The following is a 144,179-nucleotide window of genomic DNA, read 5'->3' as shown; positions in this document are numbered from 1 at the left end:
ATCTATCTATCTATATATATATGTCTCTCTCTCTCTCTCTCTTTTCCATTTATTTCCACTCATTCTGAAGTAGCTTCTACTATCAAGTTTGTGATAAAACAATTTTGAATTAAAAGAAGAATAAATAAAGACATTGATGACATTTCAGCAGACAGTGCTTCTGCATTTGAATCTGGAAACATGAATGACCTGTTCAAACAATTCTGGCCAATGCAGAGTGCCTTCTGTTTTGAGCTTTGGACTTGGACTGTATGAATCAGCATCCTGGCAACTTGCACACACAGTAAAACATGGAGTAGTCAACAAAAATGAACTCATAGCCTCCTTCCACCCCTACATGTGAGAAACCTGGACCAGGATGCTGCTCTGTTAGACACTGCATCAACATAAAATAAGTGTAGGAAAAGGTAAAAAACATGGGGAGGGCTACAGTCATACAACTGGATGACACAGCAGTCTGCAGACTGAGCACATCATTACTACTGTTAAAAGCCTGGTGGGGAGGACCAATTGAAAGCCCCAAATCTCCTGTTATTACCGTTGCAATTTTTGTGTGTGTGTGTCTTTGGTTCTTGCAAGAAGCTGATTTTTAAACGTTTTCAGCTGCTCCAAAAACATTTAAGACCGGGCTTAAAGTCATTCCTTCTGATAGGTAATTCCACTCAGCAGCTTCAGCCGGTTGAGCTCTTTCCTTAGCTACAAGGAGTTTTATTAGGCACCATTAGGTTTGTTGGCTCAAAAGAAACCCTGTTCCAGCTGAGGCAGTTTCTAAACTACTTGAAAGATTTTTCATGGAGACCGAGCTGAGAGCTTTAAACTGCCCTTCAGAAACAAGAGAGCAAGTTATTCTGTGGAACACGCACATGCTGTGGTCCCAGCAAGATGGCCAGCTGCTGACTGCTGTGCAGACCACTGCACTGAAAATAACCTCAAGTAACTCTCAAAATCACCTCCCTAACCCTAAAAGCAGGTAAAGAAGAAATAATAAAGGCAGGAAGAAGAGTAGCGAGCAAACACGGGCTGGGAATGCAAATCGTGGTTAATGAAGGACAAAACATATTGTAGGTCTTCTGACAGAAGGAGTTGAGGGAGTCCAACAGGACCATTAGCACTACCACAGGGTCAACATCTCCTATTCAGTGATGCAAGCCTCTTGGAGGAGTGATGCAAACCTATTGCTGGAATTAACACTCCCGCTCAAATTTGATAGTGCTCTTTATAGAGGATTTTCATTTGTATTCACAGGGGGAAAAAAACCCCACCACAAATAAGTGCTCAGGCTGCCCAATCTATTTCCTCTATAACTGGCAGCATTCACAGTCACTTTATTGTATGAAATAATGTCTTGGTTTTTCCTCCCTTTATCTTGGTTGTGCCTGACCTTCCATTAAAAGTTGCTTGGAAACTGCTTAGAGAATAGCCAGTGGAGCTTCTTATTGATATCATCCTTTTGTGTTTTCTTTGCTATTCTATCTTTCCTTTTCCCTTCTTTCCCCCCCCTCTCCCCTTTTTGTAATTCCTTTCCAGAAGCTTTTAAAGCCAGAAGAACATGAAAAGAAACCAGAGAATCAAAGCCTGCCATTTTTCTTTTTAAAGCAGCACAGGAAAATCATCCTGCCTATATGCATTGACATGTTAAAGAAGAAAGAAATGCTCTCCTAATAAATGTTCCAACAGGTCTTTAATGTGAGTGTTATTATCAAGTGCTTTACACATTCTCTTTAGTAATTAAAATCAGGCTATATAAAGCAAGTTGTGTCCTGAAACACACCTTGCTATTGCCATTCTTTAGGAATGGTGAAAAAGGGGCACCACTATGATGCTCTCAGGGTTTGACATGGCATCTTAAAAATGCCATTTATAATGTCCATATTTTCCTCATTTCTTGCTTTAATTCAGAAATTAAGTAATTTGCAAGGAGAAAGTGGAAGGAGAGGCTGAGGGAGCTGGGATTATTTAGCCTGGAGAAGAGGAGGCTCAGGGGAGACCTTCTTGCTCTCTACAACTACCTGAAGAGAGGCTGTAGCCAGGAGGGGGTTGGTCTCTTCTCCCAGGCAACCAGCATCAGAACAAGAGGACACAGTCTCAAGCTGTGCCAGGGGAAGTTTAGGCTCGAGGCAAGGAGAAAGTTCTTCACAGAGAGAGTTGTTAGCCATTGGAATGTGCTGCCCAGGGAGGTGGTGGAGTCACCATCCCTGGAGGTGTTCGAGAGGGGATTGGATGTGGCACTTGGTGCCATGGTCTAGTCATGAGGTCTGTGGTGATAGGTTGGACTTGATGATCTTTGAGGTCTCTTCCAACCTTGGTGATTCTATGATTCTCTGATTTATTGGCATGACTTCTCGGAACTGCAGATGTTGCCTTCTTGAAGCTTCATGACCAGCATGAACTTTTTAATGGTATTTAGTATGTAGAAATAAGACAGTAAAGCTGACCAGGAAGCAGTCTTTCTGTGAGGGAGTCTGTAAGTTCCACTTTAATCTTCACAGAACTAAAGCTCCTAGACAATTTTTTTATTTCTGCTCTTTCCTAAATTTAACTTGTTGAGTCTTTTAAGTGCTTATGAGCATGGTTCTTTGCTGGTCACAGTCTGATCAGCTTGCAAGCAAAAGGTCACATCGACTCACAGATGTCAACGTGCAGCTCTTATCTGTTTCAATCCAGAAATTCCAGGAAATTATCACATGGAGTTCCCTGCATGCCCTTCCAGAGCACTATCTTTCAGGCTAATCTTCAAGATAGTGGTTGAGATCAGATCTACACATACTAAAGCACTTATTTCCCAGGAGAGAAATACCCCAGCCCCTCGGCTGTGAGAAATTTGTGCTTTACCTCCGAAGTTGCTCTAGTTTTTCTCTTTTCTGTTTTCCACTAATTTCCCTGTAGCTGGCTGGGTTACCCCACAGTTATTTGAATGAATGGGCACACTGCTGGCAGAATGTCTTCTTCTCAGAACCACTGAAGAAGAGTTTTGCTTCTTGAGCCTGAAGGCAGATTTCTACTCACAAAGTAGAGCAGTAAGTAGAATAGCAGTGATACTGTTCTGAACTCCCCCCCCCCCTGAAAAAAAAAGACATTATTACTGTATTAGTTGTGTTTGCAGGATGTCCCTTCAACTCCTGATGCATTCAAGTATTGCATTTTGCACAGACATCCCTTGAAGGAGGAATAAACAGACCCCAGATCTACTCCTCTGCGCACAGTTGGCAGAATATTTTGTAAGCAGCTTGTTTTTTCTTAGTAAAAACAAGACAAAGGCCTATTGCAAGTTGAAGGCACTGGCTGTTAGGAGACCTACAAGCTTTCAGATTTTTCTTAGCTTGGAAATTAATTTGGGGGTTCATTTTGGGCCTGTTTTAAATATTTCCTAAGTACATCTGTGGTGGTTAATGCTGGGGGGGAGGAAACTTCAACTCACCACAACATCCCACCTGGTTCACCGCAGTGACTAGCCTCAGGTCACCAAAGAGACACAGAGTTGCTCTGGTAGCATAAACACGAGACATGGAGGAACAGGACCCATGTCAGTAGAAGGCATTGACTGTTCCCTTTCACGGATAAAGTCCAACAGGAAACACTGGAAAAATTTGTGTGGCTGGGCAAGTCTTGATCCACAGGGTATGAGGCTCAAGTGCTGCCATGTAGCCATCTCTGGCCAGTGCCTTTCTCTCCAGTCTGCAGCTTCACCAGCTCTCTTCCCTGCTCCTTTTCACCCAGGTGCCTTTGCCATGCACACCCTCAGCTCTGTGGTATCCATCAGGGCAGTCTTTGGCTGCCATGCAGTGAAGCACATGACAAGTTTTGTGCAGCAGCTCCATTGGATTTTTTCCCCCTAACCCTGAGTCTCAACCCCTGCAGTATTTCCTCTGCCCTTCCCACACCCCTTTACATTTCATTGGGTCTATCATATTGTCCTCATCACAAACTTCAGAGCCTTCCCACAGACATGGTGTGAGGTTGTGTGCAGCAGTGGCTGCAGCTGAACCTCCCTCCTTGCTATTTATCTGTTTCCTGAACTTGCTCATTCACCAGCACACATGCCCCAAGGAGAGCAGGGGAGAATGAGTGTTCAGCTTGGGTTGTCACCTGGCATTTTGATGGTTCCTTTGATGTCAGAGCATGAGAAGACAAGGAGTGGTCAGTAGTGGTCTCAATCCACCCTCATTTAGGGACCCTCTGTTTACTATACACTGAAGCTGTTACAAAATTAGCCTATTGCTCTTTGGACCCTGCACTAAATCTCTGGCTTGCAGATGTATTGACCTGTGGGAACTGGTAAGGTGTTTCAGGCCAGATTCAGTTCAGATAGAGGCTGATTCCTGCTCTGCAAGTACAGAAGAAGAGCAAGCTCTGTTCTCCAGCCCTTTCTTTCTTGGCGTGTACAAGGTTCTTTGAACTTCAAATTTAGGTATCCCTCCTAATTAATGATCATTTCACACTTTCTTAAAAAGCTATTGGATTTTGATTATCCAGCAAATAAAGATGGCTTCATTTTTCTCCTCTGGGCACATATTTCCTCTGTCTCCTTAGCAGTTAATTGAGTAGGCGAATAATAGTCCAAGCACCTTAACAGCCTGCTTAGGAAAGGCAATACCAGCTTGGTCACCAAGAGAACTCCACTGACATAAAGCACTTAGCAAATCTGGTCACCTAAAGGGAAAGAGAAGCTACATTAGTGCATCCTGTAACAGGGAGCCCTGATGGCTTCCTTGCAGCTGGTGCCTTGAGAGCACAGCATGCAGCCTTTCTGTGCCATGGGTACTTCACCTCACTCCTTCATCCAGATCTCATTGTGGGAGATGTATAAGAGGGAAGCAAACTACATATTCTTGCTTCTCCTCAGCCAAACATGGAAATATTCACCTTTGGAGATGCCTAGGTCAACTCCAGTGAAGCTGCTGAGGTGGCTCTAGCCTAGCTTGAGGACAGAGATCTGTGAATCATTGTGATGCCTTTGATTTATTATTACCCCTAAAATGTGCATTTTAACTGCACTCCAGGACAAAACAAGGGCAGAAGTCTCTCAAATATTTTGCTATTCATGGGACAGTGCTTAGGCCACACACATGTGGAAATAGTGAATGAATATCCCATGTGTCATCTTGATACATGTTATTGGTCCTTACTGCAGGAAATTTACTGCCACGATTTCCAGTGAGGTGCTAAGTTCAGAGGACCAAGCTGAAGGAAGGAAAGCTTTCAGCAAGAGCCACTTTCAAATCCTTTTGGCCTTGGAGTGTTTTAAAGCATTGTATGTATTAAGTGTAAACGGAGATCCACCTACATATAACCAAACTGACATCAAGAGATGTTGAACTCGCTTCCACAGCACTTAAAGCAGCCCTCCAGCCTTTTACAGGGATAAAAGGTGTTTTCATCACTAGCTTCAGGCAAGATCTGAATGCTAAACTCTTCAAATACAGCAAAGCCTGTGCAGTCATTCAACAAGCAAAAAATAGGTTTTTAACACATTTTGGAATCCTTTTCATTGTTCAGTTCTCTTCGCTGGATTGCAAGAGAAAATGCCATTGGACTGGCAGATGCTTTGCTGCCAGTGGCACACAGCTCTCCCAGTACATTAAAATATCAGGAACAAAATTCTGTGACACATCTCTTTGGGAAGCTCAGTGATCTTGTATTATTTCCATGAACAGGACCCACATCACTACCAGCCTGCTCAGGGATATGAGCAAATGCCTGATGTTGCCTTTTTATTGCCAGAGGGATGGTTGGCAGGCTCCAGGAGAAGCCACGAATCTACTTCTTCTCACCACAAAATGATGTGCTGCAGCTGATAGCACTGAATCTAAAGAGGAAATTGCAGAGGAAGTCACCAAAAGCAGTTATTTAAGTCAGAAGGAGAAGGGAAGTAGAGGCTTGAGAAGATTAAATGATTTCTTCAAGTGCAGGCAGGTCTCTGGAAGCAGAGGTGTGGCACAGAGTAAGAACTGAATGAGCACTCACTTATGTCTTGTCCAGCTCTAAATCCACAAAGCAATATTGTCTTTCTAGGATGGGTGTAAGTACAGAGCATCAGCATTTTCATAGTTTTGAACTTAGAGGTCTCATTTTCTACTGCTTTCAGAACATGCTGGTTCCATTTAAAAACAAAACCTGCAGTTATTAGTTCTTTGAGTCCCACATTTTGTCTGGGTGGTTGGATCTTCCTTCACAGAGAGAGTTGTTAGCCATTGGAATGTGCTGTCCAAGGAGATGGTGGAGTCACCATTCCTGGAGGTGTTCAAGAGGGGATTGGACGTGGCACTTGGTGCCATGGTTTAGTTAGTCATGAGGTCTTGGGTGATAGGTTGGACTTGATGATCCTTCAGGTCTTTTCCAACCTTATTGGTTCTATGATTCTATGATCTTGCCTACAGAAATATAGGCTTTGCTTTCTTCAATAACTAGCAACAACCCTGAAAAAAAATTACTCCAGTGACTCATTCCTTTATTTCTGTATAGCTGCTGATCTGCTGAAGACAACTGTAGGTGCTATTAGATCAGTGTGGCAAGGGCCATCTTGTGATAGGTTGGACTTGACGATTTTGAAGGTCTTTTCCAGCCTAGTTTATTCTGTATTTTACCCCAAGGCAACCTCATCCTCACATTTAGCTGCCATACCCAACATATTAGTCCACCAAAGGCCAGGGAAGTTTTTGTTGTGTTGCTGTCACTGGGGTGACTCTTTGCTTTGATTTAAAATATTTGCTGTGGTTGCTCATGAATGGCAAATCAGCGATCACCTTGGCAATGGCAGCACTGCCTCAGGACTTGGGAAGGCGTGAGGCACTATTTTTCCAAAGTTTATTACCAATATTGGCTTTGTGAGTGCTTTCTGCTAGGGGAAGAATGGAAGAAAGCAAACCTGTGATGACAAGAAGCGTTTACCTTCTGTACTGGAGTTAGCTTTACTTAGGCTTATCACTAAAGCTCTTTCCCACTTGTTTTTCCCTAGTTTTGTAGTGCCTTAGACCCCACTGAGCTCTCCTGCAGCCCCACTATTCCCACTCCCCACCCTGGGGCCATGCTCCAGTGCCTGGTAGGCTCCTCTGTTCCCCTACCCCTGCCTGTCTGAGCAGCAGCTGTTGGGCCGGCAGATGCCTTTCAGACCTCTGAATGCCTTCTCCCCAGCCACAGCCATGCTGGCCAGGGGCCAGGAGCTGCTGTCACCACCAGGCCCAGAGAAGAGGAGGCACACTCCCTGTTCCACATGCAGCCCAACTCTGCACTGGGTGGGACAAGGATGCCACAAAGGCAGGAGATGACCACCCAGTTCTGCCAGTGGTGGAGTAGCGTTCCTCAGAGATGTTCCTCCTGCTTTATTTCTAACCTTTAAGTTCTCATCTTTCTTTCTTTTTTTCCTCCTTCCCCCCTCCCCCCCCCCCCTTATTAAAACAGGAGTGTGCCCCTTTCATCACCACCAGGCTCAAAGGTCAAATCCTTATTGCAGGAACAAATTAATTTTCCCATTTATTTTTTTCCATCAGGAAATCACTTGGATGTGTTTTCTTCCAGATTCAGGTATCTTCATGAACCTACTGATGCCACCCCTTGAAGAAAGCCTTTTCAGGATTTGTGTTTGTTTGTCCTGTGACATAAAGGCTAAATGTTATGAAACTAAAGTTTTGTCTGGGTTGTTCCACCTACCTACCAAACATCACCAGATGCAGGGCTGGGGAGATAGATGTTTCTGAGGCACTGGGAGGCAGGGAGGGAGCAACTCTTTGGTGCTTAGTGAAACCAAGACAGAGCTCAAACCATGTCACCACTGTGGCTTTTGCCAGCTGGAGAAAGCGACTTCAAGCCCTCAGCGCTGGCAGTTGCTAACAGGACCGGGAGACGAAAAGAACTTGAAGAATAGCTGAAAGGAGCTCAAGGAATATGCATACCAAGAGACTTGCCAAAGTACACAATCAGCACTACCAGTAGCACTCCAACTCCAATAAATATTTATGTATTTATTTTGAGATACAGTATGCATGGGACTGGGAACTTATCACTGAAGTGCTTAGTCTGTACTGGAGAAACACCAAGTGATGACGGCTCCAAAGCTCTACCTCTTGTCGTTCTGATTAATAGCTGCTTCACCATGGCATGGTTTTATGTTGAAACACATCTTCATTACTGTGGTGGCAGCGTGCTCAGGAATTGCAGAAAACAAAATTGGATTGGGAAATCCCTCCAAGGTTTACCCTGAGATAGCTAGAAGTCACAGGTGGTGGTGTGGTTTTTTTTTCTGAGGAGAAGATGCCACTCTCTAGAAGGAAAAATATCATCCATACCAGATCCAGGGTGAAAACCCCATGCCACACAGTCTGCTTGGGAAGATAAACCACAGGATAAGTGCAGGAACTGGAGCAGACGACATTACAAAACTCAGAGTAAATTATCTTTGGAGTCTCACTCACCCACTTCCAATCAGCCAATTTGAGAGTTTATCTGTACCCCTAAAAACAAAAAGAGAGAGATATAACCTCATTATTTCACAAAACAGACAGACTGGATTTGCAGCATATTCATTATTCCCAGCTCATTATTGCCCTCAGAAAGAAATATTCCTAATATTCAGGAACACAGTTGCACAGTTGTGAGGAAGGACAATTTATTTTCACTTGAATCTAAAATAAATAACTAACTTTTTAAAAGCCAGGTGGTGTGTGCTATAGGCAGCTCTGGTCAGCTCTCCTCTGCAGTCTTCTCTCACTAATGAATGGGCAAAATCATCAACCAACCACACCCCCTACCCAGTCATCCAAAGGAGCATAAAAGATGCCCATCAGCTAGAAGAAAGAAATCTCTGGGACAATCCACCTCAAGGATCATGAGAGGCCTCAAGCACAAGCCCTCCAAGGAGAGACTGAAGGAGCTGGGATTGTTTAGCCTGGAGAAGAGGAGGCTCAGGGGAGACTTTATTGTTGTTTGCAACAACCTGAAGGGAGGTTGTAGCCAGGAGGGGGTTGGTCTCTTCTCCCAGGCAGCCAGCACCAGAACAAGAGGACACAGTCTCAAGCTGCACTTCCCATTTAGACTCGAGGTGAGGAGAAAGTTCTTCCCAGAGAGAGTTGTTAGCCATTGGAATGTGCTGCCCAGGGAGGTGGTGGAGTCCCCATCCCTGGAGGTGCTCAAGAGGGGATTGGATGTGGTACTTGGTGCCATGGTTTAGTCATGAGGTCTGTGGTGACAGGTTGGACTTGATGATCTTTGAGGTCTTTTCCAACATTATGGATTCTATTCTATGATTCTATGATTTTCTTAAAAACCAGGGTTCCACTTTGCTGCAATTTAGTCATCCACCTAAGGATCCCATGCCAAAAGGTAGCAGATTCTGCTCAGGCTTTTGAAGGCAGCATACAGGTGGGGTGAAAAGGATGCCTGGTCAGCCTCTGCACAGTTCAGTGGTCATACTGTTTTTCCATATTGAGAGCTCAGTGTACCAGTCCATCAGGGATCACACAGGCAAATGTGCCCAGCACCTGCAATTCTGGAGGGAGAGAGACCTATGGCACTACGACACAGCAGGTGCTGCTCCCCTCACCTTGGGCACTACTGGACATGGATCCTGTGGCAGAGGGAAACAGAAAACATCTAGGGAAGGAGTGAACAAATAAGGGCAGGCGGGTGTTGCAGCTTGTCTGACTTGCCAAAGCTTCCCTGCAGTGCTCTGGTCAGTTCCGTGTCAGAGTTGTAACTGAGGAGCTGGGAGGTGGCAAAGGATAGTGACATCTGTGCAGATGATTGCCCATTAAGTGCAGATAGCCCCACTCGCTGCTCCCCAACTTGTCCCTGCTCATTCAGCTCACCCTGGGCATCCAAAGGCGGAGGCGCTGCTCAAAATCCACAGCACCCTCTTGCTAGACACTTGGTTTTTCCACCCTTCCCCACAGAGTGAGCCTCTACCTGGGGGCCATCTCTGGCTCCAGTGGGCACAGCCGCAGGCCTGCTGGCACTGGCACAGGCAGTTTTTCCACCACGCCAGCCCAGGAGCTGTCTGGGGTCTGCGGCACAGCCGGCCCCCCGCTGCCACTGCCTGCTGCCTGCTGCTCAGCTGTCCCATGCAGCAGCCCCGGGGCTTGGGTTACAGGGCAGTTTCTAACTTTGTGCCTGTCCCAAGGCATCAGGGCAGAGGCACATGATTTGTAATTTATGAGGACACCCATAGAGCTGTCAGTTTCAAGGCAGGTGTTGAGAAACTGGCAAGCAGCCCAAGCAAAGAAAAAGACTGACCTCACCCTGAAATAATGGTGGCCAGCATGGTCACAGGACAGAGAGCATTGACATAAGCGGCCTTTAAAAATAACTAGGTCATCCCGCTCCGCTAGCTCACTGTCTTATACAAAGAAGCAATGAGGTACCAACTTATGGGAAAAGTAGGATTGCAAGCAGCTATTTGAGGGGGCTGACTAATGTGCAGCATTTTGAGTCATCATTTTATTTAGCCTTTTTAGCTCTCCTACCCAAACCCAATTTGACGTCACACCACGAGACGCGGCATCAGAATTTCAACGTCCCCGCTGAGCACCCGTGACTGTAGAGCGGTCACTGCCCTGCCTTGTGCCTGTAGCCACCTCACCTTGGACCTGAGTCACAGCAAAACCCTAAAATGACTGCTGGACTAGATGGTCATTGTAGGTCTCTTCCAGCTGAACTATTCTACTCCGAAAACGAAGCAAAAGCTGCAAACAGATAAATATTTTGTTGCAGAGGAGAGTTGCTGCATATGTGTTAATTGAACCTGGCCTTAGGAAAAGAGAAGAGGAAATCCAGAGAGGAAATGACTGTTTTTCTACCTAATCCAGACTTTGGAAAAAGTCTTAAAGCTGACTGTTCTCCATTCAGATCTGAGTTGGAGCTGAGTGCTTTCAAAAAGTGTTGTTTTGCAGAACAGGCTTCACACCTCAGGACATTTTGCTGTAATTCCTAAGAGGAGAGAAACAGGATTTGGCTTAGCCAGAAACATCAAATAGTTTCCATAGTTATGAGAGTTACTAGAAGCCAGTTGTGACTTAGATTTTGACATCCACATCCATAACACACCTATTCCTGGCTTTATGGCACCAGTTTAATTCCACACACAGCTGAAGAGCACTTAGTGCTCTTCCTGCCCTCTCCAGCTCGGTTTATCATTTGAGAGGGAGAAAGAGTGATTTCCCTATAGTAATCTCCTTGAAAATAACTCTTTCATACTACCTGAACAGTGCAAGGGGGAAAGACAAGAAGAGGGACTAGATACTGACTACTGCATGTCTGTGAGCAGCCAGGAACGTGGTGAGAGTCAAATTAATGTGCTAGTTAGAGCAGTTGCAGTGTACGCTCACAGCAAATTCGTCTTGGTTTTTGCATCCCGAAGGAAAAACCACCCCTCAGCAAGAGCAATCAGCACCCTTACTTTTAGCTGAGCTGTTTTTCTCAGCCTGGAGAACATCAATATGGAAAATAGTTGCTTTTGCTTTGACCAAGCGTGCCCTTGGGTCAGCTGTCAATGTTTTGTCACATGGCGACTGCTCCTCATCTGCGTAACTAGCGAACTACCATAAAAAGTGCAGTATTGCTGGCATTGCTGGCAAAGCAGTTACCTAAATCAAGACATCAAGTTACCAGAGGTCAGTAGATAACTATTTCATGCTTGATTTTTTTCCATACTCCCCCTAAATGTACTTGCTAATTTTCAGTTTTCCAGCTAACTCTTAATTATGTGAAATATGTCTCGTTCCAGTGAGGCACCTGCTCTGCTTTGCTCCTCTCGTTCTGCTCGAGCTTTCTTAGCTCACCACCCCAGGAAAGAGCAATGGTGTGGCCCTTGTACCACATTCAATTCACATCTAATCTCTTCATTGCAGTTTTGCCTCATGAGCAGTTGTGGGAGACTTCAGTAGCTCAGTCCTGGAAGTGTCAGAGTGAATAGCAAAAAAAAACTTAAAACCAACCAGGAGAATAACAGCTAGTATGCAGTTCAATGTGTTTTGGTGGGGTTTTTGGGGGGTGGGGTTGTTTTGTTTGTTGGTGAAAAAGAAGAAAGGAATTTTGGTCAAAAAGAAGAAAGGAAAACCCTGTTTCCAGGACCCGTTTTGTAAGACAGCCTGAAAACAGGCTGGAAGCAGTTTGATGGCAAATTGTAATTGACAGGCCAATTAAAGAAGAAATACCCTCAACAAAGCAGATTCTCTGAGCCCAAACAGCTTATCAAAGTGACAGGCCACCTAATTAGCTTCAAATGGAATTAGGAGCTTGCTCCTTGTTTCTTTTCCAGTAACATGGCCACCCTAATTATCCATACCCTAGTTCATTCATTTCGACTGTAAACACCTTTCCAATACAATAGATCCCATCCTAATCAGTGGACTACAGACTGGGTTTAAGAAAGCCATGGTACCCATGCAGTTGTTCTAAGCTGATGCAACCTTCTTTGGTGTTTCCTCTAGTCCAACACACATGAGAATTATACCTACCAGCTGAATTATAGTCATTTCCTAGGTACCTAGGAAAAAGCTGACCCTGGAAATATGGCATGCCCAGGCACTTTCAAGTGCTGTTACAGGTGCTGTAGAGCAACAGTCTACAAAGTAGTGACTGTGCAAAGTCTGAGACACCTGCAGTGTGCAATTTAGTCCCCTTGGAAGGTACTTTGCATGTTATCTGCCCAAGAAAGACTTTTTGGGTTTTCTGAATGATCTTTGCCCACTGTTGTGGTTGGTTGGTTGGTGTGGGCTACATTTAGACAAAGAAAACTAAATCAGGCTTTGTCTTTGCTGTGGGTTATATTTAAAGGAAAGTAAATCAGGTTTTGATAGCTCAGCTAAAACAACTCCTGCAAAATGTTTTGATGGCAAGAAACAGAATTAAACAAGACATACAGAGCATATTGAAAGATAAAATCTCAGCTGTCTCTCCAAGTTGCTGACACATTTGGTGGTGATGACAGTGTAGGCACAGGAAGATCTGATCTTATATATAATACTTACCACTCCAAGGCTCTTTTTTACCAAGCATAAATGACTTTCCCAGATAATATCCCTCTGCCTGTTAATTGTATCACCTGGTTTGGTGTTACCCATTGAATAATAAAAGCAATATAAATGGCCTGTTAAATTGTAATATTTGGCTTACAGCTGGATCCTAGAATCACAGAATTGTCAGGGTTGGAAGGGACCTCAAAGATCACCCAGTTCCAACCCCCCCTGCCATGGGCAGCGTGGAGTTTTACCCTGCATGTGGACCTAAAAGACCCTGTATCCTTAAATAAAGTGGAAGAACAAATGTCCTTGACTTTCTCTAGGCTTGTGCTGCTCAATTACTTAGCAAAAGGTGAACCTAACTTGTCAGAAGTTTGTAAATAGGAAAAATTTGGCAAGATCATATCAGTGAAAACATGCAAGGGAGGATTCTGTTAGCTAATTCTCACAATACTGATCCACAGCCAGGAATGCCACCCACAAATAGCTCTTGGGACCACAGTCACAGAGTCCCTCCAGGCACAACTTTGTAATTTACCTGCTGAGATGTCAAGTAGAGCAGGGCTGAACTTGGCATTTCCAGTGCTCAGTGAGCCTGAGTGAGGCAGAGGGGTGGCAGGGGTGTGAATTTTGGCTTGGACTGCTTTCTTAAGGGATCAAAAAAAATCAGCTCTGTGCAAACTCATTTTAAATAAAGCATATCAATTATAGATCAGTTTTGCTAAAACTGATCACAGTTATGAGTCAACAGTAAATGTTCCAGGCAGGTGAGAGGATCACATGTTGGAGTTTTGTTCCAGGCTAGCTAAACATAAATAACCTCCAAGCAACAGGCAGAGTTGCTGGGAAGCTGCTTGAAGTTTTACAATTATCCTTGTTATGTTACAGGTTAAGCAGGTTACATGTTTGAAGGTAACCCACCAGCAGACATCTGGATTAGATATTTCCAGGCTGACATCACCCACACATTTCACTTCCCAATAATTAATTCGATGCAGCATGTGTATTGTTGCAGTCACATAAAAGCTTTCATTAAGACCCTGACACTCTCGTTAAGGCTGCCCTAAATTTTGCATGAAAGGAGGAATTCCACCTCTCTGCATTTTTAGCAAAAATATACATTCTCTGCTCAAAGAGCAAGAGCTTTGATTTTGGGAGAGCATAATACTTTTAAGTAAAGATGCTCACAGAAGTAAGATTTTGCTTGGTGAAAGCAGTCAGGCAACATTGGGACTGTCAGGCAGAAGAGTGTCTGAGTTATTTTACAGTTGTCTGTGCCACTTATTAGCTATATGCTGCTATAGTGTTTATATACTGTGGGTGTGTTGATTAAAGCTTATTGAACAAAGGTGAAAACATACCCTAGTCCATGCTGATTCTTCTCTTCCATGTCCAACTGGCTGAGCATGATAGTGGAGAGACAAGAACAGCACTACTTCTCCTTTAAAGGAGATAGCGCTCCTTCTTAAACACCTTTCCTTGCTATACATGCAGCCAATGAAACAATAACACTGGGTTTGACTCCAGAGCAGGTTGGAAATGTTCTCCTTGGCACCACCTATAAATATCTCTAGCTTTCCCAGCACAGCCTGTGATGCCCTCAGTTTGCACTTAAGTCTTAGAATCCAGAATACAGAATTAACCAGATTGGAAAAGACCTTTGAGATCATCAAGTCCAGCCTATCATCCAACAGTATCTAATCAACTAAACCATGGCACCAAGTGCCTCATCCAGTCTCCTCTTAAACACCTCCAGTGATGGTGACTGCACCACCTCCCTGGGCAGCACATTCCAATGGTCAGTCTCTCTTTCTGTGAAGAATTTCTTCCAGCCTAAACCTCCCCTGGCACAGCTTGAGACTGTGTCCTCTCATTCTGTCACAGGTTGCCTGGGACAGGAGACCAACCCCCACCTGGCAATAAGGTTGTAGATGGCAATAAGGTCCCCCCTGAGCCTCCTCTTCTCCAGGCTAAGCAACCCCAGCTCCCTCAGCCTCTCCTCACAGGGCTGTGCTCCAAACCCCTCCCCAGCTTTGTTGCCCTTCTCTGGGCACATTCCAGCAACTCAACATCTTTCTTAAACTGAGGGGCCCAGAACTGGACACAGGACTCAAGGTGTGACCTAACCAGTGCTGAGCACAGGGGCAGAATGACTTCCCTGCTCCTGCTGGCTGGTCAAGGGAATTCCTTTATCCTGTCTAATTTTTGAGACTACTTTGTTTCAGTGTATTCAGGGTCCTCTGTGTCTGGTTCTGCAGGGTATTCAGTAACCTCAGTTAGGTTGGCACTGTTGCAGTGGGTGTTCACGCTGAGTTTGACTCATAGTTACTCTGGTAGTCGGAAATGAATCAAGCATATTTCCAATCACTAAGGATTGTTGATTCCACCCAAATGAAACTTTGAATTCTGATCAGGAAGACCATACAGAAGTGCTTCTGCTTACCTTCCCCAATACATAAATTGTTCAGATGTTCATAGTTTAGATGTTCATAGAGGTTTGGATGCTCAAAGTGTTCAGATGGTGCAATGTTCAGTGTCCAATACATTAACAGTTCAGAGTAAGACTCAGAAACCTGCAGCATATGCAGATATTTACCTCCCTTAAAATACCTTCTCTTTCATCAGCTCTAATAATCTGTGCTACCCAGAGAAAACTTTGCCCAAGATGCTGTTACTCTGTTAACACCTGCTATATCCCTAGGGACTGTGTAAGGGTAAACTCTTAGCAATCCTAATGCAACAAACTATGATTATTAAAGTTCATTTCATTAAGGAACCACTTTTAAAAGATGTTTTATTTTCTGTAGGGATCAAATCACAGAGACTCATTCAGTGAATTGGGTAGAAAAAAAAAGATGCAACATGCTACCTCTGAAAGCAAACAGCCTGAAGCACTGCTAGAAACAGTCTGGTAAGATTATGAGAAATACATTTACAAAGAGATCACTGTGGTACTGCTCTTTTTACTCATGAATATCTGAACTGATTTTAAGAAGAGAATCCATAGTCTCTGGGAAGTAAGGTCTGAGAGGACAAAGTGGAATGGATATCTCTCAGTGGAGAACTTGTAAGCTCACATTTCACAACCCTGTCTGTCCCCATTAGTTCCAGTTGCTAGAGGGTTTCAATGGACTTCTCATTAAATGTTCCATTTAGCTCCCTCCCCCACACCTTTTGTGCAACCTTGCTCCTCAGAGGACAACTTGGTCTGAAGCAAATATGACTTGCATACAAGATTATGTTTTGAGACAGCCACATAAGAGACATTTTTAAAGCTAAAACGAGAAGAAAAGTAATAAAGATCTCACAGAGACCATCCACAAGCTAAACAGAAAGGTGCCATGAGAACTTGATTTAAGAGAAATAATATGAGAGCTTTTTGGAATTGGAAACATCCTATAGATGTGAGATAACATGCATTGGAATTATGTATTATTTCTTTAAGTTACAGTATGAAAAGCCATTTTATTTGGTGAAAAAACTTTTTAACTGTTCAGGGCATAAAGTTATGAGGTCCCTGGTTCTGTATATTAAAGTCTTCATTACTAGAAGCATTTAACTAAGTGGTTATAGAATCATAGAATCATAGAATTGTATAGGGTTGGAAGGGACCTCAAGGATCATCCAGTTCCAACCCCCCTGCCATGGGCCCCTAGGGACACCTCACACTACATCAGGTTGCTCAGAGCCACATCCAGCCTGGCTGTGAAAACCTCCAGGGATGAGGCTTCCACCACTTCCCTGAGCAACCTGTGCCAGTCTCTCACCACTCTTGTGGGGAAGAACTTCTTCCTAACATCCAATCTGAATCTACCCATTTCTATTTTTGTTCCATTCCCCCTAGTCCTATCATTACCTGACACCCTAAAAAGTCCCTCCCCAGATTTCTTGCAGGTCCCCTTCAGATACCAGAAGGTCACAATAAGGTCTCCTCAGGTCCTTCTGTTCTCCAGACTGAATAGCCCCAAGTCTCTCCAGTCTGTCCTCATAGGAGAGGTACTCCAGCCCTCTAATCATCCTTGTGGCCCCTCTCTGGACACACTCCAGCACATCCAGATCAGAAACTGAGGACTACTAGCTCTCATCCCCACTGAAGTCTTGTCACTGAAACCATAAGCACAGCCAAACTCTTACTCACAGTTAGTTTTTCCTTCATTCACCAGATGGCAAAGACATGGAAGGAGGAAGCAGCAGCAAATTTCCCTTCCCAACCATTAGCAAAAGCTGATGAAAGGAAGAAAATATTTATGGCTGATGATGCAGGGACAGTCAAAAGATGGAAAATATCAGGTATTAGACTACCCTCCAAGCTCTTCTCATCTAGCTGAAAAGCATGTTACCACACACATTCCCAGCCACCACTAATTCATTGCTTGCAGACCTGCCTCCTTTCCCTAAAAATGACAGATGCTGGTGCTCTGACACTGGCCTGCCAAGATGCATCCCCCCTCCATCCCAGCCCTGCGGGAGGCTGGCCGGCATGGTGAGTTAAGCCTAAGATTCTCAGGATTCCCCACAACATAACAGCAATGCTTGGGAGAGTTTCTGCAGCTTGTTATGGGGGATGCCATGCATGGTTACTAGAGGGTATATTTTCATTTAGTCTGAATGCTTGGCACCCTCAGACCGTAAACAGAAGACTAGGTAGAAATAGATGGAATTGTTTACTTACACTCCCAGTGATGAAAATGATTAGTCAATTAACATCACTAATATACAGTATCTTGTGAGAAGATAAGATGTCAGCAAGTGAAGCTAGCCTCCAGATTGTGGCAAAAAGAACAAGCCCGCTGGCTTTTAGGCTGATTTATGGTGAACTATGGCAAGCATGCAGATTATGAGAGTTCCCTTTTATGTTTACATTTGTGCATTTTTCTTTGGCTATTTCTGTTGATAGGCAGATTAGTGCAGCTACTTATAGTTTGATCTCATTGACGGGAGAGCGTTCAGCCTGGAAAGCCATCCTGCGGCCCCGGCTTCCTCTACTACAAGAGGCTAAGGGCACCATGTTGGTAAATATTTTCAAGGGGAAAATGGCAGCTAAAATTAGCCATGATGACATTACAGGGATCACTCTAAAAAAAAAAAAAAAGGAGCCTAGATGAAAAAAAAAAAAAAAGTTTATAACATGAGACAGGTTCAATTAGTTATTCAGTTCATTTAAGCAGTCCAGCTGGACAGTTATAGACAGCTACTGATTCCATTACATAACCATCGAGCAATGTCCTTGTGAACTTCTATTTGTGCATCGGTGTATCTGTCCAGGATCTTCAAATCTCTTTTCAGTTCACTTGTTAAATCCACCCCTCCTGTTCTGCAGGATTGCTCCTGTGCTATAGTCCTGCATGTGTTGTCCACACTACATAATGTAACTTCATATCTCGAGCCATGCGGGTGCTTTCTCCATCTGAATGGACAGCTCAGGTACTGAACACAGTATGGTCGTGAATGGCCTTCACCAGAGGTTTCCATCCATTTTATATACATCGTCTTCTGTACACTTACACCCTCCTGGGTGGTTTTAGTCTCTCTGTACTAATCTGCTGCTCGCATTCTATCAAAGCAAGTGGACTCCTGCAGATTACAGTTAAGCAACAGGGTTGCTTCAATGACGCCCAGCTGAGTGAAACTGTGTCAAGGGTTAGGACTGGGTCAGCCGTTAGACAAATGACAGATGCTCTCTAGGAACCCCTCTCCATTTCTCAAGGGGAAGAGAAAAGGAATTAATGGCAAGAGACTGATGGAATGGAAAACTAAAACCAGCATTAGTTAAAATAAAACCAATAAAATTAAGTATATACAAACCCAATATTGAACTCAATCCTCATGATGGCAATTACATCACCAATGCCACCAATACTGTGATGCTGGTTTAAACCATCATCCCTTGTCCTGTCACAACAGGCCTTGCTATAATGATTGTCCCCATTTTTAGCCATGCTTCAGAACCACAGTGTCTGTTCCATAGTGAGGGCCCCAAAACTCAAGACAATATTTGAGGTGCAGCCTCACTACTGCTAAGTACAGGGGGAATCAAAGATTGTTCCTACTCTGGAAGCAAACCAGGCATTGCCAGGATAATATAATTCACACATCTCCCTCTTTTTCTTAATATAAAGGAAGAAAACAATTCTGAGAAGTACTAGGCCTTATTTGTTGTCATGAATATCTACATGAGTCTGAAATTGTGGAACAGGCTGCCCAGGGAGGTGGTGGTGTCATATCTGTGGAGATATTAAAAATTGTGTAAACATTACACATTGGGACATGGTTTAGTGGGAATGCTGGTGTTTGGTTGATGGTTGGACTTGATGATCTTAGAGGTCTTCTTCAATCTTAATGATGCTGTGATTCTGTGCATGCATGGATATTACATTAAAGACAGCAGAGCAAAACCCCTCTGCTGCACATATCCTTCTAGGGAAAAAGATGGAAGAATAAACATGGGATAAGTGTTAACTGCATTGCATAAGATACTGGGATAGCCTAATGATGAACATGGTAACTGAATATATAGGGAGTGGAGCTGAATTTTATCATAATACCTCTGAACTGGAATTTGTGTAATCAAACTCTGTTAAACCACGTCTAGACTTGCTCACTGCTGAGAATAGCACCAATCTGAACATAAAGCAAACCATATTAATTTCTCTCTGTGCTGTGGCTGAGATCATGTTGATGGTTGTGCATTTTAAAAGGCATGGTTGTGCATTTTAAAAGGGTGGCAGGCAGTCTTGCTTGTTATGGATCCAGCGCAGCAAAATACCTTAGCTTCAAGCAAGGGCTTTAGCCCCAAGGAACGCTTTGCTGAAAGAAGGCCTGGCGTGACCAGTGCAAGAAATGAGGGGGTTTCAGCAGTTTGAAAGACACACTCCTATAAGACTGTAACTCTACAGAAGAGCAAGAGGCACCTCTCCTCTTACACAGGCAGCTGCTGCAGAAATGCTGCCCTGTTTACTGCCAGCAGCGTGCGCGCAAGGAGAGCGCGGCTCTGCCCCTGCATGTAATGAGGGGGTGCGTGCCTGCCGAATCCTCCTGTCAGCAGATCTTCTCAGTTTTCACTTCTTCTTCGCTACTTTGCAAACTCTTAGCTATTTTTTTTTTTCCCCAAGCCATAACACAGGGGCTCTTAGAGATTATTGCCATTCTCCCCCTGCCTGTCATACACCTTGTTTCCAAGTATGGTCACTATGAGGGGACTGTCGCTCGGAGCCTTTGTGGAAAATTAATGGCAGACAGGAAAGGGCAAAAAAGACAGGACAGATGGCTCTGTCACCACCACCAGCCTGATGCCATGAGAGAGCTTCAGTGCCTTTGCAAATGCCACTCTGTTCCGCAGACTTACTCTGAAGTTGATCCAATCCTTCCCTTGGCAGCTGCCTTTCTTCTTTTTTATATGATTTTTCCCTTGTCCTTTGACTTCCCAGGCTCACCCACACGGCACATGCAAAAGGTCAGGGCTTTAAAGTAGTGACTGGGTGCTGATGGTCTGAAATACTGTTTAACTATAAATGTATTGGCATCTTGCTAGAAGTGGTGTTGAATAGTGTTGTTAATAGGGCTTGTTTACTTGCTGGTTAAAGTCCAAATTGAGTCAGCTGAGAGCTGGAGAGGCAATGACTAAACTTCTAATTCGGTAGGTGAACAGAGTGATGTCACCTCACTTTATTCTTCAAATGGCATTCTGTCTAGTTTCACTTTCACAGTGAAACACACACCCAGAGTATATTGGGTGCACATTGGAAGCACGAAGAGATGTGTCTCCTTCTGTGAGCAGCGCCAGACAAACTGGGGTTCAGTGTATGCTCATCCTCCTGTAAAGATATGATTAGGATTTTATGTGTTTAAAACACGACAGACTTCAGCAGGGTGAATAAATAGTGATGTGACACGAGGCCATGCAGTCAGAGTCTGCAGAGAGAAAGCTAATACCCTGTCCTCTGGAGAAGCAGGGCTATAAGCTCTAGTTATGTCGTTTCAGCCCGTAGGACTGCAGTTCTAGGAGAAGTTCTGTGCCTCTCACATCCCAGAACAGTTTGCTGTTAGGAGGGAGCAATTCATGCAAGGAGCACTTGAGTGCAAAGACTGATGGCTTTGCACTGGTTTGTTAATTAGATGCAAGAGATGCTTTTCTTTTCCACCACTTTTGATACTGTAAGGGAATATTTCCAGGGCTGGGCAAAATTTAAAAGCTGGAGGATTAGACTGCTGAGGTAGTACTCTGGCGTGATTTAGAGTGGAACGATTTCTCTACATGTGAAAATGTGTCACTGTCCCAAATCTGCTGACTGTGGTCACTTGCTTAATGTGAAGAACTCTCCAATATCTTGCACATTCCCAGGAACATTAGCAGGAATTCTGAGACAGAAGTAAAGAGACCATTCCTGTATCTCACTCTGAAAGAAAGGTACAGGTTGTTTCCCCACTACCAGGTCTAGTCCCTGCTTGATGTCAGCTCTTTCTCATGATGGTTTTGCATTGCACACAAACACTACTGAGTACTGGGAAGTACTCTGCTGGAAATGGCTACAGAATTCTTGCAGGAAGAGAGCTAACACCCCAGCTTCTGTTGCTGTGAAGCAGGGGGGTTGTTTTGCCATCATAGCACCATATCACTAAGTCACTGATGCTGTTCCTTATGTTGAACACTGCTATTCCACACAATCCAACAGGTTTATTTTGTTTTCCTGGGAAAAAAAAAATCATCTTCAAGCCTGATTCAATGAAAAGTTACAATGTTAAACTTTTAAGGTAAAATCAAGCTTCAGTCTGGGCAAAAATTACTCATTCTGTAGTGATGGATATGAAAATAAAGTATTAAAAGAATTTACATGATCTGCCTGGAAAATGAGGGACCTGACATGACTGAGCTTGTTGTGTCCTAGCACTGAGGCTGCTTTGTGACATTAATCCACATATCAGAGAAAATCACTTTGTGATAATCTCCAACAGGACTAAACTCTGGATTTATGAAAACAGAAGCTGAGCAACAGGAGTACCTAGGATAAGGCACTCTTCCTGTCACAAAGCAGTTGTTGGTAAGTTTTCTAGGTTTACCTGAATCATTTTGTACTTCTCCAGTTTCTCTGAGCAAGAAGTTGTAGCTCAGTCACACCATTTCCAGCAGACCTTGATTCTGCTCTGTGTTGAGACAGATTAGGATGGCAGTGAAGTTTCTCTCTTGATTTGCAAAGCAAGATGGTTTGCAGTGACAATGTCACTTATGAGGTTAAAGAGGGAAAGGTGTAAGTTGTATACCAAACCCCAAATGGTAGCCTTACCTTATCTGGGTTTCAGTGGTGTGTCTGTGCTCAATGCCATGAATAATAAACACACTGCTCAGTTGCAAAGCCTGCTGCAGACACCACTACTGAATCTGTGGCAACCAGAAGGAGCTCCCAGACCCATTAATTTCCAGGTCTGGAAAGGTCTGTGTAAACTGCACCCTGTCTTAATTTTAAGTAGAGGATGAAAGCAAGAAGAGTGCTAAGAGAGATGGAAAACCAAAACTGCAGACCAGTAGTCACTCTTGGTAGAGGACATGCTGAGTATGGGAGGTGCCATGCTGCAGTCCCTCGTGCAGGAACTTTGAATTAACTCATAGGTCAATTTTGTGTCTTGTACTAGTTAAGCAGGCAGCTTCCACCTTCCCTGAGTTCTCTGGGGCTCATCATCTTTGCTTTTTCTGGAATAACAAAGAATATCTGCCTTCCTTTCCTGGTATATTTGCCTCATGATGTCTGTTCCACCCACTTCTCATTTGTCTTGAAGCTCTCCCTAACACGTTACCCCTACCCTCCCTCTTTAACTGGTCAAGTATCCTGTTCCATGCCCAGATGAATGACTTGGCTTTCTCAGCCCTGGCCTAGATGTGACATTTCTACTTGTTGTCCTTGCAGAATAAAAATAATGAAGTGTTGTCAATAGAAGATAAGCACGAGACTTCTGGGTTTGCAGATGGAAGCTTTTGTTCATGTTTCCACCTGCTCAATATCACTTAGACATAGCAAAATGCATCAGATAATTTCCTACTATTACATTTCCCTGCTATAATCCCCACAGGAAAGTTATGTCATGATGAATGGGAGGGGATTATGGAGCCCTCTGTAATCTCCACAGTAGGACAGATACTGTGCCACTCCTTAGCTTCTCTTTCCTATTCCAGAAGCATGGTCACCTTGGCCATGTTGTCATCCTGTGTCCCCTCTTCAGATCACAACAAGTATATGTCACCAGCATGAGATCTCACTAGGATGGTTGCAGAGGGAGTTTTAGGAATATCAGGTTCTTAGGCAATCCACAAGGCCTAACATGAGATTACTTTTTCCAGGCTGCAAGCCTGAGTCAGGTGCTTGTTGGAGGGCAACTAAATAATATCTGCCAGCTTAAGAGTGTATATTTGAAAAACAAAGGTGTTGTTAGAGTAAGCCTGGAGTTATGTGTGCAAGCTTGGACTGCAGTTCCTCTCCTTGGCAGTAAGCCTTGGGGCTGTGAAGAGCCTACATGTGGTTTTGGTCATCTCATCTGCTAGACAGGTGAGGAAAGAACATTTTCCCAGAAAGAGCCTCAAATTTGAAGACAATTCTGTATCCCAGAATTGAATGGTGGTGGTAACTGCTCAGCGGCAGTGTGTGAAACACGAGCAGCATATCAAAACTGTCTGTTTTAGGAACAGACAAACCCATTGCAAATGGGGAGAAGAAATCCCCTTACCTCACATTCTCAAGTGGGAGGAAAGGATATGCTCTCTGGATTGCAGACTGTAAAGGAGAATGTCTTCTGGAGCCATAGCCACAGAAGACCAAAAAGAGCTTCAGAAACAGTTGTGGAAAGACATTTCCTCTTCCCATCAACTAAGTCTCCTGTTTTCTCCTTTTCCAGCCTTCTGGAAGAGCAATTAAAGTGCTGTCAGTATTGTGGCAAGGGAAGAGGAGGCAGAGGTTAACAAGTGGATGAGGTCCCTCCATATTTACTACTCCAAAACTTACAAGAAAACATCCCATAAAATATATAGATGCAGCGCTAAAGGACATGGTTTGGCACCAGAATTGGTAGGGTCAGGCAATGGTTGGACTAAATGATCCTAGGATCATAGAATCCTAGAATCTTTTAAGTTGAAAGGGACATTTAAAAGTCATCTAGTCCACCCCCACTGCAGTAAACGGGGACACCTTCAACTAGATCACATTGCTCCATCAAACCTGACGATGAATGCCTCCAGGGACGGGGCCTCCACCACCTCACTGGGCAACCCGTTCAAATGTTCCACTACCCACACAGTGAAGAACTTCTTCCTAATGTCCAATCTAAATCTACCCTGCTCCAGTTCAACGCCAAGGTCTTTTCCAACTGAAGTGATTCTATGATTCTATGATTGCATTGCAGGAAAGAATTAAAAATAAGAAGGTCATGTGCAGTGACTTAGAAGTCATGGTCAAGGTAAGCAAGCAGTAGGGAGGAGAGGGGAAAATGTGGATGCTGCATGGGGCTGGCAGGGAAAACATTAGAAGTCACGCCTGTGTGAACGTGACATACACATGGTCATAGTAATACAGGATGCTTTGAATAGACAGGATGCCTAGGAGGACACAAGCAAGGCATTGGATAACAAGTTATTAAATGTCAAGTGAATGGAAGTGTGGTCTACAGCGGGTCAGGTGAATGCTAATTAATTATGCCTGTGTCAGCAAAATAGGTAAGGACTTACAGTTGCTCTTGAAAAGCAGCTTCATGAGGTTGAACACGACGCCTGTGTCTCCTGGGTGTTTAGAGCAAGAGACATGGTTTGCGTGATGGGACTGTTACAATGCTCTGGTTAGGCATGTTCAGTCCTCATGAACACCAAGCAACGATACCAAAGGAGACTGGTATTGAAATTGTAGAATAGGAAATGAATGTGCTCAGAATACTGACCTGGGTGGCTTCTTGTACGGAGGAAAATCGATCAAAAAGCAAAGCTTATGTGAAACACAGCATATGTAGGTATACAGGCACGTGTGTGTGACCTAAAGGCAAAGGGTTGAAGAGAGAAAGCCTCCCCTAAAGAAAAACACAGCCAAAGACCTAATTACCTCTAGCCTAGCCTCCCTGCTCATGAATGTGTCTTTTCTTCCTTCATCCTTGCCTGCTCTCTAGTGTCAATGGTGCATTGCTCTACTATTCCTTCCAAACCCCTGCCTTACCCTGGTAAGCTCCTGGATAACCCACACCTTTCACCTGTACACTGGTTCTTGTTTTCCAAATGTTTTGAAAGGGAGAGGCTGCTAAGCACAGTTTCTTCAGCAATTTGGAAATATTTTTTAGCTACCTACCTCTGAAGTTGATTTTGGAAGAGCTCAAGAACCAGAAAAGTGACATTAAACTCTTGGGGCAGCTGGGTGGAAAAAGAATGAGAAATGTTCACCAACAGTTCTGATGACGGAGACAAAGCCCCTCTGGTCAGCCTGAACTGAGCATCTCTTGGGATCAGTTCCTCACCATGTGGACAAGGTCAAGGATGGATTAAGGAGCTCCAGCCTGCACAAAATTTAGGCAAGAACTGAACTGTGATAATAATTCCCAGCAGTCTGCAAGGTGCCCTATTAAACCTTTTACTTTCCTTCCCTCCTTTTGTCAGGAGGGATGCAGGAAAGGGCTGTTTTCGGGGAAGGATGCTGTTAATGGCATAAGTATGAGAAAAAATGTAGAGAACAAGCATATTTTGGGAATGTTGTCTCCATAATAAATCTGACACACTCTCCTAACAAACTAATGGAAAGACTTCTTCCATATTTCTACAAGGCCCTGGGCATTCAGTGTCATTTAGTCACCATCGGCTTTTATTATTTGATGTGACCCTTAGAACATTGGCAATTGCAATTAGTCAATACATGCATCAAGAAAAACGAGCATCAACAATGTCAGCCAAAAGAGATATGTGAGTAGCTTCTGTATATAGATGACATTTGTTACTCCTGTGGAGTTGGAGATGAATAGCTGTGGCTCAGACCACAGGCCCTTCACGTCTCCCTAAGAGCTCCTTAATGACTATACAGCTACCTGCACTGCTATACGTTTTTTAACTCCTTCAGAGAGCCACAATCAGCATGTTGCTTAATTCACTGACAGCAAAGTCAGTCTCCTCTCAAATCCTGCTCTAGGAAGTGCACTGTCAAAAGGAAGCAGAGAGCAACTCGAAGGTGGCAGGAGACAGCAGATGGGCCAGCACTGTTTGTGTCAACAGGCAATAACAAGCAGGGAAGGTGAGACCCAAAAGCAACAGGAATGGATTAAAAAAACCCTGAACACAAAGCCCTCCTAACTCAGTTAAACCTTATGTACTTGAAACTGTTTGGCAGCTCAGCTCAGATGAGTAAAATAGATACCCAAGTGTTCAAGGAGGAATCAATCCTCTGGGCTCCCCCAGACATTCCTGGTGTCCCTGTGTCCTTACTCTTCCATAGTCTTATACCAAATGAACATTATCTCCTCTTGATCATGTTCAAAGAAGAGCACATACAAGCCAGTTCTTGAATATTGCCTTTTCTCTTTGCTTGGGTAGAATGACAGCAGTGACAGAATTAAGAAGAAAGTTTGCTTTTGGATAAAAAGCAGAACTAGGCAAATCTATTTTGGGAAAGCTGTTGAAGCAATGATTAATGAACAAGTCCAAATCCTAAGCTGCTTTTCCAGGAGGGAGGAATCTGTAGCACCTTCTGCAATAGCTAATCATTCCAAACATCACAATCCATTGAATGATGCCTGGAATATCAGCATTTAAATTAATGGTAATGAGCAAACCCTTCACTTTTCTTGCAGAGGGAGGCAAATGGTCAGAGTCAAGAGAAGTTATGTGTGTTTTAACGGACTCCAGGAAGAGTACAAGATGCAGACTGTGCATCTGTTAAGTAAGCACATTACTGTTGAAGATGGATTTTTACACACATTTTGAAACTCTAGCTTCTGCTGTTAAAATATTTCATACAACTGGACTGAAAGATACCAAGCAAAAGACTTAAACCTGAAGAGTTAGCATCTCAGTAATGATGATGTATGTATCATCACAAACCAGGTCTAACTCCAGCAGATTGCCTAACCCTGCTCCCCTTGGTGACAGCCCCCTTGCCAGTTGGACAGATCAGCTCTGCCCTGTCTGGAATTTTCTTGATCTTCTCTCTTGAGTGGCAGCTACTGGCACCTTGCAACACATGGGGAACTCACTGGCATATTGTGGGTCAGGCAAAGCAGACACCTGAGCACAGCAGAAAAACCAGCTGAGACCCTGCTAACTGAGGGCAAAGAGCACTGAAAAGAGAAAGAAAAGGGAAGAGACTGCTGCACCAGACCTGAAGGTTTTGGGTTTTTTAAATCAGTTAACAAATTCCATATGCCATTTTCTGCCCAGACCATATTGATTAACCTGATTGCAGTGGCAGGGTGCTAAAAGTCACACATGCCTCCATGCCCAATGATAGTTAACCTCAGGTGTGCAGCCACCTCTCCATGATGCCAGGCAGCAGAAGGCAGGAATATCACAGATAATTCAAAAGTCTGCATTACTGGAGGAGAGATGTAAGAAATTCACCTGTTAAAGGGTTTAAAAGGCTGACTTGTCTGGGTAGTTGTGCAATGGCAAAGTCTCATTGCACAACAGAAAGGATCCATTTGCAAGACATTGGACTCCTTGGTTCAAAGTGCTTAGTAAGCACCACAGATGCCAGTGGTGTTGAGAAAGGGGAGAGTGCCTGTGTGGAAATGCATGTTTACTTCTTAAGCTCTCTATAGTGTATAAAACATCAACACTACAATAGCCTGCACACCCAGTCTGCCGTTCCCCAGCTGATTTGGGGGATATATCTCAACACACAGAAAAGGCTTGGGAAAGGAGGTCAATGACAGATAATGGATGGTGTTTTGTGAATAGACTCAAGGAGGGCATCTTAAGCTGTGAGTCCCTTTCAGAGAGTTTGCCATGGCCAGTGTCACCAGAAAGAGGTAGGCATATTAGAAGCAGAAACAGGTGAAATGGCTATCAGAGTGCTGCATCCAGAAGAGTCATCCATACGAGCACAAATGTTTTGACTGACTTGGTTGGGGCAAATGGAAACTTCTGCTCACTGAGCAACTCAAAACATCTAAGTGTTAACCAGCTAGTCTGCTGCTGTTTCAACTGGAAATAAACTTGACCAATCAAAATAGCCCTGTGAAAGCCAGAATTCCTGGTTTGTCATTCTGAGGTCAGGAGATGTCATCCATCATAAACCCAGATCATGACAGGTTGAGAAGGTAGGGCTATGGATTTCTACCAAGTTTAAAAAAATAATGGCATGATCTTATCTTTAGCAATTGTTATAGGAAGGCTTTAGTCAGAAGGAAGACAGAAAATCCTCTCCATGAAGTAGATCAACTGCTATCCAAATCACGGGAGCCCGTGTCCAGAGAAGGGCAACAAGGCTGGTGAGAGGCCTTGAACACAAGCCCTACAAGGAGAGGCTGAGGGAGCTGGGATTGTTTAGCCTGGAGAAGAGGAGGCTCAGGGGAGACCTTATTGCTCTCTACAACTACCTGAAGGGAGGTTGTGGCCAGGAGGGGGTTGGTCTCTTCTCCCAGGCAACCAGCACCAGAACAAGAGGACACAGTCTCAAGCTGTGCCAGGGGAAGTTTAGGCTGGAGGTGAGGAGAAAGTTCTTCACAGAGAGAGTTACTAGCCATTGGAATGGGCTGCCCAGGGGGGTGGTGGAGGTGTTCAAGAGGGGATTGGATGTGGCACTTGGTGCCATGGTTTAGTCATGAGGTCCGTGGTGACAGGTTGAACTTGACGATCTTTGAGGTCTCTTCCAAGCTTGGTGATTCTGTGATTCTGAGGTGAATTACACATGGCACTGACATTAAATCTTGGTGTGTGTAGCTCCTTTTTGGTTTTTAAAAATGTCTGCCCTCAGTTGGAGAGTCAGCATGTGTTGTCACAGCTCGGCTGCCTAATTTTAACCACTAATGGGGCTCACTTATCCCCGGGATCCAGATTCGGGCCAGAAATAGGAAGCCAAGTGATGGTCATGTGTTTGACAAGGAGCCGGGCAGCAGGCCAAAACACATTTGAGCTGGATGGAATTTCTTGCCCCTGTGAAAATGCGGCGCTAAATCTTCCTCCCCCACTCTCCTCTTTACACACAAGTGGATCCCTCTAGTACAGTGAACTGTCACCCGAAACTAACAAGGAGGATGTGTCTCCCGGCAATCCGAGCTTCGGTCAAAAGTTCACCACTTGCCAGCCCCACTCCCCCCCAGCCCCCCCCACCCCTTCCCCCCCTATGCCAACTTGGACCAAGATTTCTGGAATGGTTAGAAAAATATTTTAATGTAATTCACCTTGCTATGCTATTTCATTAATAACCTCTAAAAATGCAAAGAGTGCGGCCTTAAAATTCCTGGACATCCTCAGCATATGACTAATAATAATGAAACTTTCTCGCTGCCGGCAGGGCAGCTTTGTTTTCCCTGGAGTTTCATGGAGCCTTTAGCAAATGCAGTACATTTGCCACGTCCTTTTCTTTCTTTTTTTTTTTTCCTTCCTTTTATTTTTGTTGGGTTTTTTTTTAACAGCCTAGTAACTGCTGTTGGGCCAGGCTCTCCTAAGCTAACTCTTTGTCCACCCCACCAAACTGCCCTTCCCTTTCTCCCCGCGCTCTGCCACTTCGCTCACAAGAGCGTTTTGTCCCGGCGTAATTCGGACGTGCGTGAAACACTCGTTTGCACATTATGGGCTTTCTTATTCTCTCTATAGTTGTTTTGAATCCAGTCTCCTCTACAGTGTCTTCCAAAATATGTCATCCATGCAAAGCATGGAGCTGTTACCAGCCCAGGACTGTGTGTGCTCCATACCCACCGCGCGAAACGGGCTCAGCCCTCAGATGGGGGCAGAACGTGTCTGACATGCCATTATATAACATGAAACCAATGTATACAAGCCCAGCTTTAAAAGTCCATTTTACAGAGATCCCTATTTCTAGAGCTTGCTTCAAGCATTTCTTTCTGAAATAGCCTTGTGGGAGCCAGTGGGCAAGACTCTGCTCACTGAGGGTAAGTCCAGGGCTTCAGGATTGCTCTCCACTCCATGTCTGCGTTCAGGAGTTTATAAAACACCAGATAGTATCGAGAGCTAAAATAATTCTGGATTAATTTGTTTGCTCTCTGCTCTAGATTTTGCTTCAATGGCAAAAGGAGAGCAGAGTCAAAGGTGTTTCATTCTCAACACCTCTCAGACTAGTACTAAAATAGATATGCGCTCATCTTCAACTTTTTAAAGTACCTAACAAGGCCTGATAATAGCCCACATGGTGTACTCCCTACCCATCCTCAACAGGTCTGTCTCCATTGCACACCCAACCTAAATGCACTCATGATCCGCACCAGCTGACACGCAAATATTTGGAGATGCCATGCTAGATGATTGGAACAGATCCTTTACCCAACCAAGGCCTCCTTTGGACCCAGGAGGCTTGCAAAAACATAGTTATTCTTTGGAGCTAGTGTTTATCCTACCAGGAGAAGCACTTGAGGTCAAATCAAGAGTGCTACTGAAAATGATGAGAAGTTATAATCCAAACATAGTCTCTCCAGCAGGTTTAGTCAGAGGAACAGTCTCCTGAGCACCACCCCACTCTGTGCCCAACTGCCCTGTTTTGCATTGGGAGGTCTGTTCATACCACACTCAACCAAAGCCAAAAAGGCAGATACATGAAAGTGTAGAAAGGAGAAGTGGCTAAAACCTATTATAATACCCTGATGGCCCTCCACTCTGTTAATTCTAAGTTACCCCTTTCCTACTGAATCCCATTTTTTTTTTCCTAACCCAGCCCTGTTCCTATCCTAAATTAGCATTTCCTTTTTAGATTAAGGCTGTACAACATACACTGAGAATTTATTTCCAAGAACTTCACTCACTACCAGATGCAGTAGCACAGGTGAGGTTGGCCAGTGAAAGAGTTTTCCAGAAATGAAATGGAGATGGAATAATTTTTCCCCAAATATTTCCATATTTGCTCAGTATTTTCCTAGTTGTTCCAAAACTGGGCCCAGGGGGAAAAAAATGGAGCATTCCAACTTGCTCCAGAGGTAAGCAGAAACTGTGGAAAAAGAAGCAAAAATTTATCAAGACAGCTTAATGGCATTTTGAAGTCCAGAATATTCATGGATGGTTGTAAATATTCCCAGCCCCAGCTGCCTTGGATTTTGAAATAACACAGTCAGCTAAGAGTGGGTTTGGAATTGCACTTTTGCTGGTGTGGACATTTGATTTAACAAGTAGAAAATAGGCAGAGATTAGCTTTCCTCCAAAGTATGGGCAGTTATTATGCTGAGACATGACTGTGAACAGTGCTTTGGGACTTTTTCCCATAGATTTGGCCCATGTCTCGAGTCACTGTCTACAAGCTGGTGGTACATGGCATGAGACCAGATGCAATCTGAAACAGGGCAAGTATCCCTTTGTAGGAACTCTCTGGGAGCAGCCACTTTCCATGACCTCCAGGAGAGAAAGAAGGACCTTCTGGTTTCAAAGAAGGATTTTCTACTGGACCTGCTTCTGGCACCTTCTGGTTTCAGAGAATAATCATAGAATAGAATCATAGAATCAATAAGATTGGAAAATACCTCAGAGATCATCAAGTCCAACCTGCCACCCAACACCTCATGACCATGGCACCAGGTGCCACATCCAATCCCCTCTTGAACATCTCCAGGGATGGTGACTCCACCATCTCCCTTGGGCAGCACATTCCAATGGCTAACAACTCTCTCTGTGAAGAACTTTCTCCTCGCCTCCAGCCTAAACTTCCCCTGGTGCAGCTTGAGACTGTGTCCTCTTGTTCTGGTGCTGGTTGCCTGGGAGAAGAGACCAACACCATCCTGGCTATAACCACCCATCATCTACTGGCCTGGCCACATGCTTTAGATTGAGTTTTTAGTGAACAATTTTCATCTCCAGGCCCCAGGTCTATGAGCCTTTCCTCAGATACATTAATCAATAAACCAGGGTATTTTAAAGAGCTGTGTACACAGAAAGTGTTCCTTCAGGGTCCTTCTAGTTGTTGGCCCACAGTGCCAGTTCTGGCACAGCATGTTTCTGAAAACCTCTGTCCTTCTGCAACCCAAATCTCTTCCTACACTCCTTTTCTTCTCCCTTCCCTGCCTATAGCAAACCACTTTCTCATTTTCCCAACTGTTGCTCACTGTGGGTCAGCCAGTCCGTGAAGCTGGAAACCTCAGTGCAGGTGGGAGCAGGCTGTCAGAAGCATTTTTCACACATCAACAAGACCTGCCCTGAGTAGGTTTACATCGCATGGTGTCAAAGAAAGTTGTAACAGCCAGCTGGCCATCCGTGCTGGGAATGCTTCTTGTACTGGCAGGGCTGAGATGAGGGTGCAAGTTCCTAGGAAAGCATCCCAATCCAAAGCAGGCCTGCAGAAGAGAGGGGCAACTGCTGAAGGCACACACACAGCAAAATCCCATTGTGAAAACTAAGGCACCACCAGGATCTCCAGGGGCTGAGACTTCGGCTGACTTCAGTGGAATAGAATAGAATAGAATAGAATAGAATAGAATAGAATAGAATAGAATAGAATAAGGAATAGGAATAGGAATAGGAATAGGAATAGGAATAGGAATAGGAATAGGAATAGGAATAGGAATAGGAATAGACCAGGTTGGAAGAGACCTTCGAGACTCTGGTGGAGGAGGGCATGTATGAGATGAAAGTTCACCTCCATAAGGGAGGGATCAGCACTAGAAAGCAACAGCATCAAGGAAAGCCCTAAAAAATTTATCAACTACTACAGAACTCAGTGGTGATCAGCTGCAGTGCTTATTGTATATTTGAACACTAATTAACCTACACTGGGGTTTTCAGAGAGTGCAATGTTCCCAGTATAGGTAAAATTCCATTCCTCCTTGGAAATGAATGCTGCTTAAAAGGGAGAGAAAAATATTAACTTGGTAGAGCTGTGATAAATTCAGGGTTTAGGTTTGGGTCAAGTGTTTCCACAAAAGATAACAGCAAACTGGAACTGTTACAAACCTCTGAAGGAGATTGGATGTGAATCTTGTCCATGAATCTGCTGTGTATTACCTTTCAGGCTGCCCAGCCCCAGGAAGCCAAAGAGCTCTTTCCAGTCCTTGGTTTAGAAGTTCCCCCATCACGTCTTTTAGATCTGAAGGCTTGGCTTCTAGAGATCAGGCACTCAGCCTTCCCTTACCATGAAATCCTTTTCAAATTGTCTCTGATTAGGTATCTGATAATTGTGAGAGATTTGTGTAACAGGCTGTTTGGTAGGTAGGCAAGCAGATCAGGCAGACAGATGGATAGATGGATGGATAGATAGATAGATAGATAATAGGTAGGTAGGTAGAGAGGTACATAGATAAAGAGGTAGGTAGGTAAGTAGGTAGGTAGATAGATAGATAGACAATAGGTAGTTAGGTAGGTAGATTGATTGATTGATTGATAGATAGACAGACAGAGAGGTAGGTAGGTAGATAGATACACACACACACTCAGACTATCAGACAGATAGGAGCAGTATAGCAGACACATAAAGTACATCTTCCACAGCATTTGGGGGTCTTCCCTGTGAAAGACACTGAATATATTTTGTGCCTAGTTTCACACATATTTTAAATATGTTTTGCTCTTTCTGAAAAGAAAAAGCATTCACTCTTTGTTGAAACTTGTAGCAAAATTACATCTGCACCTGTAAACACCTGGATGAAAATATTCAGTCTCAGGATGCCCCGAATACCTTCTGGGAAATTCATTGTACCTTTGTGACAGATTTGTATGTGTAAAAGCTGTGAGGCAGCATCACTGATTTTGGAGATTAACACTGATACAATTCATGAAGCAGGAGTCATCTTGCTTTCTCAAATACACAAAAAAAAAAGTGCACAGAAGAGTGCCAAGGGCCAGTTGCTTTTAGGATGTTGCTGGGACCGAAGGTAGGATGTGCATGTTCCTGTGAGCTGCAGTATGGGTCCTTATTCTGGGCAAGCTGCAGAGCACTGCGCTAATGAACACTGCCCTGTTTCTACAGGGAGTCTCTTCTGACACTGTGCCAGGGTAATGCACAGAAGTAACATGAAAAAGAATGGGTGATCAACCTCTAAAGCTCCAGTGAAGAGCAGAGCAACCTCTCCCACCCCCAAACCGTCTGCAGACAGAAAAGACTCATCATAGCTCTGCATGTGCAGTCTACAGGGCAAGAGAAAGCTCAGGGGCCAATAGGTTATATGACACTTCTCAAACACTTCTTTCAATCAGCGTAACAGCAACTGCAGATCAGTGGAGCGTGGTATCTGGGTGTGTTTTGGGGAGTAATGAAATTTCTCCTCCTGCCCTGTGAGAAGATGCTCACCTGGAAAAGAGAACAGCACCCGTTAGTCTGCGTGTAGCTTTCCCTGGAACATGGCTGCAAGCTGTGCTCCATCGAGGAAGGGCAGGAGCAGGGTGTCCCATGCTGCGGGAATGCGAGGACTGTGGAGTTTGCATGGTGCTGGAAGGCGAGAGGCTGAAATATGGCTTGGCACACGCCGGCTGGAAAGACACGGCGCATTGAAAGACAGGCTTCTGTCCTCGGCTCTGCAGCAGGCTGGGACACAGCACAGGCTGTGTGGGAGAGGAAGGAGCAGTCAGGCATTCCTGAGGCTCCCACTCCTCCTCTGGAGTGTGGGGTTGATGGCAGGCTTTCTCCAACAGCTTTTTCTTGCCCGTTTCCGATTTCCCTAGAAATCAGACCCAGCCTCTGCTTCAGCTGTCTAGCAAGCAACTACTGCCTGCCTTGAGAAGGTGCACAAGGGCTCTCAGAGGCAGCAGCATCCCTGCAGACCAAACCTGGTAAAGCCATGTGCCAGTCTATTCCCAGGTTGGGATAAGAGGAGCAGATCAGGACAAGAGTCACGTGGACTGGTAAAATTGACCCTGAGGCCAGCACTAGGCATATTGGTTTAACAACAGGTATAACAAAAATTACTGCCCAGTTCATTTAATGCAGCAGCTGTATTACTTCAGCAGCCAGGGACACAGAAAATGCCTTGCCCTTTCACCCTGCATTTGGCATTCTCTTCAGCTTTTGTACTCTCCTCTACAGCAAACCATCCTCCCATCTGCTCAGTGATCTGCCCATGAGTTAACAACATCTGAAAATTGTTATTCAAAAGGTTATGTCAAATTCTGAGCCTAAATGAAGTCCTGATGATTCACCTCCTATGAAGAAAGAACTCCAAGTATGTCAACCTATGTACTTGGCTCTTACCAGCTAATACAGAAACTTCCCCTCAGTTTAGGAAAGATGTTGAGTTGCTGGAATGTGTCCAGAGAAGGGCAACAAAGTTGGTGAGGAGTTTGGAGCACAAGCCCTATGAGGAGAGGCTGAGGGAGCTGGGGTTGCTTAGCCTGGAGAAGAGGAGGCTCAGGGGAGACCTTATTGCTGTCTACAACTATCTGAAGGGAGGTTGTAGCCAGGTGAGGTTTGGTCTCTTCTCCCAGGCAACCAGCAGCAGAACAAGAAGACACAGTCTCAAGCTGCGCCAGGGGAGGTTTAGGCCGGATGCTGGGAAGAAGTTCTTCATAGAAAGAGTGCTTGCCCATTGGAATGTGCTGCCCAGGGAGGTGGTGGAGTCACCGTCCCTGGAGGTGTTTAGGAAGAGACTGGATGGGGTGCTTGGTGCCATGGTTTAGTCGATTAGATGGTGTTGGATGATAGGTTGAACTCAATGATCTCAAAGGTCTCTTCCAACCTGGTTAATTCTATTCTATTCAGTAGCTGATGGATTTTTTCCTGAATTGGAGTTGCTTTCTGAATTGTAAGTTGCACTCTTTAACTTTGATACACAAACTGAATCTCCATTTGAAAAACTTGATTTGTTAAGACAACCTCTGTCAGTTTAATCAGACCAGAAGTTTTTTAGTGCATGAAAGTCTTCTTTAAGGAAGAAAGCATAAGCCTGGGAGAAGTATGAAATTACTTATGTTCTTAAAACTGATGGGTCTTAGCTCCTCTGCCAGCTCACTGACTGTTTTATCTGTATGTGTAAGACACTCTGCAATTCAGGAAAGTGCCTACCTCAGCATGAGAGAAGATCCTTTTTGGAAATGTCAGGTCATATTGTGTGAAGATCCCAGCACATGATCCCTGGTATGCACTTGGTGATTCCCCCTTGAATGCATGCAAAGTGCATTTCTGCATTTCATTTCTGCATTACATTTGCATTTCATACTTTCATCTCTATTCTAGTCTGTGTACAGGCAGAGGCATGGGGCACAGATTATGTGTTCTCAATAGAGTCTGGAGCATGGCTTTTTATTAAAAACTAATTAAAAACTAACATGCTACTTTTTTTAACTTTCCATCTTCAATGAGATCAGTCTGCACAGATGCTAATATGAAACTGAGGCAGTTTCCAGCTGGGCTACAATATAACTATGTATATACTGGTTTCCAAACCAGGTATTGTCATGAAAACCAAATGAATCACAGAATCAACCAGGTTGGAAGAAACCTCCAAGATCATCCAGTTCATATGTGATGGGACAGAAGGAGAGATTGACCATTAGAATGTGCTGCCCAGGGAGGTGGTGGAGTCACCATCACTGGAGGTGTTTAAGAAGAGCCTGGAATGGTGGAATGGTTTAGTTGATTAGATGCTGTTGGGTGATAGGTTGGACTTGATGATCTCAAAGGTCTTTTCCAACCAGGTTAATTCAATTCTATTCTATTCTATTCTATTCTATTCTATTCTATTCTATTCCATTCCATTCCATTCCATTCTATATTCTATTATCACTACACTTTCTTTTGTCCCCCTGTCTGCAGTGGCAGCACCTTCCTCTCTTCCATTCTTACCCTCTTCCTCTCTCTTTCTTTTTTGTTTTTTCCAACTTCATTTCTAAAGATGCAGTTGGCTTTTGCAGACATCAGGATTGTGTTCTCTGTTAAGTATAGTGGTTTAAAAAAGAAATAAATAAACGTGGGCTCTGCTCAGTTTCAGCAAGTCAGGATAATTTCCAGCCTCTGAATCACACCTATTTACACTCAACCTAGGGCAATTCCAGGCAATGAGAGCACAATTCCCTGTACCATGGCTCCACCTCCAGTATTTTGCTATGAATTTTCTTTTTTACTTTATTTTTTGCACTTATTCTGTTTAAAATACACTCTGTTAACATTTTCTAGTGACATTTTCTTGAGCCTTAGCCAAGCACACATTGAATAAAACAGAAGCGGTCCACTGAGCCACTCCAGTGTGATATAATATTGCCCACTGAGCAATAAAAGCTTCCACTAAAGGAAGACTTGATCATGGAAGGAAATGAGTCTTTCTTTTCCTCATCCCAGCTTCAGAAAGCCTGTACAGATAAAAACCCACATGCCTTACCTGGTTTTGCTCTGAGGAAAACCTGATCTTCTCGTTATTTCCTTACCTCGAGCCACTTATTCTCTCAAGCTGCAGTCTTTCTCTGCCACCTACCTCCCTCTGGCTGAAATATTATCTACAAAAGTGGAAAGAGAGACACTTCTAAAATGAAGACATTTTACAGGAATTATAAAACACTTCCTTTTTCAGAACAAAGTAGGCAAATGTATGACTCTGTGCCATCAAAATCACCCAAACTGGATATTGCAGAGGATCTGCAGAACACAATTGCATGACGAGTTCAGTGCCTATATTACTGGTGATCAAGAAACTTCAACAGAGCTCAGATGCAGCCTGTTTCTACTTTTACATCAACAAAACAAAACAAAATAAAACCCCACAAGTACAAGAAAAATGAGCACAATCCTATTTTGAGCTTGGGAGTGATTGTTAGGGAACATTTTGTCTGAAATTGCCTCTGTCCTGAGCACAGAGGAAATGTGTATTATGTATTTTCTATACAAGTGCAACAATATCTGAAGAGCTTCTTGGTGAATGAATCCCAGAACAAGTCGTATTCACCCACCAGTGGTCCAGTGCCAGGGAGGCTAGAGGGGTGCACAGTGATTCATCTCAGATCCAAGCCTGCCACAGTGCATGCATCAGAAAAGCTGCTGGCTCCATCTCTAGGGGCAAAACAGCCTCTTCCTATGCCCTTTCGTGGAAAAAAACAAACACAAAACCTTCCATGAGCTTCCATGTTGCAAAAATCAAGCCCTAAATTCAATGCTTTCAGTGTGTTCTCACACATGCTAATATATTCCCTCATGACAGCTCTAGATTTCCCTTCCAGCCCTGCGTAATGATCTCTTCATCTGCCGCGATCAGTAGAGGAGAGACAGGTGATGCCCCCATCCTGTAAGGGCTGGGTAGGACGGGTGAGTGACACACGCCAGATGCTGCCCCCTGAGCAGGGCTGCAGCTCCCCTGTAAATACATCACGGAGTAAAAATCACCACGTACATTCCAGCTGCTGCAGAGCGTGTCACTGGAGCAGACGTGTTGTCACATACACAAATGAGTACCAAATAGTATCTGTATGTGTGATTAATTAGCAGCTAACAGTTGATTCTTTGAGCCACGGGGCAAAAAAAAAAAAGAGAAAACAATAAAAAGGGGAGGGAGGAAGCACACTCTCAAAGGAAGATTACAATTAACTATAAAAGATCTCTGAGGTTGAAAATGAATAATGAATAAATAACTAAAATAACCTCAGGTTCCTCAGGACGGTGAAGGAGAGAAGGAAGTCAGTGTCATCTGACCCCATGCTATTTTACCATACTCATTTTCATCTTTCATTTCAGCTACTTCAGTGTCCAAGAAAACTACCAAGCCAGTAGCTCTTGAGCTTAAAGTATTCCGCATTAATACAGACCCAGAGGCTGTACCTCAAAAACATCCCTGGGAACACCATGGTAACAGTTGCCAAGCCCTAAAAAAAAAAAAAGAGAAAACAAAAAAGCTTTTAGGGAGACTGAGCACAAAGACTGAGAAGATAAGAAAGAGGAACAGCAATATTGATCTTAATTCATTTCAGCCAAATTTGACCTGTGTAAACCCGTAAGCAGTGCATTCAACTTCAAAGTTCACTGTGTGCTGAATTCTTCAGACAGATTGAGGCATTAGAGAATAAAACAGAGAGCAAAACCAGGAAGCCTGGTGGAACCTAGGTTAGCAATTCAGCAGCAGAGGCACCGCACAATGTAAATGAAGCACGCAGCATGCAGTCAAAAATTGCTTGAAACTGGAGCCAACAGAAAATCTTTAGGAGTATGAAGACTGTTATGTAGGAGTATGGTATGTGGATACTGTATAGGAGTATTCTTATTAACTACTTTGTGAATTACTCAAGATATCAATTTGTAACTTGAGGGCTGATATAAAACCACATCAACAAATTTTGCAGGCAATAGGAAGACTAGTGAGGAGGGTGGGAAGTGGGATGTATGGAAAGACCTGAGGCTCTTGCCAAGTCCCACAGCCCTTTCAAGAACAAACTGCACAAGATAGAAACAGTTTGCAGCACTGCAGATGCAGGAACTAGGAAGGCAGGTGATGCATCCTGAAAAGGATGACTCTACAAGGAGTCATGAGCAGGCATCACAGGTTTGTGTGGGATTGCCAAAACTTGCAATCTGAGTACTTGCAATCTCAGTCAGCTATTTGGGAGCTCAGAAGAAACATCACAAACATTCCTAAACCACCATCTCCACACCACCAAGCAGTCTGTGGGTTTTACAAACTCACAACAGTGATCCTGAAAATGCTGTGGTGTTCACAGTGGGAAAGCATGTCAGCATGAGGTGTCCCTAAAATTAAGCCGTGCCAAAAGCACACAACCCAACAACCATAAGCACCAGCTTATCAGACAGTTTACTTTGTGTGCACCTTCAGCTAGAGAGCTGTTAGAATAATAACAAGTTCTTGTGTCAATTGTGTTAAAAGGGTGTTGAAAAACTGCATAGGATGCAAAGCAAAAAAAAAGACATGAAAGTTATCTGAGACCTGGAGAAACTGTTGTGTGATACTGAGCTGCATCTATTTGGGCAGAGGAAAAAAAAAAAAGTGAAATAAAATAAGTTTCTTAAGAGAGAATATTACATATTAAAGGATTGTTTAGCTAAGTGAAGTAAAGTATTACATGAATCAACAGCTGGAAGCTGAAGCCAGCCCAACTCAAGCTGGAAGAGAGAAGCGTTGAAGGCAGCTAAGCACAGCAGCAAATGGCTGCAGGAAGAGCTGGATTCTGCATCCACCTCATGGTATCTTCTTCCACTTGGGAACACATGCCTTACTGGAAACAGACAATGTCTCCTTAATCTTCTAAAGAAACCATACTATTAACAGCATGAATTGTATCTGTGCTCATACTGCTGGCTAAAAAGCACTTAACCCTTGAATCGAACATGATGGTCATTGGCCCAGCTTCTGCACACTGGGCACTGGCAGGCTGGCATTGGATATAGGTTTTCCAGGGAAGGTGAGCAACAACTATGGCAAATGCTATCATGTTTCCAAGCAATTTTTGTCCCTGTCTTTCTGAATGTTGATTTTTTTTCTTTGTTGACCTGTTTGCCCCTCTAGTGAAGCTATTCACAGTAGTACCCAATTCTTCATTGAAATGTTCCAGCTCCATTGAAAGGCACCATTGGATTGCTTTATACGAGTGCTTGCTAAGGCAGGTTGCCACTTCTGCATCTCTCTGCTCATCTAAACCCATTATTCTTTATTCCTAACAAGGTTTTCCTTATGGTACTGCTGTGAAACATTACCAGTGTAGGCCAGTGCCAGTGCTCTAATGCCAGTTCTTAACCCATGTCCTTCCTAAAAGTGTTCTTTCTTTAATTGCTGCTGTAATTTTCTCCTACAGATGTTTTTTTTTTGCCCAGCCTTTGTAGTTCCTTGTGTAACTCAACCCACCTAAAATTCTTTAGTTAGGACCAAGAAAAACTATTTTTATATAATTGTAAATATGCAGTGAGATCATTAGTGAATACAGTCTCTGACCCTTGGTTTCCAGGATAATTTCCTATACCAGTACTGATTTCACAGAGAGTGCACCAAGAGGGCAGATCAACGCCAGCACTTTGAATGTTTGTATTGCCTCTGCATTAAGGAATTAAGTTTGCTCATGTCATGCACTGGAGAGTTTTAGAGTTGATTAGCTCTTTAGGGAAGAAATTGAACTCCTATCAAGCCACATTGAACCTGACTCCCCTATTGTGTACCCGAGTGCAAGGTAAACCCCCTCAACTCAGCCCTGAAGGAGAGATTCTCCAGGGAACACAGGGCAGGCCATCTGCCACATTGCAGCACCCAGTTGCATGTGTTGTTAACACACTCTGGGCTTTTCTTCAGAGGAAGCAAGCACTCAGCCTTGGCAAATGATGGGTCCTACCTTTGAAGTTATTGGTGAGGAGCTGGTAGAAGCAGCAGGAAGGTTCACTGCAGGTTCAAACAGACTTGCCTTTGGAGAAATGGGTAGAGTTTGTACCTTTGAAACTTTCAGAGATCTCTGCATGGTGGGAAAGCTCCCTGTCTCTCAGGAGCAGGGGCACACAGGAGAAGCAAGACCCCATTGAGATCCCTCAGCCTCTCACTCTGAGGAGCCATGGGGCATTGCCTTGTTTGGGATACCAGCCACAGTACCTACCCTGTACCATGGTTATTAGCTTGCTACTTATGAGGAATAAAATGATAGAGTATGAGATATATGTATTTCTTTCTCTCTCTTTTTTTTTAAAGGGCTAAGAGCAACAGTTCTCATTATCTTCTTAAGCACCAATACAAAATTTGGTCTGAGAGAGGTGCTGGGGCTGAACCCTGCAGCCACTGTGTTCCAGGCTGTATTGCAGTATGAAAAACAAATTTACCAAACTAGAAGAGAGAGAGAGAAATTGGTTTAAATGTGAACTTTAAACCTTCCACCTGGTGCAGAAAAAAAGTGAAACTTCTGCTCATTAGGCAGGGAAATATGATCTTGGCATTCAGAACAATACCCAACACTAGGAATATAGAAATTATATTTTGGAAGAAACAAAACAGGGTCAAGCATTGATCTTTAATTATAAGAATTCTCTGCTAAAATTAATTTAGGGATTTCCAGGTCTTTGAAATCCCAAGTATTCATTCTTTTCAGATTTCCTCCCATCCTTTTGTAAACAATCAGCGTGTGAGACTTAAGTAATATCCTTTCTCTTGGATTTTGTGTATCTTGTTTTCTTTGTTACAAATACTTGTAACTTAAAATGGGTCTCTTTTCACAGTAGGTGTGAGCCGTACCGTGATGCTAAATATTTCAAAGGATTGATATTGAAATGAGAATTTACATCTCCCTGTCAGAAGCTAATCTCCCTCCTGTGCACGACTATTAGCATTAGCAGTTGCCATACATTCACCTATTTACAAGTCTCTGCGTCGTACTCAGCAGAAAGCTGAAGAGCAAAATTCAATTTACCTGCACGATAATTTGTTCTGTTCACTTGCTTTTGCCATCGGCGTTGGTTTAGTTTCTATTAAATGACAAAGCATCGCCATTCCCGGCATCTGATTCAGAATTCCTGGGAAGATCCCTCCTCGAGAATAACTGATTTTTCCTCCTTCGATCAATCGGACCTTCCAGTTCCCCTGACTTTGGTGACGACATTTTCCGGCGGACGCGGAATTCTGTGGGATTTTGGAGGGAGTCCCAGATTCTTGCCCGTCTCGGAGTCCCACCTTACCCATCGGCAGCGGGACCCGGGGGGGACGAACTGCCCGCGGTGGGGGCGCGGAAGAAGCCGGCACCGGAGGCGGAGCAGCACCGGCGGCGCGGCAAGCACGTGGAATGAAAGACATGAAATTAAGTTACATTAAGTAAATTAAATTAAAGGCATTAAGGAAGGTGCTATCCCGATGGAAGCACCCGCAATCCAAACGGCCGGCGGGTTCCTGCGCGGCCAGGGCGGGCGCTGGGTGCTGGAGCTTCCCTGAGCCTCCCGGGCAGCCTCGGCTGCAGAAGGGGCTTTCCCCGGCTCCCCTCAGCCCTGCCGCCCGCCAGATCCGGGGGTGAAAGTCGCCGGCGGCTGCGGGGTCCCTCCGGCCCCGGCGCATTTGCTGGAGGGAGCAGCGCTATAGTGAGGGAGGCAGGGAAGGAGGGCAGGGAGGGGGCTGTCATCCCAGCCCAGCACGGCCTCATCCCCCCTCACTCCTCCCACCAATGAGTGGTGCCTCTTAACCCCCGGGAACCTCCCTCCCGCGAGGCACTGCTCCACTTTACAGAACACGAGTTGATGAGAAAAAAATTAATTCTCGGCTGCGGCCAGCCATGAGCTGTTTGGATGTTATGTACCAAGTCTACGGCCCTCCCCAGCCCTACTTTGCAGCCGCCTACAGCCCCTACCACCAGGTACGTGTGGGGGGCAGCGGCGAGGAGGCAGAGGGTGGGAGGGGTGTTGTCTGGAGGATGGCCGTCTAGGGCCTTACCAAAAGGAAAAAGGGAAAGGGAGAAGGGGAGGGGAAAGGAGGGGTGGGGGGAAGATCTGGGAGCCTGCGATGGTGAGCGGAGCAGAACCGCATCCCACCTTGGCGCGGGGGTCGGCAGGGTACGTACCCCGGCGGCGACCGACGGGCTGCGTGGAGCGCGATTTTGCCCCTGAGAAGGTTTTTAGCGATTTTTTTTCCTCCCCCCCCCAATTTTTTTTTTTTTTTTTTTTAACTTTTAAAAATTTCCCGTTGCCGGAACAGGCTCCATCCTTGCGCGGCGAGTGGGGGCAGCGACCCTGCAGTTTGTACAGTCGCGCCGGGCTCGGCGAGGCAAGAGCTGCCCGGGACATCGCGCCGGCATCCCGGCCGCAGCCGTAGGAGCCTCTTCGGGCAGATATTTTAGCAGCTGCCTTGGAAAGGGTGCTCCGGACTTACCCTCTGGAAGTGCAGGAGGCGAGAGTGCCGGGAGGTGATGGGGTTTCCCCGGTTTGGCGGTAGGAAGGAACTCCTGGCTCCGAAGAGGGGGCAAGGCTGCGGTGTGGCAGAGCTGCGGGGATGCTCCCTCTCCGTGAGGGGACCCTGGTCTGTTCCCCGGCACTACACGGCTCCTGACGGCGGGACCCTCGGGTACTCACTCCGTGACCGGGAGCCACGTCTGGCCGCAGCGCTGGCCGGCTATCGCGGCTATCAATTAACCCTCGGATTTCGATAAAAGGATCCCGCCGACCGCGGGGATGTTTCGCGGCGCGGACAGCCTGCGGTGCGTGGGTAACTGCCCGTCCCGGGACACGCACTGTCCAGCCTGGGTCAGGGAACTGCCCGCCCCGGCACACGCACTATCCCTACTGGGTCAGGCTGCACCTGCTGCACACCGCTTTCTCTTTCGACCTCTTGGTTTCCCCTTTTCTCCTCACCTTTATGCCTTCCAGAAATTAATTTCCTCCTCTCCCTGTCAAACGAAAAAGGGGGTGGGTAGAGGTAGCAGTACCGCGGGCTGGGGCCGGGCGGCAGCCCCCGTCGTGCAGGACCGGCTCTGGGGCGCAAGGTCCCGCTGCACGCAGCCCCCGGCGTGGTGGCCGGTGTGCCACCTCCAGCGCCTGGCAGCGGAGCCGAAAGACCTGTTACAAATAGCAAATGATGTCTTCCCCCACCTTCTCTTCTCCCCCCTCCCCCCTTCTTCGTGACATTATTCAGTGGGGTGATCATTACTTCAATGACCGAACTGGGAGCCAAGTGGAAAGGCGGGCGTCACGAAGGAGTGACATTATTAAATGTCTCGCGTGTCTTCTTGGCCCAAGATTCTGATCCGTCCCTGCGGTGCTTCCCCCGCCGCCCACCCCACGGCTCTGCCCAAACGGCCGAGCCCGGACTCCGCATCCCTTCAGTTATTGCTAAGAAACTCGCGGCAGCTGCGGACGCTCTAACGCGGCTGAGGAGATGAGAAACATCCAGCCAACTTCTTAACGCCTGCTGTTTTCCCACCCATCGGGATCCAGTAAAAACAGAACGATTTTGTAGGAAATACCTGAAACTTTTTGATGGCCAGGGAAATGCGATTTTTTTGCCCTGCAATGTCTTTGAGGCTGCCAGTTTCTTTTTTCTTTTTCCTTTTTTCATTTTTCCCCTTTTCTTTTTTTCCCCCTCTTCCTCCTCCTTGTCGCTGTGGGTTGCAGGACACTACGGAGCAGATTTTGCAAGCTGAGGACCGAGCCACGCTCGCCTCCCCTCTGCCTCCTGCCCGCTCCCCCGGCCTTGCCCCCCGCTTCTCAGCCCCTCGGCGGCCACCGTTTCCCCCGGAGCCGGCCTGCAAATTACTTTTTTCTTGTGCGGGGGTGCTTGCTGGGGACCTACGCGTGTAGCTCTTGCCCGGAAGCTGCCCTATAACATCCCGGTCGTTATCTCTTGGGTTTTGTGCCCCCAGATCTATTCGCAGCCCCTTTGCTGCCTCCTAGAGGTGGGGCAGAAATGCATCTAGGTGGTGATGGGGATGCTGCTGGTGGGGACGGAGGGAAGCCGAGGATCAGATTTTTGCATCCTCTCGGGAAGGTCGCGGGAGCTGCATCCCGGCTGGCTCCGGGAAGGCCAGCGCACCTTGCTGCGCTGCGCTGTTTGACCGGCTCTGTTTTCTTTTCCTTTCTTCCCCCTTTCCTCCAGAAACTCTCCTTTTACTCCAAAATGCAAGAAGCCCCGGAGAGCGGCAGCAGCGCCGGACCCAGCAGCTCCTTCTCAAGCCACCCCGCGGCCAGCATCAAGGAGGAGGACTGCAGCCCCGAGAAGGAGCGACCTCCCGAGGCCGAGTACCTCAGCTCCCGCTGCGTCCTCTTTACCTACTTCCAGGGGGACATCAGCGCCGTGGTGGACGAGCACTTCAGCCGGGCACTCAGCCAGCCCAGCAGCTTCTCCCTCGGTAGCGCCAAGGCGGCGCGGAACGCCGGCTCCTGGCGGGGTGAGCGCGCAGGGCGGCGCGGAGGGGCGCGGAGGCCGGAGGAATCCCCACCAACTAGGGAAGCTTCCTCTCCCTCGCCGGCCGCCGTTGCCCGGCGGGCAGCCCCTGTGAGCCGGCTGTGGTGGTCCAGGAGCTGCGGGAGAATTCACGCTTTTAGGGTCAAAACAGGAAAAAGTCCCTTCGGCAGCCCATGGGGAAGTGGCCTGGGAGGTGGACAGGGAAACTTCACAGCTTTCTAAAAGCCGTTTAGATCTGGTGTTCAAAGATATTGTGTAGTAGTGGCCCTGGAGTTAGATAATAGTTGGACTTGAACAGACATGGTGATTCTGTGACTCTGAGATTTACCTGGGCAGCAAGGCTGCAACAAAAGAAGCCACAGAGGATCCTCCCTGCTGTGGCATGCACCTTGCCCTGCTGACCCCACTTTAAATTTAGCGTGGTCATAATCAATGATGGGAACAAAGCTATAAAAGCAGATGGGGGAGCTGTCATACTGCTAAAACCCAGACAGCATGTGACTCTATATTTTGCCTTACATGTATCACTACCCTGGTTGCTGCTGGACTCTAAATTTCTGACAATTAGGATGTTCAGACCTGCCCGTGGTGGGCAAGGCCAAGGCCAGGACTGATGAGCAGCTCTCCATAGCCATGCCTGAGTCACCCTGGACAGACCAGTGGAAGCACCCAGGGCAAAAGGGAATAACCCTCCCCACACAGCCCACCAGGAAGTTAGAAGAGACACTGCTTTGGGGGAAGTTTGGGCGACCCTCCCTCACGGAGCTGCCTGCCCAGCTGAGAGGTGATTTCCCAGCCTCCCCCATGAACAGTAGCTGTCAGTAGTTTCTAAGCATGAAATAGTCGTTTAAGTATTTCACAGGCGGAAGGTATTCAGTGCTGGAATTGATGGCAGGAGAGGAGAGTTCTTTGCTCGTCATGAATCGCTTCCCTTTCTCCTGAGCAGTGCCAGGCACAGAGCTGACGTACCTCTGGCCAACAGGAGCACATTTTCATCTGTGTGGGGAAGGGTGTGCATTCCTAATTAATAATGCCTAACCTCCATCTGTGTTGTTAATAATCACTAGTCCATCTCACACGTTGCTTACTGGGCAAAGAAAATGTAGAGTCCTCATCCTTTATGCTGCCAGCCTCCTAAGATCTGCAGAGCTCCTCCCAAATGTGTTGGTCTGAGTCAAGTGTGATAGATGGAGACTTGACCCAAGGTAGTCAGAAAAACTGAACTGGCCCTTAGTTGTGTCTCATCCTCCTCCTGCCCACATTGAAGCCACGCTTGAGGCAGCAGCCACTTTCCTGGAAGGTGCTGGGCATAAATGCTTAAACAGGCAGATTACTGGGGGAAAATAACCAACCTCAAACCAAAACAAAACACCACCAACAACAAAAAAAATAAAACACAAATCCTGGAGATTGCTGTAGTGCAAAATAGCTGTGACTCCCTTTCCACTGCTGAGAAGAAGAGATGTTTCCCTCATCACAGATCACAGTCATTTCCCTAAATACACAGTAAGAGAAATCTGGAGCAAATAGTTCTGGTTTCAGGGGAGAGCCCTGGGCTAGGTGTGTGGAGGGTTTAGCTGGAGCAGAATCTGTACTTGCTGGGAGCACCTTCTTGTTGTTTGCAAATGGTTGGGGGATAAAGGTAATGTGAGAGCTGGTTTGTGGAGATTTGAGGAGGGGCAGAGTCACAGGGGAAAGAGATCAAGACTCGCTGAGTGTGCTCATTGCTTGCCTTGCCTTTCTTCTCCTGCTCTTTGGCTCAGATGGCTCCTTCCCAATGATCCAGCGCAGCTTCCCGCCATCCTTCTGGAACAGCACATACCAGCCCTCCTCGGTCACAGCCACCCTGAGCAGCCCCCTGGCAGCTGCTGCCCACAGTGAGCTGCCCTTTGCTGCTGCTGCCGACCCCTACGCACCTGCTTCCCTGCACGGCCACTTACACCAGGGTGGCCCTGAGCCCTGGCACCATGCCCACCATCACCACCACCACCACCATCACCCCCCCTACCTCGGGACACAGAGCACTGCCTACCCTCGTCCTGCCGCCATGCATGAGGTCTATGGACCCCACTTTGACCCTCGCTACAGCTCGCTCCTGGTGCCCACTGCCTCAGTTCGCCCCCACCGCCTCACGCCTGCCTCCGTTCCCACACCAGTCAGCCCACCCTGTGAACTGGGCAAGAGTGAAGTGGGCACTGCTGCAGCCTGGACAACACCGGGACCCTTCCCCAGCACAGCAGGGGACATGGCACAGAGCCTCGGCCTCAACGTGGATGCAGGTAAATAGCTACCCACAGTCCTTCTGTGTCCCCTGCCTCAGCTGCACCCCTGTTCCCTGCATCTACACTATCCACAGCAGGAGGGACCCCCATGGTGGAGCAGCTGTCATGCTGCTATAGGGGAATAAACTGGGGTGGAAGCCTCATGGGAGATATCTGAGCTCTGCCTTGGTTACCCTTCTTGGAGCTCTCAGGCCAAGCAAGGGAAGAAGGGGAGAGGGAAGATGAGACAGGCCAACACAGCACCCCTTCTCCCCAACATCCTTTGAATTTCTAGCAACCTGCAAACACACCCTGAGGGTAAGGATTGCTTTGAGGTGCTCTTGTCTTGCCTTGAGCAGCAAGAGCTGGGAGCAGGACTGAGCCAGCCCAAAGGTCACCACTTGGCTCCCTCCACAGACTGCCCTGAGGGCAGGAGCACAGCCACTACAGCCAAGCAGATCATTTCTACCCCAGGGTCATGAACTGCCTCCTCTTCTTATTTATTTTTTCCTCCCAGTTATGAGAGGAAAGCACAATTGCAGTTTCTAAGCAAAAAGGGCAACAGTAGTGCTACCGTGTGCCTGGTGGGGTGCCTGAAAGGAAGGCTGTGTGGCCTTAGTGGTGACCAAAAGGTGACACAGACATAGCCAGCAGTGGCAGTTCCTGAGTCAGTGGTTGTGGAGGCAAGGAAAGCCCACTCTGGCAACAGTTTTCCATGCTCAGGTTGGGTTTATTGCAGCCACAAATGGGTCCTTATGGTGGCCACACTTTAGAAAGGAGGGACCTGTCTCCAGTCTAGCTTGGGCTCTTCTCCTTGTTTCATGGCCCCCTAGGGCTCTGGGGAGTCCATCCTTTAGACTGATTCTCTGAACTCAGCTGGCAGAAACACAGTTTATCTTTCTCTGTCCTTAAATGCCTGTATCTATTTTTCTTCTTCCCTATTTTTTTTTTCTTCTCTCCATTCTCAGGTTTGCAGCCTCAGGATAAAAGCAAGGATCTATACTGGTTTTAGAGCTGTCCTTCACTCTTCTTCCCTTGGCTCTCCCTTGTAGATCTCTGCCTGTTAGACATGGTGGCATTCAGAGCTGAAATCGGGTCAGTTTGTAACAGCTTCTGATCTTGGTTTGCAGCTCGCCGTTACTCCTTCTGTGGTGGATCCCTTCTGAGCTGATGTGCTGACTCAGAGACTCTCAGATCTCCCTTTGCCCTTTTCCAAGCCCACCGTGGCCCAGCAGCTCGGGGAGACAACGGGACTTAAAAGGACCTGGCATTGCAAGGATGGTACTTTAGACTTACTTTGGAGAGGAAAATCCTTCCATTGCAAGAGGAGAGCCAAAGACATTGAACTTCTATTTAAGCAGACCCGACACCCAGAACCGAAGTCAGGCCACTCTAAAAGAGTCAGATGACATCCTGAATGGTGATGCAAAACCACTGCCCTTTGGACAGGGGGCAAAGGAAATCATGGTTTGGGGTTTTTTTTTGTTGTTGTTGTTTTGTTTGTTGTTCTTTTTTTAGTGGTGTGAATATTTTTTTATGGCAGTGAAAACTCTTTCCCAAAGGCAAACGCAGAAGAACCCTTCGTGGTTTTGAACTGGACTTTTGCTCTGTGTTCCCAAAAAGTAAAAGGAGAAGAAACTGCAGCTCATGAACATATTTTTTTTCAGACTACCAAGGAACTGCTCAGAGCTTTGCAGCGTTGTGGTTGTGAGTGGCAAGTGTCTGGCCGGGGCCACCTGCCCTGGGCTTACAGAGATGCAGCTGTTCCTCGCACAACTGCTCAGACCCCAGAAAGACGAAAACCAAGGTGGCACTTCTCAGAGTTTGGCACAACGTTTGCATTGGATAGAGAACAGTTGTTTGGTTGGGGAGGGGGGGTTGGTGTTTGGGGGTTTTGTTATTGTGATTGGGGTTGTTTTTCGGTTTGTTTTGGTGGGTTTTTTTGGGGGGGGGGTTGGTTGTTTTGTTGGTTTTTTTTACGAGAGACATTTTTCTGCTGAAATAAAACCCTCCTAAAGCAGAGGGAGGAAGGAAACCCGTGAAGAGCAGCTTGCTCTCAACCCAGCAGCCTTTAAGGGGAACACCAGAAGGAAAGGCACACGATGGACAACAGAGTTGCCTCTAACATTGTTCTTTTGTCTACTTGTTGCTGTCATTTTGTCACTTTAATAGTTGTTTTGGGGTTGTTTTTTTTTTTGGAAGGGGGAATAAGATATCTATTTAACAGTAGAAAAGCTGCATTAAAGGTATCTCCTCCTTTCACTCTGTGTGCTTGTATGAAGAATTGAAGCTAAATAAGAGAGATGAAGCGAAATGGAAACTTCAGGATGGAATCCCTGTGGTGGGAATGAAGTGGGCTAGTACATTATCTTGCATTAAAGAGAAATGGAGATCCTAGCAGTTGAAAATGTTTTCTTAGTGAGTCAAAAGCAAGGTGATGATTAGAAAAGGTAAGAAAGTGCAGGACGGCTGCAGTGCTACGTTGTAGCTTGTGGTGTATCTGTAAGATGGGTTGAGGTAAGGGGGCTGCTCCAGAATGACAAAGGTTTTTCATCATGAAGCTGATAGCAGAGGGAACTGCAGCATTTAGCATTGCTCTTGCACTAGTAAATTAAATCAATGATTTACTAATCAAACAGTGCAAAAAGGACACTTTCCCACTATATTTTAAAGCTAACTCTTTTACAGGCAAAACCTCTGATCTCAACATTGTCGTGTTCTGGATTGTTTCTGTTTGGGGGCGTGGGGATTTGGGTAGGGGAGTTGTTTTTTGGGTTTTTTTTTTTGTTGTTGCTGATTTTGGTTTGTTTTGTGTTTGTTTGGTTTGGTTTTTAATGTAATCTCTTAGAAGGCTGACAAAAGTTCAATGCATGTTAGAGGAGAGTCCTAACATTACCCCTCTGACACCAGGAGAAGCAGTAGAAATGGACTTTCATGCTGTGCAGTGAGTTTTTACCTTCAGGCACTCTAACGTAATCTGGCTTTAACCGTGTGTCAGGAACAGAGCTCTGAATAACCCAAACTTCCTTCTCTTAGGTTTTAGCTCAGCAGGAACTCCATTTCTGGAAAAGAACAGGAATCCCAATAGTAGGAGCATGGTAAAATAGTATGAGTAAATATTGTGAGAAGCTGGCAAGGAGTAATGTGTGCAGAGCATCCCCTGCCAGAGCTTGGAGGTGACTTGCTGTGGTTCCTTCAGCCACATGTACCCCTGAGCATTTCACCCTCAGTCTCCATTTAGCCAGAGCCCAGACAAGCTGCAAAGGGCGAGGGAAGGACTCCAGTTAGTGGTTAAACCAAAAATGATTGGAGGCATTTATCAAGAAAGAAGACACCAGGGCTTTGCAGAAGAAAAGTAACTAGAAATGGTATTGCTACAGGGGCTTGGAGTAAACAGGATCATTCCATGAGCCCTTTCCTGTGGGGTTTTTCAATGTATTTATTTATTTATTCTGTAATACTAATCTGTCATTGATTGTGCTTCACCACAATTTTTTTTCTTCTTTATTTTTCCTTCTCTCCTCTGTAGTCCCTAATGAGAAGGGCTGGGCAATAGACCCCAAATACACCTGGAAATATTCATGTAGGCACAAACCAGTCATTGGCATTTCCAATTCACTTTGACTGTGAATGTTTTCAGGCAGAAGAATTTATGCAACAAATATATGAATATTAGTTTTGATGTGTTCTCCTGGTACTCTTTATTACTGTTGCCTTGTGAAAGCAAGCAAGCACCAGTTAAGATAGTAGCTCAAAGTGTTAGATGTACAAACAACTCCTGCTCCAACTCCAACTCCTGCTCTAGATGATGTCTTAAAGTGTACATCCTGTTCAGGATAACCCTTGAAGAGTTTTGCTCACTCTGCTAATCTGACTCCAGGGAAATTACTCACAGCACCTATGTTTAAGGCCTGGGGTGTGAGTCTTTGTAGGACTAGAGCCATAGCTCCTGGTGCTGTAGTAGTGCAGACCACCTCAGTGCCAATTTGCAAGCCTGTTTTATTCATCTTTGCATCATAAGTTTCTTAATGATGAATGCTTGCAGGAAATCTGGAAATACAAATGAAACTCTTCTTACATGTTGTGTATGTCTAATCTGTCACATGCTTGCCACACTGAAAGGGCAAGGTTGTGAGTCCCTGGTCCTGCATCATGAAGATCAGGTCCTCCTCCCGCCCCTTCTCTGAGTGTGCTGCAGAGGTTGGTGCTGGCTTGTGCTCTCCAGCCACTCACCTGGCAAACAGACTAGCCCAGCTGGGACAGGCAAATATGTACAGCTCCTGGCTTGTTTGTGCATTGGCTAGGAAAAGAGGCAAAGGGATGAGCTCTGAGGCAGAGCATGGCAGCACTGGGCATAGCCAGAGTACCTGCTGCTGTTGAGTGAGAGCAGTTTGTAGGAGTTTCCAAAGTGAGCTCTGGACATATTCGTTGCAGACATTTATTTCCTGTTCTGAAAATAACTGAAAATCTGCAAAGCAAGAAGGAATACAGTTTTGATGAACTCTGAGGTCAGTGGTGATGTCAAGGGAAGGATAGAAGTGGGGATGAGATAGAGTATTTGTGATCATGGTCTCCACTTTATGTTAATGTGGGTTTTTGCTTCAGCATAGCTGCAGTTGGAAGAATGCAGCATGAAGCACACCTGCATGTACAGTCATAGTGGAGAGCTTTATGGTGATGTTTTTTACTTCCCATCTCCTTTCCCAGTGGGTTTTCCACAGGGGGCCCCAGTAGAGGAGGAGGAGGGGAAGAAACAGAAGGAGAAAGAGAGTCTGAGTAATCCCCTGTGCCTCCCCTGGACTGTGTGCTGCCTGCCTCTGGAGAAATGTATCTGCACTGTCTCCTCCTTGGGTCAGCACAGTCTGCTGGTCCTTCTCGCCTTCCCTTTGAAGTCCTATTTAGGTTCATGAAAATCTTTAGAGAGGGCTTAAAGGTTGGCCTCTTCCTAGATGGGAGGAAAATGCTGCTGGTGGCTTTGGAGGCAGCAGGGCTTCTGACTGGCAGTTCTTCTGCATCTTTTTCGGGCAGGGGTTGCAATTAACGTGCCCTTTTGATTACAGAAAGGCGAGCCAGCTCCTCTGGGGGATTGTGGTGTCCTGGCTGGCTTCCCTGGCCTGCCACCCAGAGGAGCAATTGCAGCAGGGGAAGGAGACAGACTTGGATTGTGATTATTTGGAGGAGCAAGTTATTGATCTTGTGGGCTATGACATTTTGCTTTGGGAAATGAGAATAGGACAGCATTCAGTGAAAAAAATAAATTAAAAGGGGGGAAAAAGAAAGGGGGGAAAAAGGAAAATAAGAGAAAGAAAAAAAGAAAGAAAAAAAAAAAGAGAGAAAAATCAACAAACTTTACTTCAGTCAGTCCTCAAGCTTTGGGGCTACACCCTTGGCAATCATGCTGTTAATTTGGTTCCCAGCACAGTTCCCAGACTGTTCTCTAAACTGACTATACTGACAAGCAGCTCATGCTAGCAGGTTCTCCCTGTTCATGTCCACCCCCAGTCATACAGGAGGAGTCACCTCTGCAGCACCTTCTACTGCCTCCTTAGCCTGGCTTCATCTATGGATAACTTGCACTGAACCTGTGAGTGCAAACTGTAACCAAGAGACACTGAGGTGTTATGCCTCCTCCTCCAGCTCCTGCATCTGGCCCTGTGGGAGAAGGGGAAAGTGCTGGAGGAGTTGATGCAGGGGTGCAGGGCATGGGGGTCCATGCCTCTGGGTCTCATGGTTATGCAAGGGACACCTTGCTTGGTTGTGCTTGGACGTGTCTGGCTGCAGCCCACAAAAACACAGACTGAAGGAGGACTGGAGCCTTTATTTTGGGATGTGTTGGTTGCTTATTTACATTGATGGTAGATGAGGGACAAATACTAAACAGGAGAATTGTCCTGTTGGGAGGGGTAAAACCACGCTGGATGTTACTGATAGTGTCCTGTGTCCGCAGTGCATGGCACCTTTCCTCCTCCCTACCTGGCAAGGTGCCCTCCTTGTTCATCACACCCCTCTGATTTTTTGAGGGCTCCTCTCCTCCTCTTCTGGCCCTAGCCCAGACTCTGCATCTCAACCTCTCTCTGTTCTCCTGCCTCACTCAGTCTCTTTCCTCCCGCATTTACTACTCTGGCCCCACGCTGCAGCAACGAGGAGCAAAAAACCAGCGTTACAAGGGACACACACTTTGAAGCATCATCATTTCCATGATAAACAGAATTGGACAAGCACAGACCCTCTCTGGAAGAGCCAGTGTGTTGCCCTGAGTCCTGCACCATAATCCTGTGGTAGTAACCAAGCCCTGACCTCTGATTCGGTGCAGCACCCCCTTTTCTCCTCAAGCCGAGTCCTAAAGAGCTGCGACAGCCCCAGCTACACGCAGACACAAATGATTATTCTCTCTTGACAGACCTGCACAGCTCTCTCCTTGTATTTAACTGCAGTCCCAGGGAGCTGGATCAGGAAAGAGACACTTGATAGCTGCTGTTTCCGTGGTTGAAATATTTGTGAAGTTAGCGCATAATCTGAAAGCAGAAGCTAATAAATTATAGGGTGCTAATTGGGGCCGGAGTGGAGCCGTCAATCATATTATCCTAAACACACAGAGACCCTCATAACCTAAAAAGGCAAGAAAGCCTCCAGGAACAGCTCCCAGTTGTCACTAGCCATGACCTCCACTTCAATCAGAGCACACAGAGTCAAGACAGGGAGTTCATTCTGCTGAGAAAATGCAAATCCTGTGTTGAGGAGGGCCCTTGTGTTTGCTCCTGCTTACCCTCTTTGCAGGGCTGTTTCCTAGGGGCATTTTATTGTTTTGCTTTGCCACTTAACTTGCCACTCTTGCAGTTTTGAAAACAAGCAAACAAACAAACAAACTGTAAATCAGAGAAGAATTTGCAGTTTTTCTAACTGCATAGCCGTTAGAGTACCAGCCACAGATTTTCAGTCACAGTCCAACCCCTTCGCTTCTAGGCCTCGCTTCTAAAAGCCACTGCATTGCTCACCATTTTTGCTGCCCAGGGAACATTCCTACTGCTTGGAAATTGCAGCAGTCTGCAAGCTGAGCCAAAATACAGCAGTGACAACATGGTAGCAACAGGGCATTTGCAACCCCAGTCACTTTGTCACCACCTTTTCTTACGCTGCTTCCATCGAGGGCAAGTATTTTGTTCATCATCTAGTATAAAACTGAATCAAAGAAGGCTGAAGGGGTTTTGTTTAGCAACACTTCTCTCCAGGAATTCATTTCTCTATGGAGACAGGTAGGCATTTCAGAAAGCATTCCATGGAGAAAAGGTATTAAAAGAATTAGGAGCAGGCCAAAAGTGGCGAGCGGGGCAAGCTTGGTTTTGGTGGCAGTACAGCTGCGTGCAGGGCTGAAAACTGAGCCACACTGAAGTCAGACACTTTAGCTGGTACCTCATCCAGCTTCTAGTGATCACCCAAACTTACTGCTGCTGACATGGTTAAGTGTACCAAGACTTTTAAAAGTATTTCTAAGTGGGCCATTTCCCCCCTCATTTTTTGATGCCTGCACTAATTGTTTAATGTCAAACTTGAATGCTGGCAAGAAGCAAGGCAAATAGTCCCTTCTCAGCTTGCTTCTATGTAGCCTGCTTGATGCTGCCACTAAAGCCAAGAGCCATGTCTGAGTGGGAAGAGGATGCATTCAATAACTGACTGTGGTTTGTCATCACCACTAATTTTGTTCTAGTAGATCCAAGTAGAGGATAATCCTTCACACTTTAAGCAACAGACTCAAAAATTACAGCATGATACTTCTGTTAAGATAAAAACTATAGCAGCAGACAAACTGAGGAAAGAACAAAGCTGGCAAGGTCCTTACTGAAGAACACAAGGCTGCACTGGGTGAGCAGATTTCCATCCTTGGGGACATGATGATGTCAGACTGAAGAAATAGGAAGATGTGAGAGAAGATACTCTTATAAAAGGTCAATCCTGTGACTCCCAGAGTTCTGCCTCTCCTGCATCTCTGTAAGACAAAGCTAAATATGTTTGTGACTGGAAATTACTGAGAACTTACACATGGTCAGCCCTGCTGAAAAGGCATGAAAATTAGATACACAAAGAGAAACACACTAGGAAATTAAATCAGAGTCGTGCCATTTTGATCCTACAAATTATATTAGATTTAGACTGGATGTTCTTTACTATGAGGGTGGTGGAACACTGCAACAGGTTGCCCAGGGAGGTGGTTGAGGCTCCTTCCCTGGAGATATTCAAGGGGAGGCTCGACCAGGCCTTGGGCAACCTGATCTAGTTGGGGATGTCCCTGCTGACTGTGGGCAGGTCGGACTAGATGACCTGTGGAAGTCCCTTCTGGCCTGGACCATCCTGTGATTCTAAGATTTTATGACTCTGTGATTCTATGTTAAAACTCCACTGAGTTTCCTACAGGAAAATGGAGAGACAACTATAGTTACTCTACTGTGCAGGACAACAAAGGTGTTTCAGTAGCCTCATCTCTAATGAGCACTAAGTGACTTGTACTGTCAGGGAAGATAGGAGATGGGGGGAAAAATAAGGAGAAGAAAAAAAAAAAGATCCATCTATGCCAAGAGCATTGCAAAAGGGGTTGGTATCCAAACAGAGAGTGGCTATTTTGCAGCTCTCTTCTTACCATACAAGATAGAAGGCAGTGATGAACGTCCTCCAAGTGGAAGACGTCATCTGAAGAAGGAGAAGTTAGCACACTATAAAAAAGGTTATTTTATATGGCAGTATCAGTCATGGGAATAATGACAATATTTTGGCATCATCACTTGGCTTTGGTGCACTGGCTTTCTGGTTATATATTAGACTTAAAACATAATGTCAGTTAGAGGTGCCAAGTGTCATTATAAATAGAGCCATGATCATTTCAAAAATCCACCTGGTATGCAAGCTCCTGCAACTCCCTCCACAATATGTGTGTGAGAAAAACTTGTAAGAATCAGTTAAAAGAAATTAGGGTGAATTAGAATTTTTTTGTCATTAACAGGCCTGCCATTGCTTCTGACTGCTATCACTGATACTCGCCTTGCCCACTGCCCTGCTTTACCTGTGTTGGACAGGATCTTGTATGATTGTTTTCCAACTCAGACCTACACAACAGTGAATACCACATCTCAAATGCAGTCATGAGGCACTTTAAAAGGATTGAAGGCTTCTCCTGATAAAGAAAAAAATTAACCATATGAAGTCTTGTTGGTTTTCAAAGCCTTTGTTGTGACTTCCTGACTGAGAAGTCTCTTTTGAGCCACATATGGATGTGAAGTCATGGAGGTGGGATCGTCCTAGTTTCTGGCTAGTACATGATACTGGTTAGTAAGTGGAAGGGATGGCTGTGCAAGCAATCAAGGAGCACTTGAACAGGAAGGAAACATTATACAGCATTTATATATCTGTCACTGATAAGCATAGTGGAGTGCTACATTTCTTATCAGAAAGTCTGGCTTTGGCACCATTATGTAGATGAGGAAACAATATTTATGTAGTTATAGATTGCTTGAACTGGCTTTGTCAGGGACTTGGAAGAATCCTAATTCAAAAGCTCTCAATGTCTATTTTATTTGAACAAACTGATCCAAACTCTAATCTTTTGTTCTTCTGTGTTGCATCTCAATTTAAGAAACTTTTGAAGTTTCATTTCAGTGGAGTTACATCTTAAACATGTATGCATTCTGACATTAGATAGTGCCTGCACTACTCTTCAGTGTTCCTCATTATCAAATGCTGTATAAAATCATAGAATGGTTTGGGTTGGAAAGAACCTCCAAAGGTCATCTAGTCCAACCCCCTGCAGTGAGCAGGGACACCCTCCATTACAGCAGGTTTCCAGAGCCCTGTCAAGCCTGCCCTTGGGTATGTCCAAGGACTGAGCTTCAATTACCTCCCTGGGTAACCTGTTCCAGTGTTCCACTACCTTCATGGCAAAGAACTTCCTCCTAACATCCACCTAAATCTACTCTTCTCTAATTTCAAACCATTGCCCCTCATCCTATCACTGCAGGCCTTTGTAAACAGTCCTTCTGCAGCCTTCTTGTAGGCCCCCTTCAGGTACTGGAAGGCTGCTTTTAGATCTCCCTGGAGCCTTCTCTTCTCCAATCTGAAATCAGCGCATGTTTCTAGCTTCCTGACATAATTTGCAAACTACTGGTAATTTGCAAACTACTGGTAATGATGAAATGTAACAAAATCTTATTGCTGTCTTTTATTTGTTAATGATTGGTATATATCACAGTATCACAGCATAACTAAGGTTGGAAGAGACCTCGAGGATCATCGAGTCCAACCTGTCTCCACAGACCTCACGACTAGACCATCATTACATGCTATGACTTGATCTCCAAAAACATGGAGGAAAACTATTTATCTTTATCCAGTCTGATAAAAAAAATAAGTCAGGATGATGAACTTTGAAAAGGGAAAGGAAAAGAAATGTAATGAAAACAGGGCTGCCTGGACTAACAGATCACTCACTGTGCAACTTAACATCCAAGACGACTGCCAACAGACCATCCCCAGCAGTGGCCAGCACAGTCACGCTTCTTTGCTTCTGATTTGGAGTCCAGAAAAACACCACAAGAGGTTTTGTTAGTTTTTCAGTCTGCAAACTCTCACTTGTGCACAGTGAAGGTAGTTTTCCACTGGGTTTTTTTAGCTGCTCACGAGCAAGCAGGTCCCCTCTTTGGAATGGCGTGCCAGTGGTGTCTTTTTGGAAGGACTGCCTGTGTCTGAAGTATGGGTGACTGAGGAAATGTAATCAACAAGAGAAAATCACTTGTTGTCTGATACATGCTTTATTCTGTTGAACCATCTCCTGTGAAACAGCCAAACTGCAACATGGAGAGAAAACAAAAGGTTTTGTTGGCTCATTCTGCTACACATCATCAAGCACCTCATATTTTCTGGTAGTTTGAGTCTTTCAGAGAGTTGCTGCTTTTCAAGACACCTCTGGATGACAGTGTGTAGAATATTCTCCTTGGCTGGTGTCTTCTTTCTCTTCTTTCTTTCTTTCAAACAGAGGAAACCAGCCTTAACTAAGTTCAGCAGAATTGATGCTTCCTTGATCTTGGTTGCCTTCTTTGACTATTACCAGATAATTTAGGCCCTCTTGATTCCTTGTTTCCATTAGCATGGCTGAAATAATACTGTCAGAATCTGCACCTGGAGCATCGCTGTCTACATTAAAAACAAAACCAAACAAAAAACCCCACAGCCCAATGATATACATGTAGTGTTAGAAAGCAAACAAACTCAGGCAGCTGTTGGAAAAAGTTGGTCTAATGACTGCACAAAGAGTGACTGACAATCCCAGTTTATTTTCTGCTAGTACCTGCATGGATTATAGCTTTAAGTAAACCGCTGAGAAAAGGTTGGTCAGCACCATTCATCTCTCACCAGGCTGCAAGACCATTATGAATACATGGCTTGCTTCTCTTGGCAGGAAAGACAGCCTGCATAAAGCCAAAGTGATTTTAATCTGTGCCTTTGTGTAACCCTGCTAATAATACTGCTAAAGAGTCCTGTAACACAGGCAGTTATCTAGCTGCTAAGTCATTATATACTCTCGTGAGGACCTGTAACAGTCTGTCTTTCTAGAAGCTTGAACTTGGCAATCTGCTGTGTTCTTCACATCTCTAAAATCTTTGGTTTTTTTCCCCTAATTTGATGCTGTCCACCTATATGGAGTTGCCTGAAATCTATTGCAAGGGATAAAGCATTTAAAAAAATGTAAAAATTATTAACTAAAGGCTCAAGTTCCAATTCTTGCTATTATTAATTTTTCTTCCCATTTATTTTTGTAACATGCACCTTTGATTGGTAACATGCACTGCCTCCTTTTACTTCACAACTGGAAAATTGAGCAGGTGACATTCAGGGTTATCTGTTCCAAGGAGCAGCCAGTGCTGTGCTGTGGCACCAGGAACCACACTATTTATAATGTCATAGAATCATAGTTAGGATTGGAAGGGACCTTAAGGATTATCTAGTTCCAACCCCCCGGCATGGGCAGGGACACCTCACACTACAGCAGGTTGCTCACAGCCACATCCAGCCTGGCCTGCAAAACCTCCAGGGATGAGGCTTCCACCACCTCCCTGGACAACCTGTTCCAATGTCTCACCACCCTCATGGGGAAGAACTTCTTCCTAACATCCAATCTGAATCTATCCATTCCTTTTTTTTTCCCATTCCCCCTAGTCCTATCATTACCTGACACCCTAAAAAGTCATAGGATCATAGAATCAGTCAGGGTTGGAAGGGAGCACAAGGATCATCTAGTTCCAACCCCGCTGCCATGGGCAGGGACACCCCACACTAGATCAGGCTGGCCAGAGCCTCATCCAGCCTGGTCTTAAACACCTCTGGAGATGGAGCCTTAACCACCTGCCTGGACAACCCATTCCAGGGCTTCGCCACTCTCATGGTGAAGAACTTCCTCCTCACGTCCAGCCTGAATCTCCCCACCTCCAGCTTCATTCCATTTCCCCTAGTCCTATCACTACCTGAAGTCCCTGAAGTCCCTCACTGTAATCACAGGTTTCCTGTCCCAAGCTATAGTCAGAGTCAGTCCTGCACACTAAAGTCCATTAGGAAAGATTATTAGGAAAATTCTGAAGGATAATTTTGATTTTAGAAACCTGTTAGCAAGATGGAGATTGGGACCCAGAGCAAACTGTGCTCACATACCACAGTGACCGACAGCCACGAAAAATCATTTGATACTCACTTTGTCAGCTCAGGACTATTATGGCAATATTTAGTAACTCAATCCCAACTAAGCCTTTACCAACCAGTGGAGCCCTTCTTTGTATCTGGCTTTTGTTTAATAAAGCTTTTAATGGGAAGCCTCAGGGGCAAGTTGCCTTGGGAAAGGCACAGGGGCAAAGGCTGAGGGCATGTTTGCAGCAAACTCTTCGGAGAGAAACCTTAAAATAAGGACCCAAGTAAAACTGGGTATTTACAGACCAGACATATGCCGGCTGACCTGCCTAAGTATAGAACACTAGAGGAGCATTCAGATTTGTTTCCTGTATAAGTATCTGGGACTGATGAGGTGATGTTTACACAAATGTGAGTATGAGGTCACTGGGATATTTTTACCAGATATATAGATACATTACTAATTCTTTCCCCAACAGGTCTGAAGATCTACAGAATATATAAAATCTTATAATCCTTTTCCAGCCTATGAGCCACTGTGTTTCTCATTATAGAGGAAAAGAGATAAAAAATTCAAGCACCTTGCCTTGGTTTGACTTCTTTTTTCAGCTTTTTTGGAAGGAAATGGGCAAGAAGGTCTGGGGTGGGTTTTTTTTGCAGCATATTCTTATCCTCTCCAAAGAAAGAGGAAGAATATACTGTTCATGCCCAGATAAGCTGCATTGCTCTTTCACAATGAGATTTTTGATTACAAGAGCCCTTCACTGCTGTGTCACTTCTTGCTGCTGTGCTCAGCACCTAGGAAAGTTTAGCACCATTCTGCTGCACGAGCCCAAAACCAAAATCTGTGCAAAAGTGTCAAGTTATGCAGCACAGTGCTTGCTTCTCGTGCAAGCCAGTAAAGCAAGCAAATATTTTTTGCTCACTTAGTCGTATGGCAGAAGATGCTGAAAATGAGCAAATGAGAGGGAAAAAACCCAAATCATTACATGTTGTGAAATTCCCTCTGAAACGTGAGAGCTAGAAGAGCCAGCAGCAGCAGCATAGAAAGCCATGAGCCAGTGCAGAGAATTCTGAATAATCTTTGGGAGGCCTTCTCAAAAAGCAGGAAGAATTTGCAGGAAGCCAGAGAAGCTGGAGGGAGAAGGCAGGTCAGTGTATTAAGGAGATATCATTCTTTTCTTTTCAGTTTTACCATTACTAAAATTAGTTGATTGATGTATAGTCATGCTGGGTTATACGTGAGTAAATGCAGCATAAACCATGTGATGTGATCCCCTCAGATTTCACAAGCAAAGTCTGGCTGAGCCATCAAAACACCCTGAGAGAAGGCGTCCAAGGAACACCTTCATGGAATCTGGAGTCATGCTGGGGACTCAACTCCAAACGCTTAAATCCTGAGGGGTTGTCTACACTGTGGACTGCTGCGCAGTGTAGAGTTACTCACATTTGCTCTACCTCAAGGCACAAGGCAGGCTGGCTCGAGCAGGCCAGAGCTCTGTACAGGCTGAGAGAAGCCCTGTGGAGAAGCAGGTTCCCACTGAGCTCTGTGCAGGTAGACTGCCTTCAATAACTAAACAGACACATTCAAAGCTCAGCACTCCCGTAGATACCTGTCCCAGGTCCTAAATGCATGTAACTTTGACCTTGCTGGACACTTTTCCCAGCAGTGACTTTCTTGAAGCACAACGTGTGAGCCTAACTGCCGGTGAATTAATCACAACGCGTCTCTCCAGGGGTAGGCAGAAGCTCTCCCTTGCATTAATTGACGCAAGAAATTATGATCGCCTGACTCATACTAATGAGAGATGGAGTTTGCTTGCTTAGCCTCCTCTGAGGAGACCAGTTTTAACCTGATAAAATCTGTGCTTCCATCTTCCCAGTCCCAGCTTCTCAGCTGGCTGTTTCCCGCCGCAGGGCAGCCGCAGTGCTGAGCTGGGACACGTATCCTGCCTCACCATCACCGAGTGTCTTTCCTTGCTGCTCCCTAGGCTGTGTGGGCTCACAACATGTTTTGAAGTCCTGCCTGGAAGGGTGCAAATTTTTGCTGTGTCTTGATAAGCAGAGAGGGTTTGGTTTTTTTTATGTGTGTGTGTTTTAGTTCAGAAGGTGACAACATATAAGAAGAAAAAAAACTGTGAGTAGGACAGGTGATTGGTGGGGACTGAACAAACTGACCTAGAGATGCTGACCTTCTGTTACAGCTATTTCCGGGCCAGATTCTCAGCTAGCACAAATTAACAAAGCTCCATAGAAACCAGTGGGATGCCACTGATTTACACCAGCTAAGTAGCCAGCCTGAGATGTTACTTATTCTGGGTAACATAATCCCATATGATGCTTAGCACCTTCAGTATGGTGAAGTATTTAAAAGTGTAGCCACATTTGCTTTTCCCCATTAATATCCTCTTCTTTTGCTCATATATACTCTGCCCTTTGTCCCTGCAACAAACACAATGTCCATGGCAGTGAACAAGAGCCTGGCTGGTTTCCTGGCATGGCTGAAAGATGTACCCCCATGTGGCCATGTTCAGAAGAGGTGCTTGATGACACTGAAGTGTGGCTACTGAACCCTGACTTCTTCACCTCATCTATGCCGGTTAGCTCAAGGAGACAGTTCCTGTGTAGGGAGCATTTTCCTGATACCTGCTGGCCACCTGGAGCTGTGTTTCAGTTCCTGCACATGGCCAGTAATATAAATAGAACAAATATATATCTGTTTTAATACTCCCCTCTGTATTATGTATCAGTTGAGATATATCTGTGTTTCCTGTCTAACGAAGCATATGATCTTGCATGGTTCGAGGGTGACTCACCAAGCTTTGCGATTCTATCAGACTCTAAAGGTGCTAGAAGTGAGAATTTTGTCCACCCTGCATTTCCACTGCACTAAACTGCTTGGAGCACTGACTGACTGCTTTTAACAGATTTTTTTTTTCAGAGATCCATGAACTGAAATCTCTGTGTGCACAAATCTGCCTTGGGAAATACACAACATAAAGCTGCTTGTTGGCTTGTTGATTATCATTTATAAGAGCACCAAAACAAGGCCAGATGCATGTTTGCTGCAATACAATAAGGCTTTATAAATAGGGAGGCATTCCTCTTCTCCAGATCACAAAGAAGGATCCATTTTACTAAGTTTACTAAGTTTTACACATCCAGTTTAAGCTTCTTGCCTGGGCTGCTTTTAATGTCAATGGAAAGAGAAAAGAGGAATGAATCCCTTTGGGGAGAATCTTATTTCACATCCTTACCTTTACACAACAACATCCCCTGAACGTGTCTACAACTCTCTGGTGACTGTTAAGCAACCTAGAGAGCCAGCATAAATGCAGCGCCTAAGCTGTAGTCACTTCCACACCCATGCTAAAGAAATGCCAGCTCTTACAACATCATCTCCTCTGACTTTTATTTCCTCAGATCAAGGCAAAGCACTAGCATGGCTTTCCTTGCAGCATCCTAAGGCTCTCTGGAATCAAACAGCATTTGTCTATGGGACAAACAAGAAGTGATCAAACCACCAAGCCCCTCTCTTCCCGCAGTGTTGTAACCACTCAGTGTTTTGGAAGAAGCCTTTTCGCTGACCTCCGCTGGCTTTGGGTCAGCCACTCACTAAGCTAAGTGGGGAAGAGGATTACTGAATTTCAGAAAAATACAAAAGGAGACCAGATAGGAGGTTTAAAAATGTCTCTTATCAACACATCTGCTTTAAGGAAGCTTCCGTTTGACCAGGTGATTACTTTTAGTTCAGAGAGGTGTGCAGGATGGGTTTGTTCTAAAGGCAGCTGATTTTAGCAACATGAACTCGTGGCTCTTGCACAGGGAACAGCAAACCAGTACTACTCAGTGAGCAGGTATAGAATTAACAGTAAAATCTTTGATTCCAGATTTTACTGTCAAATCCCTTCAAAGTTTTGTGCAGAGATTAAAAAGCAACCAGACCAAAAACCAAAACCAAGAAACAAGTGATATTTTTGGCAAGCACCTTAACTGGCTTAACTGACTGGCTTTGGAAGGAAAAGCAAAAGGAAAAAATCAAAGGAAACATTGCAGAATTGTAACTTTTTTATCTTCCCATTTTTATAGAATAGAATAGAGCAGGTTGGAAGAGACCTTCAAGATCATCGCGTCCAACCTATCATCCAACACCATCTACTCAACTAAACCATGGCACCAAGCGCCCCATCAAGTCTCCTCCTAAACACCTCCAATGATGGTGACTCCACCACCTCCCTGGGCAGCACATTCCAATGGCCAATCACTCTCTCTATGAAGAATTTCTTCCTAACATCCAGCCTAAACCTCCCCTGGCACAGCTTGAGACTGTGTCCTCTTATTCTGGTGCTGGTTGCCTGGGAGAAGAGACCAACCCCCACCTGGCTACAACCTCCCTTCAGGTAGTTGTAGATGGCAATAAGGTCTCTCCTGAGCCTCCTCTTCTCCAGGCTAAGCAACCCCAGCTCCCTCAGCCTCTCCTCATAGGGCCTGTGCTCCAAACCCCTCACCATCTTTGTTGCCCTTCTCTGGACATGTTCCAGCAAGTCATCTTTCCTAAACTGAGGGCCCCAGAACTGGACACAGTAACTGGACACAGTTTCAAACAACACCTCCATCTTAGGGATTTTTAAATGCTGGGTTTGAGTCCAAATGTGTTTCCTCTCAGTCTTTAGTTATTTACCCTGGATTTCACAAAGAATCACAGAATTACTGAGGCTGGAAAAGATCTCTGAGATCACCCAGGACAGCCTATGACCTACTATCAGCCTCTCTGGGCAAGAAATGGTTGTTTGGCCAGAAAACAAAAGAGCAGACAGCCTTTCCCTTTCAGCCAGCCCAGGAGCAGCTTGTGAACAGCAGCACCCCAAGGGAAGGCTGCTGGTGCCAGCCTGCACTGCCCTGCACCCCAAACCACCTCAGCTACAGGGGCACAGAGTGAAGGACTTCTCTGTAAGGGAAAGAGCAGCCTGGCAGGGTCTTACAGAGAAGTCCTTCACTCAGAATTTCCTCAGGCTCCTCCAGCTGCCCTGCATCTCCTCTTGCTGGAGGAGCCACTTCTAGCAACAAGAGTGTGGTGCTGCTCCATCACAGCTTCTGAGCAATTAGACATTTTTTCCTTACAGGTCTAAAAGGGATTGTGGTGGGCAGCCTTGATAAGAATAGTCCTCCTGGGTCATAAAAGCTAGGAGCTGCTCCAGCTGCTTAGTGCCCAGTTGTCTGATGCCAGCAAAGAGGTTTGCCAAAACAAACAGGTGTTTCCATCCATAAAGGGGCACGCTTGGGACCTGAAAATTATGGTGCTGTTTTGCATGTGCAAATGTACAAAGTTAGGTCTGAAAATAGATGGACTGGTTATTTTTACAGCTCTGCAGGGCTGTCCTGTTAGCACACTGATTCATGACATTTCATTTGTGCTCCTTGAAACCGTGGGAAGAACAACCTCTCTTTCAGCAATGAACTTTGGTGATGGAGCCTCTGCTCAGTCAATTCCCATTGGATTCAAAATTCAGTGCTGTCTTTGTCCTCCTTAGTACTCCCTTACTCAAAAAAAATAATGTTGTTAGTGCCACTTGATGCCCACAATCAATGTCCTAGGAAAGCCTATATGATGAAGATGGAAAAATTCTAAACAGATTGACCCATTCCTGGTGCTACATTTGCATCCCTCTCTTCCAAAGCAGCAGTGCCAGGAGCTGCTGGCATTGCTCAGGTGTATTTATTGCTACTCGATACCTCCTTTAGAAAGGTAACTCTTGCAACAGTAAAGTCAGTGTCCCTTTGCCATTCCCACACTATCCTGCTAGCATGCTGTCCAGGCCACTGAGATGCTGTCTGTATGAGTTCACCCATGCTTACAGTCCATGTGTCATACTGTACCGTCAGTAATGTTGCTGGAAAAAATGTAAGGTTTGCCAGCTCTCCCTCCCATGATATAGCACAACAGCATGTACAGACCTGCTGAAGCTGAGGCTACCTACTAGTAGGTAATGCTCAGCAGAAATTGGAAGATGTGTGACTCCATGTAGGGCTCAGCATCACAGTTATTTTGAGGCTTGTTATTTCACTTTGCTTGACATTTGCTCTTTCTTTTGGATCCAAGTCTCCCGGTGAGAGCAAACATTTCTTGGTAGGAGGCTCATGACAGAAGTTTCATTACACACAAAGGCCAATGACCACATAACAGGTTTGGAAAATGCTGTCCAGGACAATCCATCATGGAACAGACCTTTGAATCATTTGTTTTGGCTGTCATCTTGCTACTACTACTGCTGCTGTATGCAGGTCAAATAGGGCAAGTCACCCTCGGGCAAAAGGTGGCCCCTTTCCTGCTATGATACCTGCCTAAAACATAGGAGTTGTCACTCTCTGGAGATGTCTGTTTCTGCTCCTTACTATGGAGACAGCTAGAAGATCATCTTTGATGAGGCTTCTAGCTTCTAGACAGCTGCCTTTAGGTGAGATAAAGTCCATTATAAAAGTAAGGCCTATTATCTTGGGCAGAGTGCCTAATTAATTGGCTGTAGTCCTTTCCTGAGCTAATGCCAGGCTTAGATTTGTGCCAGGTTAAATAGCTCCTTCCTGAACTCCACTACCGAAAGCGAAGATGCCCTTAAAGAAAATAGGAAATTACACTACATGCAACTATGTGAACCTTTCAATTGCAGCATAAGGGTGCAAGATCAGCTAATCAAAAAAAGCATGAAATGATAAGTTAGCAGTGCTGGCTTCCTTTGATCCCATCATGTCTTGATAAAGACTTGATAAAGTCTTTATTCTTGTACTGACATATAAACATCGTGCACAGACAGAGGCAAGTCAAGGTGGGGATAAACTGACATTTTGCAAACCATAGAATCAATAAGGTTGGAAAAGACCTCAAAGATCATCAAGTCCAACCTGTCACCACAGACCTCATGACTACTAAACCATGGCACCAAGTGCCACATCCAATCCCCTCTTGAACACCTCCAGGTGACTCCACCACCTCCCTGGGCATCACATTCCAACAGCTAACAACTCTCTCTGTGAAGAACTTTCTCCTCACCTCAAACCTAACACATGCCACTTAATGGCATTGGGTGAATCTTCACGAGTTCATTATGAGAGAGTTAAATCTTTGCTGTTCTTATGTTATAGGCAGGGAATTGGAGGCAGTGAAAAATGCACTGCAAAGAACTGCTGCATCCTGCTTTGCTCACAGGGAAGAGGACATGAGGAGAGCCTGTGCTAGCCCAGACTCACCTTCAAAAGCTGCGTTGATGATTCCAATTGCTGCTGCTTTGTCTTCAAATAAGGACAGTGGAGAGTGCCTTATCTCTTGCAGCTTGTCCTGAATAGAGGAGAAAGTAGGTCTGCTGTGAGGTTCTTGGGCCCAGCATCTTTTCATCAAATCACATCTGGAAAACAAATTGTTAAAATGCAAGCAGCAAAGAAAATGGAAAAATTCGTCTCAATATTGGCCATTAAATCATTTGGGAAGGGAAGAGAAGGGAAAAGGATAAAAGGAAAAAAGGGGGAAAGGGGAAAAAGGAGGGGAAGGGAGGGGAAGGGAAAAGAGAAAACAGGAAAAAAGGAAAAGGAAAATATATCTAAACTCAGAAATGAACATGAACCTATCAGCTTATTTTAACCTCCTTAAGCTCATGCTGTCCCATATTTCAGGGAAGTTCAAGGGAAACCCAGCATGGAGAGAGCTGATCTAGACTTCTGCCTCCAGACTAAACCAAACAGGAGTAAGTTTTCCCATCAAAGGCCAAAGTGGTGTGAGTTTCCTCTGAGTGCAGGGATCCCAGCTCACCTGGCCCAACACCATCAATACCATTCAGTGGAAAACAACCCCTTGTGTTTGTCTGGAGTCTAGGGCTGACTTTCATTGCTTACTTGAGGTGAGTCCAGGCTACACAAACCCAAATCCTACAAAAGCCAGGGGGAGCCAGGCTGAAAACCAAAACACAGCTAGCACCTGGCCATGTTAAGCATTAGGAGTAGAGGGAGGTCTTCAGAATCTCAGGACCGGAGAGCAGCATTTGAGCAGGCAGTGAAAGGCCAGTTCAGGAAGCTGCTGCTGGAATGCAGAGTATTCACCTCTAAGCCCTAAGTTCAAATCCTCCCCTGACAAACAGCCTCCCAGACCTGCTGCTATGTGATACCAGGCGTTACTGAGTTATGTGAAATGAATTGGCTTGTTCAGATCCTTGCTTATCCTTCTTGAAAAGGAGGCTGCTGTCCTTCACCACAATTGGGTATTTTACAAAACCCTTAGTGACAGGTGGGAGAAGTCTCTTGACTTCTGATTTTTTTCAGTGATGTTTTTCATCCCTCTCACTGAGGGAGAAATATGAGTAGAAAACTGTTTTGGAGTCACTTTTCATCGGTCTGTGTCATGTGGTTGTGGAGCTGAACAGTTATTCTGTTGGGGGCTTTGGGGTTGTGGTTTTTTTTTTGTGGGTTTGGCTTTTTGTGATGATTTTTTTCCCCAAATGATCCAATGACATCTTGAAAATCCACTTTAAAAACTTTTTTTAACTGGTATTGGCTTCCTGATGCTCTGAAGCACTTCATCTGCTTGCTTTCAAGTGTACTGGTTATTGTGACACTTGCAAATACAGATGAAAAAGTACTGAAGACAACTGAAAGTGAAGTGAAATAATCCTTGCTCTGCTGCTGCCAACGAAGTGTCTGTCATGTTTCATTTTGAAGGCAGTAGTCTTGGGTGATGGAAGTCAAAGAATCTGCTTTCTGTTCATGCTGGTTGTAGATATCCAAGGGAAAAAAAGTGAGTTCAAGTGCTGTGCTCTTTCAGGTTCGTGCTTGGGCTTTCATGAGCAGAGCATTGTGCAAAGTGTAGCAGTGAAGAGCTGCCTGAGTACAACACTCCTCTAACAGAAAGGAAGAAAAAGACAGCCATAGGCCAAGAGAGGAAGAAAGAAATGTAAGTTGTAGAATCAGAATTGTTTGGGCTGGAAAGGACCTTCAAAGACAATCTAGTTCCAACCTCCCTGTCACGGACAGAGACCTCTTCCACTAGACCCAGCTACTCAAAGCCCCATCCAACCTGGCCTTGAGCACTTCCAGGGACAGAACATCCACAACCTCTCTGGGTGACCTGTTTCAGTGTCTCAACAACCTCACAGTGAAGAACTTCTTCCTTACAAGCAATCTAAATCTGCTCTCTCTTCATTTATGAAACAAGAACGTGACATGTGGATTTCAAGCTCAGCTCACTCCAAACTGTGCATGCCCTTGCATACCAGCCTCACACTCAGGTGGCTGTGCCAAATGTGGAACTGATTGCAGAAATGGTGTGATTTATACATGTAATTAGTATTTTAATACATGTGTCTTATTTGTAGATCCCCAAGCCCCTTTCCCAACTCATTACCAAGCTTAACCTATCTACACTTCTTTGTAGGGTAGCCAATGATTACTCCCTGGAGTAACAACTTGTGGAAGGAAGGGTGAGAATTTTCCACAGCCCCCCCCAAAAGGCTCCCTTCCTTAGTGCTTTTATACCCCAAGGTTTCTGTGTCAGCCCTACTTACTCTTGCAATGTAAGCCTACCACAGATTCCTAAACACTTCTCAGCTGAAGTAGTTTGGCCTTTGAACTCTCTTCCTATCAGTGATGGTTTGTTTTGTGAAATGACAATGAGTAAGCCAAAGTGCTGAGGAGACAATTACTGACTGCTGATGTCCTGATGCAGGTTCAAAACCACCAGGAGGGAAGCAGGAATGTGAAGAATCCCAGCATTCCATTAATGACCAAGCAAAGTAGCAAAAAGCTATTTATGCAGGTGCTGAGTGTTCACCAAATGAGATAAAAGATGACACAAGAGTCTAAGAGCTCATTCAGCCCTTGGCTTTCAAAAGCTGTTACTGCTATTAGGCCCCATCCTACAAGTCACAACAGGCAGACCAGAGTTTAAACCCTACCTGCCATGCTAAACTTAAGATCTAGGACCTTAAAAACGACTTCAAGCAAAGTTTTCTTGATTCTTCTGCAGATCTGGTCACTTGTGTTAAAGGCAACTTAGAAACCTTTATGTGAGTTTGAAGACCAAACCAGTACATAGATGTACATTGCCTCCTATGCTTTTTTATTTACAGGACAGCTGTCAAGATTGGTTTTTGAAGGAATCTTTTTTTTCCAGCAGAAAATATTGAAACTGAGCTTGCTTTGACCTCTCATTTGTTCTATGACTTCCAGTTTCACTCTGTTGGTAAAACGCTATCCTGATATCTTCAGGTCTTCTGGTCCTCCAAACACTAAAGCTTTGGTGTGTTTTACCTATACCTACACAATGATAAATAATCAGCCTCTCTGGAACTCAGAGCAAGGTAAATGATGTGAGATCACAGAGGTCACAGAGATCTGGGCTTGCCAATCACAGAATTAGTCTCAAGCCAATTCCTGTGCCCCAGGAGTAAGAGTTGTGCACTTTGAGTAGCCTCTCTTTCCATTTATACAATCAGTTGTCAAGTGCATTGCTCTGACTGCTTGTGCGGAGTGAGTAGGTACAGGAATTGAGACACAGAATTAGACAATACTGAGTGACCCCAGCCCCATGGTGTACAGGGACCAGGAAATTCTTTCTACCGTTAGATGCTCTCAGTCTGTTCTTTCTTCTCCCAGGCAACCAGTGCCAGAACAAGAGGACACAGTTTCAAGCTGTGCCAGGGGAAGTTTAGTCTTGAGCTGAGGAGAAAGTTCTTCACAGAAAGAATTATTGGCCATTGGAATGTGCTGCCCAGGGAGGTGGTGGAGTCACCCTCCCTGAAGGTGTTCAAAAAGGGATTGGATATGGCACTCAAAGCCATGGTTTAGTTAGTCATGAGGTGCTGGGTGACAGGTTGGATTTGATGATCTCTGGGGTCTTTTCCAACCTTATTGATTCTATGATTCTATACTATCAGATTCATGCCCAGGGCTGGCTTTATGATGCCTCTGAAACCTTGTTTAAAAGACCAATATCCACCATTCCAATTCATCTCTCAAGTTCTTCCAGGCTGCCCAACTGGGTGAATTAGTAGTGGGCTGACAGCTACAAGTGCTACCTGTTTTTTCCAGAAGTAAAACTAGAGAATGTTGGACTCTGCATGGGCCTAAGTGCCATTCAAAAAGATGGCCACCTGGCAATAAGCCTCTTGCTTCCTATATATATATTATCAACAACACTTGAACAGAATTAACCTACAGGTCATCAGGACAATTGTTTGGAGATTCCAGCCTTCCTCCTGATCGTACATGGTGTACAACTTCTGTATTGGAGAAACCTGGATATGGTTGTTGACCCAGAGTTAATGTTTCCCATAGTAAGACCCCAAAAGACCTATAAAAACAAGAAAAAACAATTTAAAAAATTAATGTCCATAGCCATCATGAAAAATCTCCCTAACAACAGTTACAATTTCTCTAAACTAAGAACAAGACTTAGAAGCATCAAGAGTAAGAAGTTGTTTTGGTTTTTCTTTTGTCAAACAATTCTTATGTCCTTAAAGCAGCCTCTGGAATAGCTGAAATCAATGTCTACACCTGACACACTTCCCCAGACTCTCTGAGATGCAGCTTAGAAGCCTCTGAGTGCCCAGAGCTTCCCTGGGCAACGCTCTTTGGTTGAGCATGTCCTCGCTTAAACAAGTACTTAGAAATCTCTAGAGGTGTCTTAGAAATGGAGAGAGACAAGTTCTCCTAAGCACCACTCACAAAGCAATCAGCACCTCATTTGGTTTGGCAGAGAGCACTAAACTGCTCGCTGAGATAAATATAAGAGTGGCAGTCAAATGCATGGGCTGCAGGAGCTGAGGACTTGGACAAGACTGGAGGGCTATTGCCTGCCATGAGTTCCTATGGCTGTCGAGGTGTAAGCTTGTATGAATCTCAGGTTTAATGGATCTAGTATGGTTTGGGTTTTTTCACATGCCTCTTGACAGTAGGTCTCCTCCTCTTCATCATCATAAGCTGAAACCCATTCAAATATACACTTTAAGTAAACCTCCACAGCAAAGTACTATGATATTTCCCTGAGGATGATGAGAAATTTGAGCTTCAAAACAAAGCAGCCATCAGAAGAGGTTAAAATGGTGAGGGGAAATATTTGGTTGTCCAAAGGAAATGCCAAATAATCTCAAGGAAAACAAAATGGAACAGCATGCAGGCAGTCAACCCACTGCCCAGGCAAGCAAAATCCACATTATGGGCCTAGTACAAAATTGTTTGAGTGACAATAATTCTTCCCAGCCAGAATCCAAAGCTAGAGCTCAAAACATTAAGAAATATCCATGCAGGCTACTGTTGTGATGCCAAACTTTTCATTAGCTCATTAAAATATCACCTAGGAGGAAATCTGTCATAGTCTACAATTTATTAGAGATGGCAATGTTCAACCTTATCATTCCTCCTGGACACAAATACCTTCCAGCTATGGAATTTAGCCTGATTATTCCCACAGCTGTGTGACTACTGTAACTCACCAGACGTCAGAGCTGCTTGTAAAGACACCATCGATGAGGCTTTCAGGAGCCATCCATCTGACAGGGAGGAGGCCTTCTCCTCTTTTCCTGTAATAATCATTTTTGTAGATGTCTCTGGCCAGGCCAAAATCCCCAATCTTTACCACCCGGGAGGAGCTCCCATAGTGCTTCTCAGACACAAGGCAGTTGCGAGCAGCCAGGTCCCTGGTTGGTAAGGCAGAAATGAGATCGAATTAGCACAGCAGAGGAACTTGAGTCAGAAGGGACCTCTGGAAGTCATCTGAATTCAACCCTCGCTTCAGAGCAGAGCCAATCTCAAAGTCGGATCAGGTGGCTTAGGGCCTCATTCGGTTAAGTTTTGCATATCTTCAAGCCTGGAGGTGACACAGCTCCTCTGGACAGCTGGTTCCAGTGAGTGAGCCTGCATGCTGTGAACAATATTATCTCCTCTCCCTTGCTGTAACTTATGCCTGTGGCTTCTCATCTTTTCCCTGTGCATCTCTGAGAGAAGTTTGGCTCTGTGAACTCTACACTACCTTCTAGTTAGAGGAAGAGGGTAAAGGATCTCCTTGCTCACCCTTCTCTTTGCTGAGATGGGATATTATTCTTGCCTAATGAACAATGAGTCCTGAATTTAGATCTTAGAGTAGCTCTCCATTTTGTGAGAGAATTACAGGTGATTTTTGTCATAAACCTAAGACTGAATTTTACTCCATTGCTCATGTCTTCCCTGTTACATTATGGTGTCTTTCTAGGCATTTTTCCCAGGTAAGATATTGTGGGTAAACCCTGGAAGACTGAGGAAGTTCTGTACCTGTGAATAAAATGCATTTTCTCTAAATAGACACAGCCTTTGCAAATATCCAAACAGATATCCAAGAGGTCAGTCACTGTCAGCAAGGGATGCTGGAGCTACAAGAAGCAAAGACAGAAGTTAGTGTCTTCCAGCTTTACAAACTCAGAGTGTCAAGCTCCCTGTGCAAAGATTGTATTCTTTGTTCATTTGAAATGTGCAGGGCTTCTCCAAAAGATGCAAAGCACAGGTGCAAGATCTCTGAATGGCAATAAAGCAAATGCTAATTACCAGCAGGGAAACTGTCAGAACACTGCATTGCCAGGCAGACCAAGCCCTGCTGCTCTTTGACTGGGGGCTAAGAATAGGTGTTCAGGAGGGGATTGGACGTGGCACTCGGTGCCATGGTTTAGTTGTCATGAGGTCTTGGGTGACAGGTTGGTCTTGATGATCTTTGAGGTCTCTTCCAACCTTATTGATTCTGTGATTCTAGGATTCTATGATTCTATCCTGGGACCTTCAGAATTGTTTCTTCACTACAGCAGAAGAAATGGGACTGAAAATTTCCTCCCACTATCAGATCACGTTTGCTTGTATAATACATAATTCTAGTAGAATAGAGTATAATACATTATTCTAGTAGAATAGAGTATAATACATTATTCTAGTAGCATAATTCATTATTCTAGTAGTATATTACTTTATTCTAGTAGTATATTACATTATTCTAGTAGTATATTACTTTATTCTAGTAGTATATTACTTTATTCTAGTAGAATACCTGCACATTTCAGTAGACTTCAATGCTGACTGGATTTGAGCTGGCCATGTAAATGAACTAAACAATTGCTGAAATGGTATAAAACTTCAGTGCTGAGTCTTTTTGTCCTACAATTCTGCCATCCATATTCTTAATCTGCATGCTAACTATGGGGGGGGTGGGGAATGTAATTAGAGGCACCACTTCTTTATTCCTTTCTTATCTTTCCTTCTAAAGAATATAAGGATACAGGGACATTATCTTCTTATATGCCTGGATTATGCCTAGCATGTTAAGGATACTGCTGCTGTTCAAATTGAAACAAACCAAACAACAAATGCGTGAGGCCTGAGACCAGACACATGACTACCATTATTTATGATGACTTTTCAAAGGACTATTCATAGAGAAAAACTCAGTAGACATGACTGAAAACACGATCTTGATCAGTGGTCTGATGGCATTCCACCTTCTTCACAGCAACTCCAAATGCAAAGTCAGCACTCAACACTGAGGTCCCAGGGCATTAGGGAAAAGCCAGGTCAGAGCTTACAGGTAGAGAAACAGCTGGATATCAGCATGGCTTTTGAGAAAGGGAAAAACCTGAGAATCTGTGGGCAGTTACAGGTTAAAAATGTAAGCGTTGTGGTCTTTAGCCTACCTTTTGCTTTCTGGCTCCTCGTAAATAGCTAAGTAGATCCCCTCCTTCCATCAGCTCCAATATTATGTACTGAGGTTCATTCAGCAGGCACACACCAAGCAGCTTCAGAATGTGTGGGTGATCAAATTTACTAAAGAGAAGGAAATTACTGTAGGGTTACACAGGAGAAATGCAGCTATGGCTGCAAGCAACGAATGAGCAGTGTGGCCTTTACAATCCTGCCTCTACTGAAAACATGATTTAGTACCTCAGAGTGGCTGGATTTGCTCAGTCATGGGGAGGGTTCAGGGATACCCTTTCAAAACACAGGCTCACGCTGTACTTTGGCAGGCCCTCTAATGCATGGGTATGAAAAGCACACTTCTTCATATTTCCATCAAGCAAAGAAAGAATCTCATCTAGGAATAAGAGTAATTGCCACCTGTACATTAAAGGTATCTGTTTTAATAGAGCACTTTCACCACTGTAGTCACAGCAGAATTCTGCAGAGACATGCACAAAGGTGCAACCTGCTTTTTATTTCACAATTCAGACAACTGTTCCTCACAGTACAGTTTCAAGAGAAACAGAATGTGCAGGAGGAATACTTGCAGACCTGCCAGTAATTTTCTGTGGGTCCACACAGATAGGGATTGCCACCAGGCAGTCAGCACTCAGAGCTAGCATTTTTTCAAGGGATGACAAATATTCACCATCTCTGTCAGTGCCTCTGTTTTTTACAGTCACATTTCTTGTGTTAGAAAACGTTTTTTTCCTTTTCCCTGCTGTGTGGAAGGACTTGAACCTCCACTCAGAGAAACTTGACTCTACTGGAGGAACTGAGGGTGACCAAAATGCTGTCAAATGTGCCAGTGTAAACAAACAAATAAAGCAGAGGGACATTTTCCTTCTAAATTCTTTCAATTAACACAACCTTAGGTGTGGGCAAAGTCTTCAGTTAAAAATGTGATTTTGAATTTGACAGTTCCCTTGCCCCAGCCTGCAAGGCATACCTCTCAATCAGATAAACTGTGGCACTCTCAAGAACAAAAAGAGGGGAAGGAGCACCTGGCACTTTCCTTACACCTCACCCAGCCCATTCTCCACTGAGCTATCATTCCTTAATTCCCAAGGGAAGGGATACACAGGAGAATTTGTCACATGTATTTGTACACAAATGACTCACTAATAACCAGTATCAAATGACTTTTTGAAGTGTAGGCAACTTCATTTCACCATTGCTGCACAGCAAGATCGAGAAACAGATAGTCCTTGCTTAACTGGGAGGGTGTGCACAATGCTGTAACCCAAAATCGTCATGAACATCCAAAAAAGCAGGCAAAAATTGCACTTAAATATCTAACATCAAGGTTCCTAAACACTAAAATCCTCTTATTTTTCATTCCTGTCCTTAGTTTCATTTATGAGACCTCACAGACAGACTTCAAGAAAAATCATAAAGTCCTGCATAAGGGCATGATTTTTCCACAGTAAATGAAAAGGAAAAACACTAAAGCATATTAAATCTGTATAATGTTTTGATTATCCATTAATGTCTACTAGGAATTTGCAATATTTAAGTTTTGCTTTTTTCTTTGTTTCTCAGGGCAACGAGGCTGGGCAGAGGCCTTGACCACAAGCCCAACAAGGAGAGGCTAAAGGAGCTGGGATTGTTTAGCCTGGAGAAGAGGAGGCTCAGGGGAGACCTTATTGCCCTCTACAACTACCTGAAGGGAGGTTGTAGCCCGAAGGGGGTTAGTCTCTTCTCCCAGGCAACCAGCGCCAGAACAAGAGGACACAGTCTCAAGCTGTGCCAGGGGAAGTTTAGGCTGGAGGTGAGGAGAAAGTTCTTCACTGAGAGAGTTGTCAGCCATTGGAATGTGCTGCCCAGGGAGGTGGTGGAGTCACCAACCCTGGAGGTGTACAAGAGGGGATTGGACGTGGCACTTGGTGCCATGGTTTAGTAGTCACGAGGTGCTGGGTGACAGGTTGGACTTGATGATCTTTGAGGTCTTTTCCAACCTTGTTGATTCTATGATTGTTTTGTTTTCTCGTTGTGTTTGTGTGCACACAGGATCCCATCAGTGTTTACATTTCAAAGTAATATTTTCCAATTACAGATTTTCCCCAGAATTTCTAGTTTGGGATTATTAGCAAGGAAGCAGCATTGGGGAAGCTCCCAAAACTTCAGCTGTGGGTACACATAATTCCCACACTACACAGAAAAGAGCTCTTAACTGAGTTTGTGCCTGCTAGGTAAAGATAGCACAACACTTACTCTTTGCCATTAATTTGTGCTTTAGTGAAACAGCTCCCTTTTGACTTTCACAAGCCTCTGTCCTTATTCAGTGTACAGTATGTGGACAAAATGAGGCAAAAACTTCAGAATGTTTTTTAAAACACATAAACACACCAGAAAAATTCCATGAAAGCTAATTTCAAATGAAACAACACTGTGTTTTCTGTACAGGATATAAAAGCCTTCCGTTTTCAACTGATGCTTCTAATTCTCTACACATGGAATAAAGCCCAGAGAGGTGCAGAAATGCATCTGAAAACCAAATCACACTCTCAGCCTTATGTTACCAGCTGAAAACTTCAGCTGAACTGCTATGGTTTTGGTTTTTTCTGTGGAGACTCTGGAATACCACATTGCTAGCGTGCACACAGACCTTTCCACGTGAAATTCTTGCCCTGGTGACAGATCCGTTACACTGAAGCCTGCCTCGATGGAGAAGGTTTGTGGCAGCCTCTAGTGGTAAATATGCAGACGTTCAAAACCCAATTTGCACACTCAATTGAGCCTTCAAGGTACCACCTTGTTATGATATGGGTTGGGGGAGGGGTGGGCTGGCAAAAAGAGATTAGTGGAATGTTACCCAATTACCTTGAACAACTAACTCAGGTGTAGGTGAACAAAGAGACTGAAATATATCAGTCCAAACTCCAGCAAATCCATGATAATGAGCATACTGAATTTGCAGTCTGCTCATGAGTTTTAAAGGCTGATTTTCATAACATCCAGAAGCAGTGATATATATATATATATATAAAACATATATGTATAAAATAACTATAGATAGATACAGAAAGAGAGAGAGAGAGAGGTTTTCTTTCCTGCAGAAGCAGGAGAATGCCCCCAAAATGCCACAGTTATTTGTTTAAAGGAAAGGGTTGCTTTGATTCCTCTCACCTCACATGACACTAGCTTTGAAGGGTGCCCCCTGGCACTGCTGTCCCTACCTCATTAGGTGTGCCTCCTTCAAGAATTCGCTCTTCTCGTGGTCTGTTGCACCTTTCTTCAAGGTCTACACAACAGAAAGCAAATGTGCAATAACACTTAGGTCACCACCACCATTATCAGAGTGTTTAAGTAAAGCAACCACAGACATGGCCTTAAATACACTGGGCTGCCCAGGGAGGTGGTGGAGTCACCATCCCTGGAGGTGTTCAAAAAGGATTGGATGTGACACCTGAAGCCATGGTTTAGTTGTCATGAGGTATTAGGTAATAGGTTGGACTTGATGATCTCTGAAGTCTTTTCCAACCTGGTTGATTCTATGATTATTTTCCAGCAATCTTTACAAGGAGACAGTCTCAGCTTTGAGTGACTTGCAGGAAATACTGCAAGGAAATACCCAAATCTGTCAACACTATGGTATAAACTCTGAGCCAGATCTCTCTGCTCATATCATACTCTTGCCAGAGAAACACACAGCTGCAGTTACCTTGACTGCTACTCTGGATTCTCCACTTCCATCTGCCAGGATATCTACTGCAGTCCCTTCGTACACCTCTCCAAATGCTCCACTTCCTAACAATTTGTGTAAGTTCAGTTTGTCCCGAGGGAAAGCTGGCAATGATTCAATCTCTGCCTGAGAAGGAAGAGTGCTGCAAAACAGCAATACCAGTCACCTGTTCACGAACCTAAGAATGCTTGAAATGTTATTAACATTCTTTCTCAAATAAATCTGTTATTTTTGGTCTCATTGGGTACACTTAAGGGGAGCTCAGGCAAAGCTATTGGAAAACACCAGGTTTTCTTCCTTCCCCATGCACTTGTGTTTCTTGCCAGTGTGCAAGTTTCTTGCCAGGGTGGGCTAGGAGCGATCCATGCCAGGATCCATGCCAGGATCCATGCCAGAAAGCCATCATGGAAGGGTATGCTTTCTAGCACTCCTGCCCTGCAGTGAAGGTGCAGCCCAGAACTCCCACCTTGAGGTGTCAGGGATGAATGCACTGATGAAAACCAGCCCAGGAAGCCCTCTCAGATGATTTTGTCCTGAAAATACATCTGCTCAAGGACGTACCTTACAGCGTAACAAGCATTGGCTAGTCCTACTGTTTCAGCTATCCCTCTCAGATGAGCTAGTTCTTTATCTTCTTGCATAAACACTATATGTCCAGGCAAGGCTTGTTTTCTGGATTTCCATCTCTGGTGCCATACTGGAACAGAAATGCATACTGTCAGATATTTAACTCTGAGAGCATCCTAATGTACAAGCAGGCTGAAAGGCCACAGGGCTTTTGCTGCTCTGTTCATGACCCCCTAGCAGCTCACTTAAGCAAGACATTTCCATCTAGCCACCACTTATATTATTTCCATGAAACACAGACAATTGCTTCCTGAGCTGTGAAATCAGCCCATCATCCACTTCTGTATGTGGTAAGATCCAAGCCCAAAGGGCTGCTGCTGTATCCCAGGGAACTGATGAGGAATGAGAGGGCAGGACCATCAGGTGTGGACATCTAAATCTCAGGGTAATCTCTACATCCCTCAGGGTCAAAGCTTGAAAGGAAAAAAAATTGGACTCTCTGTTGAATAAATGCAGTATCCAACATGAGAATGATAAGGTAAATATTTTTATAAGGATACACAGGAACATCAGAGTTCCTTCAGCACTCCTGTGCTCTGCTTGCAAGGAATCAACAGCAAGGAAATGCCCAAGGACGGATGAATTCATATTCTGTCCTTGATACTGGAAATACAACAAGTCATCTCTAGAGCCTCTAAGGATGAGCATATACAAATTGCTGCTGGCTCCCACTCTGGGGGTTATTTAGCATTTCTCTAAACCTGGAGGCTGATCATCCCCAGGCTATCTGAACTGCCTGTGACTGAGGCCTGGCAAACCAAGGACATGCAAAAAACTTCACCCACATACCGAAAGCAAACAGCGTGACCAGAGTTAAGCCCAGCACCACCACTCCAATCACAAAAACGATGGTAATGATGCTCTCTGGGGAGATCATAGTATCTGTTAAATAGAAATGGGAACACTGGTTAATGACTGTACACAAAAATTATGTTAACCCTATGGAGCTGAGCAAATCTGAGACAACCCTTGAGCTGCCTGCTGTGCCAATGCCTTCCTCTGCATAAAGCTCTCTTCTAGGCTGTATGTAGATGTCTACATTTGATCATACCAATCCTCCTGTCCCAGCTCTTGACCATTCCTGTGGCAATGACCTACTACATGCGTGAAAAGAGGAGATGCTGAACTGTTTGACCACTCAAGGTGAGATTTTTCAAAAGGCTGAAGGCAAGAAGGAATCTTCCCATTCTTACCCAGTATGGGAGCTCACTTTTATTTCAAGCATCCTACCATGGTGCAAAATGCAGGGACACAGAGGCAACCAGGTATGGATGGAGCAGAAGCAAATTTCAGGCCCACTGTTCCACACAAAAGAGACTGGATGAACACTAGCAGCTGTGGTAACCCTATAGGTATCACCATTTATTCCCTCTTGCACACATTGCCTGTGCAGCACCATCATCATAAAACACCAGGTCTCTCTCCATAAGCTGGCATGATAATTCTAAATCAAACTTGAGATGAGCACCAAGGTGCAGGACATACCTCCACCCAAGATTATATCCTCACTTGTATCACTGTATTCCCCAAGTCCCAACATATTTGCAGCCGCCGCTCTGAACTGGAAAGTTCCTTCTAAGTTCTCAGCCTTCCAGATACAAATACTGGCACAGGAGCCATTGTAAACCACCTCCCACAAGGACTCCACTTTGCTGGTGTTGCCAAGCTGCTTCCTGCAACGGGCACAGCAAATAAGCACAGGTATGTCATTAATGTCCTGAGAGCGTTTTACTGCTTCCCAGCCCCACCCAGCAAGCTGAACTTTGCTTCCATTTCCTGGCCTTCACAACATCTCCCTGCCTGCATGAAAGCTCAGTCTGGTAGTGGCTACAGAGCAGAAATTGTACCATGCCATTTCAGCAACGCCAGGAATCACACATCTTTATCTTGGCATTGGAAATGAAATGCTAGAAGATTTTAGGCACAAAAACCTCCAGCACTCTTTCAGCTGTTTCAGTGTGCACCTCACAGCCAAGATTTCAAAACCTTCTCATTTGGCTTTCAGGGGTGGGGGGGGAAATCAACAGCAAACATTTATTTTTGTGTCTTGTTAGAGATTTTTTGGTCCCTTGACCTAGGGTAATTCAGTGGCTCTTATGCATCAGGTTTCACAAGCTAAACAGGAAGCAAGTTATTGGCAGTGAAGGCACAATTCTTTAGCTAGCCAGTTTCCCATAGCATCTGCTGACTGCTGGGTATTATTTCTTCCTTTGCCCACTGATTGATTGCTCATAATAAATTCAGAGCTGATTATTCACCAACCAAAAGGAGATCATGTATTCCAACTCAAAATATCATTTAATGTCATACAAGGCTGTATTATTTCACATGAAGTAACCCACAGGAGCAGGTCAATCATTTTCCCAGCACATTTTAATGAGTTATCTGAGGGGAAAAAAAGAAATAACAGCTGATGTTTGAAAATGGCTTCTCTCCATCAATCCTGATTTACAGTCATAGAATCATAGAATCAGTGGGGTTGGAAAAGACCTCAAAGATCATCAAGTCCAACCTGTCACCCAACACCTCATGACTACTAGACCATGGCACCAAGTGCCACATCCAATCCCCTCTTGAACACCTCCAGGGATGGTGACTCCACCACCTCCCTGGGCAGCACATTCCAATAGCTAACAACTCTCTCTGTGAAGAACTTTCTCCTCACCTCCAGCCTAAACTTCCCCTGGCACAGCTTGAGACTGTGTCCTCTTGTTCTGGTGCTGATTGCCCCTCCTGGCTACAGCCTCCCTTCAGGTAGTTGTAGAGAGCAATAAGGTCTCCCCTGAGCCTCCTCTTCTCCAGTCTAAACAATCCCAGCTCCCTCAGCCTCTCCTCACAGGGCTGTACTCAAGGCCTCTCCCCAGCCTCGTTGCCCTTCTCTGGGCACGTTCAAGAGTCTCAATTTCAAAGAATGTGATAGGACTATCTCAGAAGATAAACTTTTCTCATTTTAAAACCATGTGTTAATTAAGCCTTAAACAGATGCCTCCAGACTCATGGTCATATCCTGTCCATCCAGCCCTTCCAATGCCAGTGGAGGAATAAATGTAAATTGGCTCTCCATGGATGCCTAAGGATTGTGACAGGGAGAGTCCAGGCAAACTGCATTTGACGACAGAGTGCTTGGAAAATGATCTTGTTGTCTCATCTTGGTGAAGATACCTTATGACTTATTTATTTTTCTGGCAACATTATAACATCTTGTAGTGAGTCATCTGAACACTAAGATACCTCTACATAGACTTATCCAAAAATAGATACTACATGCTTGAACTCTGTGGTTTGAAAATGTATCCAAATCTTCTAATTCACCAACATACATCCAAATATATCCCTGTAGTTCAGGGTTGGTCTGGATGTGTTGTTAGTGTATGTTTTCTTCTAAGTTTTCCACGAACTGACTTGCTGGAGCATGTCCAGAGAAGGGCAACAAAGCTGGGGAGGGGTTTGGAGCACATCCCTGTGAGGAGAGGCTGAGGGAGCTGGGGTTGCTTAGCCTGGAGAAGAGGAGGCTCAGGGGAAACCTTATTGCTCTCTACAACTACCTGAAGGGAGGCTGTGGCCAGGAGGTGGTTGGTCTCTTCTCCCAGGCAACCAGTACCAGAACAAGAGGACACAGTCTCAAGCTGTGCCAGGGGAGGTTTAGGCTGGATGTTAGGAAGAAGTTCTTCATGGAAAGAGTGATTGGCCATTGCAATGTGCTGCCCAGGGAGGTGGTGGAGTCACCATCCCTGATCCAATGATAGATTGGACTTGATGATCTCAAAGGTCTTTTCCAACCTGGTCTGGTCTATTCTATTCTATTCTATTCTATTCTATCCTATCCTATCCTATCCTATCCTATCCTATCCTATCCTATCCTATCCTATCCTATCCTATCCTATTCTACTCTACTCTATTCTGTTCTATTCTATTCTATTCTATAGAAACTGTGGCCATTTAGTTCACCCAAAATGGAGATCCCAGGAGAAGGGCCATTCCCATCAGAGATATTTCGCTCTTCCCATCAGAACCAGACTGAAAGCCCCTGCACAGCTGGATTTGTTCTGAGCTGCTCCCTGTTGAAAAAATGCCTGCATGCAGAGCTTACCTGCTTTCTAAGATGTAGTAGGTCAGGTTGCTTCCATTGTCATCGGCCTTTGCCCACCGTATAGAGTTTTTACTGTCTTCTGCCTTTTTTGGAACTCCTGGCTTGCTGGGAACACCAGCTTAGGCCAAATGGAAAGAAACAGGACCCTTTAAATGTATTCATAGTAAAACAAAGGGCTAATGGACATAGAGAAAAACCAAAACCAAAACCACTCCACTCTAAACTGCCTACTAAACGTCACAAAATCCTGTGCTTGAATAGTCACCTCCTGAAAAGACTCTTAAAACCTTGCTAGCTTACATTAACCAAGTGCTTACCTGTAGTTTTAAAGCCTGTTGAAGAGGAAGTGCTTTTCACTCCTGTAATGTAAACTACTCTTACTCTTACAAGGTAGCTGGTTGAAGGAAGAGTTCCTGTGAGATTGCACGTGTAAACCAGGTCTGAAGTGCAGGTAGTGCTTGCAGGAGAAAACCAGCCACCTTTTGTTTGCCACTGGGAAAATAAAACAGCATTGCGCTCAACTTTCTTGCTGCTCTGTTGAAAGTACCACACAGTTCTATTCGTGGATTAACTACTTTGCTACCTTTGAATGTCACAGAGGACAGGTCACATGCATGCCATTTCAACCTTGGGACTTTGTCCTCCTAGAGACCAAGGACACAAAACCTAGGGTTGGGGTTTTTTTTGCTTTGTTTTCATGAGACCTACACAAGTCTTGGCAGCCACAAAGGACAACAGATTAAGTGGCCCCTGTGCACAGCCAAAAGGAGTCTTTCCCTTGGTTATCTCTGTGCAGCTTGTATTTCTGGATCACTCTGGCATGCCTATGAGTTCAACTTGCCATGATACAACTGAGAGGAGGCAGTTTAGTGGAATCTCGCTAGGACAGGGCAGGGAAATGTTGGCATAAGTCTCATAAATACAATGATTTCTATTACCCATTCTATGTGATTCAGTTCAATGATATTTTTCTTTGTCCAGTGGTCCAGACATAGAAATCTGAAGCTTCCATCCATGCTGCTGTCACTGCAGCACTAACCTACTTCTGCAGTGTGCACTATGGGACCTGTTTTTCCCTCTGGCCTTTTTTCCTAAAGTAGGTAGTAGCTGATATTTACTGCTGAAAATCCTCTTCTCTTTCTTGTGCAGAGCAGACAGCATTTGTAGCTACTAGCCAGGTTGGGGGAGGGAAGTGAGGAAAGAGGGAGGGCACTCTACTGAAACAGGAGACCCAGGAAGAATCCTGATGGGGTCATCCAGGATGTCCTTTGACACTATAGAGTATTAAATGCTACAGCTGCACTCCCCCTTGTTCCTGGCAAACACCGTCTCCATCCTGCCCCTCCTGAGCCACTGAGACTGATGTCACCGTGCCCAAATTATCCACTGAGTCCTTCATGTACATCCTCCACCCTGCCCTCCTCACCAGAATTGAGTGGGTTAAACAAAAAGGGAGATACTTTTTTTTTTACCTTAGCCAGCTCAAACCAGAAGCTGGTTTCATTGACGTGCAGAGGAGCTCTCCATTTGAGCTGCAAGCTGGTATTTCTGGGCACTATGTCGACAGGTGGAGGTGGGGTCTCAAAAGTTTTTGCAACAACATTAACACTTTCAGAAAACCAGTTCTCCTCAGGATGAAATGCAAGAACCTAGTAAGGAAGCACATCAACTGTACATGTAGTATCAGACTCCTTGCAAAGGTGGCCTTGCCAACTCAGGGTGTACCAACAAATAGTCAAGCTTCTACTTGCATTCTGAAGTCACTGTTAGCCCTTTGCCTTCAAAAGGCATTGCCACATTGCTCTTGCTGTGAACTTTGAATGCACACTTTAATAATATGCTTCAGTGTAAAATGTGACTGCTGCCAGACAGAATCAGTCAACTATTATTGCTGTCTACAACTATCTGAAGGGAGGTTGCAGCCAGGTGGGGGTTGGTCTCTTCTCCCAGGCAACCAGCACCAGAACAAGAGGACACAGTCTCAAGCTGCACCAGGGGAGGTTTAGGCTGGATGTTAGGAAGAAGTTCTTCATAGAAAGAGTGATTGGCCATTGGAATGGGCTGCCCAGGGAGGTGGTGGAGTCACCATCACTGGAGGTGTTTAGGAAGAGACTGGATGGGGTGCTTGGTGCCATGGTTTAGTTGATTAGATGGTGTTGGGTGTTAGGTTGGACTCAATGATCTCAAAGGTCTTTTCCAGCCTGGTTAATTCAATTCAATTCAATTCAATTCTATTCTATTCTATTCTATTCTATTCTATTCTATTCTATTCTATTCTATTCTATTCTATTCTATTCTATTCTATTCTATTCTATTCTATTTTACTCTACTCTACTCTATCCTGTCCTATCCTGTCCTATAGTGTGATGTTTCATTCTCCTGAAGACCAAAGAGCTGAGGGAAGTCTGCCATGTTTTGAACTCATCTTTTCAAAACACACACATCTAGCTTCACAGAAAAGCAGCCTAAAGATTTGCAGAGTTGTGAACAAGCAGTTAGAACTCCTTGGAATTGTACCTTGAATAAATGGCTTGTTCCAGGTTGGAGCTTACTGACAGACCAGGCAAGTGTCCCATTTGGAAATTCACTTTTCCTGAAGGGCGTCGCTGGGACAGGAGATAACAAATTGACAGAGATTTGATAGCGGATGGATTCTACAGGTCCATTTGGCTTCAGAGGCTCACTCCAAGATATGTTAATGATGGTGTCAGACAAAACCACTGCCTGAATGGAATCAACTGCCTCTGGTACTGAAAGAGAAGGAAAACTCAATCACTTTTTAGGAGCATATTTGTCACTAGACTTTTTGTGGTTGTTTGCTTGTTTTATTGTTAAAGAAGTCAAGAAATGTTGCTAAGGAAAGAAGAAAAGGTTATAAGAATAAGAATATGATCCATCTACAGGAGCCACACTGCATGCATCTAAAGGTCATATTCTTGTACAGTCAGTTGTGGACAAGCTCAAAATATTTTGAGGGACCTTTTTTAGCATCTCCTTGGCTATCCTACAGTGCAAACAGACAAAAAACCCAACCAGCTGTGGTCCTATACCCCTACCTTTATATTACATATACATATATTTACGTATCACAAAACTCCTGCTCTCTATTAGTTTCCTAATCAGGGTCTCAGAGTGAGTTTATTACAACACTTACTTGGATATATATTAATGAGGGAGTTGGAGCTATTTAGTCTGGAGAAGAGAAGGCTCTGAGGAGACCTAATTGTGGCCTTCCAGTATCTGAAGGGGCCTACAAGAAAGCTGGGGAGGGACTTTTTAGGGTGTCAGGTAATGATAGGACTAGGGGGAATGGAACAAAAATAGAAATAGGTAGATTCAGATTGGATGTTAGGAAGAAGTTCTTCACCATGAGAGTGGTGAGACACTGGAACAGGTTGCCCAGGGAGGTGGTAGAAGCTTCATCCCTGGTGGTTCTTAAGACCAGGCTGGATGTGGCTGTGAGCAGCCTGATCTAGTGTGAGGGGTCCCTGCCCACAGCAGGGGGTTTGGAACTAGGTGATCCTTGAGGTCCCTTCCAACCCTAACAATTCTATGATTCTATGATATACATTATTATTTCAATTGGAAAACCTTTTCTTGAACACAAATGGCTGGAGGAAGGAAAAAACAAACCTAAGCATCCTTTGTCATAATTTACACTTTTGCTCTGAAATTCATGGTCTGGCTGAGCTCTGTAAGCAGAAAATTAAGTAGCTCATCCGATGTCCATGCCAGCTGGTTACTCACTAATTGTTCTGGGAAAATCAAGCTTTTCTTGGAAGCTTTGAGGTCACCACATTTTGAAGTGGTATATGGCATGTATTAAAAATTAATTTCTCCTCTTCAGCTGTCCAGATAGGTAAAAAGTTAACAAGTCCCTGCACTATCTGTGTTACCACCACCTCAGAATGATGGGTACCTAGGCTATCATTTATGCCCCAGCAGCAAGACTGGAAATTATTTGAAAGAAATGTGCAGAAGATCAACTAGTGAAGAAGAAAATTTTCTCCTTTCAACAGCCAAAATATAGAATCAAAGAATCAATGAGGCTGGGAAAGGCCTCAAAGATCATCAAGTCCAACCTGTCACCCAAGACCTCATGACTACTAAACCATGGCACCAAGTGCCACGTCCAATCCCCTCCTGAACACCTCCAGGGATGGTGACTCCACCACCTCCCTGGGCAGGACATTCCAATGCCTAAAACTTCTCTCTGTGAAGAGCTTTCTCCTCACTCCAGCCTAAACTTCCCCTAGCACAGCTTGGGAGTGGAGTAAGAGTGACACTCTGTGGCAAGAGCAATGCATTAATTTTTCCAAGCTGCCTTCCTTTTTTGTTTTTCCCCTCTTTTTGTTTTTTCCATTCATTCCCTCTGTCTTGCAGGTTTGCTGGAAAGCACAGATTAACCTAAGCTTCTTTCCTTTTGTTACAGGACCGAGGGAAAGAGAGGGAATTCACACAGCTTCAGAGGTGTGAAATAGTGTGCACACTTCAGGAGGCTCTAGCAGCATCTGATTACAATTTAAACTGGTAGTTACATTCATGAAATTGAGAACATAAGTGCCAGGACACAGATATATATTCTGTTTACAGCTGGTTGGAAGGTTTTCAACAAATTGTGCAAAGCTCTGAGTACTGATACAAATACATATTAGAAATGCTTAGAGTTTAGGGGCTGGTGTGACTCTTTGGTTGTTTTCTCTCCTGTGGGTTGTTTTTTTTGGGGGGGTGGAGGGTGTGTTTTTTAATCAGTTGGGGTTTGGTGTGGGGTTTTTTGGTCTAGGACTTTATTTTGATCCCGACATTTTGCTTTGCCCCAACTCGAGAAGCCTGTTCCGAGTTTCATGTTTCGTTTTAACTTGAGACTGAAAAATTCCATTTCAGTGGAGCAACCCAGTCTCCCATTTCATATGCTATCTTTATGTTGCACCACTGAGAGGGTGCACATTGCTGCAGGGTGGCTCAGTTCACCCCACCAAGACGCAACGGTGTGAATTCCTGCCACATCCCAGCAGCAGTCAATCTTATTCAAGCCGTGTGCCCTGCAGGTTGTGGATTTCCATGCAAAGGATTGAAATCTTCTAATCATCAGTTTGTCTTATTTGCCTGCCACAGACTCCTTATGAATATACTTAAACTATTCAGAGATCCACCTAAGTTGAAAGCCTCTTTGCTTGGTGTTGTGCATGCTAAGAAGAAAAACAAAATAAAAAGGAAAAGGGAAAAGGGAAAAGGGGAAAGGGGAAAGGGGAAAGGGAAAGGGAAAGGGAAAGGGAAAGGGAAAGGGAAAGGGAAAGGGAAAGGGAAAGGGAAAGGGAAAGGGAAAGGGAAAGGGAAAGGGAAAGGGAAAGGGAAAGGGAAAGGGAAAGGGAAAGGGGAAAGGAGAAAGGGGAAAGGAGAAAGGGAAAAGGGAAAGGAGAAAGGGGAAAGGGAAAGGGAAAAGGAAAAAAGGGAAAGGGGAAAGGAAAAAAGGGAAAGGGGAAAGGAAAAAAGGGAAAGGGGAAAGGAAGAAAGGGAAAGGGGAAAGGAAAAAAGGGAAAGGGACAAGGAAAAAGGAAAAGGGATAAGGAAAAAGGAAAAGGGACAAGGAAAAGACCTAACTCTGCACTGGTTAGGCCACACCTTGAGTACTGTGTCCAGTTCTGGGCCCCTCAGATTAAGAAGGACATTGAGACTCTTCAACATGTCCAGAGAAGGGCAACAAGGCTGGGGAGAGGCCTTGAGCACAGCCCTGTGAGGAGAGGCTAAGGGAGCTGGGGTTGCTTAGCTTGGAGAAGAGAAAGCTCAAGGGAGACCTTATTGCTGTCTACAACTACCTGAAGGGAGGTTGCAGCCAGGAGGGGGTTGGTCTCTTCACCCAGGTAACCAGTGACAGAATGAGGACACAGTCTCAAGCTGTGCCAGGGGAGGTTTAGGCTTGAGGTGAGGAGGAAGCTCTTCACAGAGAGAGTTGTTAGCCATTGGAATGTGCTGCCCAAGGAGGTGGTGGAGTCACCATCCCTGGAGGTGTTCAAGAGGGGATTGGACATGGCACATGAAGCCATGGTTTAGGAGTCATGAGGTCTTGGGTGACAGGTTGGACTTGATGATCCTTGAGGTCTTTTCCAACCTTATTGATTATGATTCTTTAACTTCCATGAGAATTCTGTTCAGAATAAAAAGTGAAACAAACCTCCATACAGAGTTGTGCCAATTGTCTCTTCTCCTGTAGGCAACACTTCCTCATCTGAATAGTAGTTTTTTATTGCAACTCGTATCAGGTAACTTGAAAATGGCTGTAGGTTGATTATGGTGGCTGTAAGACCCTGAAATTCCTGTAATTTGAAGTCAGATAATAAATGGATTCTTAGAAAAGACAGTCATGTATCACACCAATCACCTGTCAATGCAATGAGAGTTATAAAAGAACACAGCGGTGCTTTTGTACTCTTGAAACATTCTAGTGTTTAAAAGATAGTGTTAAAGTGATGGGTTGGGTAATAGCTCACTACAGAAAGCACACAAAAAAATAAAGTCAAAACGATAGTTTGGGTAATAGGTCACTACAGAAAACAGATACTAAAAAAGCAAGCTGAGGTGTGATTATCATGGTTACGTTTTTCAGTAGCTGATACCTAATGGCAAAGTCCATAACAGAAGAAACTTTACCAAGGCAAGTGCAACTACCACAAGACCTAAAGGCATGACATACGGTGGCTGGACAGTCTGAGGAGTTATTTAAACAGATTAATTAATGTGTCCAGAGAAGGGCAACGAGGCTGGGGAGAGGCCTTGAGCACAAGCCTTACAGAGAGAGGCTGAGGGAGCTGGAGCTGTTTAGACTGGAGAAGAGAAGGCTCAGGAGAGACCTTATTGCTCTCTACAACTACCTGAAGGGTGGTTGTAGCCAGGAAGGGGTTGGTCTCTTCTCCCAGGCAACCAGCATCAGAACAAGAGGACACAGTCTCAAGCTGTGCCAGGGGAAGTTTAGGCTCAAGGTGAGGAGAAAGTTCTTCATTAAGAGAGTTGTTGGCCATTGGAATGTGCTGCCCAGGGAGGTGGTGGAGTCACCATCCCTGGAGGTGTTCAAGATAGGACTGGACATGGCACTTGGTGCCATGGTTTAGTAGTCATGAGGTCTGTGGTGACAGGTTGGACTTGATGATCTTTGAGGTCTCTTCCAACCTTGGTGATTCTGTGATTCTGTAATATTAACCCCAGCTGCTCTTTGTACAAGTAGAAACTGAAGACTTGTTTCAACGAGGGTTTAGTAAAGGTATGTTATGAAGCAGAGAAGCGCTCACACAGAAGAAAGCTGAGGAATCTATCGCTGAACAAATACCACAGAGAAAGGGGGTACAGAAGTGGGAATACTGTCCTAGAAAGTTAAGGGATGGTTTTTGAAGTGATAGCACATCCCCAAACAGTCATACCAATTCCAAAAGAGCCATACCAATACTTTTTGCTGTAGGTCAGAGAAACAGAGGCTTGAGTTCCTGCAGTCATTCGTCATTTGCCTGAGGAATACCAGATAGGTTGGCGTAGGCTGAAAGATGCCAGGACATAACTCCTGTGGTGTGACAGGTGGCAATCTTAATGTAAAACTGGTGTTTGTTGTATCAAGGATAGTAGGTTTCTCAGTGTTTGGCAACGGAGTCAGGCATCTTTTATCTAGGAAAGACATAAAAAGGAAAAAAAAAACCCAAACTATTGGACCAGCCCAAACTTGCAAAGGATTCTACCACCACTGCTATGCTGCTATGAGAATGCATGGCCACAAAACATCTCTCTCTGAGTTCACCAACAGAAACAGACAAAAAATCCCACCTGAATGGACAGCATTTGATTACTTTCAGGGACACAAAATCAGTGATCATCAAAGTAGCTTCTCACTTCTCTTTTCTAAGGTGCAGATCTACTAAAGAATTTAAGTTCCTTTTTCAGTACCTAAACCCCTTGGCAATCTAGGTGGTAGTTGCTTTGCTCTCAAGGGCAATACACACTCGTGAGCCCAGGCTTGTTTGTCACAGAACAGACAGATATGCAAAACAGAAAGCATCTTTCTTTATCCATTAAGTGTTCTCTCCCTTTTCTTCCAAACAGCTTTTTGTGTGTAAAGTTCGTAACAACGAGAGGGAAAGGGGAGGCAAACTTTACGAGGAGAAAAGGAGTCCATAGGGAGAAAACAACAGAAAACTCCTCTCTGGCAAGAAGCAAAAGGTAACAAAAGAAAATCCCTCATCACTTGGTGTGCTTTTAAAAACTAATTAAAAATATATTAAATGGACTTGCTGCCAAGAAGGAAAAAAGATTAAAGTACATGTGTGGTGGAGATGGTACGAGGACAAAGGTTTGCCCTTAGGCCAGAGCAACTGACCTCATTGTCAGATCTGTTCTCCTCAAATGAGTAACACTGCCATTCCTACCAAAGTCAGGTTCAGGCATATATTGTCAGAATAAATGAGTCTGTTTAACAGAAATAAATGCAAGGTTGCATCTTTCTCAATCTTTTAGTTACCTAGAGTAGTGAAAACTCCCATGGGAAAAGTCCCAGAAGAAATAAAGGACTGAGTCATTTTCAGAGTTAGATTTTCTGTCAGGCAGCTCCACGGAAATGTGTTTACCCTGACAAGAAAATCCTTCGCTACATATTCAGTCCCCTTTCTCCTAACCCTGAAGAGAAATCATTCTCTCACAGAATCTATGACAGGACAATCATCTTCACTGAGTACTTCTGATGTGTCAAATGATCAACTGACATCACATGTCTGGGTGGCGATGAAAAGGTTAGCATGAAAGAAAACTCTAGCAGTGCTCCTTGCTCACATCACTAAAGCAATAAAAAGCATGTCAGTCACCCCAGCTGGTCTTTGCAAACATCACTTTTTCACCTGTACACCACTTGCATTCAGTACTGAGGAGAAGAAAATATTGTTTTCTTCATTCACTTTTCACCCAAATATGTAAGAAGAACACTGTGGGGATCTCTGGGTAGAAATAATCCTTTAGGACTGAAATTTCCCTTTCTGCACCAGCTAAGCCTGAGGCTTTTGCAGAAAACCCCATCCCTGGGGAGGAGGATTGGCACATTCTGTACCAGGGCCCAAACAGGTTCCTGCATCAGTGCCAAGCCCACATAGACCTCATGGGAACAAACTTGTCCAGAGAGCTGGTAAGAATAGTCTGGGCACTGGTGAAAGCAGCTGCAGGCAGGAGTAACTCTTCCAACAACCCCATGCAGCACTACAGGCTGGAGTCGGAGTGGCTGGAGAGCAGCCAAACAGAAAGGGACCTGGGGGTGCTGATTGACAGCCAGGGGAACATGAGCCAGCAATGTGCCCAGGTGGCTAAGAAGGCCAATGGCATCCTGGCCTCCATCAAGAATAGTGTGGCCAGCAGGAGCAGGGAAGTCATTGTGCCCCTGGACTCAGCATTGGTTAGGCCACACCTTGAGTACTGTGTCCAGTTCTGGCCCCCTCAAATTAACAAGGACATAGAGACACTTGAACGTGTCCAGAGAAGGGCAGCGAGGCTGGGGAGGGGTCTGAGGCACAGCCCTACAAGGAGAGGCTGAGGGAGCTGGGATTGTTTAGCCTGGAGAAGAGAAGGCTCAAGGGAGACCTTATTGCTCTCTACAACTACCTGAAGGGTGGTTGTAGCCCAAAGGGGGTTGGTCTCTTCTCCCAGGCAACCAGCACCAGAACAAGAGGACACAGTCTCAAGCTGTGCCAGGGGAAGTTTAGGCTGGAGGTGAGGAGAAAGTTCTTCACAGGGAGAGCTGTTAGCCATTGGAATGTGCTGCCCAGGGAGGTGGTGGAGTCACCATCCCTGGAGGTGTTCAAGAGGGGATTGGACATGGCGCTTGGTGCCATTGTTTAGTAGTCATGAGGTCTTGGGTGACAGGTTGGACTTGATGATCTTTGAGGTCTTTTCCAACCTTATTGATTCTACGATTCTATGATTTTAAAACCAACCAAAATCCCCTCTACCTGGGTACAGTTGTGCTGCTGAGCTGTAGGCTAAGATTTTCAGTTCATGATTTGCTCTTTCGTGCAGAAAGTGTCTTGTGCTGGCTTTATTTGCTAGCCAAATTTCAGCACATTCTTTTGTTTCAGTGCTCCAGTATATGAATTCCTTATCTGCAGTCAGGCTGACAATTTTCTTACCTGCAGGAAAAGATTGTGTAGTTAAGCTTCAGAACAAACCCCTGAGCAGACAGATTTACAAGAGAAAATATCATATAGTTTAGCTTCAAAATAAACCCTGAGCAGCAGACAACTCTACCAGAGCAGATGGATGCTTGCATTCACAGTGAGTATATATGGGTGAGCATCTTGGTCATACAATATTTTCAAAGAACCCTTCTGGAAAACATATTTCTGGTCTTTTCCAATGGGTCTCAAGAAGCTGAGACACTTTGGGGTTGTTTTTCTCAGGTTTCCAAGGTTAGATTGGAAGGCTTTTAATTATCCATAATTATGAGAACTGCAAAACAATTAACACACACACACACCAGAAATAAAAGACAAGAGCAAGAGCTGTCTGCAGAGATTTTCACCATCTTTCCAAGATGAAAACCACAGTGCTCTGCCATCTCCCAGGAACAATTAAGGCAGCTCCTCTGATAACAGAACTCTCTTACCAGTACTCCTCCAAAATGGAGCTGCAAACCAGGCAGCCAAGATTAAGGGCTACCATTACAGGAAGTGCAAGATAGATGTCATAGAACCATAGAATTGGAAGGGACCCCAAGGATCATCTAGTTCCAGCCCCCCCTGCCATAGGCAGGGAGCCCTTGAATTAATGAGGAATTAATGTTGTCATACAGGAGTCTCCTTTGCATCAAGTACCCTTCCCACGTGCTGAAGTCTGCAGTATCACTTTCAGGCATGATTTGAGCTAGCACTGCATTTTCCCATTGAGATCAACTGTGGCAGGTGTATCAAATAGGAAAACCTAGCAAAATAGTGTGAAACTTATAGACATGTAGCCTTTGAGGCTACAGCATTGTCATTTGATGCACATATGACTAGGACACACACATCAGTAAAAATCCTCACACTGCTCCTTCTCCTAGTTTGCATAAAGAGGGTACACAACTACAAACATAGAACACAACCATTTTGTTCATCTTGCCTATAGATCAATTAATTTTACCATGAAAGTGCTTCCTGGAGGCTACTTTGCTGAAATGAACATTGTCTGATGTAAGGAATAGCAAGAATCACAAACTACCCAGCAAGGGAACACTCAGACCTTGAAAACTCGGTATTTTTGTCATGCTCCAGCAGTGGCAACCATCCACATCTGAGGCCCATATTTCATTTCTGCCTCTGACAAAGAGTAGCTGAGGATTCTTGGAGTCAGACACATCTACATGCATAGCTCTTCCTAGCTCTGCTTCTGCCACGTTGCAGGTGCAGGAGGTCCTCATTTGTTCTGATATGGATCCCAAAATGTGGTGCACAGTGTCATTCAGCATATCATAGTAAAGCACGTGGCTGCCACAATCAAGCTCTTCCATCCAGTACAAGCGGCTGCCAAACAAAATGAAGTGCTTACAGTAGAGAAACTCCAGCCTGAGCAATCCTGCCTGTCAGTTATAGCACCAAATGCACTCCTGTAAGTGGCTACACATCACAAACCTCCCAAATATTTGAAAACATGAATATTTGAGAGGGATTCCAGGTGTTTAAAGGACATTTTTGAATGGAAGGAACAGTGTGGCCAGCAGGAGCAGGGAGGTCATTCTCCCCCCTCTACACTGCACTGCTTAGGACACACATTGAGTCCTGTGTCCAGTTCTGGGCCCCTCAGTTTAGGAAGGATGTTGACTTGCTGGAACATGTCCAGAGCTGGGGAGGGGTTTAGAGCACAAGCCCTGTGAAGAGAGGCTGAGGGAGCTGGGGTTGCTTAGCCTGGAGAAGAGGAGGCTCAGAGGAGACCTTATTGCTCTCTACAACTCATTGAAGGGAGGCTGTATACAGGTAGGGGTTGGTCTCTTCTCCCAGGCAATCAGCACCAAGAGGACACAATCTCAAGCTGCACCAGGGGAGGTTTAGGCTGGATGTTAGGAAGAAGTTCTTCCCAGCAAGAGAGATTGGCCATTGGAATGTGCTGCCCAGGGAGGTGGTGGAGTCACCATCACTGGAGGTGTTTAGGAAGAGACTGGATGGTGTGCCTGGTGCCATGGTTTAGTTAGTTAGTGTTGGATGATAGGTTGGACTCAATGATCTCAAAGGTCTTTTCCAACCTGGTTAATTCTATTCTATTCTATTCTATTCTATTCTATTCTATTCTATTCTATTCTATTCTATTCTATTCTATTCTAGTCCATTCCATTCCATTCCACTCCACTCTACTCTATAGCTGACTAGCCTGGCTAAAGCAGTTGCTATTAAAAAAAGCCATTGTCTGGTGCTGATTTCCATTTGCATCACTTAAATGGAAGAATCAACCAGTATTTGATGATCATTGGAAATCTTTCCTCAAACACAGATTATCTTGTTGAAATTAGGGATGTCCAACCCCAAACTAGCAGTATAAAAGTATAACTTCAACCAGAAATTTCTGGCATTTCCAGGTGCAGGAGTCTCATGTACTATAAAGAGACTTTTTCAATCTTTAGATTAGATTAAAGTAATGTTTCAAATCTGCTTTTTAAAGTCATTAGTAATCTATGCCTTACCTTAAGAAAGGATAGTAGAACAGAGATGATACAGTTGAATTTTTACCCAACTGGATGTTCAAGGCTTTTAGAGATTTGATCTTGAGCTGAAGATCAAAACCAAATATTTGAGTTTCATTCCACAGTGTTTTCAAGGCAACAAAGAGATGTCTTGCAATCCAGTCAACTGTGATGGCTGTGGCATTGTGAAGATATGGGTCTTGGAAAAACTTAAGGAAAAAGAAGAAAAACATTACTAACACTGCCTCAGAGCAGAATTTTCCCACCTAATGCTAGGATGTCATGAAATTAGATTTATTTCTGCAATAATTTCTCTTTGTCAAGTAGAAGTCAAACTATAAAGAGATGCCCTGGCACAAAGTTTCCAATATACAGACTTTAGTGTTTCAAAAATCTCCTTTGTTGCCTCCATGTTCTGGAAATTACCATGAAATCAAGTTAAGTGACATTTGATGGAAAATAAGAAATGTCTTGCATTTAACAGCATGAAACAGCATTTTAAATTGTCTGTTGAGATATCTTACCAACAAAGCAGATGAAAATCAGTGAATCATCCATGGTTAATAGGACAGCTTTACCTATGGCATACTCCATGGCTCATTCTAATAGGTACTGATGACCAAAACCAAAAAATTGGAATTCCAAACTTTACTGTATTGTACATATTTTTATTTTATTGCTAGATGGGAATATCATCCAGCTAATCCCTCTCATATTGTGTCTCATACAAACTGACAGCCTTGAACACCTCCAGGGAGGTTGTGTTCACAACCTCCCTGGGCAATCAGTTCCAGTGTCTCGCCACCCTCACTGTAAAGAACTTCTTCTTGTTACCCAGCCTAAATCTCCCTTCCTCAAGCTTAAAGCCATTCCCTCTTGTCCTATCACTACAAGCCCTTGTGAAAAGTCCCTTTCCAGCTTTCTTGTAGGGCACCTTCAAGTACTGCGAGGCTGCTATAAGGTCTCCCAGAAGCTTTCTCCTCTGCAGGCTGAACAGCCCCAACTCTTTCAGCCTCTCCCCTTAAGGGAGGGTCTCCAGCCCCCTGATCAACTTTATGGCCCTTCTCTGGACCCACTCCAGCAGCTCCATGGCCTTCTAATGTTGGGAGCACCAGAACTGGTTGCAGTACTCCAGGTGGGTTGCAGTACTCTGGGTGGGGTCTTCAGGGTGAGGCTTTGACTTCTTCATTAACTCCAAAATAATGATACACATTTTCCTAGACTTTCTCAAGCATGGGAATGAACAAAGGAATACCTGGGACTCTGAAGCAGTCTGTATACTCTGAATCAAAAGAGAATCTTCTACGATGTAGTACACTCTGTCATCATCAGCAGTGTAGCAGATGTCCTTTATATTTGTCTTAGCTGAATGTTCCCATATGGTACGATTGTTGTCTATGTCAGTAAGAAATAACTTGTTGGCAGAAACTGTTAGAAGAGTTGGGACAGGGAAAAGATCTGGAAGGAAAAAGGCACAGCAGAATTAAAAAAAAAAAAGAAGGAGAGAAAGAAAGGAGGAAAGAAGAAGGAGGAGAGAAGGAAAGAAGAAGGAGGAGAGAAGGAAAGAAGAAGGAGGAGAGAAGGAAAGAAGAAGGAGGAGAGAAGGAAAGAAGAAGGAGGAGAGAAGGAAAGAAGAAGGAGGAGAGAAGGAAAGAAGAAGGAGGAGAGAAGGAAAGAAGAAGGAGGAGAGAAGGAAAGAAGAAGGAGGAGAGAAGGAAAGAAGAAGGAGGAGAGAAGGAAAGGAGGAGGAAAGAGGGAAAGGAGGAGGAAAGGGGGAAAGGAGGAGGAAAGGAGGAGGAAAGGAGGAGGAAAGGAGGAGGAAAGGAGGAGGAAAGGAGGAGGAAAGGAGGAGGAAAGGAGGAGGAAAGGAGGAGGAAAGGAGGAGGAAAGGAGGAGGAAAGGAGGAGGAAAGGAGGAGGAAAGGAGGAGGAAAGGAGGAGGAAAGGAGGAAAGCAAACAGGAAATCAAGAAAGAAAGCAAGCAAACAAGAAAGCAAGCAAGCAAGAAAGCAAGCAAGCAAGCAAGATAAGGCAAACCACATTCTAGACAATAGCAGTCTTTCATAAGGAAAGCAAGTCCAAGATAAAAATAAATGATAGCCCAGCACAAATGATATTTGGGCCTATGTCACAGCATATAAATAAAATTATGAGCTGCCTTCTTGTCATCACATGCAGACTCCTAAGATTTTTTCAGTGGCATTGTGGATGCTTACCTAAAGAATTTAAGCCTAGTCAAAACAGATTTGCTCACTTAAATACCTTTAGCAACCCATCTACAAATAGCCTGTGATCCCCAGTAGATCTCTTACCCTTCTGGTCACTCTTCACAGCCCAGTAAGAAATATTCTGTGATCTGCAGCAAAACCTGCTGTCCCATACTACCCCAGGGTTATCTAGAAAAGTTAATTTAGCATGGTTTTGAGGAAAGGCTTGAAATTCCTGACATTTCATCTAATGATAAGAAACGTGCCAATCATTTCATGCCAGAAGTTATAACTTTTTCCTTTGTGGTGTCTACTGTAGGGTGGAACAAATGTCCTACAGAGTGTTGGAGGCTGTTTGTCAGATTACCAAATTCCTGTACTGCCACTTTTACCATCTGGTACACACGAACCATGAGAGGGCTTCTAAATCACCCATACCTGATGCTCTCCTCTCTGCTATTGCAGACAAAGGTCCTGGACCCACAGAGGTGAAGGCTTGTACCTGTGGGGCAGGAGATTGTTACATATGTTGAACAGCAGCATGAAACAATTGCATTTGAGAGCCTGCAAAATCATAGCTAATGCCAAATGCAGAACCACATCCCCTGGCTGCTCAGCCAGGAGCACATGTGCCTCAATTGACCCAAGGCTGAGCTGGTCATTTCAAAGGCTACATTCAGGGTTGCACCATAGCTATGAGGAGAATTTTATGAACACAATTCACACCACATCTATCAATTAGAGCTCAAAGGACACGGGGGAGTCTTATCTCCTCCCCCAGGCTGGAGCGATTCCTACTGCTGCTTGATGCTGCAACCAACGTGGTGTTCTACACCACCAGGATGTCCACCACATATTATTCTGTTTTTGTCTTTCAAGTATGTGTCTCTGTGTTCCAAGCCTTTCACCACATTGAGAAGATGACCTCTTGACAAGTTTTAACATGGAAGTCTTTTTCTGGGTGTCATCTGAGTCCTTGCATGTCTGCTGCAGTGGACCTTCTCTTCACATGTGTCTCTGCTTCAATAGCCTGCCAGCCTCACTCAAGGGGAATCTCTCTAACCTGCAGCTTTTATCAGAGGCTTTGGGAAACTTCTAGAAATGTTTCTTGTTCAGCAAGGCTGTACAATACTGCAGCATTGTTTTCTACCTTATTTAGTGAAAAGCACAATGTGTAGAAAGGTTAAGGCAGGTACCCAAGGGTGAGTCAGGGAATCAGCAGCTCCACAAGCAGAAACCACAAGTTCTTGCCCCAGGCCCAATACCATCTCCTAAGCAAACACATCAGAGTGGACTAATAAACATCTACTATCTAGCATGAGTTAAGCCCAGTACTTTTCATACCTGAAACCTTACTGTGATGTTGGGAAGCACATCCCTGAGAGAAAGGAGCATCAGGGTGGGTCTAACATTGCTTGTGTTCCACTCCATGGAAGTGTTAGCAGTGTCACTCAATAGCTGATAGTAAACCCTGAAATGTGTCAATATCCCATTGTTCCTTTCAGGTCTGTCCCACCTCAACTCCACAAGGACTTTCCCATCCCTTTCATGCAGGTTATTTGGAGACACATATATTCTAGGGCTTGTAGGGGCTGAAGGAACTGAAAAAAAATAATAAAAAGATCAAAAGCATTGAGTGGAGCATTTCTGGTTTGTAATTAACTCTTAGTCTTGAGCCAGAGCTTTGCAACTGCAGTGCTGACAGGGAGAGACAGCAACTGGTGACAAGTAAACTACAGAAGAATATCTGAGGGGTGGGTGTCAAGATGAAGGTGACTGCTTCTTTTTAGTGGCGCCCAATGATAGAATAAGGAGCAATAGGTACAAGCTGGAACACAGGAGGTTTGGCCTCAACATGAGGAGAAACTTCTTTGCTGTGAGGGTGACAGAGCACTGGAGCAGACTGCCCAGAGAGCTTGTGGAGTCTCCTCTGGAAACTTTCAAAACCTGCCTGGGTGCATTCCTATGTGACCTGCCCTAGGTGATCCTGCTTTGGCAGGGGGATCAGACTAGATCTCTAGAGGTCTCTTCCAACTCCTAATATTCTGTAATTCTGTGATCTAAAGTTTGATTATTTTCATTGGTGTGTAGTTACCTTATTTTAACTTGCTCAGCTAAAAGAAGAGCTGTATGAACAAAGACAAATGCACTCCTGCACTCAGACTGAGGCAGATCTACTTAGCCAGGTCCTGTAGGTAACAATGGAGCTGCAAGAATTTTCACAACAGAAAGCATGCTCCATCCCCTCTCCCATTCACTTCAAAATCTACTGCAGCTCATAAGCTTAGTCAGCACTCGATTCACTCAACAATACATTTTAGCTGGCTTAGCTTTGACCTGCATGAGAACAAAAACAAGCACAGAACTGAAAACTTGAAAGTGCATAACACATTAAAAATGTGCTAAGTGGTTAACATGAGCCTTTGATGGCCATTGGAATGGATCTCAGTTTCCCTTTCTTGCTCATTGTGGACATGGTGGATACGCCATCATGCACCTTCTGCTCCAGCTCCTGTTGCTGCAGTTGTGTGCATCTGTGTGTGCCATAGATAATTCCAGAGATACTCAGGAACATGCCCTTGCAACTCTGTTGCCCTGAATTTTGCTCATTCCTCTCCAGGGTTTTACTTGTTGACACAGGAATGTGATTTCTCATTTTAGTACCTCCTTCAGGGGCTCGAAGCAATACAGATGTTGTTGGTGCCTTGCCCCAGTATGTGTATGGAGTGACAGTAAAATCAAAGAGTGCAAATGGTTCCAGCCAATCAACTTGGTAGGATGGCACTGTCAGGTTATGGGGATGCAGGCACTGTTCACTCTCCAGAGGCTGTGAATGAAATAAAGCAGAATAAAACAAAACAAAACATTTTTCCTGCTCTCAGAAAGGTCTCCACAAATTCCCCTCACCAAGCTGGTCAGCTATATCAAATCAGAGCTTCTCTTCCTATGAATGACTGTTGTTTCATCGCTTCCTGTGGCACTGTAGTGACAGGGAGCAATCTGCTAGCAATCTGCCCTTTGAATTTAAGGTAAAGTTTGCCAAATGTGCTAACATTAAGCATGGATGAAGGCTAGATTTCCCAGACAGGCAAAGGCTGTCCTACTGACAGCTCAGAGGACATTTCTGTCTCTGAGTTACTGTGAAGGGCTTTCTCACACATCTTGAAGCACTGTGAGCTCCTTGCTAAGCACTTCACACCCCAGCAGCTAACCCAGAGCTACTACTACACCCTTGTTCCCCCTGTTTGGCCTCAGTGATGGAGAAATAGGACAGCTTGCTTTATATTTACTGATTAGTTTGGTTGCTTGGCTGATTTGTGATGCTGGAGAAGAAACAAACTGTATTTCTGTTTAAAAATAGACACATCAGCAAGTAGATGCAGTACTACATGCAGTTAATGAGGAGGGAATGCATGAATATCCTCACTTGTAGAGCTTTGGATCCCACACAGTATAAGACAGTTCCCCATTCCACATTTGTGGAGGGACTCCAAGTGACATGGAAACACGAAGAATTTCCTTTAATCTTGAAGGAGGACTCTGGCACTGAATCTGGAATCACTTTTGGTGCAAAAGAAAAATTCCCTGTGCATAAAGAGAGGAAGAAATAGTAATAATGATTTCAGGAATATGAGCAACAGGCAGGCTGTTCAAACCTGGCTTAAAACATTAAGACACTGTGGAAAAAAAAACCCTGAAAGCTGTCACTAGATAGAAACAATGACCAACAACATCAGGTATCCTTTGTAGCCATCCCCATCAGCTTTTATAATTGCCCATTATCCAGGTGTAGCCTGATAGATGCTTTTAATACCTATAAGTATTTAAGTATATAAATACATACTTTTATATACATATATATAAATTTAAAAGTTGCTGCTGTTCTTGGATCAAATGACTAAGTGTCATGGTTGAGAGTGGGACAGATTGCTCTAATGCCCCTGGGGCAAAAGAAAACTGCTTCACACACAGGATTGGAGTATTGGAAAGTTTAAATGGAGAAGCTTTTCACAGTCCTACAATATTACAATGCATAGTGAGGAGCATAGCAAAGCATATCAAATACAAAGGAATGCATAATCTGGGTTTAACAGAGAAGCTCATTAAGCCAAAAGCTTCACACAAGAACCTCCACCAAATCAGACCAAAAGCCCAGGACTCCTTTACTCCCCATCTGGGGTTCAATATGTATCCCAGGGCTCTTCCCTCCTGCCATAGCTAGGCTGGTTTCAGGCTGGCCAGGTCTGAAACTGCCTCCCCTTAGTTCCTGGGACGAGGCCCAAGCAGGAAAAATTAGTCCAGCCTTGAAGGCTGCAGATAGGACTGAAACCATCTTCCCTCCACACCAGATAAGGGAGCTCACTGCATCCAGGGATGTGCAGAGGAAGAAAGAGAGAGCAACTGATTTCTCAGCCAGTTTTATAATGACATAGGATTTATGGGAGGAAATACATCATCTCCTGTGTCCACCCTCTGGACTGGACACAATGGACACTCCAGCTTCTAGGGCTCTGTAGCTTTGTAGTCATTCTTAAAGCAGCCAGCTCAAACTGGGACACTAAGGAATTGCTGGATGTTAGGAAGAAGTTCTTCATAGAGAGAGTGATTGGCCATTGGAATGTGCTGCTCAGGGAAGTGGTGGAGTCACCATCACTGGAAGTGTTTAAGATGAGACTGGCTGAGGCACTTGGTGCCATGGTTTAATTGATTAGATGGTGTTGGATGATAGGTTGGACTCGATGATCTCAAAGGTCTCTTCCAACCTGGTCTATTCCATTCCATTCCATTCCATTCCATTCCATTCCATTCCATTCCATTCCATTCCGAAATGAAGAACTGCAGGCTGGTAGTGAATGCCTTAGCAAAGGGCTTAGACAATAAGAAACTATGAAATGAAAAGAAAATCAGGTACCTGGCAGAGGTTTAAGTGATGTGTGAACGAGGGTAAAGGCTGCAAACTCTGCTGGTTGTGAGAAGGGAATGCTAAGGCTCTGATTGACTTCCTGAGTTGTAAGGAACTGAAGGCTATTAATCCAGAACAGACGACCACTGTAGTACTCCAGTGCAGCCTGAGATATTTCTGAAGTACTCCATGCTGCCAATTCTGTGATGGTAGCATCACCACAACTGTGAAAACACACATGAAATTAGCAAACTGACTGCTAAACGCACGTGGAGAGAGCAAGAGTTATGTAATGTTTGACACATCAATGTTTCTCATCACTCAAACTCTTAACACTCCTGTAGGAGGCAGGAAAACAATTCAAAAAGTTCTCCTTGAGTTCTCTAAAGCAGAATACTTCCAGAATGACACATTACAGGAGTAGCTGGGGGGGAGGGGGAAGAGAAAAAAGCCTTGATTCCCTTGATTTTCATTAGAAAACATATATAAAACCCCTTAGTGTCCTGAGGCATGGGGGGAGAAAATAGAGTACTGTGGGAAAACTCAGCCCACCTTCCCACAGCAACTTCACTGAAGCAATGGAGTCTGCTTCACAGAATGAGATTCGTTCAGCTTCATTAGAGTAGGTCCTCAGATGAATCTGACCCTGCTACTTTCCTGGATAACCTTCCATTATTTATTAAACTCCTCTGAGATCACTGGGGATTTAATCAGCCTTGTTAACTTCTTTGTCAAAATTTACAGGGCCTGTTTGTTTGTTTGTTTGTTTGTTCGTTCTTTTTGGTCCCAATTTATCCTCTGAGTAAGAGATTAAATATGTTGTAAGAGGCATGATTTTGCCATCTCAGAAATTACTTCCAACTTAGACACATGCTATCCAAAGCAAATTTGGAAAAGCTCTGACATGCCATCAGGTCCATGAGGATGGATCACTTCTAATCTCTCTATTCTGGCATGCCAGGGACAGTGATTTATGGCTGCCAATTGGTTCACAATGGAGCTGCGTGTTCTAGCTGAAAGCAATCAGCGTATTTTGATTCTTTAAACGCTCACCCATTAATCATAGCAAGTCTAAAACCAGCCAGAAAATTCAGCTGATCCCACACAAAGCCAGCCTGCAACATTATGAGCCCATGTAAATACAGATCAATTATGCTCAAGAAGTTTACTCTGATGCTTGAAAATAAATAAATCAATTTAAAAGGCCCCCTCCCCAAGAAAAGGAGCAAAAATGTAGTTCCATGAGCTACCCACTCATCACACACCTGGCACTTACAAAACAAACTACCATTTTCCTTGAGGCTTTTGTATATATTCAAGCTGACTCATAAACATAGTTTTGTTCTGCTTTTAAACTTGGCCTTTCAGGACTAATGCAACCATTTCACATTCAGGCTGATCAGGAGGAAAGCCTGTTGAGTACTGATTGCTCAGGTGAGAAAGCGATGTCAGTTTCAGTCCCAAGCTCCATGCAAGATTAACAAGTTAAAGCTCTAGGCACTCGAAAACTGTCAGGTGTTGTAAATGCCAAGATAAAACAGACAAGCAGTGGTGATTATTTCCTAAAGCCAAGTCTCAAATTTGATGAGAATGACCTCAATTGAGCTGAGTTTCCATACTGTGAAAACTGTGTTAACAGCCACCTCGGTCTGTATCATGCCATCGGGTAGCTGTGATCATTACCTCCTCTTCTTTGTTTACTGTTAAATTGGTGACTAATGTGCCCAGAATTGGACAAAATTAGTTTTTAAAGAGTATCACAAACCCCAGAAAATACAGGCCCTTCTTACCTCTCTTACACGTTCACTTACCCTTCTTTGCAGAGAGAAACTCTGTACAGGTTTAGGTGTAGACTATCTTGCACAAGCCAGTAAAGAAAACCATAGGTGAGATCCAACGTTAAAGCAACCACCTAAGTGGGGGGAAAAAAGCAACATCCAACTGGCAATTTAAACACACCTTCACTTCTGAGGGAGAAGCCCTTGGGCATAACTGTTGTCTACACAGCAACATGAGCAGCTCTGGAGTGGCAAAGATGACATTACTGCCAGGATTATTTATTCTAACATGAAAAGAGGTGGCAAGAGAAAATCATCAAGTCCTCAGTGGACACCTATTTATAGCAGCTGATGATCTTCTAGATAGCATTTGATGACCACCTGTCACAGTCTTCATCCCTCGAGTATCAGAGTACTTCAGATATGATGTTGCCATCAAGTGATTAGTGGGACTACCTGTCAAAATTTCCAGTGCACCTCTGCTATTTTAACATTCTTTGTCTGACATAGGTGTTTGATATCCAAGCCTGAATGTCAGCTTCACCTTTGGAAAGAAGCCTGTCAGAGCTTCTGTCTTTGTTTTCCAGCTTGGATTTTACGCTTACCCGGATTTCACGTGCTGCCTTATTTCTGGCAAACACATGCAAAATGTTGATTAATGTGTTTGGGTAAATAGGAAATATTTACATTTTTGTAACTAATTTCTTGCTAAATAGTCAGGGGGCAGGAGGAAGAAACAATCTTCCTGTTCACTGCTTCAATATTTCATGATCTGGATGAAGGAATTGAGTCAGTCGTCAGGAAATTTGCAGATGACACCAAGCTGGGTGCAGGTGTTGATCAGTTAGAGGGTAGAAGGGCTCTCCAGAGGGACCTTGACTGGCTGGACAGATGGGTAGAGTCCAACATGGTGGCATTCAACAAGTCCAAGTGCCAGGTGCTGCACTTTGGCCACAACAACCCCATGCAGTGCTACAGGCTGGGGTCAGAGTGGCTGAAGAGCAGCCAAACAGAAAGGGAGCGGGGGGTACTGATTGACAGCTGACTGAACATGAGCCAGCAGTGTGCCCAGGTGGCTAAGAAGGCCAATGGCATCCTGGCCTGCATCAGGAATAGTGTGGCCAGCAGGAACAGGGAGGTCATTGTGCCCCTGTACTCTGCACTGGTTAGGCTACACCTTGAGTACTGTGTCCAGTTCTGGGCCCCTCGGTTTAAGAAAGACATTGAGACTCTTGAATGTGTTCAGAGAAGGGCAACGAGGCTGGGGAGAGGCCTCAAGCACAAGCCCTACGAGGAGAGGCTGAGGGAGCAGGGATTGTTTAGCCTGGAGAAGAGGAGGCTCAAGGGAGACCTCATTGATGTCTACAGCTACCTGAAGGGAGGTTGTAGCCAGGAGGGGGTTGATCTCTTCTCCCTGGCAACCAGCACCAGAACAAGAGGACACAGTCTCAAGCTGCACCAGGCTGTTTAGGCTTGAGGTGAAGAGAAAGTTCTTCACAGGGAGAGCTGTTAGCCATTGGAATGTGCTGCCCAGGGAGCTGGTGGAGTCACCATCCTTGGAGGTGTTCAAGAGGGGATTTGACGTAGCACTTGGTGCCATGGTTTAGGAGTCACGAGGTGTTGGGTGACAGGTTGGACCTGATGATCTTGGAGGTCTCTTCCAACCTTATTGATTCTATGATTCATCTTCAGCTAAACCAGGTGCAGGGATTTTTTACTTTTATTAGGACCCAATATTCAGAATAAAGCTCTCTTGCTTTTGCAGTAAACAACAGATTCCACACCATATGCAACAACAACAGAAATCAGACGTCTAATAATTGTTCTGTGAATAAAATGGAACTTGTTTCCTCAAATTAATCTGCTAAATGCTATCAAGTTCAGCCCATGCCACGTCATTAGCACAGCTTACAAGTTGCTAGGGCCTCTCCAAACATGTTTTCCAGCAGCTCTCAAACTTCTAATCCAAACACTAGTTGTAGCTCTTCCCTTAGAAGTTTATGGATGTAAGTGGAGCAGCCTTTTTTTTTTACCCCTCTTTTCTATTTTTTTTTTCTCCCATCTCTTCATTAATAAACTGCAGAAGATGATGACAGGAAAGCAAATGCCACATCACTTAGTTGTCTGTTGGTCCTTATGTAATTACGTTCTTGACATATTTCTGTTGACACTGTGTGTCAGAAAATCAAGGTTTGAATGATTGCTCCTGTAGGTTTTCCTGATAAAAATATCTCACAGTATGCATGTGCCTGAGTGCCATGTTTAGTCAACCATGTTGCATTTCATCCCATTTACCCCTACTATGCTCAGCACCAAACTGCATCCTTCTATTGGAGTCTTTTTTCCTTGCCCCACTTTTCCACCCCCCTCCGTAACTATTTTCCCTTAGTCATGTCCATCTTCTTTCTCCTGATCCCTCTATCCACATTATTTAAGGCAAAGAAATATTCATACTATTCATCTTTAGGAGACAGACAGTAATGTAACACCTCCCTTCTGTTATGTTTCAAAAATAGACAAAGGCTTTCCAGTTTGTGAGCAGTATTAGGCTCTGGACATGATGTGTAAGTGTGATATCAATTTAACAACAGAAGACACAACAGAAATTTAGCTACTTGAAATACTCCTCAACTACTTCAGTCTGGAGAAAAGAAGGCTCTGAGGTGACCTTATTGTGGCCTTTCAGTATCTGAAGGGGGCCTACAAGAAGGCTGGGGAGGGACTTCTCAGGATCTCAGGTAGTGATAGGACTAGGGGGAATGGAATGAAGCTGGAGGTGGGGAAATGCAGACTGGACGTGAGGAAGAAGTTCTTCACCATGAGAGTGGGGAAGCCCTGGAATGGGTTGTCCAGGGAGGTGGTTGAGGCCCCATCCCTGGAGATGTTTAAGCCCAGGCTGGATGAGGCTCTGTCCAGCCTGCTCTAGTGTGAGGTGTCCCTGCCCATGGCAGGGAAGTTGGAACTAGATGATCCTTGTGGTCCCTTCCAACCCTGACTGATTCTATGATTCTAACTAGAAATATTAAGAGACCACACCTAGAGAGGGTCCTGTCCCCTCCTGCATGCAATGCACTTTGCTGCTCCCCTGTACATTGCTTTTGTCCCAGGCATATTGTACAGTGCAAATTACTTACTAAGTGCTTTCGAGATCCTGTGCCATACCCTAAACTGGAATAGATCAGAATAGCTCTGACAAAAATCAGTCAAGGTCTGCCAATACACATCAGCTGATTGGGAAATAAAATAATAATCCTAGAAGGATCTAGCTCTTGCAAAAGAAATTAGACTTTCAAAGCTCTGCCCTCATATTTGTTCAGGAAATCTGACATCTCCATAGAAGTCTCTTCTATTCCTATCAGTCACATTTCAAGCTAAGAGGAGATGCAGCATTATACTGCTGAAGACCCTGTACTGATCAGCACAACAGCAATTCATTGCCACACAAACCAGGTAGTGAATACCAGTAAGAACCAGAGATGTAGACAACATGGTCTAGCTGTTGGATACCAGAAATTAACTGTCATGTGTGTTTCAATATTGAGGTAACAGATACTCTTTTCAGGATAAAGGACTTCCTTGTGCAAGGAAGATAAGCATTAGTACTTGTGCAAACACATACTTGCTTCTTTATAGGAGACAATAAGGACCAGCTCGATCATTCCACCATTAAAGAAGGTGTTTACTGCCCTTTTGTTGTTGTTTTAATCTGCTGGGTTTGGGTTTTACTTTAATAAACAAGCACCTGTCAGCTATAACTGGTCACTTCCCAATCCAGACATTTTTACTTGGCTTTTTTCCTGTGTGCATCACAGCAGGAGGCTGAGTTCAGAGAGTCAGTGCACAGATTAGGGGCAGGAGAGAAGCAGGAGAGGAGACGGTTGTTTGTAGGAGGTGTGAATAAGTGGATGGTTGAAGGCTGGTGTCACTGACATAGATAAAGGTGCAGAAAAGAAAAATGAAGACAGGAAGAGATGAGCAGCAAGAGACTGCTGCCAAGGTTCTTGCAAACAAGAAGAAGAAATCTGAGGTTAGCATGAGGCGATTGAGGGAAACAGGTAATGAATGAAAAGAGAAGGGCAAAGAAAGTGGTGATGTTCACCACAGAATAAGGTGAAAATTGTCAGTCCTTTGCAACAGATCACCCTGAAGATGTGTGGTATGTGTTGTGGAATTGGGTCATCTATCACTTTTCTCCCAGTCATGGGAGGGGGAAAGGGAGTATAGCACAGACCAAGCCTGTCACTGTAGCAGCACCTTAGCAGCCTGAAGCGTAACTCCAGTGCCCTCGGCAAGTGTCTAGCCCCAAACCTGCCCCTGTCAGGACCTGTGAGCTGGAAAACATCACAAAGGAGGCAGGATGCTGTGGAACTCCAGCTCCATATTTGAATGGGACAGCTAGAACTGACCATTAGGCTTGAGTCGCTTGGGAAAAGCAGGTATTTTTCCCACATGGGAAGGAGCATCATTACAACCAGAGGGACATCTTTAATGTCACCTTTTGTTGCAAGGTGTGACTTTAGAGTTATGGAACCAACATTTTGGTACAGCTATTCTTACCTTGTTCTCAAAATGATATAATATTGCAGGAAAGGCATGTTATTCTTCTGGTCATCAGATGTCCATTTGGACAACCATGAGCACTGCCTGCATTCAAGAAATCTGCTCTCTAACACACACTCCCTTCACCCAAACCAAACAAAACTTCAGTTCACCTGTCTTCCAGAAAACTGGAGCTGCTCTTGCAACAGGAGATAGTCCTCTCCATTCAGTCTTGCACTTTCCACTGAATACGTTGTGGCCCAGTATAAATAGCCATTCACTGAATCCACCACCAGATCCTTCACAAGGAACACGACGTGAGCCACGATATCCGTATGGCCACCCAGCAGTGGTTTTCTATAGATCTAGGGGCAAGAAAATTGCTTTTAGCATCAGCCATGATCAGCTGAGTATGCACAAATGACTTTTCCACAGCACTTTATCAGAAGCTTATGCAAGCCTTGGAGAGAAGGGCAAGGAGGCTGGGGAGAAGCCTCGAGCACAAGCCCTACAAGGAGAGGCTAAGGGAGCTGGGGTTGTTTAGCCTGGAGAAGAGGAGGCTCAGGGGAGACCTTATTGCTGTCTGCAACTACCTGAAGGGTGGTTGTAGCCAGGAGGGGGTTGGTCTCTTCTCACAGGCAACCAGCACCAGAACAAGAGGACACAGTCTCAAGCTGTGTCAGGGGAAGTTTAGGCTCGAGATGAGGAGAAAGCTCTCCACAGAGAGAGTCATTAGCCATTGGAATGTGCTGTCCAGGGAGGTGGTGGAGTCACCATCCCAGGAGGTGTTCAAGAGGGGACTGGACGTGGCACTTGGTACCATGGTTTAGTCATGAGGTGTTGGGTGACAGGTTGGACTTGATGATCTTTGAGGTCTCTTCCAACCTTGGTGATTCTGTGTTCAAAGTGCAAAGATGGAGGCTAAGGTAAAATTATTAGTTAAAAATTAACAAAAGACAAAGCTGAGATATCTCTTTCCCCTTGGCTTTCCCAGTTTTGGCAGCCTTCTGTCTGACAGAGTTTCTCACCCACTTCATATTCACTATTCACAAGTGTAAATGAGGGTGCAAGGCAGTGTGAAATCTGGCCTCCGAGCTCCAGTTTTTAAAACAGCTTCTGCCTTTGCACTTGCAAGAAATGAAAGGCAGAATTTGACAGCACTGCATAAATTAGCACTGCAATTTTGAAGTCAGATACCTTTTAAATACTTCACATGTCAATGTTCTTGATATGAGAGTGTACAAAGTGCAATGGCAATTATATTTTTTTTATCTGCAGTGATCTGCAAAGTATCACAGTACAGAAGCCAATCTGGAAAAATCTCTGTGCAAACAAATCATGGCAAATGTGATTAAAATAAAGTCCCTCTACTTCCTAGCAGGGATCAACTTGGAAGCTTCCATGTTCACCATCTTCACTTATTTTTGCAGCACTGAATCCAGCAAAACTGTTGATAGTGTGTTTGATTTGCACCTGGAATTCACCATGCTGCATGAGTGACTGTTAGTGAATGTTTTACTCCAAACTTTTATACAACCCTGGAAAAATCACACAAGGCCTTCTTCCACATGATTAACAGCAAAGGTCAAAATGCCTCTCAGTTTGCAAGAAATTTGTTCTCCCAGATACAGGCTTCAGTACCTGAAGGGAGAATACAGTAGAATAGAATTAAACAAGTTGGAAGAGACCTTTGAGATCATCGAGTCCAACCTATCACCCAACACCATCTCATCAACTAAACCATAGCACCAAGCACCCCATCCAGTCTCTTCCTAAACACCTCCAGTGATGGTGACTCCACCACTTCCCTGGGCAGCACATTCCAGTGGTCAATCTCTCTTTTTGTGAAGAACTTCTTCCTAACATCCAGCCTAAACCTCCCCTGGCACAGTTTGAGACTGTGTCCTCTTATTCTGGTGCAGGGAGAAGAGACCAACCCCCACCTGGCTACAACCTCCTTTCAGGTTGTTGTAGACAGCAAGAAGGTCTCCCCTGACCCTCCTCTTCTCCAGTCTATGCAACTTCAGCTCCCTCAGCCTCTCCTCATAGGGCTTGTGCTCCAAACCCCTCCCCAGCTTTGTTGCCATTAAAGCCTATGAGAAAGCTGGAGAGGGAGTGTTTACAAAGGCCTGCAGTGATAGGATGAGGGGCAATGGTTTGAAATTAGAGAAGAGTAGATTTAGATTGGATGTTAAGAACAAGTTCTTGACCATGAGGGTGCTGGAACAGGCTGCCCAGGGAGGTAGCTGAGGCCCCATCCCTGGAGGTATTCAACAAGGCTCAACAAGGCTCTCAGCAATCTGATTTGGTGGAGGATGTTCCTGCTTACTGCAGGAGGGTTGGACTAGAAGACCTTTGAAGGCTCCTTCCAACCCAAACCATTCTAGGATTCTGTGATTCTATGACTTCAGGGACTTGGCCTCTTCAGAAATGCAGCTATGGACGTGACGATCTTTGAGGTCTTTTCCAACCTTACTGATTCCATGATTCTATACTCACCGTGTTTGCTTTGCCAGCCCAGTACAAGCACCGACCCAACCAATCAAAGGCCAAGACCCTTGCATTTCTGACATCAGGCACATAAGTGTTCTCAGGGGTACCCTCTTTTGTGTTCAGTGACCAGCTCTGAACTTCCCCCATGGAATTAATCCAGTAAAGAGTGTTGTTATACCAATCGAGGTCTTGAAGAAAAGAGAAAAAAAAGGAAGATATTAAGGATGTCACAGACATGGAAAGAAACCCCATGTTTTCAAAAAGAATAAAAAGTAGCCAGATGCTTTTCCCCCCCTCCCCTTTTTAAAGTGAATACACATGAGCAGACCCAGCTGAAGATCCTTCCTTATAGAAATGTACACCGGTAAGTCCGTGCATGGCCCTGGTGATTATAAATGCATGACATATATGGGGTGCTGGAGGCAGAACTCTCTGCTTCAGAGAGGTGATTTTAGCTCTGCTGTAACTGTGGTGATGTCAGTAGAGTTTCACTAAGGATTAATTTAATCCATAAAGTAGGAGAAAGAGAATGGACTCAAAGGCATTGCTCAGTGAAGCTGCTTCACTGCACTGCATTCAAGTCTAGACTTCTGCAGTGACAGCTCTTGTCTTTCAGTGCTGTTGATTAAATTTAAGGAGAGCTAATAAATACTGACAAGTGTGTAGCAGCAGCAGGAGTTTGTTTAGTATTTACCTGAAATATTTCTTATATGAGGATTGAGGAGTTCTCCTGGCCCATAGCTATCCAACTGCTGCTTCCAGAGCCCTTCAGCCCCCACTGCCAACATATATGGTTCTTCTCCAGCTGACAAAGAAAGGAAACTGCAGTTGTGCACACCAACAGGCAAATTATGTGTAAGGCTTGTATTTCAATAGGAAAGTTAGAATAGAATAGAATAGAATAGAATAGAATAGAATAGAATAGACCAGACCAGACCAGACCAGACCAGGTTGGAAGAGACCTTCAAGATCATCGTGTCCAACCTATCATCCAACACTACTGGATAAGAGCAATAAGGTCTCCCCTGAGCCTCATCTTCTCCAGGCTAACCCCAGCTCTGCTCCCTCAGCCTCTCCTCATAGGGCTTGTGCTTCAAACCCCTCCCCAGCTTTGTTGCCCTTCTCTGGACACGTTCCAGCAAGTCAACATCTTTCCTAAACTGAGGAGCCCAGGACTGGAAGTTACAGAAGCACAATTTAAACTGTCCCTGCCCTAAGCAATAACAGATAAAGAAGGCAGGCACCAAAACATCATACCTTGAGAAAGTCAGATAGTCAGGCAGGCTTAGATCAAGAAAAATAAGGCAATTTGGAACCCTATTAGATGGTTAGAAACCCCTGTGGATTTGGACTTGGCCTTACTGAAGTCAGGCAAAAGTCTCCCCTAATCTCAAGTGCCAGTCCAGTGCCTTAAACTGAAAGCTATTTCCCTTCAGACACAGGTTATTTTGGGTCAGCTAGGTTTCAAAAAGAAAGAGCTACAAATCTCAGGCATTGTGCACACAGCCATATCCCCCATTAGCTATGCTCAAATCGAGGATTTTCAGCTTGTAATGAGCCTGCACTTTCCCATAAACTCTCATTAAACTCCAAGGCACTGCTCCAACCACTTCATTAAAGAAAGTGTTTTGCAGAGCATAGGAAAGAAATAGCACCTCTCATATCTTTAATCTGATAGTGTATCAAATAATGTGCTTGATAGGGTACTTGCATTAGAAAAATGTATTTAAGTAGTAAAAATAAAATGATAACTATAATTGGAGAATCTTACTACTTTAACTAAAAGAAAACTTACTCATCCTACATTCTTTAGTCTTTCCAACACAATAGTTTCTGGGCCCCTCATTTTGCAGTCCTTGCCCAAAGCCTGGGCCTCACCATGTGGGAAGCTGCATGCATAACTCATTCCACATTTCTCCTGGGTCACAAAGCAGTTCTCACCTTCTTGTAAAGTTGTGCCTCTAAATGATTCTGACCATGGCCCTTCACCAGCAGGAGACACAGCTCTGACTGACACTTCATATACTGTGGAGCTGACCAGCTCCTTCACTGTAAACCTGGTGTCACTGATGTTTGAGACGACTCTCTCCTTCTCAGATGAATGCTGAGGTGACACTTTCACATCATAGGTCCAGTTCTGCCAAGCAGATAGACCTGTGAGATGCAAACAGTGATGTTATTGGAGTTGATGGCTGGAACAGAGGATACACAATCTTTGAGTAAACTGTATGTTGGAGACATTTCAAATATGCCCACATCAGGAGAATTAGGAAAGGGATACATTAAAAATGTGCATTCTTCAGCTCTGGGATCAACCAAGAGAAGTAGTCCAATCCACATGAAGAATGAAGTAGGAACAAGCAAAATTTTCCCTAATCAGATTATTTTCTGCTGTTCAAAGACACAGGTGCAGGGGACAGGCACCACAGCACAGTCACTGATCAAAAATCATTACATCTTTGGCATGCATTTTGCCTGTGACATCAGCAACCAACATTAGTGCTACTCCACATCACACTAAAGGTGGAGCCTTGCTTAAAGCCCCTTGCAGGTGGTGAGTTATCAGTATAAACTTATATTAATTCAGCCAGCTTCCTTTTCTGGTGAATCTTGTACTACATTTTTTCCCACTGAGGTAATTCTGCATCTTCCAGCAGCATCAGCTATTGAAGTCACCAAAGCCCAGCACCAGGAGAAGGGAAAGTTATTCCTCCAGAAAGAAAAGGAAGAGGCAGCTGAACTTACTGGTTCCAATAGCACGTTCAGGAGGTCTCCAGCTGATCACAGCTTGGTCCGATCCAAATAGCACCGTGACAAGCCGAGGAGGGGTTGGAAAGGGAAAAGGCTGAGTTGATGCCCCATAGAAAAGCAAGTTGCCAAAGCCCAAGTACTCTGGGTGTGCCAAATTGCAGTCCACCACATACTCATTGAAGTTAGAACTGCCCCCTGGAGAGACCTCCTCAAGGAAAACTGCAGTGCCATCTGTGACAGTGAATGTGTCATCCTCATAAGCAAAGCTCTCCATGTCATTGAATGGCACGTGGGATCGCAGCGTGTGAAGCTCTGAGCCATCAAGAAAGCCTGACACAAAGGTCTGCTCTGTTTTGTTGAAGAAAATAAGTCTCTTAGACTGGAAGCTGATCATGAAGTCCCTCAGAGCACTGGATTTCACTACTGGTGAAGCTGGGGAGGCAGTGCCAGGAAGGAGTGGAAGGTTTGCTCTGTATATACCATCCTTCAGGAGACAGAAAATATAGCTGCCCATGGAGAAAAATAGACCCAAATAACTACAGTGCAAGAAACTCTGCAGATGAGTCACAGATATTTCAACAGCTCAGAGATGTGATGTGCCTGTCTTCGTGTAGACAATAGGAAGATGCTTTTGGTGCTATTAATATACACCCTGGGAGAATTAAGCACATCACTTTTTACCTTCTGGGGATTTGGCTGGCAGATTGTTGGAGAATATTCTTCCATAATACCTCAAGTGTTAGGCAGGGGCATTTTAAATGCATAGAGCTTCATATTTATGAAAGCAACCCCCAAATTTCTGCACTGGAAATAGTTTACCTCTTCTGCTAACACTCTAGGGAACAAAATGCAGAAAGCAGCACTTCATGGTGTCACTCTGGTTCCAACAACTTTGCAGTTTGATATTTGTTGCCTGTTGCTCTTATGTTTTGGTAAGGCAATAGTTTGAAACAGGAACCCAGATGACTAAGGAATTGAAGACAATTAGAGAGGAGTTTCATAGCTTCTTTGACATCAAGTGTACCAAAGGAGGACACTCACCCATTATAGGGATCAGCTATGACCTTCAGAGGGGAGGTCACATAAAGAGGAGTGATGTCTTCAGCTGCTGTGCAGTTCTGTAACTGGCAGACATGTATCTGGGGAATAAGAAGAAAAAGTGGTGATGCATTCATAGGGTGCTTTCTAATGAGCAAACAAGCTGACCTGAGATTCCTTCAAGAGGACCAGACAATGAAACACACCTCTCTCTCAGACCCAGGGCCTTCTGGGCTCCTGAGTTGTCTGTTATCAGAGTACACAAGTTCAAGTGAATCCATGACAGCTTACCCTGAAAGAGCTGCCTGTCAGCCATCCTCCTCTTAACTCCCTACCTCTAAGCTGGAAGGAAAAGGCCAGTTTGGGGGCAACAGGCAAACTTTGCACATTGAGCCCCAATGGGAGAGCAAGAGCCAAGGACGTGCTTTTCTGATCCTGGCAGAAATACCTTTGGTCTTCTCTAACCTGCCATAGATTGAGAATTCCCTGCCACCACTCTGCTCATGTACAGCTCACTTGTGTCTATTTAACAGTACTGCTCTCCCTGCTCCTTAGCAGTAACTGAAATATCAGACATGGCAAACTAACCATTCGGAGCAACTCCCCAGTCCTTTGTGCATTAGAGAACTGCAAAAGTAAGTGCAAAAATCCGCCCCCTGGTGTAATTGGTGGTTTATGAATCAAGTGCAGAGTTGCCATCTATGTTTTCACTTCAAATAGAAACTGTTGTAATCCAAGGTGCATCACTGCTGTGAAACACTTTCATCCTTGAACACCTTCTGTCAATTATGAAGGGTGCTGTAATCACTAACTAGTTATCTGACCACCTTCCTGAGGCAGAGCAGGAACTGAATAGGCTAAAGGCAGAGCCAAGTAACAAAACCAAAGTTGCTTGTACTGGGCATGAAGTGGATGTGAAGCCACTCTCAAAACCGAAGCAATTAAACCCAAAGCTTTTTATGTTCTAAAGGGAAAAATAGGACAAAAACTCAGTGCTCCAAGCAGCCTATTTGCTTTAACTAGGATCTGGTATGCAAACCTTTCTTATTTATTTCAATTTTATTTAAACTCTGAAATATGTGAATATTATTAAAGCAAAACCAAAACCAGAACTATTTCTTCAATTATATTTTGTGCATGCATATATATCTAGATATAAATCAGATTTTTCTCATGTAAAATAAATCACAGCAATGGTTCAAATAAAACAAGAAATTAATTAAGCCCCAGAGCTCTACCTTTTCATTCATGACAAAGTATATCCTCTGGTAAAGCCAGTCCACCGAGATGGATGTAATATTCCCCCAGCCAGCAAAAAATAGCCTTAGGTCAGACACATCAGACATATTTGCAGCTCCTTTCACCCAGATGGAATGGCCCTCAGAAAAATAGACAGCTTGCTGGTAAACATTCACAGAAATCCCTAAAACCAGAAAGACATGTGCACACAAATAATATAAGAGAGAAGCTTGATTTTACCAGTTACTTGTCCTGCTTGTCTTGAACAGAAGTACTTTTCAATCTGCAACCCAACTGGAAGAAGTTTCACTGGGTTTTCCTCCTCTACTTCTAGTCTTCTTTCAGATAAAAAAGAAACTTTCCCATTTGCTATGTAAATGACATTACTGGAGAAAACTGCCCTTCTGGAAGGTCATCAGACAAAAACAGGTAACATGCAAACCAGCTGACAATGATCACCCCTCTCCAGAGCAAACAGATGCAAATGACATCTCCTTACAAAACACCACTCACTCCAGACTGCAAGCTAGAAATTATCTGCACCACCTCTGTGCTATCAAAGGGTATTCAGTCAAGGGCAATGTTTGTACTCTGGCATCTTTTTGATGCCATGAACTTCAGAAGGCAAACTCAGATTTCCACACTTTCTCTAAGTAGCAAATACAGCACCAGGGTTGATAAGGAACATTACAGTCACCGGCAATTTGAGATAATGTGAATGTCTTGATGACTCGGGCTGCTAATGTGTCATTATAAAGCTCTGTGCTCCAGATTAGATAGTGCACTAACATTCTCTTCAGCCAGTGTCTTTTGACACGTTGTATTGCTTCATTCTTAAGTTTAAGCCACTTCACTTCCCCATGTTCACATTGAAAAAACCCCAGTCATTAATCACACAGAAAGATCTGCTTTGGCTTCCTGTTATCCTGATGTAGATACCTACCATGGAAAAGGTCAGCTCTGAAGTAGCTGCCCTGATTCAGTGAAGAAAAAGCCACACTGAGAGAACAATTAATCTCTTCTCAGTGCCTGTCATTTACAAATAAATCATGTCCTGAAAGTTCCTTTTTCTCCCCACTGACTACAGAGGGAGGCTAGACACTGTATTAGGCAAGGTGAGGTGCATTCTGTCCTTGGTGACACAGAGGTTTAAGTCATACTTGAAAGAAGAGAGCACAATCTGGTTTTACCTGTGATGTTGTGGTGTACAATACCATTTTGCAGGCACTGGGCAGCTTCAAGGAATTGCTCTGTGCATCTCTTCCTTAAAGACTGGTTTCTGGATAGGAAGAGCCATCCTGTTTTTGCCTTAGCTAACAGAGAAATTCAGAATTTAGGTAACTGTAGCACAGAAAAGAATGTTGCTAACTTGGAACATCACTAGCAGACATGCATATGCACATGTACACCCATTTCTATGTGTGCCAAGTATTTATGGCTCAAGATTCGTTAGCCGTTGGAATGTGCTGCCCAGGGAGGTGGTGGAGTCACCGTCCCTGGAGGTGTTCAAGAGGAGATTGGACGTGGCACTTGAAGCCATGGTTTAGTAGTTGTGAGGTGTTGGGTGACAGGTTGGACTTGATCTTGGAGGTCTCTTCCAACCTGATTGATTCTATGATTCATGTACTTGGCATGGTATCACTGAGTATGTTTTGACAAAATCTTCATGTTAAGTATTTCATGTTATTAGAAGAAATATATTTTCTTGTCAGCTGTTAAAATCCCATCTAGAAAATGGAAGCATGTCCTCTCAGTAACTACCTTGGAGCACTGAGATGTTTTCCATCCATAACACAACTCAGGCCAACCGGCATCCCAGGTTGTTACGATGCTGTGTAGCCTAACAACATCTAGAACTGAAGAACAGGACTCTCTGATACATTCTTGACTCCTCACTGTACAACTCTTTGTCATGCACTGTTTGCAGTCTAAATATTATTCTCTTCTTCCAGGTAGATGGCAGCCCAGGGAATGTGACTTTGACCCCAGGAACAGACAGCAATAAGGACTCTGCTGCTCTTGTACCTTTGGATTCTGGAGTTGTGATGTTGGCTTCAGCAGAGGGTCCATCACCGAACTGATTCACGGCCACAATGCTGAATCTACAAGAAGCCACAGAGATGGATTTTGGTGTGCAAGCTTCTCTTGAAACATAGCCTGGGAAACATTTTATCAAGCAGGGCAGCTCCTACAGAAGTGTTTGAACCCTTATCTAAATACAATGTTCTAGGAAATGGGTAATAAAAATAAACCCAACAGAGGCTGACGTCCCCAAAAGTAGGACAACAGAATCTTCTAAATTAAAACACAAAATGGGGTTTGAGACCCAGAAGAATTTCATTTCAAAGAAAGATCTGCATTTACCAGGGCAAGCAGAATGCAGGCCTTTGTGTTTAATAAAAATCAAGCCCTTTTTCCAGATGCTAAGGACTAGAGAGGACTGCTCTGTCAGTCCCTGAAGATACTGAAAAGAAAAAGAAAAACAGCAGCTAAGAAAGTGCAGCAGGTTGGCCCTATACCAAATATCTTTTCCTTCCTCCCCATCTGACTTCCATTGAAGCAGCCAACTCATCTGAAACAAGTGCATCATCTCAGGGAAGACACCCTTGCTTTTGGCAAAGCTAGAAGTAAGTAGCATAAGTGTACAGAAGTGACATTCAGGCATAGCCTGTGCTATCTGGGCAATGAATGCTACAGAGCCTATGGCCATGGTGGTCATCTTTGCTTTTCATACCTGTAAGTGGTGTTTGGGAAGGTGGAATAGAACTGAAAGCTGTTCCCTCTTGAGGCTCTCAACAGTTGATGGTTCTTACTGGTCAGGAGCAAGTTATATCCAACAATCAGCCCATTGGGAAAAAGTGGTGGAAGCCAGCTAACTTCAACAGTGCTTGGACTTGAACTCTGAATGTCTTTAATGATAGGGGCTGTTGTAGGAACTGTAAGAAACAGAAATACCTGACTCTGGGAGGTCATTTAAGACATTCATTATTCTTTTTTCTTTTTCTATGTACATTTTTAGGTTTCATACCTGTTTGTCTGCACTAAGAAAGATCATTAGGGACAGCACAAAATTTCCACAATGGTTAACTTTTTTTTCATGTGTTTGTACTTCAGTCAAAACAAAAAGTTAAAATGCCCAATTGTACACAAAGATACTCAATGTGCCCTCAGTTTTGACCATCTATTTTCTTTCTGTGCACTCTGTTAAAACTAAAGGAAGGAAGCAGCCCTAAATCTTCTAGTTTAAAAAGCACAAATCATTCTGTTACTGAAGCATCAGTGTTTACTGTGAAAGAAACAACATGGAAACATGGACATAAGGAGGAAGTTCTTTATCATGAGAGTAGTGGGACACTGAAACAGGTTGCCCAGGGAGGTAGCTGAGACCCCAGAAACAAGTTGCCCAGGGGGGTAGCTGAGGACTTATCCCTGGAGATATTCAAGGGCAGGCTCAACAAGACTCTGGGCAACCTGACCTAATGGAGGATGTCCCTGCTCACTGCAGGGGGGTTGGACTAGATGACCCTTGGGGGGTCCCATCCAATCCTAACCATTCTATGTTTCTGATGCAATCCTGAAAGTCACAATTCATAGTGCAAATCATTACCTCCAAAAGCAAGTGTCCGGTAACTGGAACTAGGTGGAGAGTGGAGCTGCAGCTGAGATGTAATGACCCAAACTACTCGAAACACATATTCTGTGAAGGGTTGAAGGTCTTTGACTCTGTAGTAGGTTTCAGATACTACCTGGAATAATGCATAGATACAATATGATTATTTTTTTCTCCCTCCCTCTGCAACTACTATATTGGGTGTTATCAGAACAAAAGGGGGCTCACAGAACACAGAATCACCAAGGCTGGAAGAGACCTCAAAGATCATCAAGTCTAACCTGGCACCACAGACCTCATGACTACTAAACCATGGCACCAAGTGCCACGTCCAATCCCCTCTTGAACACCTCCAGGGATGGTGACTCCACCACCTCCCTGGGCAGCACATTCCAATGGCTAACAACTCTCTCAGTGAAGAACTTTCTCCTCATCTCGAGCCTAAACTTCCCCTGGCACAGCTTGAGACTGTGTCCTCTTGTTCTGGTGCTGATGGCCTAGGAGAAGAGACCAACCTCCTCCTGGCTACAACCTCCCTTCAGGTAGCTGTAGAGAGCAATAAGGTCTCCCCTGAGCCTCCTCTTCTCCAGGCTAAACAATCCCAGCTCCCTCAGCCTCTCCTCACAGGGCTGTGCTCGAGGCCTCTCCCCAGCCTCGTTGCCCTTCTCTGGACACATTCAAGAGTTTCAATAACATACATATTTCAAGATACAAAAATGCAGCATCTTATCTTTAGATTAGAGGAAATGTGGGAGGCCTTTTTTCAGCACAGACTTTGGTTTTCTATCCTTTCTAAACTTTTATCCTCATCTCTTTTTTCTTCAGATCACACTACTAAATCTAAACAATGAGTGGATGGATGGAAGAATGGATGCAGTGTAGTAGTAGATTTGAAGAATAAGGTAACCCCCCCTAAAATAATAACAACTTATTAAGGGAAATATAGTTTTTAAACTGTTGATACACATGCTACAAATCTAAGATCTGAAGGAGAAGAGAAGAGAAGAGAAGAGAAGAGAAGAGAAGAGAAGAGAAGAGAAGAGAAGAGAAGAGAAGAGAAGAGAAGAGAAGAGAAGAGAAGAGAAGAGAAGAGAAGAGAAGAGAAGAGAAGAGAAGAGAAGAGACGAGACGAGACGAGACGAGACGAGACGAGACGAGACGAGACGAGACGAGACGAGACGAGACGAGACGAGGTTGGAAAAGACCTTCAAGATCATCACTTCCAACCTATCATCCAACACCACCTAATCAACTAAACCATGCAACCAAGCACCCAATCAAGTCTCCTCCTAAACACCTCCAATGATGGTGACTCCACCACCTCCCTGGGCAGCCCATTCCAATAGGCAATCACTCTCTCTGTGTAGAATTTCCTCCTAACATCCAGTCTCAGCCTCCCCTGGCGCAGCTTGAGACTGTGTCCTCTAGTCCTAGTTACCCTAAAAGGTTTATGGCCTCCAGTCATTGTCCCCCAATGATTAATTCAGAACAACTTCCTGCTTAGCAAATTATCTTTGCCTTTGGTTTGGGGCACCAACTTGCCATGCTCTGTAAATGAGTGCAAGAGAGATGATGGCAAGATAACAGGTGTACAGGTGACGCAAAAGGACATAATATGAGAAGTAACTACTGAGTCAGAACCAAGCTCTAGCTAGCCAACTATTGTCTTTCAAAAGAACCAAAAGAAATTTCTCTAGGGAAAGGTAGGGGGGGAAAAAAGCCTGCAGTGATATTTCTCCTGAATATTCTGTCTTGACATTTTCTAAGCATGGCTCAACATGAAACAATGGTGAAGTTTTAAAGTTGCCCTTTAGTAGAACTTAGCTTTTTCTTCCACTAATTTGTCCAGTCACTTTTTTCAAGTCCTGCTTACTCTTTCTACTGATCTTAATACTTAGGAGTTTAAATGTAGCAGTTTAACATCCACGTGTGGCAGGAAGCAGCGGAACATTTGAGCTACGCACTCTGTGAGGAAATAACTTTCATTTGCTAGTTTTGCCCCTGCTACCAGCTAGTGTCCACCAAGGTTCCTAGTTCCTGTGTTGGAGCAAAGAGGGAGTAATTGTCCACTTCTCAGCCTCTCCATTCTGCTCATGATTTTGCAAGCCTCCTTTATGTGCCTGACGTACTATGCAATATATTTCTGTTTCTGGGGGTGCTGAATGACAGCCAGCTGAACATGAGCCAGCAGTGTGTCCAGGCAGCCAAGAAGGTCAATGGCATCCTGGCCTGTATCAGGAACAGTGTGGTCAGCAGGAGCAGGGAAGTCATTCTGCCCCTGTACACTGCACTGGTTAGGCCACACCTTGAGTCCTGTGTCCAGTTCTGGGCCCCTCAGTTTAGGAAAGATGTTGACTTGCTGGAATGTGTCCAGAGAAGGGCAACAAAGCTGGGGAGGGGTTTGGAGCACAGCTCTGTGAGGAGAGGCTGAGGGAGCTGGGGGTTGCTTAGCTTGGAGAAGAGGAGGCTCATGGGAGACCTTATTGCTCTCTACAGCTACCTGAAGGGAAGTTGTAGCCAGGTGGGGGTTGGTCTCTTCTCTGAGGCAACCAGCACCAGAACAAGAGGACACAGTCTCAAGCTGTGCCAGGGGAGGTTTAGGCTGGATGTTAGGAAGAAGTTAGGAAGTTCTTCACAGAGTGAGTGATTGGCCATCAGAATGGGCTGCCCAAGGAGGTGGTGGAGTCACCATCACTGGAGGTGTTTAGGAAGAGACTGGATGAGGTGCTTGGTGCCACGGTTTAGCTGATTAGATGGTGTTGGATGATGGGTTGGACTTGATCTCAAAGGTCTCTTCCAATCTGGTTTATTCTATTCTGTTCTACTCTACTCTATAATAAAACAAAACAAAAACAAAACAAAAACCAAATGAAAACAAAACAAAACAAAAACAAAACAAAACCAAAACAAAGAGCAGAGGAGGATTTATTTCCTTGCAAAGTAAGAGGAAACATTCTTCTTTACCTCTGTGTACCTCCAGTCTCCAGGGAGCTCATTGAACTTCCACTGAATAATGTATTTTACATCAGAGATGTTAGCTGGACTCCAGCGTAGTGTGACACTGTGGTTTCCAATGGTAGATGCAAACGGTGCTTCAGGCTTGTTCAAGCAGTCTGAGGGGAAGTAAATACAACAGTAAGAAAAAATTCTTTCACAGTGATCTCTGGGGGTTTAGGGTTAAAGGCTTATTGCCTCACATACCTGAAAGCTGTGAAGCTAATAAAAATACTCCAAAGAATATGTAGAACATGTGGCTGAATAAATCACATGACAGTAGAAGGACAATTTGATAATGAAAGCCTGAACTGAGCCAGCTCAGAGGCTCACAGGATGTTAGGGGTTGGATGGGACCTCCAAAGATCATTCAGTCCAACGTCCCTGACAGTGTAGGACCATAGAATCTAGCAAATCTAGCACAGGTGGCAAAGGAATACATCCTGATGGGTCTTGAAAGTCTCTAGAGAAAGAGACTCCACAACCTCTCTGGGCAGCCTGTTCCAGTGCTCTGTGACCCTCCCAGTGAAGAAGTTCCTCCTCAGGTTAAGGTGGAACCTCCTGTGCTGGAGTTTCTATCCGTTGCCCCTTGTCCTGTCCCAGGGTGCAAGTGAGCAGAGCCTGTCCTCTCCCTCTTGACCCCCAGCCCTCAGATACTTAGGAACATTTATTAAATCCCCTCGCAGTCTTCTCTGGTCATAGACTTAGAAATGGACACAGGGTGGAAGAATTCTAGCTCAATGCAAGCAAAGGTGACTACAACTCTGCTCTTGTGTCAATGCAATTTTAGTTACAGGTACTCAGTAAACCCTTTCTGAACAGAAACCTAGAGAGGTGTGGGAGAGGTTTGAAGATATTTTCAAGGGGGCTATTTCAATAGCACTGTATTGGCCCTGTTGTTTCCATGTAAGTTACAGGAGCTTTTGGCAGTGGTTTCAAGATCATAGGAACATAGAATCACAGAATGGTTTGGGTTGGAAGGGACCTTAAAGATTCCAACCACTTGCCATGGGTAGGGACACTTTCCACTAGACCAGGCTGCTCAAAGCCTCACCCAGCCTGGTCTGGAAATCTTCCAGGGATGAGGCTTCTAAAACTTCTCTGGTCAACCAGTTCCAGCGTTTCACCATCCTCACAGTAAAGAGCTTCTTCCTAATGTCCAATCTAAATCTCCCTCGCTCTAGCTTTAAATAGACAGGCCATGGATTGGTGCTCAACAAAGTATCATCCTAAACAGTTGAGACTGTATTCAAAAAAATCTCATGTCTGTGAAATAAAATTTTACTGCAAGACAGAATTAACTTCATTGCATTTGTTAAAACAGAAGAGTGGTGATCTTCCTGTGAACCCAAACACTCAGGAAGATATTCCTATTTTATTTTTTCTTTGCAAGGAAATCTAGATAATACAATAACACTAAAGACTATAATCATAAAACTGCATTTACCAGACCATGAACTGGACACAGAACTCTGTTCAGACTTACTCTGTGCTTCAACTCCATATGCATCCTCTGCACGGCTACAGCCAAACTTACAGGAAACTGTCTGTGGAGGGTACAGAACTCACTTGTTAGTTTGTTTGGCATAAAGGCAAACTTCCTCCTACAACTATACAAACATGTTCTGAATGCATGCAAGTCCTGTGGACATTTGGAATGGAATGGAATGGAATGGAATGGAATGGAATGGAATGGAATAGAATAGACCAGGTTGGAAGAGACCTTCAAGATCATCACATCCAACCCATCATCCAACACCATCTAATCAACATACAAACCAACCAACAGATCCCCTCTAAAAAGCAGCAGTACTACAAACTGACACCAAAGAGCTTCCCAAGAGCCTTTCCATCATTTCATTGGTCACTGAATTAGGGTTTTCCTCCTTACACACTGTCCCTTTGTTGAAAGCACAAATATGGGGATAAATTAAAGTTGGGAATAGACTAGAATGGCAACCATGGACTTGGGAAGCGATAGGTTTTAACCTGGTAATATGTTCAATATGCTGTTTCACCTTCTCCTGCTTCATCTACTTCCCATGAATGAGGCACACACTTACAAATGTAGTCCCAGCCAGTTTTCACAATAACTGAAATTAGTCATTGGTTAGAGCAGCCCTGCTAATTCCCACTTCCTTGATAGTAGTTACTCCTTCTGGTGCAGTTATGCCTACAAGTTGCAAACATACCAAATACCCCAGGGCACTGTGTTCTCCACACTCACATGCTAAGGGCAGAAAGTTTTCAGTCCAGGTACCAGCGTTACCCTGTTTAATGGGTAGAGAACTTAAGAAGAGGTAGTAGCATTTTCCAGGTGGATCTCAGTTAAAAAGCTGCACATAAAACTGAGCCTCCTAGAAAGCCAAAGCTTCTGAGAAGTGATGCTTTGAGCTTTTCTAGACAGGCATTTCATTCGGGCTTGTTCTGTTTTGCAGGTTCATTTGGCTTATGAAATCTTGAAGCTTGCTTTGTACAACAACCACCTCTCAAGTGAAAATTAACCTTTAGCTCCTGCAGAATCAATTCATTATGTTAAGTGAGCTAATTTTTATTAATTGCTCTTCCTGTGGTTCCAGGATGTACACCTCCAGTCCCCGATGGAAACCGATAAGGCATATTGCTTCAGATAACAGCTGCAGCTGACACGAGTTTTAGAGCTTGCTCAGGAGTATATTCCTATGGACATTACCTCACAGCCAGGCACTCAGTGACAAGGGCAAGCACTGAAGGTTTTTTCCAATGTTTTTTCTATTCAGAGAAATAAAATCCTCCCCTGTGAGTTCTCAGGACTGTTAGCAGGCAAAGATTCCGGTTATTAGCAGACATCAATTATCAACTGTACACTGGAGCTTTTGTTTACACCCAAGAATTGTTGAGTTTGTAGGGGAAGTGTCCTCAGTTTACATTCTGATTCATAAGGCCTTCTTTATTTAACAGGTGTTTCTGGCCATTTGGGGCTTGTCATGTTTTTCTTTCTTTTCCTGATCTTTGTCTGAACTGTAAATCCAATTTTTGTAAGAGGATTACTAAAGCTCCTAGCCTTCGAAATTTTGAGGGAAATTTGCCATCTGCTCTGCCTGAAAACAAGAAATCTTTGAATATCCTCCACTGATCAGGCCTTTTGGAATCCCCTTCCAGGGATGAGGCTTCTACAACCAGTTGCAGTGTCTCACCATCCTCATAGTAAATCATTTCTTCCTAATTTCCTACCCAAATCTCCCCTGCTCTGGTTTCAAATAGGCAAGTCAATGACTGGTGCTCAACAAAGCATCACCTGAAATGGTTGAGACTGCATTGTAAATGTCTCAGGTCTATGAAAAAGGTTTTACTATAAGGCAGAATTAACTTCACTGCATTTGTTAAAACAAGAGTGGTGATTTTGGTGTGAATCAAAACTCTCAGGAAGACATTTCTACTTTTCTTCTATCCAGGTAACAGAATAAGACTATAATTTTAAAGCTGAATTTACCAGACCATGAACTGGACACAGAACTCTACCCAGACTTACTCTGTGCTTCAACTCCATATGCATCCTCTGCATGGCTACAGCCAAACTTACAGGAAACCTGTATGAACCAGATCCTGCTGCCCTTTGTTGTGAACATTCCCACCAAATTCAGTGGCACTCCCTTGTTCCTAGGTGAGAGGGGACAAGGAAGTTCCTGGGCTGGCTTCATACCTATCACTGTAAATTCCAGTCCACCTGCAGCACAGAGCAAGCACTTCCCATCTGAGATCTCTTCCCTAAAGGGAAACACATTGTCCCTTACTCAATTGTGTTTTACTTCATTCAGACTGTGTCCAGTCAAGAGTGTGATTTGTCCTCTAGCTTCCACTCCTTATTCCCACTTCTCACCCAGCTGATGTCACAGCAGCCTTAACAAGCATTCACGTTTGATGGCATCAATGAAAAACTGGGCAGAACAAGACTCCTGGGAGCACCTAGAACATTGTTTAAGTAGATGTGTACTGGGTTCTATACTAATGTGACTAGTCTGCTTTTTAAAAGCATTAGTTTTTGATACACAGCAGATTTGACTGCAAACATGTTCTTAGCCACCCTGCTGGAAAGAAGGGGTGCATGTACATAACTCACTCTTCAGCTTTAGGGAGCACAAAACAGACATGGACTGATAAGTTTGTGTATCTACATTGTATTTCTTAGTACTACTATGGTAGTATTATACTCTGCTATTATGGTACTTACTATGTGGACATAGTAATCACTGAAATCATGACTTACTTATTTTTTACTGATCTGATAGTATTTAACTTACCTCACATGCTCTGCTGTATGTCTGGTTCTGCCAAGAAGCAAGTCAGGAAAATGTAGGATTAGCATGCACATAATAATAGAGTATTTCAAGCAGATAATATCAATTAATTAGAAGTTTCTTCCAGCGAAAGTACACTGCAAAACCTTATCATTGCCAGGTAATGAGAGAAGGAAAAAGCACACTTGAAATAACCCCACAGAAAGTCAACATCAAAATGATGCCAAGAATGAATGAGCTTCAGGTGTTCAAGAGGTCCAGGAACAAAAGGCCAGTTTAAAAACTGCCATGGCAGTTGTCCCAGACCAGTGCTCAGTCTCATCCATCTGGTTTAGCAAAAGCAAGAAATCAATCTAGAAAGGACCATGTGCTTCATTTACATCTGCATACAGCTCTGGGACGGTAAAATCCTGAATTCTTTCTCACTGCTTGAGAGTCTGAGCGAGTGTTTGAGCCTAATGAGCTGTAAAACATCCCCACATTTTGGCAAACACAGTAAAAACTTTCTGTGTTCCAGGTAACTCCCATGGCAAGAAGGATTGCCTTCTGAAAGGAGAATTTATGAAGGCACTGAGTAAAAATATGGACATTACATCTTTTCACAGGCACACTGCTCTGGTTAGGTTTTCCACATCTGCCATTGGATAAGGTACTCAATGGACTGGAGACAAGTGCTGCAGAGCCAAGGCTAAGGCAATACTCACACATTTCAGTGGGCACTGGGTTTGCACTGTTGCATTCCAAAGCTGGCATCCCTGTGTGCACTGCAAAGACAGACAGTGGCTTTGAAAAGGACCTCTTTAAAGAGAAGGAATACTTCAGCACTAAGGGTGAGGAAAATACATCCATTTCCAGCTGCAGGAAAACATTCTGCACCACCGACTTTTATTTTAGCAATAAAGTAGGAGTTTACAGCACTTAAACACTGTAACAAAAATATTAAATATACCAAAGATTTCAGGTACTCAGTTACTCCACTAAGGGAGTTATGTTCTATACTGCCCTTCTCAATGTATAGAGTGGAATTAACTCATTCTCAGAGACTGGTTTTGCAAAACAAAGAGATTTTCAGGTAGGTGCCCAGCTCCAGTAAAGACTTTGACATCCTTGCACATACCAAGAGCACTTAAAAGGACTACAGGACACCAGAGCAGCCTCTATCAGCTGGGAGAGTGAGGCCTTGGGAAAGGGCTGCTGAACAGCTCCAGGAGCAGGAGGAGCCCTGGCTAAAGCAGTGCATCTTCACTCTTGCTCTGGGAATAAGCCAGCCATGATGTGTGTGTGTGTGTGTGTGTTCAGTGCTCCTTCTCTCCCAGCTTTATTTCGCCACTTGCTCTCTGCAGAGCAGTAACAGAGGTGCAGGATGCACAGTGGAAAGCCATTCATCACAACCCACTCACTCTCCAACAGGCAAGGCATCAGCTTCAAACCCATGATCTTATAAATAATATGTGGTTTGCATTTGATGTTGGACCCTTCTCCTTTATTCTGTCCCATCCACTTGTCAATGGTCCTGTACGTTATTCTTTTTAAAGGGAAGCTGTAAGGGAACAACTTTGGAAGCAGGAGACTCTGTTATCAAACATTACAAAGCCTCATGAAAAAAAACCAAACCAAAACCAACAACAGTAAGACTTGATAACACTGAGCAAGGACACACAGCAACCTAAACCTCTAAGTCAATGTGGCTATGCATTGTCACGGCAACACAGCCTTTTATGGTCCCAGTGTCATAAATGACCCAACCTCACTAGATATCAAGTGCTGAGAAGCAGCTTCCCACTAGTCTCTGTGGAAAATATTGATGACTGATTTCTCCACAAAGAATATATGTAACCACCAGCTCAAACTGCATTTGAAATCTGAACTGGGGGAACAGCAGATAAGGTCCTTACTGCTGGGGAAAGCGCACGTCAATCTAGTCCTATAGAACACTACCTTTTTAACAAGAGTAATTTTAAGCTTTCTCCCATCAAATAGCTGAGAAGAAGGGGGGGGGAAGGCAAGCAAAACAAAGGAAAGCAAAACAAAAGAAAGGAAAACAAAAGAAAGCAAAGCAAAGTAAAACAAACAAACAAATGAACCGCACAAAGGCTGCTGAACAAAGCAGACCTAATGGTTTGCATTTTAGAGGTTTTTATCTCATTTTCTCTCATTTCTGAGTATGAACTTTGTAGATCACCATGTGAATGTGACTCACAGCAGAGCCACGCATTTTCTTTAAACAAACAACAAACAAAAAATAATAGTCGAGTCTTTAACATTTGGAGCCAAATCTAAGCACACAACCTGCTGACTCATACTGCCAGGCGACTGTGCACATTGAAGTCTTTGACAATGTGAGCATTGTGCTCGTTTTATTCCAATAGCAGTAACATATAAGCCTATTAATTAAGAAAGCAAACCATTACTCACCGCCCCAGTGATGTCACTAACGTTGCAAAGGGGAGCAATTCCAGGTTCTCCTTCCTATCAGAGAGAAACACACAGTATCCCAGAGAGTCAAAATGTTGCCCCAAATTCTATGATTAAAACATGTTAAAGCATTGGTTTCTTGTAAAAACAAATATTCTTTGACTGATGTTACTTCATTTGAAGAACTTTATTACTGGCACATCAGTACCTTCTCACTTGAGACTAATTTCAGACTACCATCCAGCTAAGGCATTGGCAGAATTAGCTCAGGTAGGAATTTGGCTCCTGTCTCCTGACTCTGGTTCACCAAGTCAATAACAAAAGTTTCAGAAGTAGGTTGGGTATAAATGACAAAGCCAAGTGGCTTTGAGCCCTTGCTGGAGGAAAGACCTTTCTTCAAGCTAAATGCCTTTTGTCTGCCCTTCTTTTGAAGGGGTTTTACACAGCCATATGGTGACCGCCCTTCCTCTCCTGCCGAAAGCGCTGTGGGGCTGAAGTGCCTGTGTTTTCACTCCGTTAGAAGTGTGCAAACCCAGACTCCTCTCGTGAAGTGTGAATGATCTGGGGGCATATTTAACAGCCTTAGAGGAGCTGAATGTTAGGCCTTCAGTTATTTTCCCTGCAAACAGGTTAGATCACCCTTAATAAAACAACTCTCAGGAAGCAATTCTCAGCAAACTGCACACACCGCCGTGACAATAGCGAGAATTAAAGGTGTCACAAAGCAAATGTGAACACAATAAGCAGAGTGGGGGTGGGTGAAAAGTAAGATTTACAGCTCTCAGACTCTAAGAGTGTATTTTTCTCATCTGAATCCCTTACACAATACATCCACTGAACATGAATGTGATTTTCCTGTCTTTCAAAGCTGAGAGGGAGAGCAACTTATTTCTTATTCTGAATTAATTTAAGCTGAAATCAAAGGATCTCCATCAAAGTTATCGTTGCATGATAGACTTCCATCAGGGAAGGCAATTAACTCTTTCACTGATGCAAGAGGAAGGAATAGTTTTAAAGGAACTGTCAAGCCAAATTTATGACATAAAATGGAGCAGGTGATAGTCCTCTGCAGTAGGCTTCCACGGTTATTTAGCCCCAAGGCACAAAATGCACTTCTTGGAGGGCAAAGGTGCATGATCTTCTAAACAAATCAGCATTTCAGGCAAGCAGTAACAAGGATGTAACTGCTGAAAGCCTCATGCAGGATTATTTCTTACATTTGAGAGGTTTTGCTTAGCTTTGTCATGCATCAGTAGAAGGAAAAGTGATACATTCCACTCAGCTACTCAAAGGAACACTATGAAAGTGCAAGATTGAAGATCCAACCACTTACTTTAATATTTAAAGACATAGTCACAATTTAAAGCACAGGTAGCTCGAATAAGAATCTGAAACTTGTTCAGGATAAGTGTGCAAGCCACAGATTCCCAGACCATTTCTGGTGAATTTACAATTTTTCTAGGCTTACATAAGAAAAGTCACAGACTAGACTGAAACTGGTAAGTGAAGTGAATAAACTGCAAGCACAAAGGTTTCTCTCCTTCACCCTCCAGGTGCTTTGGTGTTTATAGTAATTTCAGGAGCTGCTGGAAGAGAAGTATGAAAAGAAACTGCAAAATAAAAACTCAGGCAGTCTGAGGAAGGGAATTTCTTCCTTACCAGGTTTCACAAAGCCTGATGAATGGGATTTCAGCAGCTGTTGGAATAGAAAGATGTAAAGAAACTACAAAATAAACACCCAGGCAGACTGATGAGTGGGCTTTCTTCCTTACCAGGCTTCACAAAGCCAAACGTTCAACATCAGTCCTCAAACTCTTGGAAAAACTGATTCTCAGAAAGCTGCTCTACAACAGGACATTTTTACAGTGCTAGCAACCACCAAGGCTTCCAAAGGTTAAGTAGGGTTTTCCAAAACTTACCAGGTTACTTGTACATAAGCTTTGACAGTCCTTCAAGAAAGAACAGCACACAGCAGAGATCCCCACACAATAAAAGGCAGCAAGTCTGGCTAGCGGGAGTTCCACCAGGCAGGAGTTCCTCATAACTTAAGCAATTTCATCTGTCAGCCTGATTCTTTCCTTGGCTTGGCCTCACAAACGCCTTTTGGTTGAGATGGCAGAGAGGTGAGAGTGAAATTTCTGCATCTGGGTTTACTAAATGTTTCAGAAATCCTGGTTCAGGCTCCACTCCTTCAACAACTTTTCAGCTTCCTGGAGCACTTGTCTTGAAATTGCACAACGTCTATTTCATAGTTTCTTATTAAACCACTGAAACAAAAGAGCTGGCCAATGAGATCAGCGGATCCCCTTGCATAAATATCATTAATGCAAAGAGGAAACTCGGTGCAGTGCCTTAATCCAGGTGCTCCAACAACACAGAAAGAGGGAAAGACTGGGAGAAAATTGGCCTGATGTTCATTTCTGCTATGATTAAGCTGTTTCTTAGTATTTTGAAGTGGATATAGCAAGGGAAACTTGATTGTGGTGAAGAACAACCTTGTCAGAACACTATAGTTCATACTGGTCAGTACAAAAATGTTAGTTCACTGTTTTAATGCCTGACTCCAAATGTTCCATTTCTACACCAAAATACCACTCAAAACAGACCCCTGTCTGCCTTGTGATCCAAACAAACTAACCACTGCAGATCTGGTCGGGGTTCTCTGCATGAGTGGGAGTTGTTTCACTACAAAGTTTCTGCCCATGTCACTGAAGAAAATTGAAGCTGATGGATAGATAAATTATGTACCTCATTTAAAGAGAGCTGAAGAGTCCCACATGAAGTTAGAAACACACATTAAAGAGGTCAGTGAGAATTCAAGCTTAAGACACACCCGTCTCCCAGTCTGTGGCACATCTGTGTTGTACTGGCAGAGATAACCACAGCCCCTCATATATATGTGTGTGTAGAATAGAATAGAATAGAATAGAATAGAATAGAATAGAATAGAATAGAATAGAACAGAACAGAACAGAACAGAACAGAAGCAAAGCAGAGTAGAGCAGAACAGAATAGAACAGAACAGAACAGAATAGACCATAACCAGGTTGGAAGAGACCTTCAAGATCATCGTGTCCAACCCATCATCCAACACCATCTAATCAATTAAACCATGGCACCAAGCACCCCATCAAGTCTCTTCCTGAACACCTCCAGTGATCTTTTGAAATCTATGTATACATGAACAAATGTTATCTGATTTTCCTGCGTGTGTATTATGTATGATAAATAGGATGTGCTAGTTTTAAAACAACCCAGCAGTTTGGTAATCAGTTTAAGCTGCCACATTCTATCATTGCTGCTTAAAGAGGGGACTCACTTTGCCACCTCACCTTCCCAAGCCCCACTCACTCAACAAGCAAATATTCCTGCAGTCATGTAGTAAACCAGGCTGAACATCTGCTTAACACTAACCCAGCAACAGCAGCAACTGGTTAGCATTAACCTAATGGTTTTCTCTGATGGAGGCTGCAGCACAGCCCCATGTACTGCTGTGTCCTTTTGTGGAAAGTGAAAGGAGCTAAAAGCACTGAGGCAAGAGGAAAGGATAAGCCAGCTTGGGGAAAGCCCACAAATACTGCCAAGCATGTGGCTTGAAGACAGGCAGAGGAAGAAAATCAATTTAGGAGCAAGATCCTTCCTTTTCTTCCACTTGTCCTGGAAAACACTTCGGAGTTTAGTTGTGCATTATCTCAGCCTCTTTACCACTACTCCAGGGAACTCCTAGACCTGAGGAACACTTCTCTAAGCTGTGCTTAGATTTCAGCTAAAGACTTTCAGTCACATGTGTAAGGGGAAGTCACTGCCCCATTTGTTTGTCATTTCTCCTCTCCAAAAGGGTGTTGCCCCCTGCTCCAACTCATCAGCAAAACTACTTGAGAGGGAACTCCTTAGCTCCAGCCAAAAGAAGCCAGTTTAGTCTGACTGCTTAAATAGTAGCTGTTTGTTAATCCAGCTCATCTTGACTCATACTCCAAGAAAGGGTGGCCACAACTGAAATACCTTTGGGTTCCTGGCTTTTACTACATCTCACACTGCTCCCGGATAAAGCTCTGGTAAACAAATATGTCTAAGTTCAATCATTTAAAAAGCATTTTAATTTCATTTAATTATTAGAGGTGTGGGATGTGTGGTTGTTGTTCTTTGGGCTATTTTTAGGAACTAATTGACTGTTAGGATATCTTGGGTTTTGTTTAGGGGTGTAGAGAGAGGTGCAGTGGGAGGAGAGGAGGGATCAAGTTAAGAACCTGGCAAGAAATGTAATCAATGTGCATCTGAAATCCCGAAGAAGCAGTCATATGAGAACGTTGTTATTTGGCTTTTAGGCCAAGGAAATGTGGTTACTGACTCTTTCTTCAGAACTGGTAAGATCTGTTATTATTGATGCTGATAATTCCTGTGAGTGAGTATTTGCACTGTGCCTCATGCCTGCCTTGCACAAATGGGCTCTGACCATTACTGAGGTGTAGAGAGTTAATAAACAGATAACATTAAAGACATTATTCAAATAAGCCACTCGGTTTATGATGCAGAAAATTTTGTTAAGGGTTCCAACGCTGGTTTCCACCAGGTGTCACTGTAACATCCCATAAATCAGGGCCTTCAAGGGAGGTGGGAAAAGCTTTGAATCGTCTCCTTTCTTACTTTCTTCCTAACACACCAGCCGAACAAATATCACTTCACCTGAGCCATTGGATTTTTCACCTGAATTTCAGGAATTCTTCAGGAAAAGGGTATTTCTGAGCTTTAGAAACTGAACTTGTAAAATCTGGAAATGATGGAGAATTGAGTCTAATTTTTAAGTGCATCTCTTCCTTAAAACTGTATCCTGGCACAGAACTGGGGATCCAAATTCTGTGTGATATCATTAATAAATCTCGTCCTTCATATTATAGATCTCCTTTCAGAACATAAGTTCCTTCATCCCAAAGACCAGCACAGGGAGAGGATCTACAAGGGAGAAGAGCATGAACAAGGAGAAAACCAGCAGTGTAATGAGAAACAGAGAAAAGCAAACTCTGTTATAATTCCCTTCCTGAACAGCAGTATGTATCAGAGCACCTCACAAATTATGGATTCATCTTTCAACCTCCTTTGAGAGCAGTAGAAATATGCACAGGCAAATGTGGGCTCTCATATCTTGAGGAGAAAAATGCACATTCTTACTGCCAGTAAAGCAAATGGCTAACACCTTTGTACCTGAAATTATCATGACCCATGAGGACAAATATTTCCTACATGTGAACACGCACATGGTTGTTCAAATGCATACATGAGTTGTACAAGCAGGCTAATGATCTAAGACACAGAGCTTTAGGGATTCACTCTATTTACAGCAGAACAAGGAAATTCTTAGGTGAAGGAAGGTTGGCAGCCTCCTCTATCATACACCCCAGCTACCCCTACAGCCAGAGACATCAGCTGGGAAGCATCACCTGGGCTGCCAAAGGTTACAGACCAGAACAACATAGTAACAAAAACTGATGCCAGCTTCAGGTTATTTAATACTCCAGATCAAAACTTTTCAAGTTTCAAAGCAGCTCCCAACTGACTCAGTCCAGGAGACATACAATCATCCCTACCTCACTGGCAACATCCTCCATCAAAAAAGGGAGGCCAAGCAGCTCAAGGTAATACCCACTGCAGCAATTTGGTTTCAATCTGTTCTCACAGGCAAGTTAGGCACCTAAAATCTCATCAGATGAAACACTTGACCATGTGCCACCATTTAAACACATCTGTGTGTAGCTTCACAAAACCACAGGAGCATTGGAAGGACTGCAGAAACAGAAAAGGGGATGGCTGAGGAGGCAAGGAGAGAGGCACCCAAAGCTCTCAGATGCCTGCCCACCTCAACATGAGTTTAAACTTCTTTACTGTAAGGGTGACAGAGCACTGGAGCAGGCTGTCCAGAGCTGTTGTAGAGTCTCCTTCCCTAGAGACTTTCAAGATGGGTCTGGATGTGTTCCTGCGTGATCTGCCCTAGGTTATCCTGCTTTGGCAGGGAGGCTGGACAGAATGATCTCTGGAGGTCCCTTCCAATCCCTACCATTCTATGGTTTCATGATTCTGAGATTCTCTGTGCAATCTGGACTGCTTGTGCCCCCAGTTACACAGTGCTAAAAATTCCCTGGCGTCCCTGAATTCATGAGTCCCGTCTGGATGGGAGAGGAAGCCGAGAGAGCCGAGAGCAGGGACTGTCAATGCCATAACCAGCCTACAGGGCAGAGCAACGAAAAGGAAAACCTCGGGTTTTACTTATCAATTTCTAACCCTTTTGTCTTGTGAAAGTAGCCTTGAAAAGATCTACTGCTGTGAAGCACTCACTAGCGGTGATGGATTTTCACTCTTTTCCAAAGACCACGGATTACTCACATTTCCCTCCCCAGCAATCGGCCCCCATTAGCTTTTGAATTTCTCAGTAAAATAAGTGAACAAGGACCCTAAGGGCAAAAGGCTTCCCTCCACCGCCCCTGCCTCCCTCCCTTCGTATTAGTTAGCGCCACTGCGCAGGCAGCTGTTTGTCTGGCAACAGCAGGCAGTCAGTCAGGGAGCGCCGAGCACAAACAGAGGGAAGACCCAACAGGAGAAACCCCCCGGAGTCTGGCTCAAGATTTATATCTATCTCTGCAGATTAGAGAAGTGGGCTTGGAGAGGGGGGAGAAGCAGCCTGTTAAACGGGATCAAATTGGAAAGACAGTCATGCATGAGATACTTAGCTAAACCAGTCAGGAGACAGGGATTTGCTTCTATTGATCTGCAGTAATGATGACTGGAGAAATGTCTCATTAAACAATGTCCAATGATGGATTTCAGACTAGTTAAATTTGAATTCTGGAGATTAACAACGGCCAGAGATGTGGAAAAGCTAGGCCCAGGGCAGAAAATACAAGGAATAGCAAAGCATAACATAGATCTAGAAATACAATGCTGAAAAAGGTCAAATCTTTAAAATAAATAAAGGAATAAAATAAAGACTATATCAGGTCTCACTAAACCATGTTTGTGTAACCACCCTGTGTGACACCAGGGGAGAAAGAGAGCTAGCACAAAGTGACAATAAAATCCATGCTGTTAAGTAGATAAAGCTTGCTCTGCTTTTTGCTTTAAAGAAGATAGGTTGGCAAGGTCTTTGCAAAGCTCTTTAGTGATTTGTTCAGCTGTATTATCTATTAGATATCTCCCCATTGTTACTAAGCAAATGTGCAGTCTAAAATCTAAAGAAAACTAGATTTCAACATGCACAAGTAGTAAACAGGGCAGCAGTCTGAAATGGCCTGACCTGGCATCTCTGGAGAGGACTGCATGGGAAAGAAGTACAGAGGTTTTTAGAGAGGAAGAGCAAGAAAGAAGATTGCATACTGTAGAGGGAGGGAGCGTGTAGATTGGTGTATAAGAAGATATAAGACCAAGATTAGGAGAAAAAGACAAAAGAAGCAGAAGCAGTAGTGCAGATTATGTGCTCTTTGTAGAGAGCTTCATAACAGTCAGATGCTCAGTCTGCATAAACATCTCCAATAAAGGCTTTACCTCTGACACCTCCTGGTTTCCACAGCATTGCAAAACACCTGAACACATTTCCACTCCCAGATCTTCCATGGAAAGAAATTGTTCATCCAGCAATCCAGAAGAGAGTCTGTCTGCCTGGAGTTTCTGATAGCTACAGAGGCAGGGGTGTCCAGCCTGGAGACATGAGTTAGCAGGGGCTGGATCTGACTACACTTCACTGCCTGTGAAAGCATGCTGCTGGAGTGCTGTTCGGTCACCATGCTTTCAGTCCCACTCCCTCAAAAGTTCCTGTCCTCATCTCTGCTGAGCAGTGCCCTTGGATACAGATTCCCACTGGTGCTCCATAGGAACAAGAGGTTCCCTTTCTCCACATATGCATGGGCAAAGGCACTCAGAGAAGAAGAAGGAAAACAAAATGAACAAGTTTTCTAAACTTTTTTTGAGCCGCCAACAGACAAACACAGGCTTGGTGCAGACAGCTGGAGATATGTCTGACCCCTTCTTGTTTGAGGGACAGGGAAACATGCCCTGGGAAGACCATTTCTAAATGTTCTTCTGCTGAGGGAGTTTCCTCCCAGCCAAAGAAAATTTCCCTCCTGAAGATGTTTTCTTCACTAAGAAGTCAGGCAGGTGACAGAGTGAGGAGGAGGCAAGCACACAGAGCTACACCTGAACACTAAAGACAGCAGCCCTGACCTTTCCCCACCTCTTTCCAGACCTCATCTTCCTCTGCCTCAGCAGTGTGGCCATTGCCCATTACACCACCTGTGGCGCTTTTTTCCTCCTCCCATGAGCTAATTCAGGTCCTTAACACAGCACAGAGCCACTCACCTTGTTATCAGGAAAATGTTCTGCTGACTCAGCAAGTTGCTTTGCCTCAACACAACATCAGGTGAGCCGCAGAAGAGGGGAAGTAAGGCCAGGAAAGGCACCCTTTGACCCTGCTGGCTTGCACCTTCATTCTAACAGCTGATACTGTTAACCACATTCAGGTCTGAGAATGCATTGTTGTCCCTTAATGGAGACAAACCTGGGAGGGGGGGGGGAGGAGGTGTCTGCTGCTCTTGATCTGTTTGAATATGATCTTGCACAACAGAGGAGTGAGCCCTCTTTGCATTATGATAATAGAAAGAGTTGGCCTTTTACTGTGACCACAGCTGGACTCCCAACAGATTTGCAAAACAACAACATGCTTAAGCTATCATAACAAACACTACCTCAAGGTAAAGCAGGCTGGGACAGGGAGAAGCACTTGGTGCCATGGCCTAGTAGTCATGAGGTGTTGGGTGACAGGTTGGACTTGATGATCTTTGAGGTCTTTTTCCAACCTTGGTGATTCTATGATTCTATAAGGAAGCTCTCCAGCACCTTTTATGAACTCTGGGGCCAATGACAACCACCAGTCATGCATGACTAATATAACTAAGAATACAGCAGCTTTAATGAAAAATGCTAAATAGAAGCATGCCAGGTGTTCCTTCTTTGGGATGGAATAGCTGAGAAACTGCACTGTCCCCACAAACCTAAGTGCTAAAAATTCTCAACTACTGCTCATTTAGTATATCACAAGGAGTGAATGTTTCAAACTGATTTCACTGTTCACCAACCTGCTACATTTGCTTTCTGTTACCCAGTTAGCTTTGACAAGGAGCCTGAGCTAGGCTCTGATTTTACTCTGCATTTCATAAAGAGGCACACTAATACATGGAATACTGTAAGTGAAATATGAGAAAATACTCAAACTCAAGCCCATATTTCTTAAGAATTATGTTTTAAAAGGCACAAAGGTCTTTGCAAAGACAGATGACATTTGATCATTTTTTCTTCTACATTTAATAAATAGCCTGGCCTTAAAAGCAATTGACAGTGAACCCTTAAACTATATATACAGTTGTAATCCACAGCTGTGACAGTTATGAATTGCAAGAATGTGACCTTGTAATTCATTGGTGCAGCGCCCCAGTGCTATGTGGAAAAGTTGCACAAGAAGCTTTTTACTCTGTGCACAATGATTATTGCAGATTTATGAGCCATGATTCCACTCTGCATAACTGCTTTACTTCTGGGAAGCTCCCAGTGCAGACTTCCACAGGACTCAAAGTGACCACTGGAAGGAGGGAGGAAGCACAGTCCCACGCATCACTAATTACTACATTAATAAAGCATGATTCCCATCCCTCTTTCTTCAAAGAAGGGAAAGGCCATCTCTCCACTTACTTTTCAACCCCTCAGGCTTTCTGCCTGAGTTTCTATCACACCCTGCAAGAGAACTGCAATGTGGCATGTGCTCTTGAAATTAGGAAGAAGAGCTAAAGCTGCTGCAAGCTGGCTGTTTTCTGCTCATCAGGGAGTCACAGAATCACACAGAATCACAGAGTCACCAAGGTTGGAAGAGACCTCAAAGATCATCAAGTCCAACCTGTCACCACAGACCTCATGACTAGACCATGGCACCAAGTGCCACGTCCAATCCCCTCTTGAACACCTCCAGGGATGGGGACTCCACCACCTCCCTGGGCAGCACATTCCAATGGCGAACGACTCTCAGTGAAGAACTTTCTCCTCACCTCCAGCCTAAACTTCCCCTGGCGCAGCTTGAGACTGTGTTCTCTTGTTCTGGTACTGGCTGCCTGGAAGAAGAGACCAACCCCCTCCTGGTTTTGGTTTGGTTTAAGTTTTGTTTGTCTTGGTTTGTACTGTTTTGGTTTTCTTTTAAAGGGTTTCTCACATTACTTATATAACACTCCACGTTTTAGCTGATACAATGACAAGTTACCTACAGAAAAATTCTGCTTAAAAGGAGTATGTTCCTCCAATCCTGCTGATTCCAAGTTCAAAGAAGTGAAACTACATAGGCAATTAACTACTCCACACTTTTGTTTTGAAGAATATAACTAGACTGACTGCTGTCTTCATGAAAAAGTTATTGTGATTCAAACATAATTTGTTATTCCTGGAAGCGACAGCTTGGACTTGATGATCTTTGAGGTCTCTTCCAACCTTGGTGATTCTGTGACCAAGGGATTGCTTCATATTTTGCCCCAGTCATTTCTTAGGTCTTACATGGATGCAGCCTCATAAACATAAGTAAACGACAACTTGCTTTCCAGGGGGAAAAATGCAGACTATGCAAATTCAGCTGTGAACTCCCCCTCAAAAAAAACCCCAACATGCTACAGTTAAAAATTACAGGCTGCCTATATGCTAAAAACGTTGGTGTTTTGTTCAATGTGTGAGGGCTAGAGCCTTACAGAAACAGGAAGGCTCTTTAAAACACCTACAAAAAGACAATGAGAGCTTTGTCGTTGACAAATTGATCAAGGATGCTGCCAACCAGTAAGTTATAAAACAGTAGGCTCTGTTTTGACAAAGAGCATCATGAATCTTTAGATCATAATATTTTTTTCAAGGCAACCCTAAAACAATATGTTTAAACAAAAAGGGAACATTCTGTCCCATATTTCTTGACAGGATTTGAGACAGCAGCACGGCACGTCTGGTTAATTGTGTGCAGAATCTGGGTGATTAGCCACTTTATTTCATTTCACTTGAATGTAAGAAAATTTATGATCTGAAGTCTACCAAGCAGCTGTGAGAAACTGCAAAATATGTGGCAGTGGGACAAATGATTAGTCTTCAGCTTGATCTCATAATTACATCATAATAGGTGACATGATTGGATAGGTTACAGTAATTAAAGTGATGAAAAGTGCACATTCATCCCCTATATGGCTCTCATTAGAGTTATACCCAACTGCTACTATTGTAGTGAATGAGGCTTCCTATCCTTGTAGCATCCAATTATCCTATAGGCATCCAGTGCTGGTGAGGGCCCTGCTACCACTCCCAGCCAGGCAAGATCTATCATCCTCTGCTGCTTAAAATAAAAGCAAGTCTTGAAGCCTGCTGCGGTTTGGTTTCTCTCTCCTGGAGATTATTACCCAAATTTATTGCCCACAATTTCTTCTTCCATGTTCTTAAGGTCTAAGAATATTTATGGTCTCTCCCCCTTGGGGATTTTTGCTACCAGTATAATTGCATAACGCCAGTATTGTGGTTCCAACTCATCTGTATGGGTGTGGGCAGCAACCTTTGCCAGTGCAAGTTAAACTGCTTCTTCTATCTGAAGGGTTTCTTCTGCCTGTTTTTTGCTTCATGTTTCCCTTGAAGTAATGAAGAACTCAGTCACGATATCCTCTTAGTTACTTGTTCAGAACTACTTGAAAAGTGGAAATGTTATTTCTAGAACTCTTTCACTCCTGTGAATTTTCACACCTGTAGAAGGATGCTTTCAGTAAGCAAGGATGGAAGTTGCTAATGTGAGCTTCACCAGAACCAAGGCTGTCTCTGGCAAGGACAGCCCAGTCCTGCAGTCTGCTGCAAATGAGGAAGAGCATTTTTGCATCAGTAGTTAGGTGAATATCAAGAAGCCCAGAGGAGTCCTGGAAGCCAGACCATCTCCAGCTGGTTTAATGGTATACAGACCTTGATAGAAGGTTATGTTACACAGGTTGAGGTGTCTTTGCTGCTCCAAGGGCATGGCCTTAGCTTCACAGTGACACGAGCACAGCACAGTATACTATGTCTGTTAAATACTCTGTGTATGCAGAATAATTCAAGTGTGTCTGAAGGGATTTGCAAGACTTTCTAAGCCATGTCACAGCACTGACTTTACTAAACATTTTTAACAAGGAGGGGTTCTCACATATCACACACAAACACTGAATCTAGACACATCTCAGGATTTTGCTTTGTAAGTTTCATTTTCTGATTCTTTTATGCAACCACCACACACACTTCTGGCAGAACACAACACCCAAATACACAGAGAACAGCAACCAGAGCATTTTGTACTCAGCTTTATCCTGTAAATTCATGATACTATTTGCTTTCCAACAAAGAAGATGTTAAAACTGGCCCACTATAAAGACTGTTGAAAGGTCTCTCAATCTGCAAGCTCTGCATCTGCTAAGTGATGAGATTTACATACCTCTCAATGTCTAGAATTGTTCTTGCCCTTTGTAATTTGTGACCTCAGGTCCTCTCCACCTCATTGTGCCTTTCAATTCCTCCTTCTTCTTCTACACAGTCAGCAAAGAAAGTGCTCACAACCTATGAAGAACAGGAACTCTCCTGTTAGCCACACAAAAGCAAGGCTGCTCCACTAAGATGAAACTTAAGCCTCACTGTATAAATTAGGGGGCTGGGGGTTTTGTTTGGTTGTTTGGGTTTTGTTTTGTTTTGTTTTTCTCTAGGACATGTACAAAACAAGATGGTTTTGAATGAAAGTATGTATACAGTGTCAAGCTCACAAGACAAGCTTAGGTAAACTTCAACGTGGTTTTCCCTCCTCCTCTGCCCCTTGCCCCCGACAAATTATCATCTTAATACAGCACAAGGGACACAAGGACTCATTAGATGCTGCTTAGGAGGAGCTCTTTCAGTATGTGTAATATACAAGGGCACAACAGGTAATCCATGAAACTACAGACTGCACAAGTCTGTGAATAAAACCTGGGTATGTCCCTGACATAGTGACCAACCACCTTCGGAAGAGTTTTGAGCTGGCTTTGTCCTGAAGTCCTACTTCACTGTCCATGTCTAAGGCCAGACATCTACGAAGTAAACCCAAAATACCTCATTTACAGGTGGCTGCACTAGAAAAGCAGCCATATAATGGACACAGGAGTATTTGTGTGATTATTGGAAATGTTATTATCTAAGTCATATGCTTGGAAAACTAACTGTGAAGGAAGGACACATGCTCATGCTAGAAAGTAGCTTGCCTATGCCCTTGAGTGAATCCTGTCTCTTCCAAATGAAGTCAGTGTTAGTGACCAAAATCAGCTGCATTAAACTGTCAGAAGTGTTCTGCCAGGCAGTTTTCAT

General features: G+C 44.2%; 2 protein-coding genes across 2 annotated transcripts; one reads left to right on the top strand and one right to left on the bottom strand.

Moving 5' to 3' along the window:
- Positions 1-45,323: 45,323 nt before the first annotated feature.
- VGLL2 (vestigial like family member 2) lies at positions 45,324-49,370 on the top strand. Its single transcript, XM_054173988.1, has 3 exons — positions 45,324-45,804; positions 47,585-48,100; positions 49,051-49,370. The coding sequence occupies exons 1-3, from the start codon at positions 45,324-45,326 to the stop codon at positions 49,092-49,094; spliced, it is 1,041 nt and encodes a 346-aa protein (XP_054029963.1). The 3' UTR covers positions 49,095-49,370.
- A 9,720-nt stretch (positions 49,371-59,090) lies between these two features.
- On the bottom strand, positions 59,091-132,823 carry ROS1 (ROS proto-oncogene 1, receptor tyrosine kinase). Its single transcript, XM_009906067.2, has 44 exons — positions 132,701-132,823; positions 130,782-130,835; positions 129,071-129,130; positions 128,370-128,396; positions 125,576-125,636; positions 124,060-124,208; positions 121,093-121,231; positions 120,220-120,421; positions 119,511-119,587; positions 118,676-118,798; positions 117,485-117,669; positions 116,250-116,347; positions 115,203-115,714; positions 114,399-114,611; positions 113,152-113,262; positions 112,464-112,645; positions 110,138-110,329; positions 105,459-105,559; positions 103,657-103,871; positions 102,165-102,329; positions 101,409-101,570; positions 100,089-100,345; positions 99,183-99,246; positions 97,794-97,996; positions 96,539-96,747; positions 95,107-95,387; positions 93,840-94,016; positions 91,304-91,521; positions 90,044-90,185; positions 86,389-86,621; positions 85,344-85,520; positions 84,189-84,363; positions 83,872-83,989; positions 81,267-81,454; positions 80,571-80,663; positions 79,716-79,851; positions 79,134-79,296; positions 78,649-78,713; positions 75,427-75,556; positions 74,027-74,124; positions 73,213-73,416; positions 71,937-72,071; positions 67,985-68,139; positions 59,091-59,257 (listed from the first exon to the last, which is right to left on the bottom strand). The coding sequence occupies exons 1-44, from the start codon at positions 132,821-132,823 to the stop codon at positions 59,112-59,114; spliced, it is 6,918 nt and encodes a 2,305-aa protein (XP_009904369.2). The 3' UTR covers positions 59,091-59,111.
- Positions 132,824-144,179: the final 11,356 nt, after the last annotated feature.

Source organism: Dryobates pubescens, chromosome 28, assembly GCF_014839835.1.
Source record: "Dryobates pubescens isolate bDryPub1 chromosome 28, bDryPub1.pri, whole genome shotgun sequence".
Lineage (NCBI taxonomy): Eukaryota > Metazoa > Chordata > Aves > Piciformes > Picidae > Dryobates > Dryobates pubescens.
Note: the sequence above shows the minus strand (reverse complement) of the source record. Positions and strands in the feature narration are given on the sequence as shown.

What these genes read in the sequence shown, in the direction of transcription:
- VGLL2 (XM_054173988.1), top strand. Translation starts at nt 45,324, where the DNA reads ATGCATCTAGGTGGTGATGGGGATGCTGCTGGTGGGGACGGAGGGAAG. An exon ending in GAACGCCGGCTCCTGGCGGG is followed by an intron (nt 45,805 to 47,584) that starts GTGAGCGCGCAG and finishes TCTTTGGCTCAG; the next exon opens with ATGGCTCCTTCCCAATGATC. An exon ending in CGGCCTCAACGTGGATGCAG is followed by an intron (nt 48,101 to 49,050) that starts GTAAATAGCTAC and finishes CTCCATTCTCAG; the next exon opens with GTTTGCAGCCTCAGGATAAA.
- ROS1 (XM_009906067.2), bottom strand. Translation starts at nt 132,823, where the DNA reads ATGAGGAACTCCTGCCTGGTGGAACTCCCGCTAGCCAGACTTGCTGCC. An exon ending in ATCACTTAAACCTCTGCCAG is followed by an intron (nt 102,330 to 103,656) that starts GTACCTGATTTT and finishes CTTTATGCACAG; the next exon opens with GGAATTTTTCTTTTGCACCA. An exon ending in AAAATGCATTTTATTCACAG is followed by an intron (nt 73,417 to 74,026) that starts GTACAGAACTTC and finishes CTTACCAACCAG; the next exon opens with GGACCTGGCTGCTCGCAACT.